At 53.2% G+C, this 140,430-nt stretch overlaps 4 protein-coding genes and 1 long non-coding RNA gene across 9 annotated transcripts in view; 1 reads left to right on the top strand and 4 right to left on the bottom strand.

Moving 5' to 3' along the window:
* POC1A (POC1 centriolar protein A) overlaps positions 1-49,410 on the bottom strand; it is a 64,093-nt gene extending 14,683 nt beyond the window's left edge. Inside the window, exons 1-10 of one of the 3 annotated variants that reach the window (XM_019753298.2) lie at positions 49,060-49,405; positions 46,089-46,170; positions 44,929-45,100; positions 44,283-44,462; positions 42,935-43,042; positions 41,906-42,021; positions 36,989-37,122; positions 27,246-27,314; positions 24,217-24,315; positions 4,088-4,231 (exon numbers count right to left, since the gene is read on the bottom strand). In XM_019753298.2, the coding sequence (XP_019608857.1) occupies positions 4,088-4,231; positions 24,217-24,315; positions 27,246-27,314; positions 36,989-37,122; positions 41,906-42,021; positions 42,935-43,042; positions 44,283-44,462; positions 44,929-45,100; positions 46,089-46,170; positions 49,060-49,077 (1,122 nt within the window). In that variant the 5' untranslated portion in view covers positions 49,078-49,405. Of the gene's footprint in view, positions 1-4,087; positions 4,232-24,216; positions 24,316-27,245; positions 27,315-36,988; positions 37,123-41,905; positions 42,022-42,934; positions 43,043-44,282; positions 44,463-44,928; positions 45,101-46,088; positions 46,174-49,059 lie in introns of all 3 variants that reach the window. The other 2 variants (XM_019753297.2, XM_019753299.2) reach the window with 2 other exon arrangements.
* An 18,927-nt stretch (positions 49,411-68,337) lies between these two features.
* Positions 68,338-80,549, top strand: ALAS1 (5'-aminolevulinate synthase 1). The gene is made up of 11 exons (XM_019753291.2): positions 68,338-68,497; positions 69,445-69,663; positions 71,822-72,049; positions 72,804-72,953; positions 73,319-73,541; positions 74,404-74,588; positions 75,710-75,889; positions 76,229-76,393; positions 78,117-78,385; positions 79,124-79,286; positions 80,240-80,549. The coding sequence occupies exons 1-11, from the start codon at positions 68,344-68,346 to the stop codon at positions 80,398-80,400; spliced, it is 2,097 nt and encodes a 698-aa protein (XP_019608850.2). The 5' UTR covers positions 68,338-68,343; the 3' UTR covers positions 80,401-80,549.
* Positions 80,550-86,258: 5,709 nt separating this feature from the next.
* Positions 86,259-102,639, bottom strand: LOC109459094 (twinfilin-2). 3 transcript variants are annotated; one of them, XM_074312234.1, is made up of 9 exons: positions 102,344-102,639; positions 98,710-98,787; positions 96,271-96,449; positions 95,867-95,962; positions 95,560-95,664; positions 95,299-95,424; positions 94,424-94,574; positions 94,172-94,293; positions 86,312-89,497 (listed from the first exon to the last, which is right to left on the bottom strand). In XM_074312234.1, exons 1-9 carry the CDS (start codon positions 102,366-102,368, stop codon positions 86,402-86,404), a joined length of 3,978 nt encoding a protein of 1,325 aa, XP_074168335.1. In that variant the 5' UTR covers positions 102,369-102,639; the 3' UTR covers positions 86,312-86,401. The 3 variants fall into 3 exon arrangements, with proteins under 3 accessions (XP_019608806.2, XP_074168335.1, XP_019608852.2); XM_019753293.2 differs by lacking the exon at positions 86,312-89,497 and adding an exon at positions 93,231-93,804 and having other exon boundaries at positions 102,344-102,517; XM_019753247.2 differs by lacking the exons at positions 94,172-94,293; positions 94,424-94,574; positions 95,299-95,424; ... (3 more) ...; positions 98,710-98,787; positions 102,344-102,639 and adding an exon at positions 90,327-90,452 and having other exon boundaries at positions 86,259-89,497.
* An 8,307-nt stretch (positions 102,640-110,946) lies between these two features.
* On the bottom strand, positions 110,947-114,229 carry LOC141567147 (uncharacterized). The gene is made up of 3 exons (XR_012489555.1): positions 114,105-114,229; positions 111,514-111,548; positions 110,947-111,042 (listed from the first exon to the last, which is right to left on the bottom strand). It is a non-coding gene; the product is annotated as an uncharacterized LOC141567147 (long non-coding RNA).
* A 248-nt stretch (positions 114,230-114,477) lies between these two features.
* EDEM1 (ER degradation enhancing alpha-mannosidase like protein 1) lies at positions 114,478-139,599 on the bottom strand. The gene is made up of 12 exons (XM_019753268.2): positions 138,954-139,599; positions 133,725-133,797; positions 130,940-131,043; positions 129,641-129,812; positions 128,511-128,694; positions 126,515-126,689; positions 124,904-125,024; positions 124,272-124,442; positions 122,439-122,512; positions 121,273-121,369; positions 119,219-119,422; positions 114,478-118,245 (listed from the first exon to the last, which is right to left on the bottom strand). Exons 1-12 carry the CDS (start codon positions 139,466-139,468, stop codon positions 118,156-118,158), a joined length of 1,980 nt encoding a protein of 659 aa, XP_019608827.2. The 5' UTR covers positions 139,469-139,599; the 3' UTR covers positions 114,478-118,155.
* Positions 139,600-140,430: the final 831 nt, after the last annotated feature.

Below are 140,430 nucleotides of genomic sequence, written 5' to 3'. Positions count from 1 at the left end.
CACAGGGGTTAAGGAGGGGTCTCTCCCACACAAAGAAGGGCCAGGGCCAAGGGGGTGTGCTCTCTGGCCGGCGACCTCAGGGGCCTGGCCTGCGGGCTCTGATCACAGAGCAGTGAGCAAGGTCTTCTGGCCTTAACTTTCAGGAAGGTCAGGTTTGGTTTGCAGATCAACTTCTTGATGAAGCCACCCCCTCCCCGACTACACCAAAACTGTTTAGCAAGGGGAGCGGGGGAAGGTCTGACCTGTGCTGGGTCGAGCTCAGGATTGCCTGGCATCCTGAGGAAGCCCAGACCAAGCAGCCCCCGGGGCTGGTCCCGCACAACAGCTGCCACAGACGCCTCCCGACACGTGCAGGATGCTAGCTGCTGGTCGCCAGGCGGGAGGAGAACCTGGGGCTCTGCAGAAAAGCCTTCGGAAAACTGCAGGCCTCAGACAAACATCAGGAGGAGGGAAGTTATGAAGAGGACGTGATCCCCACACTCTGAGGACTTTCCACCTGAAAGAGCACCTGACAGGCCGCACAGCCCCAAGGGCGCACCTGTTCGGGGGACAGGTGAAGTTTATTTCCCCAAATACATACATTTTTGAAAAATAACGTGTGCACTTTGTAAAAAAGGTGTTCTCCCCAAAACAAAACAGCACAACCCCAATTCGGGAGTTAAAGGGCTGGGTTTCAGATGCTGCACACACTCCAAGGGCAGTGTGGTTTCCTTGGGGTCAGAGGATTCTGGGCCGGGAGGGCTAGCGGAAGCCGCCTCACTCACTTGCTGGGGGGCCAGGAGCCTCGCAGAGGCCAGCTGCGGTCCTGCCCTCTAATCACCCCCGTTGACCCTCCTGCAGTGAAACCTGGCTCCAAGCTGGTCCCCAGCCAGGGCAGCTGCAGACGTCACATCCTGGGGATAGGACCGTAATAGCTCTGCCCCCTGCCCAGGTCCCAGCCTCTGTGTCCCTATCTCTACTCCACCCCAGACCCTCAGCGTGGGTCAGGCCCTAACTCCACCCTGCTCAGTGGTCCCATCAGAAGCACAAACTCCTGTGCTGCTGCTGTTACCCCCCCACACACACAGGACCCATGGCCCTCTTGACTTGGCCGCTGGACTCCCGCCTGGCGTGCTATTCCCAGCTGTCCCACTGCCAGCCCCTCCTTGGACGCAGGCCTGATATCAGCAGTCAGTGCTGGGACCTTCCTGAGGGTGGGACTGGGTCCCACACAGAGCCCCATACACAGAGAGGGCTGAACAAATATGTGTGCACGGCAGGAACCCACCACCCGTTGTGAGGGCTGAAGACTGGCTCTCCTGGGCAGGGACGCAGTGGGGAGCTGGAGGAGCCATTTCTGGTGCCATCGTGAAGACCCTCCCCCACAGCCAGGCCCTGAATAATGACAAGGCATTGATGGACACCGTCCAATGGACTTCACACAGGCTGGCATTTCTAATCTTCACAAGAGCTGCATGAAACGGGTGCTGGTAACAGCTCTGTGTTCCAGATTTGGAAACTGAGGCACAGAGGTAAAGTAACTTGCCCAAGTTCACTGAGCTAGGCAGTGGGAAAGCTGGGATTTGCACCCAAACAAGCTCTGAGCCCCATCCCTCCAGGGCTTCGCGTAGCTGCCTGACCCCCGGGCCTTTGCGTTGCCCAGAGATGCCCCTGGACAGCACTGAGACTGGGTCCCTGGCCTTCAGCCTGTGGCAAATGGGCCACAAACACCCGGAGAGGACGACTCCATCACTGGGCCGCAGCCAGCCTGCTGAGCCAGAGGGCAGGCTCTGAGGACCGTGAGCCCTGCAATGTATGTGGTGCCCCACTCACGTCTCCCAGGGCCGGAGGCTCTGTGCCTTACCCAGTAAACATCCAGCCGCTGCCCACTGCAGCCCCCATGGCTCTTGCGTGAAAGGCTGTTGTGCAGGAGGGCGGCCCCAAGGAAGGCAGAGGCCACTCTTGTCAGCGGCCTTGTCAGGGAGGGAAGGGGCAGCGAGAGGGGAGGACAGCATGATTCAGATGGGCGGCTTTGAAGTGGAGTTGGTGCTGGGGTGGCTGAGACACCCACCGGCCAGAGCACAGGGGCACATCAGGATAGTGAGGCGCACCCACTGAGGGGACGGCATCCGAGGCCGACAGCCACAGACCACGGAGGCTCAGGGCCCGGCTGAGCTACCCACCAGGAGAAGGACGGTGGTGGGCGCCCAGCTCCAGGCCTCAGGGGAGCCTCCAGAGAGGGGGCTGCCCTCAGCCTGGCTGTCCCAAGGGCGTGGGGACCAACCCCAGTGGGGACAGCTCTGGCTGTGGCTGGAGCACCCCAGCTAGAGCCCCAACTCCAGGAGGTGGTGGGCCTGGAAAATGGCTGGCAACCGAGGGTCAGCACCAATGCACGGCCCCCGGCTCTGCAAACGGGCTGCACTCTAAGGCCTCACGGGGGCTTCAGCTGTGGAACCCAAGCTTGGAACTCAAAGAGCCCAGAGTCCATGGCACTTTGGCATTCAAGAACACACCCTGCTGGGCACAGCAGGTGGCTGGTGACGGGCTGGGCAGCAGGTGGGTGGAGTGGCATGTGGGTCTGCACAGGGTGCCACCGAGTCATTCGGACCCCGGCCACAGGCCAGCCTTCACTTACTGCCTGTGATACTAGTTTCTTACAAAGTTACTGTCGTGCTCCTAACTGCTAACACATAACCAACCCTCCAAGTGCACCCCGAAAACACTTAACACAAAGTGCTTTTAGTGTTATACGCCTCTGGATCCAATGACGCTATTTTAAACCATCTTCTCAGACTTAATTTCCAATTTTATCCTATAAACTTCTAATTGATTCCACCCCCCGATCTCCCACTTGAGGAAGTGAAGGCATGAGGCGGGTGTGGCAGCTTCTGCCGCATGTGAGGTGGGGGCAGTTTTAAGTCTTTGCATGCTGCTCACGTCTCTCTCGGCACATGCCTTCTTCTCAGGAGGTAACAGGCTTTCAGGAACATCTGCACCATGTGCCCGTAGCCACCATCCCCGTCACCGATGCCAGACCTTTCCCTTCAAATGCCCTTTCCTCAGTGGGTCCAAGGTGCGCAGTCCCAGCTGGGATGCTGTGACACACGTGGACCACATGACACAAGGAGGAGGGGCTTTTCTCCCTGAGCCCCAGGCCCATGACGCCACACCACTGCAGCTCCGTTTCTGCCAGACGCAAACGTCCTTTGCGTCCCTCCTTCACTCTCACTTTACCCGAGCTGCCCCAGGAGAGAGGGGTCTGCACCTGGAGCCAAGGAGGGAAGGGGCCCGAGGACCTTTAAATCCTGCCTTGTCCCACCTTCATGCCCCACGCCAGCCACGCTGGGCTGCGCTTGTGGCCTGGATGTGCCCAGGGCTTCCTCCAGGCCCGCAGGCAGGTCACTCCCTCTGCCAGCACCTCCCTCCCACCGCAGGAGATGCCCCCGCTGGCACCCCTGCAGCGCTGGCTGCCACCTCACGTCAGGGCATTTTGCTCTTGCTCACCCTGCTGCACCCCAAAGTCTGCGGTCTGAGCATGCATGCTCCACAGGGGGGCCCACGTCTGTCTCAGGAGAGTGGTCAGCACCCCAGCTCCCGAGGGCCAGGCACAGGCCAACACTTCCCACAGCTTCACCTCCTTTAATCGTCACCACGATGGTGAAAGGAGGAGCCCACGACCTGCACATTACAGATGAACACACCAGAGCTTGGGGAGCCCAGGGCGTCTCTCCAGGTCACTCAGAGGATAAGCAGTGACAGCTCAGACCCAGAGCTTGGGCTCCTGGACGCCTTGACTCCCGTCCCTGGAGTGCCCACCCGGTGAAGAGTGGGATGAATGGACAGTGTTCCTTTCAAGCTGCTGTGGCCCAGGCCAACCTTGCGTGGGCACACCCCGGCAGGATCCAGAACTGGTGGTCTGGGGCCCAGCGGCTTGGCCAAGGCTTGGACGGCCCTGAGAGCCAGGATCCCAGGGCAGGCACTGCTGCTTCACTAACTTGGGATGGAAAATAGGTCCATTATGTTTTTAAAAACAGCACCTGCTGGCCAGCCTCAGATGGTCCAAATGGCAGGCCAAGTGCAGACAATGGCGAACTTGCATCACACCTACCTGTGTAAGGACGTCCAGCTGGCCCACGATATGCTCCAGCGTGCTGGTCAGCGTCTGGGGCACGCTTACGGGCTCCTGGGGCCGGCTCCGCACTGACTCCTGACTCCTGTCCCTGTCTGCTGGGACGGGGAAATCCACCTCTGGCTAAAGACAATGAAAGGAAAGACAGCCTTCAATCTTAATTGAGTGCTCGAGGAAACCCTGACAGAGGAACGGCCCTGCCGAAGGAACAAGTGGAAAACTACCAGCAAACTCGAGAAAACAAGCTCCAAATGCTGGTGAGCAACAGCCGTGTGCCGGGACTCCCACAGCCAGGCCGCGCGCCCTCCTCCGGGCCGCACGCCCTCCTCCGGGCCGCACGCCCTCCTTCGGGCCGCACACCCTCCTCCAGGCCTTTCTTTCTGAGCAGAGGCCATGAGTAAAGAGTGGAATCAGAGCACCTGGCAGTTGGGCTGGAGGGGCCTGGGAGGGAGGAGCAGATGGGCCAGAGAGTGCCCTCCGGCCAGCTCCTGGAGGCCCCGGGCTGCCTAGACAAGACTCCAGGAACGTGAGGGGCTCGGTGTTTCTGCCTAAGATCTTCCAGTTTCCAAATACAGGAACCACTCCCCCAGCACCCACCCCACCGAGAACTAGTGATTTCCTAAGGGGATTCACTCCAGTCTATGTGTCCCCCAAAACTCAGGCTCTGTTCTGTGCACAGACGAGAGCTTCTCCTGCCCTAGGAAGCACCAGCCTCCTGAGGACACGGCCGGCAGATGCCCCAGTTTTGGCCCGGGAACCGACACGTCCTCTGTGGACTTATCCCTGTGGGAACGACGAGCTCGGTGAGGCCCACACGTCTGGCCGGCCCCACAGCCCCAGTGACCCCAGACTGGGCTATAAACCACACGCTCACTCACGGACACTCCAAAGGTTACCATGCCACTCTCGGCTTCGCCAGTCCTCCAGGGCTCGCCACCGCCTTCGGGAGAAAACTCTAGCCCTGGACAAGGCACCCAGTGCTGGGCCTGCCCCTTCTGCAGCTCCCTGTGTCCTGTCCGCTGGGAAGGCCCTCGTCCACCTCTCATTCCCTCTGCCCCGAGCAGCCCGTCCTCCACTCACTTGGCAACCCAGTCAGAAGCTCCTCTCTGCTCCCGCACACGTGGGCCTGCGCCACCCCTGCCCCGCACCTCAGGGCCAGGACACCTGCGCAGGAGAACCCAACGCCGCCCGCCCACGTGTCTGTGTCCCTGTCCCTGTGTCCTGCCTGCACTCATCACCCGTCGCGGGTAAAGCCAGGACATCGCTGGGCTCAGAGCTCGCTGACTACCCATGCACCACAGAGCTGAGGTGACCGCACGTTTTTCTTTACTACGAAAGTGTTCTGATCGCACAGATAAACTCTCAGGTGCACGCTGATCTGAACTTGGGAAAATGCAGGCCCTGGCAATTAAAGAGAACTTGGACGTGAGACCTGGCCAGAGGGTATTCCTGAGAATGGAGCAGCACATTCCCACACGGCCACCACTGGCACATGTGCTGTGGCACCGTGGCCACCTGGGAAGCCCTCAGCCCACCAGAGCTGGGCTCCTCCCACCCTCCAGGAATCAGTGCAGTTCCGATCTCAATGCCAAAAGGAAGCATTTCAGAAGCCTCGACCCGCCTTCACCTCACCGCGGTGGCCCTTGGACCGAGGAGGTGCTCTCGGAGACACAGCTGAGTGCTGTGGGGAAAGCAGCGCGTTGGCGGACATCCGAGCTCCACCACTGACCGGCTAAAGGGCCGTGGGCAAGAAAGAGGCTGAACCTCTCTGGGCCTCCTGTTCCTCATCTGTAAAATGGGGTGATGACTGACTGAGCCTGCCCTTCCAAGGGCTGGGCTGGGAGAAGTGCTTATCTGAAATCACCAGCAAGCCTTTCCTCAGACACGTTCCCAGTCCTGAGCCCACTGTTCCAGAGGACCCCAATTCCAGACATGCATGCCGTTCCTCTGCACACCGAGTCCCCACGGCTCCCTCAGGAAGGGCCCACAGGAAGGGGGGAGCCGGGCACCGATACCCCACAGCTGACATCTTCCAGGAGTGGCCTGACTGGGAGGAGGGAATGGAAATTCTGGTGCTTTAGAAAAGCCCCGCAACTGTGCCAAGCTGAGCCTCTGAAGCACAGTGACATCGGCGTGGTGGGGAGGTGGGTGAACACTGAGGACAGCAGACGTGTGCCTGAGCCAGAGAGGTGGCCTTTGGAAGAGAAGTCACGGAACCAACATGTTTTCCCATCTATTCCCAGCTTCCATGGGCTGTGTCCATTCTACAACAAAGGAAACTGAGGCTCAGACGAGAAGCGACTGTGGGAAGGTGCCCAGCCGCGAGCCTCATGCACAAGTCCAGGGTCCTGCCGCTGGCCTATGCTTCTGGCCACGCCATTTGGTCCCCGTCTTACCTTCACCACCAGGATGAGGCCCTTGTCAGCTTCCTTGTCCATTCCCTTCAGCACACATGACAACACTCAACACACTGCGAGTCTAGCATAGAAAGAGGTATTCGCTGCTGTTTACTTGTCACCTATGCGCCAACGTTTTACACACGTCACTTCATTTAAGCCTTGCAATGGCCCTTCCCAGCAGGCATTCTTAACCTTATCTTTCAGCTAGGGAAGCAGGCTCAGGGAGGTTAAATAACTTGTTCTAGGTCACCCAGGAAATGACAGAGCCGGGATCTGAACCCAAAGTACAGCAGTTGTATCCCCGTACATCCCCATGGAGGCCCCCAGCTCCTGGGTCTAACACTTTCTACGTCATTCCCCCACCCCTCCTGCCCTGGAATGCCTGTCTGGCCCAGAGCAGGCCCTCCACAAACACTCACCACCTCAAAGAGCCAAGCCCACCACGGTGACATTCCTGGGTAATGAAACCTTCCCAAGACCAAGCGCTAGCAGCCCTGCCCCACACAGCATCGCAGCCAGTCACCTGCACTCCAGCACTCTGGAGACATGGCATTTCCCCGAGAGCTTGGCAAGTAAGCAACAAAACAGAGATGATGGAAGAGACACATGTCCCAGGGCTGAGTAATGACCACGGCGGAATAACCAGAGTAGTGTTTAAGGGGAAAACGGTACAAGCGTTCTGTCTGTCCAACATCGAAGGGTACTGGGGACCCTGCCTGGTGGTTCTCAGACGTATCACGAGTAAAATCACAACAACATTAACTTACTCACACAAGCCCACGGAGCTGCACCAAGTTGACAACTTTCATTTCAGCTTAACATCAAAAGAGAGAAAAAGGTGAAACTCAGAATAGATGAATCTAACTTCGTGGAAATCTCACCTGGGGTCTTAGGTGTCCCCTCTCGCCCCGGCCCCCTGTGGGGTCCTGGGCTCTCACAATCAGTAGTTTCTGCCTGCCTCAGTTTCTGTTGCTGCCAGCCTGTCATATGCCACCAGGAGCTCAGCACTTCACACACTGCAGGAATTGCGTAAGTGTCTATGGTTGATCTCAGCCACTCAAACACATGGGTAACCAACTCATAAGTTTTCATTAAAAAAGGTGAAACAAAAAAGCTTGCAGGTCTCCCTGTGATAAGAAATCAACCCATCGGGGGTTAACTTCTAGACCGGTCTCTGGATTGACTGTGGTCTCACTTTTTCATCAAGATGCAGATATGGATAAGGAGCTTCCTTCCGCCTAGGATATAGAAAGTTGGGGAAAGCATGAAACCCATCCTCACAAGAAAAAGCCCGACAATCAACAAGAATCATTTTTCTTAAATCAGAGCGTAAACAACTAGCCTGAAATCTAAGACTCTTCCTCCAAGGAAAACAGGAAGTGAACACGGCTCACCTTTGGCAAAGCATGGAAGGGACGCTGAGTGCTTACAAGTGGGTATGAAGAACTGAGTTATAAGTTTTAACAAATGGCTAGAGGCTGAGTGTGGAGGGGAAGTGAAGAACACCTGGGAGCCACAGATACAAGGGGTATTGACATCCAATCCACTCACAGGTTCTCCTCCACAAACCTCCATGGGGCTTTCATGAGAAAGACTGGGAGCAGGGCAGTGGATGGGAGCAAACCATCCTTGAGGTGTGCAGGCCTAGAAGAGGGGAGTCGACACAGAAAAGGCATAAAGCCTACCAGGACCTTTCTCCCCTACAGAACAAAATCTTAAATTTTGGGGGAAGAGCAAAGAAAGATAAAACCCCTCTGGCTTTGGGGGATAGGCAGGAAACCATCCTGAGCTGAGATCACTGAGCTCTCCTATGGCTGAGGAAGGGGCAGGACTCCCAAGACCCAGGGTCATAGGGTCTAAGATAGAACCTGGGCAAGGGCAACAGAGCATTCCCCCCACACCCCAACACAGCAAGCAAGTACCAAGTAACAAGCAGCAGCAGCCTGTAGCTGAGGGAAGGACGACAGCATGGAGACAGACACCCTCTGAGAGGCAGGCCCCCTAGGGAAGGTGGCACAGGAACAGTGAAAAAGCCCTCCAACAGCCAGACCTCACTTTAAGTACACAGGAACACTAAACTAAGCTCAACTCCTGATAAACACTATTTACCTCAATCTCCACTGTCCGAACTGCAAGGTCTGGCATTCAATCAAAAAGTATGAGACACACAAAAAGGCAAGGGGAATAAAACCCGCTGTTGAGAGGCAAAGCAATCAGCAGAATCAGATTCAGATGACTTAGATAGTGGCACTATCAGATAATTTAAAATAACTATGCTTAATATGTCAAATGTTCTACTGGGAAATGTGGACAGCACACACGAACAGGTGGGGAATTTCCGCAGAGAGGTAGAAATGGTAAGAGACGATGGAAATGCTAGAAATAAGAAACTCAGTGACAGATATGAAGAATGGTTTTGATGGGCTCAACTCAGTGGAGGAAAAGAATTTAGTGACCTTAAAGATAGATCAATTCCTCACACTTGGGAAAAAGCATCCTTGGGAAAAGAACAGAACAGAGCGTCCATAAGCTGTGGGGCGATGTCAGATTGTCTAACGCATGTATGACTGGAATCCGAGAAGGAGAAACGAGACATTTCTTAGAATGCAAGTTTGCTAGTAATAAATTCTCTTATCTGAAAAAGTCTTTATTTCTCCATTTCTCAAAGATATTTTTGCTTAGTATAGAATTCTGGGTTGAGTTTTTTCTTTGAATACTTTGAAGATGTAACTTCAGTGTCTCCTGGCTTGTGTAGTTTCATATGAGAAAAATTCTGTAATTCCTACTTTGGTCGCCTCTATATAATGTGTCTCCCTTCTCTGTCTATCTTCAAGATTTTCTTTTAATCTTTGGTTTTCGGAAGCTTAAATATAATTTGTATGGGCTTTTGTTTTGTTGTTTTTCTTCAGCCTACTTGTTATTTCTCTGAGTTTGGATCTGTGGTTTGATGCCTTTCATTATTTTTTGAACATTCTTGGCCATTATCTTTTCATTATCACCAGAACACCTTAAATGTATTATGAGTTCCCTAGGGCTACTCTAAAAAGTTGTCACACTTAGTGGCTTAAAACAATAGAAATTTATTCTCTCAGAGTTCTGGAGGCCAAAGGTCTGAAATTACGGTGTCAACAGGGCCACACGTCTGGAGACACTAGGGTCATTTTTTGCCTCTTCCAGTTTCTGGTGACTCCAGGATTCCTTGGCTTGTGGCTGCATAACTCTGATCTCTGCCTCCATCTTCAGAGGTGTCTCTTTTCTGCGTGTCTCTTATAAGGACACTTGCCATTGGATTCAGGGTCAACCCAATAATCCAGGATGAGCTCATCCTGAGATCTTTAATTACAATGACAAAGACCTTCTCCCCAAATAAGGTCACATTCACAGGTTCTGGGGGTTAGGGCATGGACACATATTTGGGGGGGGGGGGCACCATTCAACCCACTACAGAATGCTTAGATATAAATCAAACAACATATGTACAAAATCTATTTGCTGAACACTACAATGTACTGATGAGAAAAATCAAAGACCAATATCAATGAAGAGAGATATTATGTTGATGTATTGGAGGCTCAATTGTTTTAAGATGTCAGTTCTCCCCCAAATCACCTACAGGAATCAAAAAGCTGATTCTAAAATTTATATGGAAAGGCAAGGGAACTAGAAAAGCCAAAAACATTTTGAAAAAAAGAGCATTAGAGGACTCACATTACCTGACCTGAAGACTCAGGACAGTGTGGTGATGGTGAAAGGCAGGCACATATATCAACGGAACAAACAGAGTCCAGAAATGGACCCACAGGTATCTGGTCAATTAATTTTTAACATAGACACACAAACAACTTAGTGGACAAAACAGTTTTTTCAACAATTGCTGGAACAAGTGCATATCCACATGCAAAGAAATGAACTTCAGTACATACCTTGCACCATGTACAAAAAGTATTAATAACTCAAAATGGATCACAGATCTAAATGCAAAACCTAAAACTATAATATCAGCATACACTTTTCTTCTAAAGTACAGGAGGAAATCTTTGTGAGCTCGGGTTAGGTAAAAATTTCTTAGATATGACACCCAAAGCATGATCCATAAAAGAAAAAGTTGATAAAATGAACTTCATCAAAATTCAAAACATCTGTTCTTTGAAAGACTGTTAAGAAGATAAAAACACAAACCACAAACTGGGACAAAATATTTGCAAGTCACATATTTGGCAAAGGACTTGCACCCAGAATATATAAGAACTTTCCAAACTCAGTGAGAAGACAGCCTAATTTTTGAAAATAGGCAAGAGATTTGTTTGCCAAAGAACACATAAAGATGGCAAACAAATACATAAAAGATGCTCTACATCATTAGCCATTAGGAAAATGCAAGTTAGAATCACCGTGAGATACCACTATACACCTATTAGAATGGTCTAAAGTTAAAAAGACTGGCCACACCAAGTGCTGGTGAGGAGGTGGAGAAACTCGACCTCTCATATACTGCTAGGGAGATTGTAAGATGGTACAACCACTTTGGAAAACAATTCGACAGTTACTTAAAAGGGTAAATATGCACATATTGTATGTTCCATTCAACTCCTACGTATTTACACCCAAGAAAAATGGAAATGTATATAATAAAAAGATATGTACATGAAAGTTAATGGCAGCTTTATTTGTAATAGCCCCAAATTGAAAATAACCCAAATGTTCACCAACAGGCAGGTAAACAAATTGTGGTATATCCATTGGATGGTGTACAATGCAGCTATAGAGATGAATGAACTATTGATATACATGAGTGACTTTCAAAATAATTAGGCTGAGTGAAAGAAACCAGACCAAAAGAATATGTAACTATATGATTCCATTTATATCAAATTCTGAACAACGCAAACTGTCTACAGTGACAGAAACCAGATCAGTAGTTGCCTGGGTCTGGAGATGGAGGGAGTGGACTGACCACAAAGGGGCACAGGGGACTTCTGGGGATGATGGAGTCGTTCTGTACCTTGCTCATCGTCGGGATTACATGACTACGTGTTTGCCAAAATTCAGAGAATGGTTCACTTTTTAAAATGGTGGATGTTACTATTTATACATTAATAAGTCTGATTTTTTAAAAAATGCAGTTAAAATTGAAATGCTCCTGGGAGCCCAAACTACCCATCACATGACCCTGCAATTGACAACACCCATCGGTGGCGCTTAAGATGCAAATCACCACCTTTCCATGCGACATCACCAATGGGCAAAACCCAAGGCTGAAGACCCCAGGTGAGGCCCGTGAGGTCTACCACTGGTCTGGAGATTAGTTTCCAAATGCAGAAAGCCAGCGTCACACTTCAGAGTAAAGCCTCAGTTCCCAAAGCCTCAGTCTCCCCGATTGTCAGCAGATGTCCCCAGGCAGGGTTTCCCAAGCAGCAGCTGTCCAGTCTATGGAACGTCAGGCCTCAGCCACTTAGGGATCTCCATACACCTTGACAGTCGTGAGCGAGCAAGGTCTGCATACACCTGACCAGCAGCCAGGAATGGCTGGAGTTTTCCCATAAAGATGTTGTGAACTGACTTGACAGAATGCCCCCCTCCAGTGAGTGAGGTAGTCAATGATTAACACCTACTCAGGTAGAACTTTCTCTTTTTCTTTTAATCTCTAACACTGGACCTTGCCCCCAGCCCGGCCTGCTCTGGAAACTCTGTAACAGACAAAAACATCCAGGGACTGGTCCACCGTTTGAGTCTGAGCCAGAGAGAGGACAGGGAGGTGACTCAGGCCCAAGATCTGGGCTGTCTCACGGGTACCCTCCTTGTATAGACCCAGGTGGGCAGCACATCTGGCCACTGCCCATTTAAAACACCAAAGCATGTCACTGTGTTTCCGAAGCAGGGCTGAGTACAAAACTGGAAGAAGTGGACACACAGTTAAAGCTTTTCAGCTGAATTGTTCATCGCATACATGGCCTGCTAAGTCAGGGTGTAAGGATCACGGCCAGACGTTTCTCAGTCTGTATCTCAGGCCTTTGGCTTTGGCAATTTGCCCTCATGGAAAGTTGAGAGGCGTCCCTGTCTAGCCACCTCCTGTTTGCTAAACCCGGCCCCGGGAGGAGAGCAGGGAACAGGGCAGAGCTCATTTGGGCTCACCCTCACTGCCAGCATCTCGAGTGGAAAAAGGCACGGCTGTTTCCTCAACTCAAAGCTCCAAACTGGCCCTGTATTCCCCACACATATTTGTGGACAGATATACTACAGTCTTGTTTGCCCTATAATTTAGGGTTCCGGCCTGGAGTCCAACAAGAGAGGAAACTTCTAGTTCTAAACATAGCCCTGAACCCAAGAGGAGTTCTGGTTTCTTAAAATCATCTAATTGTTCAGCAGTCTTGCCAAAGCTCTTGCAAGCCAGCTGAGTCTGAGTATGGGACTTGGTTACTGCTGCTGGCTTTGGTATGAACGTGTCTGAAGGTGAAGGGTGCCTTGCGCATGACCAAGGCCTTTGTGAGAGCATTCCCGCTGAACACCACCCACTTCCGTGAGGGCTGGCCCTTGCTCAGTGCAGTTCCACAAACATGTCTGAGGGCCCACCCCGGGCTGAGCGTGGAGTACCCTAGGGTTATCTACCCCCTACCTGGAGACAGAAACACCTCTCCTCCTACCGCAAACATCGCAACTGTGGCCCCCTGGGACGGAGATCAAGGCTTCTGATAAAGCCCAAGTGTTGACTGTAGATTTAAAAAAAAAAAAAAAAAATTGAAGTGCTTTGAACTAATTTTAGACTTAGAGAAAAGTTGTGAAAAATAGAACAGAGAATTTCCATCTATCCCTCCCCCAGGTTCCCCCAGTGTTAACACCTTACGTAACCATGAGAACAACGATCACCAGGAAATCAACACTGGGACGATGCCAGTAATGAAACTAAGGACACCATGGGACTGTCACCAATTTTTCTACTAACATCCTTGGACCCTGAGGTCCCAGAATCAGCTGCAGGGCTCACACTGCATTCACTTATTTCTCCTTGGTCTCCTGCAATCTGGCAGCACCACGCGCCCCGTCCCCCCCTCCCCTCGCCCCTTCGCGACCTTGACACTTTGGAATAGTACTAATCAGTTAAGTGTCCCTCGATTGGAGCCTGATGTTTTCTCATGATTGGAATGAGGTTACGTATTTCGGACAAGAACACCACCGAAGGCGTGTGTGTGGCACCATCACGCTGACCTGCATCGCTGCGGTGTCGGCCTCTCTGCCAGGTCTCCCCAGTGCAAAGCGCCACTTCTCCCTGTGTAGCTAATCTGGGGGGACTGTGGCTTTTGAAAAGGAAACGCGTTGCTGTCATTACAAACTCCGTGTGTCAATCCAGCTTGTGGGTGGCTGCAGCTGCCCCACAGATGAGAGGCGTCTCATGAAGACGAGCCACAGAGCGACATCTCTGGAAGACGCCGAAGTTCTCCGTGACAAAGAGGACCAGTAGCAGTTTATTTATAGATCCACTTGAAGACAGCTCATTGTAACTACTGGAGTTGAATTTTTAAAACCCGGGGAACAAAGGCTGGCTATTTTAAACTCTCCTTGCACTTAGTTCAATGGAGAGTGTTAGAGGCACGGACCACACCCGGGCATTGCTCCCAAGCTTGGCAATTCATATTTTGTGCAGCATCTCAGGACACGAGCAAAGTCTGCCAAGACGGATAACCGACTGGCTCCGCCTACACAGCAGAGGCGGTTGGCCTTAGATGGGCCAAATCCTCACACGCGTGCTGTAGGGACAGAGCTGGGGAGGCCGCATCCCACAGGGTCTCAGGACCTCCTGTCCTGGAAAAGGAAGTTGCACCCCGCTGCTGTGAACTCAGGTTACAGGACATTTCCCTCCCTCCCCCTGAAGGCTGCGAAGAGGGACAGCGCCCCCCAGCGGATGCCTGTCCCAGGACAGCTGGCAGTAGCTGGCCCACCTGCCCCAGGGCCAGATACAACTCCAGGGTGGAACAAGGGTGTCCTGGGTGGGGCCCAAGTCACAACTATCCCTGAGGACAGAGAAGGGAGAAACCCGGAAGCTCCTCCTGCCCCAGCCCAGCTGCTGCTCTACGCCCAGGCTGTGCAGTCTCCACACCAGAGCCACTGTGGGGAGGGAGACATGGGTGATCTCGAAGCCCCATCCTTATTTGAACACAAGGCATCAAACTGCATTCTTGACAAAATGTGGAAAACTGTGACTATAGACTAGGCATTTGATACTAAGGAATGATTACTTTTGTTGGATGTGATAAGAGCACTGCAGTTATATAACCAAAACCTTTTCACTTAGGGCAAAATATATCTAGGATGAAATACAAACACTCCAACTCTTCTATAAAAACGTGGGGGGGAGATGAGTGAAGACTGGCAAAGTGACAAAGCGAGGCGACAAGCACACGGGTTCGTTATGCTATTCTCTCTACTTTTGTGTTAGCTTGAAAATTCCCACAATATAAAGACTTTTTGTTTTGTTTAACAACAACAATAATAATAATAATAATAAAAAGCTTCCAAGCGATGGGAATGGGCTGTGGAGCTGAGGCCAGGCGAGTGGGACCCCAGGAGAAAGCTGAGGTACAGGGTTCCCAACTCGGTGTCCTGGCATTTTCAGGCGCAGGAGGCAGTTTTGTCTGAATCCACGAACGCTCATAGCAGCCATTGGCATTGCCACAGAGAAGGCGCCTGATGGCACTGAGGGCATCCAGTGAAGCTGCAGCAACATCCGGACTGTCAAAGAAACTAATTTTAAGATAATCTCCATGGAAACCGTCTATTCTGATTGTTTCCATGGTAACCAGTAGGAACATAAACACGGCATCATCTAGCACGTTTATACCACACGGGTGATGCTGCCATCCAATTTGGAAGATCCAAGCTGCTGAGGGCTTTGCTCCACAGAAAATGAAAAGAAGTACTGCAACTTCTTGTCCAGGCGTGCAGGCTCTACCACCCTCCATTGCCCAGTCAATGTCACCCGCCCCAAAGTGACAAAGCAGGCCAGAAAGTGGTTCCCTTTATTTAGCCTAGGACCATCCAAAATTCAAAGGAAAGAGCCAGAGCCTGCATCTAGCCTCACACATTCCACCCATGCTGCCCACAGACGTGTCCACTGAACCCTGACGTCCTGACCATTTTGTGTTCCACACACAAGCAGGGCCCACGGGAGGCCAAGACCCCAGCCCTCCAGGAATACAAGTGAGGCCTGGGAATAACTGACTCCGGGAGAGAAGGGCTGCCCCAGCAGGCAGAGTGCTCTGGGTGGGTGGAGTGGGAAGACTTCATGAGCTGCTGGCCTACCCGGGGAGACTGCATGGAGGAGGCACCATCTGGACAGGAGGAGTGTCGCTCTGCTGGGGAACAGAGAGTATGGCCCCAAGAATCAGAGCCAGAGTTAGGCAACTGGCTCTATTTCCACTTGTGGATCATTTCTTCCATTTTCAGCTTTCTGGGTTTAAAAAAGTAGCATGGAAAAGAAAGGAAGGAAGGAAGGGAGGGAGGGAGGGAGGAGAAAGACTCAGAGGCCAGTGACCCACGCTCTCTGCTTTGCACCGCATACATGGCCACTGCTGGCTCTCTGTTGGAGAGGGGACTTGTCAGCATGGTCAGACCAGACTGCAGTTGCTTGCATCACCGTCAGCAAAATGGCAGTGTCACAGCAGTGGCCGCGGGGCTGAAATGAAAGGCAGTCTGAGGCAGGCAGTCCCTGCTGGGGACCAGAGGACATGGAACCTTGTAGTAAAGACCCACAATGTCAGGACACACTGCCCACTGTCCTGTGATTTGGGCTCATTTCCTCATGTGCAACTGTGGAATCTCCACTGGCCTTGAACCCACCTTTTGGCCACCAGGGGAAAAGGAAAACCCGAAACAGTTCTGAGGCCCCTGAAAGAGGTAACAGAGCTCTCAAAGGTATGTGTGCGCCCTGAGGCGTGTCCCGATGCATGTGGGGCTGGACGCAACGGCCACAAGGCTTCGTCTGGACTCGAGTCAAGTTTGCCCATCCCCATGACACTGTGATACCTTACTACGCCCGCCCTGGAGTTCTGCAACCAAGCCTCTTGCTGGGTTAAGTCACGAGGCAGGCCTTCCTTCCTGAGTCACGCCACTCATCTGGATAGGGCTCAACTTGCTGTAGAATAGATGGGAACTTTCCAGTGGCAGGAAACTTCCAGCAGCCCCTGCAAGGGGCAGCTCGGAGAAGGGAGCTCAGCTCTGCCCCATTCCACAGCCCACCCTCTGCCACCACTGCTGTCACCATGGTTTCAGGGTATGTTCTGAAGCCCAGTGGTACCTGGAGCCACTACCCCAAAAAGCTTTCAAAGAGGACCCAGGGGTTTAAATATTGAGCAACAAGCACCTGGTCCCCTCAAGCTCAGCTGTCAGCTTCTCTAAAGGTCCAGCAGGCTCTGGAGTGTGGGAGCTGGCCGAGGCGTCCACATCTGCAGGGCAAAAGGCCTGTGGGCTCTTCCTGTAAGCGGCCTGAGGTGACCTCGGAAAATGGTTTGCTTGACCCACTTGACCCAGAGAACCCCACAAAATCATGTAAATCGAGAAGTTCAAATCTTCGTGTTCATTTTAAGAACACCCATGAAACTGCCCAGGGCATCAGGGTATGCAGATCTGAAAAGCCACCAAGTACCTAAAGGATGTCACGTCACAAAAGCAATGTGTGCCATTCTGTCATTACAATGGTGGAGTTGGGAGGTGTGCCCAGGACAAACAGTGGGGTTGGACACAGGGTCAGTGGCCCAAAAAGAGTGTAGAATTTTTGCTGCACATGCTTAAAAAATGCATAGAATAATGCTGAACTTAAGGGTTTAGATATAGATTCTCTGTCATTGAACACAGCCAGGGAGCAAAGCTCCCAAGAGGCAGCGCAGAACTTACACTGCTCACGGCGGGTTAACCCACACATGAGCTCCCCCTGCCACACTGAGGGGATCTTAACTGAGAAAGAGCAGATTGTTCCTAAGCCAGAAGAGGAGGTTGCACAGAAGAAAAAGATCTATCTCCCAGAAGAAACTAAAGAAACAAAAACTTATGGCCCGGGAGTAAATTCAGCATCAAATAAATGCCAAAAAAAGTAAAAGCAGGGAAAAACAAACAAACAGGTGACTGGACGCAGCCGCCCTAAGGGGCAGAAGCCTAGACGGGAGCACAGGCCCAGCAGGGCCCACACAGCGCTGCACCGAAGCCCATCCTCCCTCTGACTGACGTCCTTGGCTGCAGACAAAACCATGCCTGTGCCTGCCCAGGGGGTACCCCGCCTTTGGGTTTACGAAGCCCACAGGGCAGCACTCGCATTTAACGCTGCACTGAGATCAGAACCCAGGCCACACTGCTTCTGGAAGAGGCAGACTACAATTCCCCGAGGGCCCCTCCCAAGCTGTAGCCCTCATGAGCCGCAGAAACTTCCCAAGGTGGACAGACTCCCTCCTCCCCCGCCCTCTCTGGTCTGGATGCCATGGCACAAGGGCCCAGACCGTGTCCCAGGAGACCGGTGGCTCTCCAAGTGGCTCCCTGGACTGGCGGCATCAGCGTCAGCACCACCTAGACGTGTCAGAAGTGCAGATTCCTCACTGTGCCTGACACTCTGCGGATGGGGTGGGCTGTGTTTTGACAAGCCCTTGTGGTGATTCTGGTACACGCTGAGGTCTGAGAGCCACTGCCACAGGCTTCCTGCAGTGACATTCTACATGAAAAGGCCTGTCTCCTCACTGCAGCACCGGGAAGCCCAGCTAACTCCTCTGGACGTTATTTCTACAAACATCGGTCCCCCCGCCTTGGTAAACACAGTGGTTATTTACATGTGCCTGGCAGCAGCCTCGACCCAGCTCCCAGGGCAGTCAGTTGTAGCCTCTGGGAGGAAACAAGAGGGGTCCTGCCTGCTTCTCAGTAGTGGACACAACCCGCCAGACCCTGAGGGAAGGGCCCAGCCCCCGCCGACCCTGGGGGCAGGAACCCCCCCGTCCAATCACCTGTTTGTTTGTTTTTCCCAGGAGCGTGGGGACCCTCAATGCGCCTAGACTTTGCACAGCCACACTACCCACCGGCTACTGTCCAAGGATATGCTGTTTTAAGCAGGAAACTTTCTTTAAAAATTATAGTTTGGTAACAACTGTTGAATCTTTTTAAATTCTCGTCTCCTGTCTTCCCACCGAAACTAAGAAACCCAAAGCACTTTCCATGACTTCTCTCCAGGTAAAAGGGGGAAATGCAACCCGTCGTGAAGTGAGGCGTGCTATCTGAGGGCCTGTGCTGGGCCACCCCACGCCCACCCGCATGGTGGTCTTTTGCAGAGTGAGCCCATAAAATGGAACATGCCTAAAGGATGTGATACAGGCTGCTGGGGAGAAATCAGGTACAGAGACTCAAAATGACCTGCCTGGGGTCAGTGTACAGGGGCAGTGCGGTTCTTACTGCCACCAAGTTCTGACAGTGGCTCCGTGGGCCAGAAGTTTCCAGCGTCATCCACTTCCTTGGAAGGGCTGCCTGAGAATCCTCTCCAGGACACCCATCCTGGGAAGATCGCCATCCCAGCCCATGAAGGTGCCTGGCCAGGCCACGTCAGGGGACCTGGAGATGCCCTACAGAACAGGAACCCCGGGTCCTGGTGGGGAACAACAGGGACGGGTACGGGGGTCAGATTTCACCAAGGACGATGGGCCCAAGGCAGTGATGCAGGGGTCTACACAGGGGGGACCACTGTGCTGAGTCACCGGCATCTGTCCCGTGCTGGGCTTGGGTATCTGTCTCAGGGGCTGAGGACGCTGGGCTCCTTTTTCCCGCTTAGACATGGGGACAATCCCTCTCGCTCTTTTCCAGCCTCTTAGTTTTGTTAGCAAAGGGGCCGAGACCTGCACCTTGGTCCCAGGGCCATGGGCTTGCCTGGGGGCTGAGCCACTCAGCAGGTGAGCCCTGAGCTCAGGTTCCTGCTCTGTACAGCACAGAGTGTGCACCCAAGAAGTCCCAGGACACATGACAACAAAGTCCCCACTGTCCCAAGTGAGCCCACAAAGCCAGGCCCCACCAGGCCCCACGAAGGCCAAACCAGGGGGAAGGGTCCCCTCGGGGAGGGTCTGCATTCCGTGGTTCTCACCAGAGTTTCCTTCCCGCCGATGAAGGGGGCTGTGGACAAGGCTGGCTTTTCAGCCAATGTGAGCAGAGCCAGGGCTCTAGCACGTCCTGACCCCACAGATGCCCTGAGCCCAGGGGCACCTGCAAGGGCAGCCCACGTTCTGGGAGCCGGGGCCCCACGACAACGACGCCTCCAAGATACCCAAGCGCTCGGGCCTCTGCGCCGCACGTGCGGCCAACAGCCCCTTTGAAGAGCCTTGGAAAATCTGGAGCCAGGACTGGGGTCAAGGGGAGAAGGGAGAGCTGCCTCCTCTCTAAGACATGTCAATCTGGGGTTCACTCCTGCTCTAAACACCCACAACGCCCATCTGCCAAGCGTCCCCTCAAATCCACACTTCTCCTCACTATGGAAGGCCATGCTAGCCAGAAATCTGTGTTGTTAGAGACCCAAGTCCTCCATGTTCCCAGGTGATTCCGAGGCAGGTGGACACGGGCCCTGTCCCTCACCTTGACCTGGACTCCTCAGCTCTGGGCGAGAACCCAGACCTTCAGCAACCACCACCCAGGACGCCCAGAACCTCAGTGTGGGGCAAGATCCAGTGCCAAGACTCTCCGGGCCAGGAATCGGGCCCAAGCAGCCCTAAGTCAAGCCCACCCCTGTGCAGCATCCCAAAATAGAAATGTGAAGTAAGGGTGCAGGAGGTGGCTGGGCCTCCACCCTCAGAACCAGAGGAAGTAGGAAGAACAAACGGACCATCCTCAGGGCAGGCTGACGTGTCAGGTCAGATGTCCTCAGCTAACCCGGCCTCCTCCTCCAAGGGACAGTTCCAGCAGTGGGGCTCTGCGGGGCCCGGCCACCGTGCCCAGAGGAGTCATAGGGACGGGGCAGGAGGAGAGCCTGTTTGCACCCCTCCTGCCCGCCAGCCCTCACCCTGCAGGTTTTGAACACACAGCCACCCTGACTAGGCGGGGGACTCATCTAGCTCTTGGTCGAACAGAGGAAGGTAAAGGAAAATTTTATAAATAGCTAAGGTTTGCTGAGTACCCGCCATGTGCCAGGCAGGGTTCCAAGTGCCTGCTGGCATGTGCCACCTCATGAGATCTCACCAAGGAGGACCTGGCATCTCCCATGTGAGTGGAGAAAGGCCCTGGGCCCTAGAAGTCACGGTTACTGCCTGCACTGGAGGGTAGCTGACCCTGAGAACTCAGGAAGTGGTTTTTCGGTTTTACTGAATTACCTAGCATTCTGCATTCTCCCCCACGCCCAGCACAACCTTCCGTCCCAACTGCATAATGGGCTCAGAGATTGTGGAGGGAGAGCAAGAGTAAATCAGAATAAATGCATCTTTCTATTCAAAGTAATTTTCAAATGTTTCTGTGGTTGAGAGAGAAGTCAGTCCTATGGCAGCTGGCACTTGAGGGCCAAGTGCCAAATCCAAGGTCAGGCAAGACACAGCGGTCCTCACACCTCAGGGACAGGCCCCAAAGCACAGACAGCAGGATGGAGTGAGAGCCGTGAGGATGAGTGAGGAGGGCGACATGACCAGGGCAGCGGCAGGGAACAGAGCTAAGCACTAGGCCCCTGAACACTCCAGCACGAGATTCTGCGGACAGCTCCAGGGGCCCCACACAAGCCCCCCTGGGAAATACTCATCTGCCCGAAACCTTCCAACCTGCCTCCAGCCATGCAGCGTCCTGCACTCCCTCGGCCAGTACTGGAGTCCTACCCCTGAGCCCTCCAAGCAGAGACAGCTCCCCAGCCACAGCCCGAAAATCCCGCATCACAACTCGGCCAAGAATAGAGAGAAAAATGGAACCCATTATTCTCATTCTGAAGGGCTGGGAAATGGCTTTTGCTTTTCAACATGAAATGTGCCTAAAAATAAGCTGTGAATTTCAAGCAGAGGCTGAAAATAGCTGCGGCAGTGAACAGAGCTCTGCTCAGAGCGGGCTTGAGGACGGCCTTTTTCCCAAGAGCTGAATGCCAGTCAGAGCCGGGGTCCTGGGCGGGGGCTTCCAGGGACGAGGGGCTGTCACAGGCTCACAGGGCTGCCCTTGCCCTGCTCTGGCCCTCTGGCTTTAACTGTCACACTCTAATAAGCACATGATCAGGAATTCAAGACCAAGCACCTGCCGGGCTTCCTGCAATCCCCAAACGCCCAGGGGAGCCTCAAGGGGCCGAGGCCCAGTGTGCATGCAGAGCTGGGGGGCGGGGCCTCAGGCCCGAGCGCTCTGGGCTGCCTGAAAGGCCAAGGGCCCTGGCCAGCCACCAAGCCACTCACCGGTCGTATGCCAGCACCAGGGCAGGGCCTACGGGAAGGGCAAGGACTCTCCAACTGTAAGTGAAGAAAACCTAGTAGCTGAAGGTCTTCACGAACATCACCTCTGGAAGATTCCAAAGTTTGACAAGCCGAACATTTCTACCGAACGGGCTTGTGGGAGAAATCCAGGCTGAGAGGTCTAGCCCCACTGAGCAGGAGCAGGAGCTCCAGAGCATGCACAGGCCCGGCGGCTGGGATGGCTGGCTGGCCCCAGCACCGTCCCCAGGCTCCTTCCTCCCAAACGACAGCCCTGCCCAGAGTGTCACATCCTCTCGCTGCTCCATCATCTTCCTTTCTGAGCTCACTCCCCAGGGAGCTAACGCAGTGATTCTCACCTGGGGGCAGTTCTGTCCCTCAGGGGACATTCGACAATGCCTGAAGACAGTTTGGGTTGTCACAACTAGGGGTCAGGAGACGCTACTGGCAGCTAGTGGACAGAGACCAGGGACGCTCCTAAGCATCACAATGCCCAGGACAGCCCCCCAACAATGATTTATGTGGCCCAAAGGACGAGAGTGCGGGGGCTGAGAACCCCTGAGCTGCGGAAGGGCCACACGCAGACGGAGCTGGGGCGAGCTCAGTGGATCCCGCCGCTCCTGGGCTCCCTGAGGAGGGCACAGCACACCCAGCCCCAGAGCCAGTCACTGGGCACCATCCCAGCGCCAGGAAGCTCTGGGGCAGGACGGGCCAGACCACACTCATCAGCTTCCCTCGCCACCGCAGGGGAGACCTGACCACCGAGCAGTGCTACACCAATTGGCCCGCCCCAGTCTGGGGACACGGAAACACTTCTGTGTATGACAGCGGTGGCAGAGGCACAGTGTGAATGTACCTAATGCCACTCAACCACACGCTGAAAAATGGGCAAAATGGTAAATGTTGTGTAATGTACATAAAACAAAACTAACAAGTCCTCGTGGCCTGGGAACCCTGATCAAAGGCTCCAGGACACCGCGTGGTGTGCATGGCCGGCGTGGGGACACACGACAAGTCAGAGCCAGCGACACCACACACGGGGTGCTCAGGCCTGCCTCAGGGGGTTCAGGTCCCACCATGGAGATGGAGGCTCAGGAAGAGGGGTGCTTTGCCTGGGACCATACAGCCAGGGTTCAGACCCCAGCGCCCATACCCTTCCCCCTATTTGAGTCCCACGTAGGGACGTGCACCGGGCAGAGCTGTGGCCTGAAGGCAGTACAGGAACAATCGGTTTTCCCGAGCCCCGCCAAGCGTCCACCCAGCCTGCTCTGTCCTGCCGGCTCCCCCACCCCACAGGCCTCTGTCCTAGATCATCAGGCTGGGAAGCAAGGGTGCCCCACGCCCCTGGGCCAGGACTGAACAGAGAAGAGGCAGCTTGTTCAAGTAACTTTCCTGGTAACTCCAAGGAAAGGAACATGCGGTTCTCCCCTTGCTGGTGATTACCAACCATTCCTGAGAGATGGTGGCAGCGCCTTCCCCTGGGACGGGGAAGGACAGGAGTGTGGGGACAGGGGTGTGAGAAGGGGTCCCTCTGCCGGAGTCAAAGGCTGGATGGACTCAGAGGCGTCCTGGTTCTATTCTGGGCCAGCCTTGGCTCACAGGGGGGCCTTGGGCAAGCACTTCCTGTTGTTCAGGCCAGTTTCCGTGCGTGGGAGAGGCCATGCTGCCCCTCAGGGCCAGGAGGGAGAGTTAAACAGCCTGTGGCCACCGGGAATGAAAACGCTCGAGCCCCTCAGGGCTCCACATCCATGCCTGTCCTGTTTATTTCAGCCAAAGCTGAAGGTGACCTTATTCAATAAGACTTTATCAGTTATCAATTTTCCCCCCAAATATTTGTCCAAAGAAATATCGTTTATTATTTTAATTCAGGAACAGTGACTGCCCTTTTACCAACAAAGGTACTAAAAATGGTTTGTGGCTGAGGAACTTCCTTTCCATGGTTTTTTTTTTTTTAAAAAAAGGAAGTGAGAGCAACAGGGCCAGGCTTTGCTACCCATCCCAGCTACGGCTCCAGGCCCTGCACCCTCTAGAACACAGAGCCTGGCCTGCAACAGGGCCTCCCTTTCCCCAGGCCTCAGCCAAGCAGGTATGTGCCCTGGGCAACACTCTCACAAATGGCAGACACGGGCACAGGCACCCAGCAAGTCTGCGTGTTCACTCTCAATTCGAAACAAAGCATCACAAGGCCGAAAGTATTATTTGGTAAATGACAAGCTCTTACCAGGTTCCTTCCCGTGACCAGCCTAAGCCTCCAGCCCCCGCCCCTCTGGGCCCAGTGCTGTTCGCCATGACCCAGGACACCAGTCACAGGGCTCAGACACAGCTGCCGGCCACCTACCTGATTCCCCGAGGAGCTGGCCAGCATGGCTGGGGGCCTCTGCACTTTCGTGACTTCTCCATAATCCACAACATCAAAGTTACTCCTCCAAACCATCACCTGCCAAGACCAACAAGCACACAGATTCAGGGGAGAAAACTCCTTGCCAGTCCTTCACGGAGAACATGGGCCCAGAGGCGGCCCCCAAAGTTCTGGGCCAATGGCAGGACACCCCAACTCAACTCTGGGACCTGCCCCCACTCTCCAGAGGACCTGGATGGGCCACCAGAATGGATTCACTGCCTGCCACCACCAGGCCTGTGCACTTGCTGGTCGCTCTGCCGGGCTGTCCCAGGCCCGAGACCCACGCAGCTGGCTCCGCAGGCTGCAGTGTCCGCTCCAACGCCACCTTCTCAGACATGCGGTCCCTAAGCTCCTGCTGATTCTTACCACAGGCCTCTATTTATTTCTTTCATAGCATCAGAGTCGCTAGTTACTGAAGCCTTTTGTTGCTTGTCTAGCTTATCATCTGTCCCCCCGCTAACATAGACGCTTCTGAGGGTGGCGGCCTGGCCTGTTCCACTGCGAGAAGTGGTCAACATACGGATTCCAGCCCAGACCACTGGACTTAAGATGGAGGCTCCACCCCTTACTGTGTAGCTGCAGGCAGGGCATTCAACCTCTCTGTGCCTCAGTTTCCTCATCTGTGAAAAGGGAATGATCCTAGTTCCCGCCTCGCAGGGCTGCAGTAAGGCTCACAGGGTACAGCTCCACAGACCGGCACGTAGGGAGTTGTTGGTAACATGCCTTTCATCCCAGTCCTGCTCAGGATCTTCAATTCCTGAGGCTGCTCCAACTAAAGCTGAGAGGGCCCTGCTGGGCAGCGAGAGCGTCCCTGCTGGCGGGTGTCAGCCACGTGTGGCTGCACTCATCTCGGGCCACTGCCTGAGCGTGGCCAGCGGTCAACTGAAAAACCACAGTATCCACGTAAGATAGAAACTCAGCATGCCCTGGGCGCTTTCCCCGCCAGGACACAGCCACAGGCCTGGTTCTCTGGGAGGCTCCTGGCCACCCCACAGCAGCACCACTGTTCACTGCTCCCCAGCACGTGGACACATAGGGGATCCCATTCGTCCCCGTTCCACACAGAATGTCAGCACACAGCCATTTAGAGGGTCCTTGTGCAACTGGGCAAGTGTAACTGTGGAATAAATGCCCAGCAGTGGAAGGGCTGCCTAGGACGTGAAGAGATGCCGTCAGATGCCACTCCAGCGGGCTCTCAGAGCTGACGGCAGTGGTTGCCTAGGACGGGCCAGAGTGGGTGAAAGCCCTCCTTTCCACCCGTGTGCCTCCCGGACCATGTGACTTTCCTTATGATGTGAATTTACTCTTCTAGATCCCTGGTCTTCTAAGCAGTAAGCCAGGCCTCCATGCCCAGGGAAGGCTCAGGGGTCCCCTTTGTCCTCCTCCTCCCCCGTCTGGTTAGCGCAGGAGCTGGGACTGGTGTGGGAAGACACCTGCCATCTCTCATCCAGGCTGTGCTTACAGGGCCCCCGCCGTCTGCTTTCCTGGAAGAGACTCAACTAAAACCAGTCCTTTGGGCTGAGGCTGGGCTCCCTGGGAGGCCAGTGGGACTTTCCTGGGCTGAGCAGTGACAGCTGAGAAGCCAGGCATCAAGGGGACGGACATTCTGGGCGACCACCAGGTCAAGAGTGGCTCAGAACAGCCACCTTTCATTCCTGGACAAAGTGCTGCACGGGAACCTGGAGGGACATTTCCAACAGGTGGATTCTTCAATGGCCCCGAGGCCTCCCGATGCCAGGCTTCGGGCCAGACCCCAGGGTCAGAGTGCCCTCCAGGAGACCGGTCGTTGGTACTTAGCAGCTCAGGCAGGAGGCACCAGGGTCGACAAACAGAAAGCCTCAGCAGACGGGTGACAAAGTGGGACGGGACCTCCTCACACATGCCTCTCTGCAGCCCTGGAGTTTGAAAACGCTGATGCCTCAGACTGCACATAAGCAGGCCGGAGCAGAGGGTGCCAGACAGGGCAGCTGGTGAGACTCAGTTTCCCCACCCACAGAATGGGTGATAAGAGGGCCTGCCCCACAGGGCTGCTGTGAGGACTAAACGAGGTGTGAAGCTCTTGCCAGTTTGCCTGCACCACCAGGCCTGCATAATTATCTACCGTATTTTACTGTGTATAATGCACACTTTTTTGCCCAAATTCGTGAGGGAAAAATAGGATGCGCATTATACATGGGTAGTACCAATTCCGTATCTATATAAATGTTTTCAATTCTTTTATTTATGCTTATGAATTAAAAGTGTAACTCTAGAAATCAGTAACGATATGTGTATGCAAAATAATACCCTGGAATACGATCATCGGTTTTATTGAACTTACGACAACCTTGCAAATACGAAGAGTTCTTGGCCTTCTATGATGTGTAAATATCATACATTTCTTACCAGTACATCAAGTTTCTTGTACCTTGTATCTGTTCTTATGTTTTGTAATTATTTATTACATAAAATTTCTTGTACCGTAAGTTAAAAAATAAATGCTAAAGTTTCTTTTATAATACAAAAACCACGTACCTAAATATAAGCAAATAAAAATTTGAATTGAAATAAACAAAAGATCTTTTTTCCTGAAAGTTTGGGCCAAAAACATGGGTGCACATTATACACAGGAGCGCATTATACATGGCAAAATACGGTAATTATTCATTTATAATCAGGAGAAAGAAGTTGCTGAAAAACTTTGCTTTCAAAACTTTTTCATGGTAACAATAGCCCAGACTCCTTGCAACCCACGCTGATTTGAGCAGTGAGGGTTGTGAGCTGCAGTCCCAGGGTCAACACCTGCAGACCTCCTCTGGGGAGGCCAGGGCCCTGGGGCTGAGCGACCCCACCCCAAGCTCCAGCCTTCGTGGTCCCTGAACGCCACCAAGGACGCTGAGCAAACCTGCCCACTCCCACGAAGCCCCGGCCTCCTGTTCTGTTCCGATCAGTAGGAGCTGAGATCCCTCACGTCATTCTTTACTTACCTGTTCATCAGAACCTCCAGAAGCAAAATACTCGCCCGTTCTTGAAAAGGCAACAGTGGTGGCTGCACCCTATCAGAACAAACGAGAAAGAACAAACACCAAAGGTGACTCTAGATTCTAAAGCACAGGAAGAAACCAGAAGCTCCCAAGTGAGAGCAGCCGCAGAACAAAGGACCGAGTCCTCCCCACCTTTGGCAGAGGAGCCTGCGGGTGCCCAGGCATGAGCGCCACCACTGTGACCTCCGGTCCTGAGCACCACTGACAGGACAAAGGCCAGGCCATGGGGCCGTGGGGGGCAGACAAGAACGAGGGCTGGCATCACTGCCCACACTTCCCCAGGACAAGCTGGTGGTCAGAGGCATACTGATCTCTCCGAGGCCCAGCGTCAGGACGAGCCAGGCCACGCTTCTCCCCATAGCACCCTGAGCTGACCGGAGACCCAAGGAGGGGCAGGGTGCAGTCCGGAGGCTGGGGAGGGGGTTCCTGAAGGTCCCTGGGCACAGGAGCAATGGGACGCGTCCTCAAACGTGCATGTCACTGTCCTTATGGTCAGGCCCTGGGAGGAGATGGGCCACTCTGGCTTCCCAGGTGCTGAAGGTCCCACAACCATTGGAAGAGGGATGCCAGGCCTGTGCCAGGCAGTGCTGAGGGCCAGGGGGCATGTCCAGGCATGGGCGGGGGCACGATCTCCTGGCAAGGGAAGGCAGCGAGAGCCCCAGTGCCCACACGAGACGTCTCCAGCAGTGGGGCTGACAGAGGGCTGGAAGTGCGGACAAGAGAACATGGGGAGCACTGTCCACTCGGTGCTGGGAAACACCAGACAAGTTGTGGGCTGGAAAAGGGACCCAAGGTCAAAGAGCGAGGACAGAAGGCTGAGAGCTGCGCCCTGGGCCCAAGCGCACTGGGTAGGAGGGAAGGTGTCTGCCCACGCTTCTGGAACCGACCCTCAGCTCCTCCTCTCCGAGGCGCCTGTAATGGGGTGCTGAAGAGAAGGTAAGTCCAGGCCAGTGAGCGCTGAGCACGTGGGCTGGCTCGGGGCACTTCCCCTGCGCTGGCCCATGTAGGCCTCAGAGATGGTGCCTTTGTTTACCCCTCCCAAGGGTGACTCCTTAGAGGGCAGAGAAGCCTCCAGCCTGTGCCCCTCCCTGCCTTCTCTCGTGGGAGGGGGGGCAGGAACAGGAGTCCTGTGCGGCCATCAATAGGACAAAAGAAATCCATTCTTACCTGATGAAGGGGACCATGGTGTTACACCAGTGAGTGTGACGCCAGATGCAAAGCCTCCCACATGGGGCCTATGTGTGGGAGGGGGCAGGTCGTTCGCCACTCAGTCACCAAGTGCGCCAAGTGACAGTCACCGAGGGCTAACAAGGTTCAGAGGACCTATAGGGTGTGTGTGTGTGTGTGTGTGTGTGTGTGTAACAATTTCAGGTGGCTTTTATTTGATTCTTGGAAATCTTTGTAATTTCCCATACTTTGAATTTTTAACAAGTGTGTGGCATTACCGCATCAATTTAAAAAAATGTATTTTCATTTTGAGGAAAAACAAAGAGGGAAGAGGGAAAAGGGAGGGCAAAAGTACAAGGAGTGTCCAAGAAACGGGGCTTCCATCCTGGCCAGAGCTGGCTGAGAAATTGGCTTGGCAGGTTTCCAAGAAGTCACAGCAACTAAGGAACCGAACAAATATTCATGGGTCAGTCACTTTTCCTGCCATCCCTCAACCACCAGATGGCAAGCTGGGGACAAGGTGCTGGAGACCAAGCAGCGGCAGCAGCAGCGAAGAAATGTGGCTGGCAGTGAGTCAGGACCAGAAAGCAGGTGCTGGGAGCCCTCTAGGCGGGAAGTGCTGGAACGTTCCCTAGGGCCCAAGTACCAGGAGACTCCAGGAATGGCACGAGTGACAGTGAGCTATGAGGGGACTCTCGAGGGGTGAGGCCTGCAGTCCTTCCCAACGGTGCCCATTTCAAGAGGCCTGCTTGGCTCCCATACCAGGTTTGTCGGTGTTCCTGGAAAGAGGCCTTCCACAAAGGCTCCCGCCCGTCCGTCTGTCCGTGGCTCAGGCAAGCAGCCCGGGGCACTCAGCACAGCCCAGAGAGGCTGGCCGGGCTCTGCTGTGGCCCGACTGGAATGCAGACAGCCCCCCCCGCTGAGAGTCATCTTGTCAACCCCGCAGTCGGCCTCCAATGGCCTCAGCCTCCGACCCTCATCCCGCCCTCCCCGACAGCTGACCAAAGCTGACCACTCACTGCCCAGCAGACACGGTCAGCTCGAGGCCTTCTTTTGCTTTGCATTTTTTCTGCTCTTTCTGCATTCAGATCTTAATTCAGTTATTTTTCAATCTTTCTTGGTTTTAAATAAATTCACTTAAGGCTACAAATTTACCTCTGATCACCACCACCTTAGATCCCAACATTTCCAATATGCTACGTTCCACGATCGTTCACCTCCAAGTGTTCCGTTCCCACCGGGATTTTCTCTTCAGCGCAGCAGTAATTCCACAGTACGTTCCAGTTTCCAAACCATGGGGCTTGGGCCGTCTCTTTCATCATGGACAGTGGTCAGACAGGATGCATGTCTTTAAGATCGTTTTGCCTTTGTAGCGGCTTACTCCTCTCTGTTAATTACTCGGGGCTGGGGTGTTGCCAAGCTGTTTCCTCCCCTAGGCAAAATCCAGGGACCTCTGCAGTGACCCAAGTGTGACTGAGCAGTAGCACTTGGCTGGGCCCTCAGCAGCGTGAAGTCCAGTCTTCCCTGGACGGTTGGAGGTGCCCATCTGCCTGGAGTCCTGGTCCCCAGGCAGCTCCTAGGCCCCACCAGGCCTTTCCCCCCACCTTCCCTCTCCGGACCTGGACAGCCAGAGTCTTTCGTGACACGAACCTGCTTGGTCATCCTGCATACGGAACACAGTCTAGCCTCCACCCCCTCTGCCTCCTATCCCAGCCACACGGCCCTCAAGCTTAGCTGGACCCACACTCAGCCATTTTACCACACGCCGCCTCTGCCTTGCCAACCTCCAGACCCAAGAGAACCAACTGTCTGGCTGTTCCATTTTTAAACGGCAAAGCATCAATGGAGAACATTTACACACAAGGCAAACCAAAGGGGCCTGTGGGGTGTGGATCCACAGCTCCTGGGGACTCATCCACAAGCCCTGCAGCTTGTCCAGACCTCCCGCTCTCCTCGCCGCCCCCACCTGACCCTGTGCCCACACCGGCTATGCTGGCAAAGGCCCAGCCAGGTACCCCCACCCACCACCACCTCTCAAGGGTTGTGAAGTTTCTCGGTGGCTACCAGGGAACGAATAGGAATGTCACACCACATGTCCCAAGTCAGAGATGAAAGGTGTGTTTATCTCACGGCGGCCCGAGAGGCCGCTGGCGTGGGTGTCCTGGTCTGACCCGCAGGCTCAGGCTGCGTCTCCCACAAACCCCTGCCAGAGAGGCTCCGACACTCGCTTACCAGCGCCTGCTGTGGGCTGGCTCTCGTGTTGCAGCGATGGCCCCAGGGACCAGTGCAGCCTCCAGGAGGAGCTGCTGCTCAGGAATGGCCACGCTTTCTCCCGACCTTGGCTGGGGACACCGCTCCCAGCCACTGACCCTGGGCTGCTGCCAGGGGACAGGGGGCCCGGCTGACCTCTTGGTTACTTATTTTGGAGCAAATGAGCTGTTCTCCCTCTCGATGTCCCCTCACCTCTCCTAGGAGGTGCTCGACTACCCAGGCCAGGAGGTATGAGCTTCCCTTCCCCTGGAGCAGCCCGAGGGGCAGCCCAAGTGCCCCCGTCCACTCAGTCACGCGGCTGCCTTTCCTCCTGCAGGGTGAGTCCCCCGCGGCTACTGGCCCAGCCCCAGCGAGGCCCCAGCATGGCACAAGCTCCCATCACATCAGTGGGCCTGCTCTGAGCCTGTGTTTTCATGACAACGCAGCCTCCAAGCAGACAGCAGCCCTGGGTTGGGTTCCGGGCCCTCAGCAACAGCTGCCTGCCCGTGGGCCAGCTGGGCGCATGGAGCCATGTGTCCACTGGTCTCTGCAGCTCAGTCACTCCACAGCCACACGAACACCAGATTTAACTCCCCACCCACGTCCCGCCCACCATCCTCTCCCAAATAGATCTGGGACTTCAACTAAATGAGCATGGTTTGAGATTATGCTTCGGAAAATACAGAAAAATAAATCTCTATTTCTAGCACACAGCCCCCACGCTTGCCACACAGAGCTATGGGGGCCTTGCTCGGGGCACAAGGCTTCAAACGACAGCTGTGGTTGGCGGGAAAGCCCTTCCCTCTCCTGGTGTTCCTGCTACACGTGGGGTGAGGTGGGGTGAGGAGGCCTGTCTCACCCCACGTGTGGCTGGGAGACCCAGCCAGCAGCAGGGACTCCCTTTCCTCCTGCTCCACGGGCATGACATGCAGATTCCACAGCAAGACTCTGCAGAGCCTCGGAGAGGGTACTGGCACCCCCAGCCAGCCCAGTGCCCTCAGACACCCTGCCTGTCCTCCAGGACGTGGGCCCTGGACCTGATGGGCGGGACTAAGAAGGACACTGCAAACAGACCAAGGGACCCGCAGGCCAAATCCACTCAGGGCGCTGGGGTAGGGGGTGTGTCTGAGTCAGGGGACTCACCACAGTCCTCCCACCAGGGGACGGGTTTCAGGAACTGTGTGACAAAAGAGAAGCCAAAGGAATAGGACGTTCTGGGGGGGATGAGAACAACCTTACACAAAATAAAAAGCCAGACAAACCCTTGAGATTCTGTGGGTGGGTAGGAGGGGAAACAGGCGATCCCCTCGGGGTGGGGGGCTGACGGCTATGGCCCCATGCTCACCACCAGGGACTAGGTCATCAGAAACTCCTACCAGGGACTCATTTTCCTAACAACAATGCCTGCCCGCCCACGTGCCAGGATCACGGCCGTAACTTTAAATGGCCTTGTAAAGAGCTCTCACCTACAGCAGCACGGGGTTGTATCCCAGGAACTGAAGTGGACAGGGATTGACATCTGTGAGGACCTACTGTGTCCAGTGCTGGGCAATGCAGACACGTCCTTCCCAGAATGAGGCAGATCCAGGACTCAGTTACAGACCAGGAGACTCAGCAAAGTCAAGGTCTTGCCCAACGTCGCAGGACAGAGGCAGAGTTGCAATGGTCTGACCCTGATGCCCAAGCCCTCTCCTGCCGTCCACAGCCCCCAAGGCTCAGGCTTTTACAGCTAAACAAGATAGGAGAGCCTCTGGGTTTTCCAACCCAGAAACGGGGATTACAAGCCATTGGTTCCTGGAAATACCAGGGTGTTTCCTTAGAAAGCTAGGCATCGTCACCCACCAGACAAGGCTGTGTGACCCCTCCCCAACCCAAAGCATCCCGGCAATTGGCCTCAGTCAAAGCTGCCAAGGGTGACTGTGCAGGCTCTTTACCAGCCCAGGCCACCGAGTGAGAAATCGCCCGGTAATCCCAGGGTGAAGGCAGAGGAAGGAGGGCTGTGTGCTATATCCAGGCTGGCAGCGCCTGCCTGCCCTGTCCACTCTCCACCTGGAGGGCATGTGTAGCTAGAGATACAGGGGTAGGTAGAGAGGTGCCCGACCCCTCAGCCCCAACAGGCTCCTCAGCCTGGCTCACACCCCTGCCTGGCAAAGGCGTTCATGTCCGCTTGGTACCCGCTGCCTCATCATCGCCGAGCCCCTCACAGCTGGAGCAGCAGGTCTGTCGAGGACCCAGTGTCCACGCAGGTTGCAGCCAGCTCTCTGGTTCGCCACCCAAATCACTCGATGACACTCTTAAGGGCCACATGGGCCCAAGCGCAGCCCGGTAGCTGTCCCCGGGTACAGAGTGTGTGCGTCAAGCTCCGTGGGCAGGACCTCTCAATCCTCCAACACGCTCCCTGGAGGCCCTTTGCAGCTCAGAGTCCCAGAGCCAGGACTGCAGGAGCAGCACCAGAGTCCCTCAGGCTCGCTGTAACTTGTAACTGATGTCCACCCCACACCCACAAAGTGAGCCAGGCTCACATGGGCCAGTGGGGAGCGCGGCCAATCGTGGGCCAGAGGACCACCCAACTGGTGGCCTGGCGGGACTCCTGGGCTGAGGCGCTGCCCTTGGGCCCAGCCCAGGAGACACCGTTTGCACTGGGTGATCGTGATCGCAACCTGGCACTTGGCACGTGCGTCCGTCCTGGTGTCCTTGTGCTTTAAGGGGCAGCTGAATGGCACTTCCGGCCTCAACCCAAACAAGGGAACGCCAGCCCAGCAGCACTGCCTCCCCTGACCCTTCTTTCTCCATCCTGACCCTCCCTCACTGTGTGTCTTCACACAGGCCACTTCCCGGGCACACACAGAGCGCCCTCCCTTGGCCAACGTCTTTGACCGCGTCCCTTCTCACAGGTGTGGCACTGGAAGCCAGAGGGGGCTGCAGCTCCATCTGACAGAAAAACACAACAGTGCTTTCTCTGGGCTATGCCTGGGGACTGTCATAAGCAAGTCCTCTAAGTTCAAACCAAAGTGTCTTGGGGTTCCCTCTTGCTGGACCAGAACGGGGTCATGTAGCAGCAAGGCTGGGACACCAGCAGCCACAGACCTGCGGGCCTCCCACAGACCAGTAACCTAAAACCAGAGTGAATGACAACTTCTAAAAGCTGTACGTGCGAGGCAAGTGAGAGTGGTGGGAACGGTGGACTCAGGTCCTTGTCCCAGCTCTGTCACCCTAAGCTGCACGAGGCCCCTACAAGTCCAGCCCACTCTCCAGGCCTCAGTTTCTCTGCCTGGACTTAAAAGTGCCTTCAGATCTGCCATCCCCATCTGTAGGAAAGAATCCTGGGGCACCTGGGACCCACTGGGACTCCCCCACCCCGGAGCTGCTCAGCCACACGCTTCAGGAAGTGGCTGGTGGCAGCTGTGCTTGAGGAGGCACTAGCCACTTCCGGAACAGAATGTGAAAGCCCAAGTCACCAGAACCCAGGTCTTCCTAGAAGGACGGAGAGCCTCTGATGACTACACACCTGCACCGAGCGCCAGGCGGAGCTCCAGCCCACCCCTCAGCAACCCCATGACACGGCGCTGCTCTGTCTCTGGGGCTCAGCGGAGGCCATACGTACCCCAAAGGGGTCAACACAGGTGTCACAGAACTTCTCCCACTCCTGCGACAGCATCTCACAAACCCTCCAGGCAGGACCGTCCCCGAGCACAGCGGCTCCCAGGTGACAACACAGGCCCAGCCTCCACACTCCTCAGGGCCAGTTGAGCAGCCCCACTCCCGGCCACAGGTCTCCACAAGCAGTGGGTATTCAGTCTGGCTGGCGGGCTGTTTTAACCAACTGCCCAAATTAAGGCTGCTCAACTGCACCACCCTCCCTCAGGCAGGCACCTAGCTGACTCTGAATCGCCCCAGACCCAGAGGCAGAGCCAGGCCCGACAAGAAGCCACAGCAGGCCCTGGCAGACCTGGGGGCACCGAGGGCAAGTGGGGCTTTGCTCAGGGCAAACAGGCTGTCTCGGCAGCCCTACCCCACACACACCCCACACGGGCACCCCATCAGCCCTGAGACCAAACACTCGCTCATGAAGCTGCTTCCACGTCGTCAGGAAGCACCCCAAAAGAAAGCCCAGGCAGGCAGAGAGGGCAAAGGAAGTGGGCAGGTCTGCATGAGCGGCCAGCTGCAGAAACCCCACCGCGAGCTGCGGTCACCACGGAGGTCTCACCACAGGTCTTGAGGAAGAGTGGGGGGGAGGACGGAGAATCAGCTCTCTAGGGAGAGGCCAGGCGTTAAAGCAAGCGTAGGGATGGAGTGGAGTCAGGGCAAGCCGGCCCCGGGGCTCCCATCTCCTGCAGCCCACAGTGAAGCTGGCGGCATGGGTACCCCAGGAGGCCCACAGAGCCGACGTTTCTGTATTTGACAGGGACTTTGTGGGAACTTGAGCCTCACCCTCTGACTCCCACTTTTATTTGAGATGCACCCTGGGAGAGAAGCCCACCCACCTTCACCCAACCCTCCAAGGACCAAGTAAGACTAGACGGCCTCTCCCGGTCTCCTGACACATCTCAGGGCATGTCAGCTCTGTTGACCCCCCCAAAAGCCCCCCACTTCCCAGGCCATGAGCCCCAGGGGTGGGACCATGACACCCATTTCGTCTCCCTGGTGCCCAGTCCAGCAGGCTGGGGAGTGGATGGTAAACAGACACCCAGATGGCAAAGTGAACAGAGGTGAGCTCGCTTCTCTCTCTTTTCCCTCCCTCTGGGCACTGTGAGCTTGGTGTCCTGAGGAAGAAATGATTCTGTGGAGCCATTTCCTGTCCTCCATACACCCAAACTGCCAGCTGTCCCTCAGCCTAGTCCCATTTCCAGGCTCGACACCAGACAAGCAACCGCACAGTGTGACTTGGCCCGTCCCACTTCTCCAGAACGTCAGCGGGTTTCCTTTACGTGCCTGGTGCTGGGCCTGGTCGCAGGAAGGGCATTTCAGATGCTGCATTCGCGGGTTCTCAGGTGAAGAGGTGAGTCAGCTGCTTAAAGAGCCCTCACAGAGAAAGAAAAGGGATCCGTGGGTGGGCATCTGTTTGCATGGTGTGTCTGCGTAGTGCTTCTTCTTTCTTTTTGTGGGGAGCAAGAGAGGAAGCAAGCGTTGCTGTGGTTTTCAGATGCACTCGTGGCTGTAAGATCCCAAACTGGTGACATGTGAATCCAAATGATTGACTTGCTGAAGGGCTAACCATGGTGGCTCCTGCCACACTTCCCACAGGAACAGCAGGCAGCCCAGCCCCAGGGCCGTACACTATGCCTACGTGTGCCAGCCACTGGGGAGCAGGCCTGCTGGTCTTCCCGCACACCAGACACGACTCTGACAGGGAGGGCAAGGAGCCACCACCGCTGAAGGCAGCACGTGGCCTCTGGGCCCCAAGGAAGCAGAAGGCCGTGCCCCACCCAAAGCCCTGGCGAGTGGCCCTATGTGTCTCGCCTCTGACAGCAATGGGCTCCAGAAGGCCCAGGGCTAGACACCTCACACCTGGCTGCCGGCCTGAGATGGATGAGCCCTCAGGGCCTCGCTCGGCCCTCCACAACCTGTCCCCTCTCCATCCTGCCTGCACCCTGCTCACAGGTGGGGAAGGGGATGAACTGAAAAGCTCTGTGTCCGCACCTCCTGGCCCACTTGGGTGTGGTGCCTCTGCCAGGACAGGCGATGGTCTTTCACCTGCTCTGCTCAGCAGGAGACAGCTCAGCCACAGCTCCCTGTATGGGGGTGTGACAGGCTGCACCTAGGCCAGCTGCTGGGGCGCGCCGCTGCCATCCCCTCACACAGCTGCCCACAGGGCCCATGCAGGGAGTCCAGGAATTCCCAAAAAATGTACAAGAAGATTTTCCCCCTGCTTGTTGTTGTATCTCCAAAGGTGTCCATGGCTGCAGAACCCTGGGAGACCCCAAAGCAATCAGGGCATGGGTTCCAGGGCTCCACTCAACCACCGGACCAAGGGATGGATGCCTGAGGTCATGAGGGGACAGGCTGCATTCAGCCCCCCGGGGAAGTCTGCCAACCACATCCCGATGCCTCTCTGCCCACTCCCTACCCCTGAACTCCTGTACTCCCTTCTCAGCTGCAGGGCCAAGCCCCACGGAGGTCACAGGTCTTATGGGGCCAAACCTGCTTCTGCATCTCACCTCACTGCCCAGGCCACAAGAGGCCCATAGACACCACCCACAGTGGGCAGCGAGGGAAGGGCTGACTCAAGGGGACTCAGCCCTGCTCGGGTGCCAGGCCCACGCCCTCACCTGATGCCCATGGAGCGTGTAGAGCAGCCGGCCCTCCATGAGGTCCAGGATCTTCAGGGTCGAGTCACTGGAGGCTGTGACCAGGTAGTTTCCCGACGGGTGAAAGGAGAGGGCGTTCACCGCTGCGCTGTGCACTGGGGAGGGACACTAGTCAGGCGCCGGCTGGTGGGCCAGGGGCACAGCTGAAGCCTGAAGACAGGCAATCGGTGTCAACCGAGGCCTGGCCCGGGGCTGCGCCAGGATGGCCATCGCTGAGAGGAGCTGGGGGGGGGGGGCACAGGATTCCCAGGGGAACAGCACGATCCGAGAAGAGGAGACTCATCCGAGCCAAGGGCAGAGGGCAGGTACGGCCGAGGGACGCAGCGACCCCTCCACCTCTGCCACCAACTGGGGCAGCTTCTCAGCTCTGGAGAGGTGGTGAGGCCACCCAGGGAGGCCTCATAAGATTCAACAGTCCCTGCACAATAGCCCCCCCAGAGGCTCGGCTGCCCCCAAGGGGGTGAGCCTCTCGTCACGTAGCCTGAGCAGTGACTGTGCACAAACAGCCCATTTTTCTTCAAGCCCAAGGTTGCAGGCCCTCTGCTTGGTCCATGGCGGGTGTCAGTGGCACCTGATGGCAGATCGCTACTTAGACACAGTTGGGGGCTCCTGGCTATTATCCCCCCGATGTCTGCAAGTCAGGAGCCCAGGGAGGGTGGCACCAAGGCCAATGCAGAGCCTGCCCCGAAGCACCAGGAACTGGCCACAGCCTGTGGGCAGCAGGTGGCTGAGGGAGAAACCTGGGTACCCACACCCACTCTGCCCACACAGCTCTGCAGGGAGAAGCCCTCAGCAAACCTGCTCCGCTGCCCGCTGAGCTCCAAACTGGCCAGGGGGCCCAGAGAAACCCCAGGTGCCCAAGCAGGAGGAACCTTCTGGGGCACGCCCCACCCTCACAACCCACCGCCGCCCAGGGTAGCTTCTCATGATGAGCAGCTGGCACTACCAGGGACCCGGCAGCTCTGGCATCACTGGGCCTCTGAATTCATACCACGAAGGTGCTCTGATCCCAGCAGCAAAGGACACTGTGAACACTCCTCTCTGCGAATGTCACATAAGCCTCACATGGGGGTGGCGGGAAAGCGCCACTGAGCTAGCCAGGTCAGGGGGGGATCTGATCAACCTTTTTGGTCTCAAAACACCAAGCGAAGGGTGCAGGCCTGCCTGCTGGCTGCATAGCTGCTAGAAACCCTCTGGGACTACACCTTGGGGAAGGGGGACCGGGGCATGCTGAGGCCCCACGGATAGAGAACCTGGGACTCTGAGCTCTAGCTGGAGCTTCCAGAGAGGGCCAAGCCAAGTCCTCCCAGGGGCCTGGGCAAGTGAATGACTAGAATCAATATGGTACAAGGAGCCCAGCATGGAACGGTGGACAGACGCCAGGCTCAGGGGCCGAGTCGGAGACCCACATTCCCAGCTTCCCAGGTGCATGACCACGTGCAAGCCTCAAACTTCCCCTGTGAAATGGGGAGCAGCCCGGCCCTGCTGACCACCCAGGCCTGTCACTGGATGATGGACCTGCACGTGCCTGGAAACCAGGACGGGGGTTGCTGCTCAGATGTCTGAACAGTCCTAGCGTGGGCTGGAGCATATGGAGCCCAGCCCACCTCCCGGCACGGGCACTCCCAGGACTCCAGCAGCCCCGCCCGCTTGGGAAATCAGGGCTGCTCCCTGCAGGATCGGCCACAGCCAACCAGCTCCTGCCTGAGACAAACGGCACCAGCTGCCTGCTGTAGCCCAAAGTGACTCCAACCACCCAACACGGCCGGGATGTGCCCTCCACGGAGCACGACCGCAGAGTGGCAGGCCACACACCACTGTATCACAAACCAAATTCTCTCAAAGAGCCCAACAGCCTCATGCGCCCAAGCCCACTGAGGAGTGCCTGCTGTTCATCCAGAGCCACCAGGGGAAACACTGGATGTCACTGTGTCCTTAAAAACTCTCCCATAGGTTTCCTAGGAATCAGGGACAGAAAACAGCTCAAGCTTCCTCTGCCTGAGGGCTGAGAGCCCATCTCAGGGAATCAGCTTCCATCCAAACAGATCCCCCTGCACCTCTGGGCGTGGGGAGCAGCTGCTGCTCGGGGGCTGGGGAGAGCCTCTCAGGGAGGAGTTTCTGCCGCAGAGCTCTCTGGGGGCCGCTTGACCTGAAGAGACCTGGCCGGGACCCTCAGGCTGCAATGAGGGAGAGGGGCGTTCCTCCAGCCTCCCATCGCCCGTTTCTCCCTGAGCCCCGGAGGGGAGTCTAGGGTGGTGGGATGAGTTTGCTGCCCTGTGAACACTCATCATATGCCCTGCATTGTACAGAGCGCTCAGAAGGAACCTAGTTATTTATGGGGGACTCCAAGCCCCCGAAGCCTCTGATCTGTATTAAGGGCAGCTTGAGAAAAAGATGCTGCAGCCCATGGAGTGTTTCTGTCACAAGAGGAAAGGACAGCAGCAAAAACAGACTGAAATCTCTCCATGGGGCCTGACAGCCTCATGCACCTCAGGTCCTCAGGACTCAGCCCAATGCCAGCTTGGGTCCCCAGCCCTGCCAGTCGCTGACCCCCCACCCCCACCCACCCCCAAGAACCCCAGGGACCTCTCTGCAGCAGCCTCCTCTCCTTGACGGCTCTGCATCACCCCCCTCCTGACCACCTCTGCACGAGACCCTGGCTCTGCCCTCCTCAGCCCTCCTGTGCTGGCAGAGGGGGGGTCCCAGTCCTCACACTGGCTGCTTTGTGGACCTTTCTCTTCTGTGGTCCCTCAGTCACAGGGACCCAGGATATGGCCTCAGTCCTTTCATGTCCCAGGTCCCTGGGCCCAGCGGGCCCCTCCAACCACCATCATCAGCTTCTACCTCTGGTCAATCTCCAAAGCCCATCCCCTGGGCCTGACGCTGCTCCACTCTGACGCCCGGGTCTCACCCAGACATCGGGCACGGACTGCCCACCCACCAGTCACCCAGGCTCGCCAGCTTCCTGCCCAAGTGGACTCTCAGCAAGGCTGTCCTCATATGCCCCTCATCCCTTCACTCCTCGAGTGACCAGCTGGTCCCACACTGCCAGCCAGGCTGCACCTTGGACTCTGGGCCAGAGCTTGGCATTCAAGGCCCTGCCCAGTGGGTACCTGCTGCTGCACCCCACCGACGTCAGGCCTGGGCTCCCACCCCATCGGAGGTGGGCCTGGAGGCCCCCAGTGTGAAGACTTCCGTGGCACCACCCCCTCCCTGGCACTGTATTATAACCCTCAAACCCCACAAGGGAAGCGCTATTCCAGTCCCCTACACAGGCACTGCTGCTCACCCCGCACAGCCTCGCCACCCTCCCTCCCCAGCTCTCCGTCCAGGCCCTCCCTCCTTCCCCCTCGCTCAGGGGAAGCCTTCCCGCCCAGCACTCCTCTGCACCTGCCCACCGTCCCCACCTCTAACTCAGGTCTGGCCTGGAGCAGAGGAAGGGCTTCTAAACCTGAAGGAGGGGAGGGAGAGGCATGGCCTCCAAGTGGAAGGCAGATCCCGCCGCTGCCTTACAGAAACCTGCCTGGCTCCCTGTGGAGGAGAGACCCTGTCCATGCGGCTGGCCCCTGCCACCTGGTGGTGCTGTGGGGTACTGCAGGCCTTGACCAGCTGGGCGGCCGGGTCAGAGGCACGGGACCTCCTGACTCCAGACTGAGACTCAGCATCATCAGCATAATTGTCATCGTCACTAACACTATACCTGGCTCCTGTCTGTGCCCGGCACTAAGTTCTTGACATGGACCAACTCAATACCTTCCCAACAACAGCTCTGACACGGGCCGTCACTGTCTCAAGGGACCCACTCAATGTCACACAGCTAAGAATGCTGAAGCTGGCTGCAGAGCCCACCCTCCACTCTGCTTTTCAAGACTGGGGGCAACTCCCCCTTCTTGAGAGGTCTGTCACCTTGGTTACCCTAACAAAGTGATGTTCTCGAGCATCTGAGAATCAGTTAAGATGGGCTTGCAGGGTGCTGGGGGGAAAGCCCTGAACCCCACGGCCACACCTTTGTCCAGACATGTCCTTACCATTTCCAGGTGTGACTTCTAGAAGTGAGCGCATGAACTTTAAACTTAGTCCCAAGTCAACAACCACAGTTCTTCCAACAACTCCCACTCTGTCCCTCCGGGCCTCAGCCCCGAGCCCACCTGCCTGCCCACCCTGGTCTGCCTCCTGTGCCCTCCCCACAGCCAGGGGGGCTCGTGGCTCACACCCCAACACCTTCAGCTATCACACCCAAATCACACCCTAGTCTGCCCGCGCCCCCCCGCTTCCACCTAGAGCCTGACCCAGCCCACTGCCCTGCTTTCCAAGGGCTACAACTAAGTAGGGGGACATAGCCCCGGGGCTGGCTCCTGACCTTGGCCCCAAGCTAAATCGACCCTCCATATGGCTCACGGCTCGACATCTGTGGAGGACACCATGGGACCAGAGGTGACCAATGTCCCACTAACACTGACCACTTTTGACAGACCTACCCACTTCAGCACAGGTCAAGGGTTGTCACCTTGGCCCTGGAGAGCAGAGCCTCCTTTGCAGGGGGAGGTGAGTGGTATGGGCAGTCCAAGAGGTGCCCCGAGAGGAGCCCTGGCGAGAGACCCATCAAGGGTCCCCCATCTGGCCCTGCAGTGTGCATGCAACTCTGCCACCTCATCAGTGGGCACCAAAAGGCTTAGTGGACGCCAGGTCGCACCACACTCATCTCCTGGCCCATGCTCCCAGGCAGGATAACCACACCACAGACTGCCCAGCGCTGGGGAGCCCAGCAGACCCGGGACCCTACTCACAGCCCGGGCTGTCCTCAAGCCCATTTAAGCACCACAGCAAAGAGCAAGACCCAGGCACCCAGTCCCACCGCGGCTGCTCGTGGACACTCACGCTGATAATGCTGCAAGAGCCGGTGAGTCCGCACGTCCCACACCTTCACAGTGTTGTCCATGCCGGCGGCAGCAATACACGTGCCGCTGGGGTGGAAGTCCACGTAGGTGACGAAGCTGGAAAGACAGGGGCCCCCACATGCTGTAGAAAGTCTGCGCTGGCTCAGGACAGACCCCGAGACACCCAGCACCGCCCCACCCCTGCACCTGTGCTCACGCTGTCCCTCGGCCCAGAATGCCTCCCTCCCACCCTGTTTCTTTACCAGATGGCCAAGGGAGAGCAAGAAGGAGAGGATGAGAGCATTGACTATCGTGACCCAGGAGGCTTCCCCAGGGGGCAAGTCCCAGCATCCACTTCTACATATTAATAGAAGTAAAGAAAGCCGTCTTCAGACCAAAGGTCGGCCGGCTACCGGGGCTTTCAGAGGTAGAGCTGGCACCCTCACCAGAGTGGATGCAGGCAGGCCCTGCCCACTGAGGCCCAGACGAAGGGCCAGCAGGGACCCTAGGTCCTCAATATACCCACGGGACACCCAGGCAGGTATCATGGCTGGCTTTCTGGAGGGGCCCTTACCTGGGGCTCCCAGCCTCACGGAAGGGGGCAACAACCAGGGTTCACTTAAGAGTCCGGAACAGGTGAGTCCCTGCCCAGATGCAGGCCCCTCCCTGTCCGGATGACACGGCACAGTGTGAACAGCCACCACCCACTACAAGACCACAGGGCCTTTCACTTATAAAGCCATCACATAGATAACACACTAACGTGCTTTTTAGGTTCAACAGCAGTCAGACAGACAGCTCACAATTCTGAGAATCAGAAGTGAAGGGAAAAGAGAGGCGCCAAGAATGACAGGCCTTGAGGTCCCCTCATCTGTGGGGATGGGGATGAAGCTGCAGCTCCCAGCTACACAGAAAAGGTGTGGAGACAGGGAGCAGCAGAGACGTGGCTGCCACCGAAGGCCATGGGCCTCCACATGCCCCGGTCTGTGCTTTCCTTGGGCACCGACAGTGTCGGAGGCCTGGGACTCACCCGCCGTGCTCGCAATACGAGTGCACACACTCCCGGCTGGTCTGGTCCCACAGCTTGACGGTCCTGTCATCACTGGCAGACACGATGAGCCGCCCATCGGGGGAGAACCTGAGTCGGGCCGGGCATGGGTCACTCCACCGAGTTAACAGGCATCACGGGCGCCGCACGCCACCTCCCGCAGCCACCTTCCTGCCCCGACCCCGGGAACCAGCGGGGCCACGTGCCCTGCTCTAACCTGTGACCCTGAGCAAGTGGCTTCCCCTCTGTGAGACGGGGCAGGCATAGCAGGGCCCGGCTCTGCACGTGGCCTATGCGTGCTGACTGCTGGTGCCATTAGCATTAAGGTGGCCCAAAGCCCACCATCGGCATCACGGGCCGATTTCAGGTCCCCCGAGTCCACATGTGACTCTGACAACGGGTCAGCAAAACACAACCTGCCAACAAGGGGGAGGCCTGGGGCCCCGCCACCAAAGGCTGCTGTGCAGTTGATGCTCGTCTGCTGGCCTGGCCCCCCTTCTTGTCAGGAGCCTGGTGGTGAGGCCTCTGAGAGCAACAGGGGCATCCCAGGACAGGGAACAGGTGCCCTGGAGAACAAGTCACTTCATGGGGTCCCCAGGACACAGGCCGACTTGTGATTCGCATGGTCCCCAGACACCCCCAGCCTCTTCCTTTGGAGCATAGAGATTTGACAGATGAGATCTCCATAGAAAGGAACAGCATAAGCCAGAAGCAGGCACATCTGTGTCTGCAATTCTCAGACCCTGATAGGGCCTTTGGGTCGCCCCATCCCCACAGGACTGCCCCGCCCCTAAACAGCTCTGGAGCAAAATCAACCTCTGAGGAGCAGAACACCCCAGAGGAAAATAGGCAAGGCCTAGTGCCAGAGTCAGGTTCAACCTCATCCTACCCCTTACCCACCAAGCTCTGGGGCAAGCCACTGCACCACTCTGGCCTCAGGTTTCTCATCTACAAATGGGAGCGATACCACCGTGCTTGCAGGACGGCCAGGAGGAATTAGAAGGCCCTGTGTAGCAGCAGTGCTGACATGACCTCCTTGTTACGGTTGCTATTGCTAATAAGTGGTCCCTGTTGACTGGCTATAGGCAGCTTCAGCACAGACGTCGGGTCAGCATGGCTGGCAACGGGACAACTTATTTGTCCTGCTTCAGCTCAGTGAAGCTTCTCAACAGTTTACCATGGCAGAACTGTTATTGTTCCCATTTCACAGATAAGGAAGCTGAGGCTCAGGAAGGTTAAAGAGGAGCTACCTTGCCCAAGGTCATGATGCGAGTACCTGGCAGTCCCCCGTCAGGTCCCTCCAAGGCTCTTCGGGAAGGATGACGCTCACCTGGCACAGCGGACCCAGTTGATGTGTTGGCTCAGGGAGAACAGGAACTTCTGGCGATGAGTCGACCACACCTTGATTGTTTTGTCGTCAGAGGCTGTCACGAGGGACTGGCCATCGCTGCAGAAATGGACGCTCCTCACTGTGGCCGTGTGTGCACGAAACACAGTTGACTCGCCTTTTCTGTGGGAACGGGCATCCAGAGTCAGGAAACCCCGACAGTGACATGAGGGACAGGTGTCCAGAGTCAGAAAACCCTGACAGCGATGTGAGGGGCAGGCATCCCGAGTCAGGAACCCCAACAGACATGTGAGGGCCCACAAGCACATTGAAGCTCTCCTCACCCCTCGGGGGCCCCTCGAGTCAATCCAGGCCTGAGTCCCGGGCCCCAACAGGGTGGTCAGAGCCCCCACCTCAGCCCTGTGCAAGCATCAGGCAGAGTGCCTTCCAGGATGGCTAGGGTCAGCCCAGAATCCCTCTCCCAACCCCGAGGGGAGGGCCCCAATGAAGCCTCAGCTTCTGATGGCACCTTCTCGGAAGTGGGGTAGATGTGTCACTGTGACCAGTACAGGGTCAGGATGGGGACCCAGGTGGGGACAGCTCTGGCACCAGGACCCCAGACTCAGGCCCCTCAAAATCTATAACTTACACATTGGGTACCCAGATTCGGACAGTCTTGTCGCGGGAGCCTGAAGCAAGCAGGTGTCCCGAAGGGGAGAAGTTCACACAGGTGACGGCATCCTTGTGGCCAGCAAAGCGGTAGGCACGTGACTGGGGCTTCATGTGCCAGACCATGAGGCACGAGTCCATGGAGCCGCTAGCTGAGGAGAGCAGGAACACTGTGACCTTTGGCTCTAGCGGGCCTCGAGGCCCCACCACAACTTGGGGGCGACGGGGACGGGGGGAGCATCTTCCCCTCGGGGACAGATCACACCTCCAGTGAACGGGGACCAGGAGTTTGGAGAGCCTAAGGCGTGCCAGCTCTCCTAGCGGCAGGCCCACATGGGAACCAGCCCCAGAAACGTCAGCCCTGGGCAACCCAGGGGGCTCATGGGAAAACTCATCCCCCGTGGGGTCCCAGGTCTCCCCACAGACACACCCTGAGGACACTGGAGAGCAAGTCCTCCCAACACTGGAAAGCCAGCCCAATCCAATGGGCCTTGTACCAATCAGAAGCCTAGAGGAGGTCCCCAAAAATGGACCAAAAATGATTTCAGTTTCCTGCAAATCTGAAGTGACACAAGGCCAGCAGCTTCTGGCAGGGTACCTTGCCCATAAGATGAAGGGGGAATCTCGCCCATAGAAACAAGGAAGCTGCAGCCATGGCGGCTGTGTATGAGCCCCCAGGTGGCCAAGTTGGGGGTTACTCCGCTGCGGTACAAGGGCAGTGGGGAAGGGGAGTGCCGGGCCCTGCTCCACTTCCTTCCCATCTGACAAGGTGCCCATGTGACTGTGGGCAGCACAATCGATAAAGACCCGAGGAAAAGGAGCCACTATTTAGGACCCATTTTGCAGGCCAGACCTAAGAGGTGGCTGGGGTGTATAGGGAAAAACCCGGAACCCAGTTCCACCCTCAAAGGTGGCGGTGACCTTGGAAGGCCCTCCGCCGCTCTGGGCCTCACACCTGGCACGTAGAATGGAGCTCACGAAGCCCAGTGCCCAGAGCTGGCTGCCTGAAGCGAGATGCGGGTCTAGACAGAGCACGGGGGTCCTCACTGTCCCCTGCCTCCCCCACACCACACCTCCCAGGGGGAAACTTGGCTTTCTCAGCTCATAACCTCATGCCCAGGACAAGATGACTCCTCTTACCCAGGTGCTTCATGTTGAGACTGAAGTCCACACAGGTAACTGCATCTCGGTGGCCCTTAAAATGCCTCTCCAGCGAGGGGTCCTCCTGGGGGAGACCAGGGTCAAATGTGTGAAGGCTGGATGAGAAAAGGCTTTCCCAGAGCCAAGACTCTTCCTATAACAGCCGGGAGAGTTTAAAAATGCTCATGGCGGGGGCCAGCCCGGTGGCTCAGGCGGTTAGAGCTCCATGCCCCTGACTCCGAAGGCTGCCGGTTCGATTCCCACATGTGCCAGTGGGCTCTCAACCACAAGGTTGCCAGTTCAATTCCTCGACTCCCGCAAGGGATGGTGGGCTCCACCCCTGCAACTAAGATTGAACACGGCACCTTGAGCTGAGCTCCTGGATGGCTCAGTTGGTTGGAGAGCGCCCTCTCAACCACACGGTTGCCGGTTCGATTCCCGCAAGGGATGGTGGGCTGTGCCCCCTGCAACTAGAAACGGCAACTGGACCAGGAGCTGAGCTGTGCCCTCCACAACTAAGACTGAAAGGACAACAAGTTGACTTGGGGAAAAAAAAAAAAAAAGAAAAGTCCTGGAAGTACACACTGTCCCCCAATAAAGTTCTGTTCCCCTTCCCCAATAAAATCTTAAAAAAAAAAAAAAAATGCTCACAGCATAGTCTTGTATGTAGAAAATCCTAAGGAACCCACTAAAAGACTATTAGCACTCACAGACAAGTTCAGCAAGGTTCCAGGATACAAAATCAATATACAAAAATCAATTGTATTTCTGTACACCAGCAATGAGCAATCCAGAAGAAATAAGGTAACAATTCCATTTATGATATATTTTAAAAATGTAAAATACTTAGGAATAATTAACAAAAGAAGTACAAGATATATCCAGCAAAAACTACAAAACATCATTGAAAGAAATTCAGAAAGAACAAGATAAATGGAAAGACATCCCATGTTCATAGTTTGGAAAACCCGATATTTTTAAAATGCTACTCTCATGATTGATCTACAGATTCAACAGAATCCCTATGATAATCCCAAGTGTATCTTTCGGCAGAAATTAACGAGCTGATCCTAAAATTCATATGAAAATGTGAACACAAAATCTTTTTTAAAATCTGAAAAAAAGAAAAAGCAAGAAAATAGCCTCTGTACAAAACAGTTTGGCAGCTCCTCAAAAAGTTAAACAGAATTATCAAATGGCCCAGCAATTCAAGGTAAATATCCGAAAGAATTGAAAACATGCTCACACAAAACCCTGTACACAAATGCTCACAGCAGTATTATTCTAATAACCAAAAAGTAGACAAACCTAAGTGCCCACCAATGGATGAATGGATAAACAAGACGTGTTATATCCATGCAGTGGCACATTATTCAGCCATGGGAGGAATGAAGCACTGACACACACTACCACGTGGATGAACCTTAAAAACACATTCCTAGTGAAAGCAGCCAGACACCAAAGGCCACGTTTTGTCTGATTCCATCTCTATGAAATGTCCAGAACAGGCAAATCTATAGACAGAAACAGATTGGTGATTGCCAGGGGTTGTGGGGAGGGAGGAAATGAGAAGGAAGGGGAGTGACTGTTTTAATGGGTTCAGGGTTTTTCTGGGGTGACAAAAATGTCCTGGAATTAGATAGTGATGATGGCTGCATGGCACTGTGAAATCACTAAAAACCACTGAATTTTATACTTTTAAAAAAGTGAATTCTATGGTATGTCTCAATAAAGTTATTTTTTAAAAAGATGAGAGAAAATGGGGGCCTTACGGCACCCCCCACCTCAGGAATCAGATCCCATTGCAGAATGGTTAGTGAACCCAAAGGTCAGCTGTGGAGAGGCCCCTGGCATCACCACTACCCACTCCATCCAGCATCAGAGAAGTCCTAGTTCAGGACCCTGCTTCGGAAGCCATGCAGATAGTACTCCAGAGCCCCAAACCTCAGGAACCTCAAAGAAGCATTCCGGGTGCACCAGGAAGCCCAGCAAGGTCCCCTCTTGGGGAAAAATGTCCTTGGGGTAGAGCAAGGCCAGTGCCACGCCACACAGATGTAACCAGGACAAAGGTCCCCATGGCCCAATGCCCAGTTCAACCCCCAACACACCAGCCTGAGTCCCCCTTTCAACAAGAGAGGGAGTGGCAGCTGGGGGAGGGCCCCCAACTGAGCAGCAACTGCCCCACCTGAGTCTCTCGGAAGAGCAAGAGTAAGATAATGCCCACCTCTAGGCTCACTGGGCAGAGGCAAGTTCAGGTCCACCCCTGACCAGAAGGGTCCTGAAATCTCCCAACACCCTCTCCCCCAATCCCATGGGCTGGGAGAAAGGGTCTTGTGGGAAGAGCACTAGATTAGGGATCAATAGGCCTGGATCCTAGTTTGAGCCCTCTGCTCATGTCCCCAGATACCTAAGGGGACCAACAGGCCACCACCCAGCCTCCTGAACTCTCAACCCAGCCAGAAGGCCAGGCAAATTCGAAACAACTTCTCACAAAGAGAGGCTGCGGGGTGCTCCCCTCTGGCCGATGGCCGAACCTGGGACTCACAGACGCAGCCCGGTTTAGGTCACACTGCAGGCATCCCTGGGGCCTGCTGTTCCCATACGTTGGAGTAGGGTGTGCTCTCAACAGCCCCCGTCTAGCCATCCACTGCTCAGGACGGCGAGGCCGAGGCCAGAGGCCCGGCGCTGGCCTCAGGTCACAGCTCCAGTCAGGCTGCCCCAGTGTCTCCCCAGCTGGGATGCAAATCCTGGGGGCCCCTAGGGACTGGTGTGTTCGCCCTGGTAGCCCGCACAAGGCCTCCCTCCGTGGCCCAACTCAGCCCCCCATGCACAGACGATAAACTGGGGCGGGAGAGGACGGGCTCGGAACCCGAAGTCCCTACCGCCCCCCTCGCAGACTTCGCCCCGGCCAGGCGCCCACTGTCTCCGCGGGGAGACTAAGACCTAGGCGACCGCTGCCGCAGGAACTTACCGGGCAGGGCGAAGCCATGGCAGGGCCCGGGGCGCCCAAGGCGCCGGAGCAGCCGGAGGAAGCAGCGGCTACCGTTGCAGCGCGTTTAGTTTCCGCGCCCCTAACCGCCGCCAATAGCAACGCGAGTCGCGTCCCGGCGACCCGCCCACCGCGATTAAAGGAGACGCGGCGCCTCCGTTATTTGCCTCCCAATCGGAAGCAGAGGTAGGGCCGAGTCCACGGTCTCTGCTCCCAGCTTCGCCAGGATAGGCAACCTACGGAAGGCGCCGCCAAAGGCGTCTATCCTCCGTCACTCATTCCCCTGGAGAAATTATAAAGCCCAGGATGAGGGGTTCGCCCCACCCGCCTGTAGCCGAACTACGGAGACGGCGAGCACAGCCTTCTGGGAAATGCAGTTCCAAGACGGCGGCCACCTTGTGTCTGGAGGAAGGGGGGAACTACATTTCCCAAGATGCCTTAAGGGCGGGATTGAGGGGCCGGGATTTACCACCCGCAGCGAAAACTTTAAGAATCCAGGAAGTGGAGGGCCGCTAGGTCGTTTTACGTGTGTCTTCTTAAAGCGTCAGGGAGGCAGGGTTTTCGCTCAATACCTTATTAAGAACCAATGCTTCGCCCCTGGGGAACTCTTTAAATGGTTCGCGCCTCAGAACGCGCTTAAAACAAGTGTCCATTTAAAAGAACGCCAGTCTCTTGGAATCACATCCGTGGAGTGAAGAAACCTGAATTTGCTTCTCAGTTCATGCCCTGCTTCTGTGTGTGTGTGTGTGTGTGGGGGGAGCAGAGAATACCTCTGTCCTTTGGGCCTTAGTTTCCCCCTATGAGGCAGTGTGCTGCAGCCTGGGCCTCTCTGGACCCGTTGCCCTAGGAAGCCCTTATAAATTAATTATATGTTGAAAAGAGACAATCTAGGGGCCTGGCCACCAGGGGCCGTCCTTGCTCACTTTCTGCTGTCGGGAGGCCCAGGCTTTGTGTCTCCACCCTCCTACCCCACCTCACTCAGCGCATCTTGACAACCTGGAACTGACCTGGACCTGATGTTTTGCAAGATTCAAGAAACTTCTGCCCACGAAAGAATATCCAGGCTAGAAAAGTTTTTTGAGTTTATTTGAGCCAAATTTTTGAGGACAGGCCCGGAAGCAAAATCTCAGATGGAGAAAATGCTCTGGAAAACGGAGGTTTTGCAGCTTCTATTATACATTAGAATCAAAGGAGAAGATGTAAGGAAAGTTACATGAAGTCCATTGGTGGTGGGAGTAAAGAGGCAGGAGAAAGCAAAGCCAGTAAATCTCTCGGATTGGATAAAAAACAAAACGGAGAGACATACTTTTACTTTGCATACAGGATTGTTGTCACGCAGCAGCCTAACCGTCTGTCCCCTCGTGCCCACCCCTAAAGAAAGGAGAGGCTGTGAGACGGCTCCTTTCAGGGACTTTGCTTCACCTTTGTGCTTACACCTCATGTGCTTTGTGCTTACATCCGTGCTTACACCTCATGTCTCCCTGTTTGGCCCCCAAAAGATGGTGGGTTAGTCAATGACGGGTAAGATTCCTCATGGAAGGAACAACCCAAGCCAGGCGGAACCATGTGGGGACCACCAGAAGAATTCATGGGGTCCATAAAGGTGGGCACAGCCCCCACCTTCGCTCTGCTAAGGAGAGCTTCTGCCTATGTGGCTATATTCCTTCCCACAACCTGCTTGGGAAGTGAGTCAATGATGTGATAACATCAGTTCTCCTTCCATTCTTATCAATAAGTTTCAGCATAAAGGTTTTGTCCCTGGGGAGGCACATACCATAATTGTTAAGACATCATGGACTTTCAATTCCGGCTGTTTGCAGGCAAGGGTTGATTGGTTTGAATCAGTTTTCTGGTATGATGTATGAGACTCACAGACCATGGAGAAAACAATACTACTTCCTTGTATGTATATCAATAAAAGCCACAAGGCGGCCCGATTCGGGGCTCTCAGTCCTTTGAGGCTGGGAGACCCTTGGCCCCCTGTTTCATAACTTTCTTGATTTCTGTTTCTTTCTTAACCCTTTGCCGCCTCTTCTCGTTCTCTCACTGCCGGTGTTGTGCTGGACGCGACACAGGATAGTAAACATTTACAGTAAATAGAGGTGGTATGTGGGCAACAAGACAACAGTGATGGTGGCCTGGTTTTCTGGTGCTGGTGACTGTGCCTTAGAGGGGTCTGGAAAAGAAAATGACTCTGACATTTGAAAGATGTGCTATCCTAGATGCATAAAAACAATGGACAGGGCTCCCCTAAGATAAAAACTGACCTTTGCTAAGGCAGCATAGGCCTGAGACGTGACTAGCCAACCCGCTGTGGCCTGCCCCGTTGAGAATTTATGATCAGACCATCCTGTATGGTTGCTTTTGGTCACTGAGATTCTCAGGCCTTCCATGTGGTCCCACTCACAGCTTGTCACAGCTATGTCACAGCTATGACATAGATCTTTTGTCCTTCACACTTCCATCACCTCCCCTGGGCAGGTCGGCTTGGCCAGACCCCATCACTGGTTAGGACCTGATCAGGCCATCCTATTTCTCACTAAATCTGAGATCTAAGATCGTATTTACTTGGACCTGCAAACCAGAGCCTGATTCAATAAACTTAGAAGTTGACGCATGCAGGGAGCTGGCATATGGGGGAGTGGGTCTCTCCTTAGGACCTGGAAGGTCTGGAGTGAAATACAAGAAACAGATATGCTTAATCCCATCTTCACTGTGATTTGGCATAGAATTGGTTCCTTTATGTTAGAAATAGTCAGGCTTATTTAACTTAAGATACTATGTAATTCTCTTTGAAACAACAAATATAGTACCACTCACCCTAAAATTGTTTAACACTGTTCAAAGGATGATTTTTCAAGCTATGGAACACGCCTGGTCTATAGGAGCATGTAATCTACAAAACTGAATTTAGAGAAATCCTTCTGTAAAATGATTTTCATATGTCAGGTTTGCTCAAAGACAGAGGCGCTGGAAGCTTTTACTCATCCTAACTAGTCCTTCCAGATTCCACTGTCTTCTATCCTTACTTATCAGGGAAGAGGAGCTGGGACTGCCCCACCCCCCACGCTCATTTCTTCTCCAAAAACTGCAAAGACACAACATCACATAGACAACCTAGGATCTACCACTGGCACAATCTGCATAAGCCAAGATTGGAGCCTTCACTTTCTGACTGAGCAGCCCCTAACCCGTGCCACCTCCATCAGACTGGACTCCATTTCTGACTAGGGCCTCCATGTTGAGGGGCGGGGGCTTAATGTTGGACAAGCCTCAATGTTGGGGAGACCTCCATGTTGAGGGGGACTGGGAGACAACTTTTTCAAGCCCCCTTATAGCAGGGATGTCTCCATCCTGGTACAAAGCCCACAGATGGCCCCTCTATGAGAGCCTCTTTCCCTGTCATCACACCCAGATCCCGCTGAGGCAGTGAAAGAAAGAGGAAAAGCAGGGGTTACACCCACCTATATAGCCCGGCCCAGCCTGGGCCTGGAAAGTCCCAACAATGCTATCAGTCTGCACGACACCTGCCCTGGGCCTGGCTTTGAAACTCAGCAGGGCAGCTCAGGCTTGTCCCAGGATCAGGCAGATCTAGGGGTGAGTCCAGTGCCACCTCCAGGCTGTGTGACCTAGCAGGGGTCACAACACCTCTCCGAGCCTCCATGTCCTCAACTGTAAAACAATCATAATAATCCTGCCACAGCAGGAGAGGGTGGATTCCATGAGCTATCAATTCATGTCAGAGCCTGATGTTGAGTTGCCACTTAATACATGTGACTTCTAACTTGACCTCAGTCACATCATACCCCTCATCTGCTTTGACAATCTGGCCGACACCTCTCTGCCTCTGTTCCCACCACTCTCCCTGCTCTCTCTGCTCCAGTCACATTGGTCTTCTCGCTGCTCTGAATAAGGACGTGCCAGGCACACCCCCATCTCAGGACTGCTGCACTGGCTATTATTTCAATGTCCACTTGGCTCAACCCATCACTTCCATCGTGACTTTGTTCAAACATCACCTTCTCAGTGTAGCTTTCCCTGACCACCCTACTGAAAATATCAACCGCCCTCCCCTTTTCTGCTTTATTTTCTGCTGGTGGCTTATCACCATCTGACACACTGGACTTATTGGTTCATTGTCTTCTTCCCCTAGAACGTGAGCTTTGTGAAAAAGATGTGACCATATTCCTGCACCCAGCACAGGGTCTGGACAGAGTGGGGACACAATAATATTTGTTGAATAAATAAATGAATCATGACAAGATTGCTCATAGATTGTAATGAGGTACGTAATGGGTAGGATTTGTTCTCAGCTAGAGAGAAGGGAGAGGGATTAAGGGAATCAGGAAAAGCTTCTCGGAGAGATCTGAACTTTGAAACATAAATAAGGTGTATGTTGATAGGAGAGAAGAGGAAAGACAGTTCCAGTACAGGGAGCAGCCTAGGCAGAGGTCTGGTGACAGGGCTAAACATGGAGTGTCTGGGGAACAGGGACAGAGCCCGTGGGCTCAGGAATGTCTCAATTATAAGGCCACAAATGTAGATAAGACGCATGAGGATCAGTCTCAAAGGGTCAGAGGGTCACACGTCGCCTCCTGGACTGAGGTGAGACAAAAGACACCCCTCATAGATGGGGCTATGGTACCAGGTCTGCTTGTTTGGGGAGTAATACACTCAAATAAAATGAAGGATGAAAATCATATGATCATATCGATGGATGCAGAAAAAGCATTTGACACAATCGAACATCCATTTATGATAAAAACTCTTAGCAAGGTGGGGATAGAGGGAACATACCTCAACATAACAAAGGCCATATATGACAAACCCCAGCTTAGGTCATACTCAGTGGTGAAAAGCTGAAAGTTTTTTTCTTTAAGATCAGGAACAAGACAAGGCGTCCACTTTCACCACTTTTATTCATCATAGTACTGGAAGTCCTGGCTACAGCAATCACACACAAAAAAGAAATAAAAGGTATCCAAATTGGAAAGGAAGACGTAAACCTCTCATTATTTGCAGGTGACGTGATACTATAGAGAGAAAACCCTAAAGATTCTACAAAAAAACTATTAGAACTAATAAATGAATTCAGTAAAGTAGGAGCATACAAAATTAATATTCAAAAATTGGCTGCATTTTTAAACACCAATAATGAATTTTCCGAAAAAGAAATTAAGAAAACAATCCCATTTACAGTTGCCTCAAAAAGAATAAAATACTTAGGAATAAATTTAACCAAGGAGGTAAAAGACTTGTATTCAGAAAACCGTAAGATATTGAAGAAAGAAATTGAAGAAGATACAAATAAATAGGATATACAGTGCTCTTGGACAGGAAGAATTAACATCATTAAAATGTCCATTCTACCCAAAGCTATCTACAGATTCAATGCAATCCTTATCAAACTACAAGTGGCATTTGTCACAGAACTAGGACAAATAATCCTAAAATTTATATGAATCCACAAAAGACCCCGAATAGCCAAAGTAATCTTGAGAAAGAAGAAGTTGAAGATATCACGCTACATGATATCAAAGTATTCTACAAGGCTATAGTCATCAAAACTGCATGGCACTGACATAACAACAGGCACATAGATCAATGGAACAGAATACAGAGCCCAGAAATAAACCCACACCTATATGGTCAATTAAACTATGACAAAGGAGGCAGGAATATACAATAGGATAAAGACAGTCTCTTCAATAAATGCTGTTGGGAAAACTGGACACATACATGAAAAAAATGAAACTAGACCACTTTCTTACACCATGTACAAGAATAAAAACAAATTAAAGACTTAAATGTAAGACCTGAAACCTTAAAACTCCTAGAAGAAAACATAGGCAGTAAACTCTTTGACATTGCTGTTAGCAATATTTTTTTAGATATGTCTCTGGGCAAGGGAAACAAAAGAAAAAATAAACTAATGGGACTACATCAAACTAAGAAGTTTTTGCACAGTGAAGGAAACCATTAACAAAACAAAAAGACAAACCTATGGCTGGGAGAAGACATTCGCCAATAATACATCCAATAAGGGGTTAATAGCGAAAATACATAAGGAACTTATACAACTTAATAACAACAACAACAAAAACAATCCAATTGAAAAATGGACAGAGGACCTGAATAGACTTTTGTCCAAAGAGGACATGCAGATGGCCAATAGACATGAAAAAATGCTCAACATCACTAATCATTAGGGAAATGCAAATAAAAAACACAATAAGGTATCACCTCATACCTGTCAGAATGGCTATCATCAATAAATTAAACAACAAATGTTGGCGAGGATGTGGAGAAAAGGGAACCCTTGTGCACTGTTGGTGGGATATAAATTGGTGTAGCCACTATGGAAAACAGTATGGAGGTTCCTCAAAAAAATTAAAAATAGAACTATCATATGACCCAGCAATTACACTTCTGGATATTTATCCAAAGAAATCCAAAACACTAATTCAATAAGATATATACATCCCTATGTTCACGGCAGCATTTTTACAATAGCCAAGACATGCAAGCAACCTAAGTGTCCATCAATAGACAAATAAAGACAATGTGGTACATATATACAATGGAATATTACTCAGCCATAAAAAGCATGAAATCATGCCACTTGAGACAACATAGATAGACCTAGAGGGCATATACTAAGTGAAATAAGTCAGATAAAGAAAGACAAATACCATATAGTTTCACGTATATGTGGAATCTAAAAAAATAAACAAATAAAACAGAAACACACTCATAGATACAGAGAACAAACTGATGGTTGCAGATGGGAGGGTGTCTGGGGAGTTGGGTGAAAAGGGGAAGGGATTAAGAAGTACACATTTGTAATTACAAAATAGTCATGAGGATGTAAAGTACAGCATAGGGAATATAGTCAAAAATATTGTAGGGCGGCCAGATGGCTCAGTTGGTTAGAGCGCGAGCTCTCAACAACAAGTTGCCGGTTCAATTCCCACATGGGATGGTGGGCTGCGCCCTCTGCAACTAAGATTGAAAACGGCAACTGGACTTGGAGCTGAGCTGTGCCCTCCACAACTAGATTGAAGGATAACGACTTGGAGCTGATGGGCCCTGGAAAAACACACTGTTCCCCAATATTCCCCAATAAAATTTATTTAAAAAAAGAAGAAGAATATTGTAATAATTATGTATGGTGTCAGAGGGGTACTAGACTTATCGGGGTGATCACTTTGTAAGTTACATAAAGTCTAATCACTATGCTGTACACGTGAAACTACTGTAATATTGTATATCAGCTATACTTTAAAAACTGGGAAAAAAGGTACATTCTTGAGAAGAATCAGTCCTGCATTCTTAGCCTCTGGATTGGTCCGAGATGATAATCTTCCAGATGTCCCGTGGTCTAGATAATGGATGTCAGGTAGTGGGGACAACCTAGGTACATCACGGAGTAATCAGAGGGTTATCTATAGGAGATACATACTCACACACGTATTTCCAGGCAGAACTGGGGAGTTCAAAAATTTAAGTTCCTAGACAAGTTAAAGCAAGACGAACCATTTCCTCATGCCTCAGTCTACTCGATTTTAGTAATTTAGCAGGTTGACTACAGTGACCCCACCTTCTTTCTTCACTGTCCTTAGCCGTGTGTGGGGGGCGCCTCATACATGTACCTGTGCCCATATATCTTATTAGTTGAGGTTCCTCCAGAAGCTGACCCTGAGAAAGGATTCTAGAGTAATTCGTTTATTTGGGAGGTGATTCTAGGAAACAGCAATAGGGAGTGGGAGAGACAGAGGAGGAAAAACAGCCAGTGACAGCTGTGATATCAAGCAAATTACCAGTGTGGGTGACCAGGGCCCAATCTCACTGGAGAGCTCTGGAGCACGCCACAGAACACGCCTCAGGGTCACTCCACTTGAGGGTGAGGAGCCACCCATTCTTGACAGCCATGGCTGAGGCCTGACACTTCCAGCCGTGTCCTAAACCAGGACTAGGGGCTTCGGGGACAAAGAAAGCCCTCAGCACAAGGTCTCCAGCAGTGGCAATAATAGGAAGTCAGGCTTGTGTCCTCAAGAGTGGTAACTGGGAGGGAACTGGGTAGAGGGCCAACACAAGCTGCTACTGTGTGTGTCCTGGTTTGTGTGTCTGCGCTGGTGCCGTTAATGCCACATGTACATGGACTCCAGTGACCTCTGCCGTGCAAACCTCTGCTGGTCCCAGGGGAAGGTCAGCAGAACACCAAACAAGCTCTGGCCTTCCCTCCCCCAAACAGGCTGGCTCAGAATTTGCTAAATCATGCCAGACCTGCACCACATTTAGCCAAACAGACGGGCAACTGCTTGGGCAGTGGCAGCTCCTGCCCTTGGGCCAGGGTGGAGGTGGGGCGAGGTTGGCAAAGTAGGGTGGGGACAGGCAGACAGAAGGTCCTGCCACAGAGAGGATACCAGCACTACAAAAGCCAGGGCCTCCTCTGTCTGAAACTTGCTGCCCACGGAGCCTGCACAGTCAGTAGCCGGGGAAGGCCCCAAACGCCATGCAGGGGAACTCAGCCTCCATCCTGTACACATGGGGAGTCCTGGAAGCTCGGTGTGCCAGCGAGGGGCACAGCCAGCCATCTTTAGAGGGACCACTCTGTGAGCACGGCTGGAGGCTGAGCTCCTGGGGAGAGGCTGGAAGCCCTGCACTCAGAGGTGTTTCGCTGGACAGATTGGGCAAAGCCCTGTGTGTGACAGGCGACTTGCCCCGGGCAAAGGGATGTGCCTCGGGTGACACTGTCCAGGGCACTATTCCTCTCTGGGGAGGTGTGGTGGCCAGTTACTGTCTCAGCAAGGTTTAGGAAATTCAGGAGAGGTGGGACAGGGCTAAGCGCAAGGAATCATGGGAATGAGGAAGGGGTTACTGCCTTGGTCTCATTGGCTGTGTCTGATCGCCATTGTGCGGGGGAAGGGTAGAAACAAATTGGAAAGGGGGCCAGGGAGCAGAACGGGGCAATGCCAACTGAGACAGGAGGGTCTGAGGGCCCAAGAGCGTGTCCTTGGCAGAGAGAGTGAGCTTTGCAAAGACGGGCCAGAGAAGCCCCTTTAAGAGGGGAGAGGTCTGGCAGCAGACGCCTGGGCCATGTAGACCTGGGGAGCAACAGGAGAAAGGGGTTCAGCCAGCGGGCGACCCTGACTGCACAGGCTGGCAGGATGCCAGGCTTGGGGGGTACCAGAATTCCCACATGGACAGTTGGGAGCAGCATCAAGGACTGAGGCCACTGTGGGGCCTGGAGGGACCTGAGAGCCGCCCTGAAGCATGCTGGGGAAGGAAAGGCGGGAGCTGGAGCTTGGGGAAGTCTGGGCACTGGAAGTCTAGGGGCTAGCAAGGAAGACCCCCAGCAGGGAGGGGATGCGGTCTCCCCGAGGCTGTGTGTGGTAGGTGAGGGGTGCTGTCGGGTCAGGGGAGTAGGTGAGAGGTGGGGGGGGCTCTGTAGGGGAGAGGCTGGAGTTGTGCAGACCTGGGTTCTAATCCAGGTAGAAAGCCGACTTGCTGTGTACCTGTGGACGAGAGCTTACCCTCACTGAGCCTAATTTCCTCCTGTCAAATGGAGATCATGGGGAAATCGTAACAGAAGTTAGGTGTATCAGTTTTGGGGGGCTGCTGTAACAAATTACCACAAACTAGGTGGCTTAAAACAACAGGAATTTATTCTCTCACAGTTCTGGAGGCCAAAAGTTAGTCAAAATGTTGGCAGGGCCATTCTCCTTCCAAAGCTCCTAGGGGAGGACCCTTTCTTGCTTCTTCCAGGTTCTGGCAGCCCCTGAGTCCTTGGCTTGTAACAGCATGACTCCAATCTGTGCCTCCTTCTTCACATGGCTGCCTTCTCTAGGTGCCTCTGTGCCCTTGTAAGGACACCAGCCAGGAGGTTAGGGCCCACCATAATCCAGTATAACCTCGTTTTAAATGGATTTCGTTTACAAAGACCCTATTTCCAAACAAGGTCACATTCACAGGTACTGGGGGTTAGGGCCTCAACGTATCTTTTGGAGGCCCTGGGGTGTAGTGTTGCTGTAAGGATTAAACCACAGGCCTGGCAGACCGTGAGCTTTCAGTACATCGTAGCTCAAAAAAGAAGGGCTGGCAGTGGGAAGGCTGTGGGAGCGCAGACTGGCAGACATGTCCTACAGGTTCCCACATACTCACACGTGCACACGTGTGCAGGTACCAGTGCACCGGAAGCCAAACACCGGCCAAGGAGTTACACCCAGGAGGGCCAGGACAGGTGACCCAGGAGCCTCAGCCTGCAGCCCATTTGCCAGGCAGAGCCGCTCAGAGCAAGGCTGAGGGACTAATGTCAGCTCCCTGGGCAGGAAGACCCCAAAATCAAAGCCTTGCTGGTCAGAAAATTCCTTGCGAATCTTGAGCAAGGTCACCACTGACATCAAGCACACATTTCCAACAGTCCCCAACCCCAAGGCTACTCAAACCCACAGCCTTGGTGTGATGGGGGAGGGTTGGGGGGGTGCCCACAGCACAACCACTGTAAGGAGAGGCAGGACACAGTATCAGACAGGCCCCACGACCCCAGCGAAGATTCTGGGCGGCCAGCCCCCACCTCACAGTGGAGGAGATGGGGAGGCGTCTGCCACTCTCCCACCCCTCCCCATAACTCCTATGGACCTGGCAGTCAGACAGGTCTGGCTAACCCTCCTTCCCCAGGTAGCCCACTGGGTCATCCGTAGGCCAGGCCACAAGACACCCTCTGAGCTCATCAGGGTCACTGTGGGCCGTTGGCTGAGCTGAGTGCGCCTGCACTGCCATGACCCCTGGGGAGCTGCGTCAGCAACACGGAATGTTCCAAGGATAGGATGCAGGTTCTGATAAGGTTTATCAACCAGTGACACAGTCTGGCTGCTCACAGGGCCGCTCCCCACTGCCCCAGCCTGGGCACCTCTCCCCTACTCCCCACCCCCACCCAGGGCACCAGACCTGGCATCAGACCAGAGACCCCATTCCACACCCTCCAGTGTGAGGGCTCCCAGATGCTCAGGCCTGGCTGGCTTGGGACAGCCAGGCCTCAGCCCTCGTGGAGGCCCCCTGAGCTGCTCTGGGATCCGTTCATTTAAGGGTACCCCCAAACCTTCCTCGCCCACCTTTGCCAAGCACTGTGCTGGGCACTGGGGATGGAGCAGTGAATGAGATGGCATGGCCCTGGCCTCACAGTGCTGACGCACATGGTCATGGAGGGCCTCTTGGAAGAGCAGGGCTACAAGCATGGGTTTGGGGTGAGAATGAAGGGGAGGGACGGAGGGCTTGCCCCACCAAGATCTGGAGGAGCGTTACAGGGCAGAAGGGACAGCAACAACATAGGCTGAGGTGGGTTTAGGGACAGAAAAATGTGTGTGTGGGTGTCATCTAGGTGGGCGGGCCTTGCAGACTCCGTAGCTTCTGTTCAGTGAGCGGGAGCCACAGGACGCTGTGGACAGAGGAGGAGCCCTCTCGGCTGCTCTGTGAGATGAGGGGTTTGCCAAGCGTGGCCCAGGAGCAACCCTGAGAACTTGGAGAAATGCAGGTTCTCAGGTGCCCCGGGCATCTGGAACCCTGGGGTGGAGCCCTCAGGATGGCTGCAGCCCTTCAAGCAGCATGGCTCAAGCACTCCCACCACTGGAGGCTCTGAGAAGAAAGCAGGGAGACTGGCTGGGAACGAGACGCACACCCCGAAACGCTCAGGCAGCACACAGGCTGTGAAAGGCTCTGCCAAAACTCGCAAACAAGAAACCGCTCACCTTTGTTCACCTCAGCTGAATTATATAATAGGCTTTCCTAACTTACTTGGCCACAGGACATTTTTTTATAGAGAACACCTGGTAAACAGGTAAACAACCCCCCCACCCCGCCCCCGCGCTGCACCTGACACTCAATGACCACTCGACTGCCCTTTGGAAAGTGCACAAATCTCTAGGTGCACAGGATGGTACCCCTAACCGGACTTGGGTGGTTTGCAACCCATTAAACTGTCCTGAGGTCTGGGGGGACATACTGAGCCTGGGCTGCCCTGGGACCTCGGGGGTCCGGGAGCATCAGGAACAAGAACGTGAAGAGGGGGAGGGGCCGCTGCCATGCTTTTCCTGAAATATTGACCACCTCTGGTGCTCACTGCCCATCTTGCCTGAGCCTGTGGCTGTTAGAGAGGCAGCTTCTCTAGAAGGTTCTTTTTGCTGATGTGTTGCTTGGAGAAGGCTTGGGTGGATTCCTGGCAGTCACCCTGTGTCCAAGCTGAGCAGCCGCTCCTCCGGCCCTGCCGACAGCCAGGCCTCAGGCCTACCTCCCAGAGCTCCCTCTCCAGGGCAGGCTCCCGCAAATGCCCAAGCAGCCAGTTGCCTGGGTAGTGACCTCACATTCCCTGCCCATCTCTGGGCCATGTGCTGACCAGCAATCTGCTTCCCACTTTCCACACCAGCCTCTTTGCTGACACAACCTGCCCACAATGGGCCTTATCTCTGGGGCCTGAGAACCACCCCCCTACACATACACATGCATTCACACAGTCCACAGAAAATCCTGGTGTATTTACCCACTCCACGCATGCATGCATTTGCTCGTTTTTTTCATTCATTCATTTATTCATTCCACAAACGCTCACTGAGCACCTCCTGTGAACTACAAGCACTGCTGTCCCCCTCCAACCCCTCTAGGTCAGAGCAATTAAGGCAAAGTCCCAACGGACCTTGATGTGGGTGGCCCAGAAAAGAGGAACCTAGGGGCTCGGTGGGTTGGTGGTGGGTTGGTGGCCGTTAGCTGGAGGGAAGCTCAGCTGGTGTCACAATGAGGCTGCACGTGGAGCCGGATGGGCTCAGGAGGTTGGGTAAAGTCATGGCTGCCCTCCCCCCACGCATCCCCCCTGCCTGAAGTCCAGGGTCTGCCTCAGCTGAGGTAGAGCCCCAAGGCTTCAGAGCTGTTCCTCAATGCCGAACCCACAGAGCTACGTCCCTCTCTCGCCTGGCTCTCGGGGCCCCCTTAGTTGGGCCCAGACTGCTTTTGCTGCCCCTCATGCACCCTCTCGGCAGCTACACCAGCCTCTGTGACTTCAGCAAGGGCTTGGAGGGCTTGGTGGCCTTCTGGTTCCTCCCAACTCCTGCTTCTCAGGGGCCTTGAAGGCCTAGAGAGCCTGGAGCCCATCTTCCGAATGCTGCCCATTTCCTCTGCCTTCGTGCCCAGGCTGCCTTGCTCGTATTTTGGTCACAATAACAGCAATACAATGAGTCGTATCCAACCTCTCCTTGGTGCTGGACACAATTGGGTGTGCCTGTCTCCCCCCTAGACTGTCCACTCCATGAGAGCTGGACTACATCTGTCCTGTTCACAGCGGCCACCCCAGAACCTTGTCCAATGCCTGGGAAACGCTAGGTGCACAGTGAGTATTTGCTGAATGAATAAAGCTCTTGATCCATTTCCTGAAAGCTACCTCATTCCATCAGGGATCTGCTTATAAGAACACATGCAATTCAAAGAGAAAAACATAGCTGGAATCAAAAGGTTTTGACCTTTGAGCTAGGGATTTCCTTTCTAAATATCCCGCAGAAGCTCTCACCCCACATGAGGAGGCACGTCCAAGGACATTTGCAGGAGCAACCTATTAGAAACCAGCAAACAACCGCTAAGAGGCTAGGTGAGTGAACCACAGCATCGCTGCAGCGGAGTATGATGCAGCCATGGAAATAAAGGGCACTCTGTTTGCTTCGGGGGCTCTCCAAGCGACAGCAGTAAGTACAAAGAGCAAGGAGCAAACATGGAGCAGCGCTATGCTTTACCAGCGCAGAGCTGGACATGTGGTAGGCGAGCAACATAAACACTGAATGAATGAGTGGATCTTTCTGGAAGGCCCATGAGATCTTGGGAGCAGTGGCTATGTCTGGGGAAAGACCTGGATGAGGGGAATTTCTTTGTTCACCCTGTCATACTATTTGCATTTTTACCATCTTCAAATATTATCTATTCAAAGCGTTATGTTTTTCTTATTAAAAAACAACCAGAATTCAGTGCTCACATAAAAATCTCGATGTGAGGCTCTTCTTGAAAAATGGGAAGAGGGGCTGGCCCCACCAAGCTGTACCTCTGGTAACAATAGCCGGAGCTAAGATATGGCTGCCCCTCAGCCCAAGGCACCCACTGCCCTCTGGCCTCTGCGGGCCTCTGTGCTACTAACCCCAGGTCCGTAGTGCAAAGAGGTACACCTGTGAGGTCTGCAGAGTGGGGAGCGGGGCTCAGGAAGCTTCCCCAAAGTGAAGCAGTGGCTACTTAGCCATCACTCCCCGCTAATTTGGCTCACACTGATTCTAAGGGCCACAGCAGGGCCTAGGGTTTAGGACTGATAAGCGTTGGTGTGACACAAGCCTGCGAGTCTTGCACAAGATCAACACCCGTGGGGCCCCAACCGCCTTTCTGCTCTCACCGTCCCCACCACTGCTTGATGGTTGTAAGCCTGAAGGGAAGCTCTGGAGAGAGGGAGCCACCAGTGGCCCTCGGGGACTTTGACCCCCAGGGCTGGGAGGTAACTGACAGGGAAGGACGTATTGACAGAGGAGGGAAGGCAGGCCTGGCTCGGACCCTGAGTCCAGCTCTGAAACTTTGGACCAGTCACTTTTTTCAGCCTTGGTTCCCTCATTAGAAGCCACCAGTTAACAAGTGCCATCTCCGGGTGCTGGTCCCTGTCCCAGTGCCACAGTGAGTCCTCAAGTCAACCTTGTGTATCAGTCAGGGTTCTCCAGAGAAACAGAACCCCTTTCTCAGTACATGTGGAGATGAAAACTGATTTATTTTAGGAATTGGCTCACGTGACTGTGGAGTCTGACGGACAGGCTGGGAGGCTGGAGACAGGCAGGACTTCTGTTACAGCTCGCAGCGGAAGTCCTTTCCCAGAAACCTCCGTTTGGGCTCTGAAGGCCTTCAGCTGACCGTATGAGGCCCACACACATTATCAAGGAAACTCGCCTTCACTTAAAGTCAGCTGATGGTAGATGGTAATCACATGTACGAAATACCTTCACCGCAGCATCTACTGTTTAACCAAGCAGTAAACACGGTGGCCCAGCCAAGTTGACACATACCCTGTTTCCCCGAAAATAAGACCTAGCCGGACCATCAGCTCTAATGTGTCTTTTGGAGCAAAAATTAATATAAGACCCAGTATTTATATTATATTATACCCAGTCTTATAGTAAAATAAGACCGGGTCTTATATTAATTTTTGCTCCAAAAGACGCATTAAAGCTGATGGTTCAGCTAGGTCTTATTTTCAGGGGAACACAGTACTATTTAACCATCACAGAAAGTGCCACTCCCTTTTTGTGCACGAGGAAATGGAAGCTTAGAGAGGCTGTGCCAACTGCTTAAGGCCACATAGCACACAGAGGGGGGAGTCTACCCGCAGGCCCTGAGCGGGGCTGCCCATCACTACTTCACAGGGTGCCTGTGAGAACTGGGTAAGGAAATGCAGACAAGTGTCTGGGACATGCCTATGGTAGGGACAGAATTCAATAAGGCAGTGGCTGTTATTACGGAATTACGATGAATACTGGAAAAGGATGGCGTGGCTGTGGGAACTGGAAGGGAGACAGGATGGTAGGAGACGAGTTCTGGAGTGGGCAGAAAACCTACAGTCCTCAGGGCCCCTTTCCTCCTTCCAGAGGACCCCAAGGAGAGAGGAGGAAGGCAGAGGAGGCTCCACTGCCCGTGGAGCAGGGCATACAGAGGGAGCACATTGTCCACCAGCGCGTGGTGTTGGGAGGACTCTCGCCTCCGGAGGCGTGGCTGGCTGCCCAGAGGTACTTGCAAGTGGCAACTTCCACTAAGAGCGCCTTGGCTGGGCGCTCCCATCTGCCCACCTGAACTAGATCTATCCCCCAGAAGTAGAGAAAAGCTTCCCTTGAGACCCGAAGCCCCGGTGCAGCTCCAGCCCCATTCCTCCCGGTTTCCTCAGCCTCCCTGGGGTGCAGCAGGAGACCAGAAGGCAGAAGGCCAGCAGGTCAGCCATACTCTCCACTGGCTGTGTGACCTTGGGCAAGATACTTAACCATTCTGAGCATCTGTCCCACATATGGCTGACCTGGAGGGCTCCTCAGGGACCTGAGAGAGTGCGTGCGATCACAGTGCCAGGCCAAACGTCTGACTCGGGCTGCTGTTGTTGCCGTACGTATTCACTATACTAGTATCTACCCTCCCTCGCCTTCACCTACTGCCCCTGTCCACCCAACACACTTCTCTGAGCCTCACTCACTCTCTCCCCCCTCCTCCTTCCTTTGTTCCAGCTCCCCCATGTCTGGGCAGAAGGGGTGCTGAGCAGCCTTTTAAATGCCTCCAAGACCAGAGAAGAAGGAAGGTCCTTGCCTCGGTTGATAATTACATTATAATGCTGGGGCTCTGATCCCAAGGAACAATGTCAGCCCGAGGCCAAGGCCCCACGAGCATCCGCACAGGCTGGAGGTTTTGTCCGTTTTCAAAACTGTCCCATGTCCATCCGGGTCTCCTTGAAGAGAAGGCTGTAGAATGACTTACCTGGCTGACAGATGGGAAACTGAGGCCCAAAGGAAAACAGTTAGCTTGCCCAAAGTCCCTCGGCTAATTGACCCTCATAGGGAAGCACTGCTAAAAATAGCTTCTGGTCCCAGAGTGGGAAAGGATGGAATTCTGGGGCTGGAGTTGACATTTTCTTTCTGACGATGATGACGCAGATTGTGGGGGAGAAAGGAAGTAGGGGAGGCCAGGCCCTGGCGTCATCCCCAGAATGGGGCCTGACCTTGCCTGAATTCCAGCAGCTTGGCCTCCCCTGCCTAGGGCCTGGGTGATGAGTTTGTACTGCAGCTCTTAGGAGGGAGGCAAAGCAGGAGGGAGGGGGAGAAAAGGGAGGGAGGGGTGATGGGAAGGGAGGAAAAAGAAGGGAGGTAGAAGGCTGAAACCAGGAGAAGGATCACAACTCTGCCAGAATGGGACCCACTCAGACTCATCACCGAGGCAGGTGCGGTATTCCCATTTCACAGATGGAAAAACTGAAGCTTAGGATATGAGGCAATTTGCCCAAGAGCCCAGAGTCAGAAAGTGGCAGAGCCAGGATTAGACCTCATGCCTTTAGCCCTCGCCCTTCAAGCTCTCAAAGGAGAAACCACTCAGGCAGCATGTCCTAAAATGTGACCTCAAGATATCCCACCTCACAGGAGAGGGGCCTAGTTAAAATGCAGATTCCTGAGTCAGAATCAAGTGAGTGTGGCCCATGAGAATGCATTTTGACCAGTGCCCCATGGTGGTCTTGAGCACTGACACTGGGATGCTCTGTGGCTCCTTAATAACCTTTCTAGTCTGACCACCTGGCCCCACGTCCTGGCTGCACCCCTGCGCCCAGCTGTTTGGCTGACTCCTACTGCCCCCCCAGGACAGACCTGGCCCTTTCCCACTCAAGGCTTCACCCACCAGTCTCCCAGTCCCATGTAAACCCACCCTTGCAGCCAGCACTTCTCTGGAAACATTCCTGGTGGCTGGGATTCCCCTCCTTCAGCATCTGTTGGAGTAATAGCCTCGTCCTCCATCTGGAATTGTTTACAGTCTTATTTCACTTGCCTCTTGTTTCACTTGCTGTATGAGTGTGCTTTGTTTCCCAACCTTTCCCTGTATTAAACAGGAAACTCCCAGAGGGTTGGAGACTGGTTAGTTTAAACAATAAGTTTCTGAAATCCATGACTTCACCTGACCCTCCTGCCAACCACAAGTGGCAGGGCTGGGAGAGCTTAACAATGAGGAAACCGAGCCTCAGAGAGGTGGTGGCCTGCCCGAGGCCCAGTGAGAGTCAGAATCAGGTTGGAACCCAGGTCCAGTTCCAAGGCCCAGTTCTTTCTGCTCTGCTTTGCCTCTGATCACTCAAACAGCACTGTGGGGCAGGCAGAACAGGGACTATGATCCCATTGCTTGGTTAAGGAAAGCAAGGCCCAGAGATGGGCAAAGCATTCGCCACCATCTTTACCCATTTTCCACTCCTAACTGTACTTGGGTCTGAGTCCAAGTGTTGACCTTTCCCCTTGACCCCTTTTGGTCGATGGGCACTGTCCAGGGCTCTTAAAGAAAATGGTGCAGAGGTGGGTATTGGTCTCCCAGGCCAAAGGCCTCATCCTGGGTCCCTGGACTGGTCCCAGCGCCACTCTGGACCCAGATGCCTTCTCTGCGAGTGACAACTCACCTCACCCATTGCAGCTGGCTGGAGCCTCAATAGAGAGGGAATGGGAAGTACCTGGACACACCTTGGTCACCATCACTCTGGACTCTGTCCCTCTTAATGCCCAGCTAAGGAAGGAGCAACTTGAATGGCCTTTTCCCCAAGAGTGGAGGAGGGCAGCTCTGAGCCTGGCGTAGGCCCAGACCAACCCAGCCCAAGTTAGGCTGGGAAGGGTGTGGAGCAAGGAGGCCAGGCTGGGGTCCCTGAGGGGGCTTTGCCAAGTTCTACGCTGCCTGTGTGGTCTGGGGGAGACTCAAAGGGGGCACGGCCCACTCTTAACTTTGGGATGGAGTCCGAGCCACCCAGCTGGTGCCTAGGGTGGCCAGCAAGGGACTTTGGACAGCCACAGTGGAAAATAAAAAATAACTAATATGTGTCAAATCCTAACTATACAGCAGGCCCTGTGCTTACCCCCTCCTCGGCGTCCCCAGGTGCTCTGAGCTGTGGTGTGTGTGGGTTCCATCCAGCCCTGTTCCTTTGTATCAGGTTAAGTTCCCTGTCTCGGCCCAGAAAGGGCCTCAGCGAGGTCTCCTTCCGCTTCTGCTCCTCTTCCTCACTGAGAGGTGTCCCCCCCCCCCCCGGGCCCCCCACTAGCCCCTTGCACATCACCCCCAGGAACTGTCCATCCTTAGGCAATCCAGCCCCACCTCCCCGGGAAGCCTTAGGTCACAGCCTTGCAAGCAAGCAGGGTGGGGGGGGACTCTGCTTTAAGACCCTGGTGGAGAATCCCTGTTTCCCTTCCCTCCTCTCCGTTCAAGGAGCCCGGTTTTAGAGCCGATAACCCGCCAGTAGGTCCTAGTGGCACTTCCCCTCCGACTCTGCCCTTTAAGCCCCGCAAAGGGGACGTAGGGTTGAGAAGCACAGAGTAGGTAGTGGGGCAGCGGGAACGCAGTGCAGGACGAAGTCGTCCGCCCACCGCTAGCCCCTCCTCCTCCCGGCTGGAGACCCCGGGAAGCCCGGGTCCCTCCGTTCCCACCCAGCCCACGTAGGCCTTCCGACCCCGGGGCGCGACGCGGCGCGCCTGCGCGGGCTGGCACCCACGGCGCATGCGCGGCGGCCCGTCGCGCTGTATATCAGGACAGTGTCCGCGGCCTGAGGCTTCTCACCGACAAGGGCAACAGTCGACTCGGCTCCTCGGCTTGGGTGCCCGCCGCCGCCGCCGCTGCCAACACCACCGTCTCCGCAGAGTTCCCGGAGCAGGTGAGGGCCCGCGCTCGGGGCCCCTCGCGTGTCCTGCCAGCCCGCGCTGACCCCTCCCCACCGCCGCCGCCGTCGGGACCCCCTCCCCCACCGCCCCGGTCACCTGCCGCCTTGGTGACTCTTCTCCCAGACCTTTTGCCTATTCGGCCGGCCGCCTCAGCTCTCCCCCTGGGCTCCCTCCCGACTTTCCCTGTGTGACTGGCAGCCTTAGAATTCCCATCTCAGACCCCTCCCGTTATTCCCGAGCCCGCGCCCCCCGGGTACCTCTGATCTCCCCGTGCCCAGCGCCGCCACCGTCCGCCAGACCCCAGGCCCTGGATTGTGTAGCCCCTGCTCCTCTGCAGTCAGCTCCGACGGCGCTTCTCCTCGTCCCCCGTCCTCCTTCATGCTTCCTCCTCTCTCAGTTCTGCCCAGTTCTCCGGGGAAATCCTCGCCTCAGGGACCCAGAGCCCCGCTGGGCGCCTTCCTCGGGTTTGGGAAAGTGGGGACCGGGAGGAGGTCTGGATCCTGAGAGCCCCCTCTTCCTGGAAGGATGACAGTGACTTCTCCAGCCTCACTTCTCCACTCGGGTGTGTGCTGAGGTGTCTTATCTGCACTGTGCATCTTCCTCGGGGAGCCTCTGACCTCCAAAACCTGTTCCCAACTTGTCCCTCACTGTCCCACCCCCTTGGGTATTAATCAGCAGTATTTACTTCGTTCGGTAGAGTTGCTTTGTGGGAGCTTTTGTATAGAGTTGGGGAGTGAAGGAGGAGTTGGTGACATGGGTAGAGTGTGGTCACCACTCCTCGGTTGAGCCCCATATCAATGGTGTCCTTGGACATTTTTGCGTGAGCCTTGTTAGTGTCCCAGAGTACCCTTGTCATAAAACTGCAGATGACGCCTGAACCCCATGAGCTGGCAGTGTATTTGCCTGTTAAGTGTTGATGTCACTCATCATCTTTCTACAGGATCAGTGTACCTCTCGGATATGGAGACTGTTGTTCGCCGCTGTCCATTCTTATCCCGAGTGCCTCAGGCCTTTCTGCAGAAGGCAGGCAAATCTCTGTTGTTCTATGCCCAAAATTGCCCTAAGATGATGGAAGCTGGGGCCAAGCCAGCCCCTCGGGCTCTGTCTACTTCTGCAGTGTGCTGCCAGCAGGTCCGAGAAACCCCTCCGGCCAATGAGAGTAAGTGTCCTTAGCAATGAAGTGTAGGGGGTGCCAATGTCTGCATTCATTACTAGATCAAAAGCAGTTTAGTCCAGTGGTGATGAGGGTGATGGGGGTTACTCTGTGCCTGGCTCAGTTCTTTCCATGGATTATCTCGTGTGATTGTCGCCCTAACCCCACAAGGTAGGCACTTTCAGTTTTCCCATCTTTAAAGGTGAAACAGTGGTCAGGGTTCCACATTATAGGTTTCAAGATTTCATGTCAGTATCTTTTGGGATTTCGGTGTTTAGCAGTGCCTCATTCATGGAAATAAAAAGTTGGCGTGTTCTGTTCCAACCTTTCCTTCATTAAATATTTGGACTTTTGGCTTTTATTTATTTATTTATTGTAATGAATAGACTTTTTTTTAAAGTAGTTTAAAGTTCACAGCAAACTTGAGTGGAAGCTTTTGGCTTAAAATTTTTTTTTTTAAATTATTTTTTAGTGTACAATAGAACATAAAACTTACCATCGCAATCATTTTTAAGTGTGCAGTTCAGTGGTATTAAGTGCGTTTCCATTGTTGTACAACCGTCACCACCAGCCATCTCTAGAACCCTCTTCATCTGGCAAAAATGAAACTCCAGCCATTAAACACTTAACTCCCCATCTCCCTCTTCCAGCCCCTGGCGGCCACCATTCTACTTTCTGTTTCTATGAATTTGACTACTCTAGAAACCTCATATAAGTGGAATCATACGGAATTTGTTAAAGTAGGATTATTGAACACATGTATCTTTATTTCATGAATTTTTAAAATGTTTTTAATAAAGAGATCAGAGTTGAATTCAGTTTTGGTCTGGCTCTGCCGGAAGAGGATGAGGCTTTTCAGATTCCACTTAATCCTAGATAATAATTTACTTTACAGACTCTGTTAGGTGTGTTCTCTGGGTGTGGACTTGTAAGAAAGGAATGTGTTTTTCTTTAAGTAGAAGGATTTAGTCCTTTGTAGGGTTTCTTTTCCTCTTTACCCTTGTTCAGGCATTATTTTTCTTACTGAACAGTCTGTCCTTAGTAATAGGAATAGTTGAGTAACTGTGGGCTCGTCCACTTAATAGATGACCATGTAACCGTCACAAATGATACTCAGAAACTATTTACCAGCCGAGGCAGGTCTTTATAGTGAATAGAGCAGAATAAACAAGCATCCACTGAGTAAAAAACTTTTTCTACACCTGTACATAGTGAAAAGAAGACAGTATACCAAGATGTCAGCAATGGTTATGTTTTGAATGATAGAACACTTTATTTCTTTAGACTTCCTGCAATGAATATGTAGAAGGAATGAAGTGAAAATCAAAGCAATTGTTTTTTTACTTTATAGAAGATTTTAATAAAAAGTGTATTACAACACTTTAGCCGTGTTGTGGGAGAGGCTAGCCTCTGACTCAGAAGAGTCCTCCAGAATGATGAAGAAAGACTGTTTCAGAAAGTGAAAGAATTTCCTCAAGGGGAGAGGGAAGTCCTTGTAACCAGAAGCATGATTACCAGCCCCCTGTGTTATTAAGTCGGTGAACTTCTTCGATGCATTTAGATGAGAAAGTAGCTGACGAGTGTGCCTGTGACACCCCTGTGGTTTTTCCTTAGCACACTTATAACTTGAACTCTGTTAGACAACAATCTAAATACCTTACTTTTAGCCTCATTTCTTCCGTTAAGAAGAAAACCAATTGTGTATATGTTAAGAAACAGCAAGCTGCTTTGTCAAGAATCTGTTCAGAAAACATTGGCAGAGAAAAAAATTGTGTGAACACTTTCACTTACCTTCAAGAGTGTGTTCTCTTGTGAAATATGCTGAGTGTACTTGGGGTAGACTTACTGGAAATAATCCAACTCAAGAACCCTGGGCTGTCTGAAAGTAGAAAATACGATTTTTTGGTTACGTAAGTGAGAACTATTATGGGTTTAAGAGGTAGCTGGACTGTGCCAGTTAACTCTTCACAGGAACATTGTTTCCCATAAGGCGTGTGATAAAACTGCTAGATTAGCAGAATCTGATCAAAATGAATTTGTATCTGGACTGTGGGGTAGAGTAAGGCTGAAGTTTGTCGTTGGGGCAGTAAGAGAGAGAAACAAGTGGTTTTCTCGTGGGCCGTGCAGCCAGACCTGACGCTTCACTGTTTGTTTGCCCCCCCAGAGGACAAAACTGCGAAAGCCGAGGTCCAGCAGGCCCCGAGTGGGTCCCAGCAGGCTCTAGATGACACGCAGCTTCCCTCTGGACACTCCTCCCTTGCCACGAGCCAGGGCGCTGCAAGCAAATGCCCTTTCCTGGCAGCCCAGATGAGTCAGACGGGCAGCAGCGTCTTCCGCAAAGCCAGCCTGGAGCTTCAGGAGGACGTGCAAGAGATGCATGCTGTGAGGAAAGGTAAACAGGGGCACGAACCAGGGACGGAGTCCTCTCGGCTCTTTTTGGATGCTGAGATTTATATACGAGCTATTATTAGGATAGTATTTGTGTAAACACGTTCCTCTTTTAGCGCCAAGCAGGAAGGTCATAAAAGATACAGTCAGACTGTCTTGCACAATATGGGACTTTCTTTCTGGTGTGTGTAGGATGGGACCAGCTCCTACAGTTGCTGCTCAATTTCTGAAAACACCCTGTAGGCATCAGCTGTTCTCAACTCCCCTTCAGTGCTTTCCCATCATCTGGTGGGATAACAGTAAAAAGTAGTGTTGCTGCAGGAAGTGAAGGTCTTAGGTCTCCCGAGCTGTGTGCCTTACTGATGGTGATTGAGTGGCGATCTTAATCCCAGTTGTGGCTGTGTCACGGAGCGCCCCAGGCCCCCGAGAAACATCACTAGCAGAAATGATGCTTTTGGCTGGAATTGTTTTCTGTGAAGGAGACTGAGGTTAGGGTTGGGGAGAGGCAGGGTGGGGAAGGCATGCCAACCAGCCAGAGAGCTTGGGACGTCAATGTTCATGGAAGCTGACTGGTAGCCCCGACTTGGGCCATCACAGTAACTAAAAGGGAAGAAAACGAGTTTCACACACTCAGTTACAAATACCTTTGTTCAAGATCGGCTTTTTCTCGTCAGCCGTTTTTGACAATATGTCTGGAAGGTATTGTGAACTCAGAATAGAACGTTGGTCCCCTTTGCCTCTTGTTACTTTTGTTGCAGAGGTTGCCCAAACCTCAGGGAACCCCAGTGTGATCAGTGTAAAGGCCGACAAAGGGGAGCCGAGTGGATTGCTGAAGAACTTGCAGGACATCATGCGAAAGCAAAGACCGGAAAGAGTGTCCCATCTTCTTCAGGATAACTTGCCAAAATGTAAGTGTCATTGTTAGGTACCTGATGCTGGAGAGAGATGATAACTTAAACATACGTCAGATTAAACATAATATTGCATGTGAGGTGTGGGCTAACGGCCCTGCCCCTCGCTCGATGCCACTGGGTGCTCTTGGCCATGGAGAATACAAATCCTGCCGACTACACAGTGGGCCTGTGCTAAGCACGTGACATACAGTCTCCAGATGAGGGCGAACAGTAACTTGCCCAGATGAGTACCTCACTGGTTTGCCCAGAATCTCCCTGCTGCTAAGTGACTGAGCTGGGATGGGAACCCAGGTCTTTCGCCAAAGCCCAGATGTGCTTCTTAACCATCAGACGGTACCATCTTTTGTTTGTTTTTTTAGCTGTTTCCACTTTTCAGTATGATCGTTTCTTTGAGAAGAAAATTGATGAGAAAAAAAATGACCATACCTATCGCGTTTTCAAAACTGTCAACCGGAGGGCCCACCTGTTCCCCATGGCGGACGACTATTCCGAGTCCCTCATCACCAAGAAGCAGGTGTCCGTCTGGTGCAGCAATGACTACCTAGGGATGAGTCGCCACCCGAGGGTGTGCGGGGCAGTCATGTAAGTAGCCACCGAAATTATTTGTAAGACACTGATCAGTGGCAGGGGTTGGATCTTTCACAGGGCGGTGGTTCAGTAGCTGAAAGCACAATACTATTCTTAGCCTTTAAAAATAGCAGCAGGTGACTTTTAAAGAAACCAATGTGCAAGTAGTTAGTTGGTGGAGCCAACTGCTAGGGTTCGAGTGAGGGGGTTCATGAATGACAGCAATGCTCACTTCCTACCACTCCACTGGAGAGGACGTCTAACACCAGGCAGCCTTGCTCATGGCTGCGGGTGAAGAAATACAAGCCTAGCAGCACTGGAGAAAAAGATACTTCAAAAAGACATTCAAAAGGATGGTAGATCCCTTCATTCATGTCCTTCCAGAGGTTTGCCGTGGTTAGGGACGCTCGGGAGAGGTGCTCACCAAAATCTCCAAGGAGGCTTGATAAAGAGAGCCCCATCTGAGGGTCGGTGATAGATACATCCCAACGTCATGTGACTGGTTTGCAGAGGGTTTGGGTTTAGGTAACCACCGTCCCATCCCTCTGGAGACTGATGCTGTGTTATTAGAGAGCGTGATGTCAGTCAGGGAAAAGAAACCCTGAAACATTAACTCGGCCAATAGGAGTACTCAAGTGGCTGTTAAACGAACACTTGTTCTTGATGACCCCTCGCGGTAGTGTCACGCTGTGTTGTGACCTCCTCCGGCCTGGTCTAATGATCACGTCGGTGAAACGTCTGGCCCCACGCTTCACAGTGAGAGTCGTTAGATGAGCAGTAGGTTCTGTCTCCTAGATCCTGGAGAGAGGAACGGTGCACATAGCGGTGTGCAGACCATGAGCCTTACTTTCCATCTGCCTCTGTTTTTGTTTTTAAGGGACACTTTGAAACAGCATGGTGCTGGAGCAGGCGGTACTAGAAATATTTCTGGAACTAGTAAATTCCATGTGGACCTGGAGCAGGAGCTGGCCGACCTCCATGGAAAAGATGCAGCACTCCTGTTCTCCTCGTGCTTTGTGGCCAACGACTCTACCCTCTTCACGTTGGCCAAGATGATGCCAGGTGAGCGGGCCTCGTGGGGGGCAATAAGGCAGTAGTCCCCCAGATTCTGCTTTCTGCAGTTTCAGTTACCTGCGGTCAACTATAATCCAGAAATACTAAATGGAAAATTCCAGAAATAATTCATAAGTTTTAACTGTAGGCCATTTTTGAGTAGGGTGATGAAACCTCTGTCCCGCCTAGGACATGACTTATCTGTTTGTCCAGCTCTGCCGCCCGTCAGTCACCCGTAGCCGGTGGGTTATCAGACTGACTGTCTTGGTGTCGCAGTGCTTATGTTTGCCGCCCTTACTTTACTTAATAAGGCCCCAAAGCACAAGAGGAGTGATGCTGGCAATTTGGAGATGCCGAAGAGAAGCCGCAAAGTGCTTCCTTTAAGTGAAAAGATGAAAGTTCTTGACTTAATAAGGAAAGAAAAAAAATCGTATGCTGAGGCAGCTAAGATCTCCAGTAAGAACGAATCTCCTATCTGTGAAATTGCCTAATTTATAAATTACACTGTATCATAGGTGTGCATATATGGGAGAAAACATAGTACGTACAAAGTTCAGCACTACCCACGGTTTCAGGCATCCACTGGGGTCTTGGGACGTGTGCCCTGTGGATAATGGGAGGTTAATGTAAGGGAACTACTGATGACAGAGAGGCTTACGGAAAACACTCCGTTAAGAGTAATGGGAGTGTCTGGGAGCATTTGTTCCTGATTTGAGTGTGTGTGCTGGCTGTGCGTTGTAAGTTCCAGGGGAACGTGACACCAGTGAAGAGTCTGATTGGAAGGCTTGTCCTCAAGCTCACTGCTTCCAGTGTGCTTTGTATTCTAAGAAAACCCTGTGGAAAATTCTCTTAATCACTTGAAGTTGTCTTTTGTAGATAACGTCAAGTATGGAGTGAGGCAGCCAGATTTAAAAGCAGATTAATTGGCTGCCTCAGGATCACCCTGTACCTGGGGGCCCTCTCACAGGAGCAGCCCTGGTTACTTCCTTTGCCAGGAAGACACTGCCATGCAGGGTGGGAACTCCTGGGCAAAGGCAGCATCTTCAGGGCAAGGTCTGCTGTCCCTGCCTGTCTAGGAGGTCATGTGTGTCTGGTGCAGATGGCAGCAAGTAACATCTTTGTCGCATTAGGCTGTGAGATTTACTCTGACGCTGGGAACCACGCCTCCATGATCCAGGGGATCCGGAACAGCCGCGTGCCGAAGTACGTCTTCCGCCACAACGACGTCGGCCACCTCAGAGAGCTGCTGCAGAGATCGGACCCCGCCACCCCCAAGATTGTCGCCTTTGAGACTGTTCACTCAATGGATGGTAGGACTAGACAGAGGCCCATCCAGAAGCTTACATGAAAAACTAGGCTTGACCTCTTTAAAAAACGGTGGTGTTTTAGTTTGATTTTGCAATTTCTTTTCTTTTCACTCTCTGTAATGGGTGGACATTGTATAGATTTGGGTCAATGCAGATTTTCTCATCTGGCTTTTACTAGGCTCTCAGACCCCCAAGATAATCTAGAGACTGAGGGAAGTTCATTTTTTCGTCAACATTAAAAATAATACCTTAGAACGTAAGTCATTTTGTTCTGACTGATGTACCGAAACAGAAATCTGTGAAATGTCAAGCTCTTCAGAGTGGTCTGTGGTCTCTCCCCAGGGGCGGTGTGTCCGCTGGAGGAGCTGTGTGATGTGGCCCATGAGTTTGGAGCCATCACCTTCGTGGATGAGGTTCACGCAGTGGGGTTGTACGGGGCCCGAGGCGGAGGGATTGGCGATCGAGATGGAGTTATGCCAAAAATGGACATCATTTCTGGAACGCTTGGTACGTAGAGTCTGCATGTTCTGTAATCTACACTAAAATTCCACCGGCCTATCAAGGCCAAGGACGAACTGGTCTACCTGGGGCCAGGTGAAGAGCATATGAAGCCTGGGCCACTTTTTGGGGGGGACTTTGTATTTTCTCAGTGAGTGTTGGCGCGGCTTAGCAGAATCTCCTGACTCACAGAAGCATGGCTGCCAGAATCAAAGTAAATCTCAGCCTAACGTGACAACACCACCATTTGTTGCCATCTGAGCTCATTCCAGACATTGCTGTGGCTCCAGCCACACGCGTTGGCACCAGCTCTTCCTCTGTGCCTCGCATCGTTCCCTTCCACCCAAAACAAGACTCTCGTGCTGCTCTAGCGCGGCTGTCAGGACCTGTGGGTTCAGGTGTTGGGATGCACCGAGCTCTGTGCCTGCCACGTGGGAGCCGTTGCGGCCACTTTGCTGCTCCTAGTGGAGAGGCAGTGTCTCCTGGAGCTGGACTCTGAGGCCATGCTGCCTGCTGCCTGCGTCCCTCGCTGGCTGTGTGACCTGGGCAGGCAGTTAACCAGTTGGCGCCTCAGTTGCCTCATCAGTATAATAGTGATAACAATGGCACCTACCTCAGTTTTTGTGGCGAAGGTCAACGAATTGTGTGTAAATGGTTACTGCAGACATTCTCTTTGCCCATGAGACTCCTAAGAGATAAAAACAGAAATTGTACAGATTTGAGGACTTCACATTAGTGAGGCAACTGGAAACCCACGTAGCAGTTAGCCAAAATGCCAGTTGACAGCCTGCACCTGGTAAAGGAAGGGCAGGCCAGCAGAGCGTTCTTAGCCATGTAACGGCATGAGGACCTCGTGCAGACGGGGAGCTGGGCTCACAGTGCGAGCCCTCCCGGGGGGAGGCGCTTGTTCATGTGTCCGAATTCCCGCAGCTCTCTTGAAGAGCTTTCATGACATGGGCTTTGAGGGTACGGTCACTGTGAAATGGAAAGGGCCAGAGAGAGAGATTTTCCACTGTACGAGCCTAGACCAGCCCAGCCCTGCTGGGGTTCAAGCAAGAATGTTAATCACAGAACATAATGTTAAGATCTCAGAGGACTCTTCCGGGGTCACTAATCCGGAAACTTGAGATACCAATTATGTAAAGAGACTTAATAAGAATTGAAAACCGAGGCTGGCCCTAAATCAACTCAAACAGGTTCTGAGTTTTCATATTTATCTGGCAAATGCTAATTGTCAGGGTTTTGTGTTTACTTAAATAGGAAATAATACCAGTGACAGCAGAATAGCTAAATGCCTTGGCTGGGTTCCATTCCAGCCCAAGGGAGAGGAGGGCTCAGGCGCCACAGCTCAGCCCCGGCCCGGAGAGCACGCACACGGGGGGTGTGGAGGGGCATGGTGGTGGGCATGGGAGACAGCGCCCGCCTGAGCGGGACCGGCTGGGAAGAGAGGCGGCAGCTTGAGGTGCAGGCACACTGCGTCCTGCCACTCGGCTGTCACAAGACCTACATTTTGATCTTTGTCTTACATCCGCTCGGCCATGTGACAAGAGCCTTTGGGCAAGACCCTTCAATAAGCTTCCTCGGTGTTTTTTCAGAAATGGGTGGGTACCCCTTTACTTGAGGCTGGGCAAATGACAGCGATAAAGAGAAAAGTAAACGCTCTGAGGTTTGCAGCTACTTGCCGTGTCCTTTCAAGGGGCTGTTGCTGTCATAACGAGGCTGTCTTCCGCAGGCAAAGCCTTTGGCTGCGTGGGCGGGTACATCGCCAGCACGAGCGCGCTGATCGACACCGTGCGGTCCTACGCGGCTGGCTTCATCTTCACCACCTCGCTGCCGCCCATGCTGCTGGCGGGGGCCCTGGAGTCCGTGCGCGTGCTGAAGAGCGCCGAGGGCCAGGCACTGCGCCGCCAGCACCAGCGCAACGTCAAGCTCCTGAGGCAGATGCTCATGGACGCCGGCCTCCCGGTGGTCCACTGCCCCAGCCACATCATCCCCATCCGGGTAATGTCCTGTCTGGGACTCGACACCTGCTGTGGGACGTCCTGCAGTTGGGCTGGGCAGGGTGACTTCCGGGGCAGGGGCTGGAGCCAGTGGCTGACTCCACAGTGAACGTGAAGCAGAGCTTCCTGTCCCAGAGCACTGGCGTTAACTGGGTAAACACAGAGCTTGTATCTGGAACATTCCGGAAGCCTGAGCTGGGCTAGCTTTCAAGTGTGGCTTCCTATTCAGTTAATTTCAAGCTAGGTCTTACCTTTTCCTCTACAAATAGTAACCCTGTTGGTGTCACAGTTCAATTAATGTAACTAACACGGCTGGTGTCAGCCAAGCTGCCTTTATCCCCAGGGCACACACAGCCCTGGCTTTGAGGACCAGCTGGCATCAACGGCGGTCACAGAACTGCCGCTTTTCCCACACGAGCCTGGGAGGGAGATCACTGAGTTCACTCCCCGCGTGGTTTAGGGTCTCTGGTCTGTGCTGCACAATACCAGGTCCTTCATGGAGGCGTCAGAATAAATCTCACAGCCTAACACGACAAAGATGTTACTTGCTGCCATCTGCACCCAAGACAAATGACCTCCTAGACAGGCAGGGACAGCAGACTTTGCCCTGAAGATGTGGCTGTTCGGACAGTGCTTCACTTCTCCCCCCGGCTGGCATGGGCTCCCTGTTCATTAGAATCTCCGCTAAGAGGTGGTCCACTCTGTTCTGACCTTCACCTTCTGTTGTCACCAAACTCAGGTTGCAGATGCTGCTAAAAACACCGAAGTTTGTGACGAACTAATGAGCAGACATAACATCTACGTCCAAGCCATCAATTACCCGACGGTGCCCCGGGGGGAGGAGCTCCTGCGGATAGCCCCCACCCCCCACCACACCCCACAGATGATGAGCTACTTCCTTGGTGAGAACTGGGGGGCCTCATTGGTGACATGTGTACAGCTGTCTTTGCAGTATTTATAACTGAAGCTCTTCAGAGGCGTTTAAATTTTTTCCCCCAAGTAATTGAGAATGCTTAGAGGATACAAAACTCTAAAAGACATTTAGTTGTTTGCTTCACTGTAGGAGGGTGCAGGTCATTCCGGAAGCTCTGAGGGAGCCTGCCAGTCCACCCCGTGGTGCCAGTGTCCCCTTGTGGGGATGACGTAAGATGCACATTGATGGCTGTGGCAGGGAAGGAGAGCAAGGCCTCCCAAAGCTGGCGTCTGTCCTGGCCTCCGAGTCGGGCTTTGCTCTTCTCTCTCTTCCCTGCCAGTGTGCTCCCTGAATCAGTCCCACACCCACTCAGAACGGTGTGTAATTTAAAACTTACGAGTTGTTTATTTCTGGAATTTTCCATTTAATATTTTCAGGCTATGGTTGACTGCAGTAAGTGAAAGCATGGAAAGTAAAACTGCAGATGGGGGGGGCACGGTACATCATAATGTGCAGCCGTCACCACTGTCTGATTCCAGAATGTGTCACCACCCAAAGAGAAACCCTGTGCCCGTTAGCAGCCACTCCCCATTTTCTCCCCCCACCGCTGGCAACCACTGGTCCACTCTGTCTCTGGATTTGCCATACTTTACATTTCATGTAAGTGGAATCGTACAATATGTGACCTTTTACGCTGGCTGCTTTCACAGCAGTGTTTTCAAGTTTCACCCAGGCTGGAGCGTGTCAGCACATCGTTCCTTTTTCCTATGGACATCGCACGTTGTTTGTCCATCCATTCATTGGTGGACATTTAGGTGGTTTCCACCTTTGGACTTGTGAAAATGCTGCTATGACCATTCGTGTTCAAGTCTTTGGGTGGACATATATTTTCATTTATCTTGGGTATATACTCCTTTTAATTTTTTAAAACTGTCTTCACAGAGAAACTGTTGGACACATGGAAGCAAGTGGGGCTGGACCTCAAGCCACATTCCTCAGCTGAGTGCAACTTCTGTAGGAGGCCGCTGCATTTTGAAGTGATGAGTGAGAGGGAGAAATCCTACTTTTGGGGCATGAGCAAGCTGGTATCTGCTCAGGCCTGAGTGTACCATGACCCCAATCATGCAACTTGACCCAAGGCTACGTCGTATCCAGACAGCCTCCACAACCATCTTTATATGTGAATTAAATTATATTAAATTTTAATCTACAGTAAAAGCATAGTCCTGAAAATAAATTCTTGTTTCAGTGATGGGTCCTCCTATTATTGGCTACTGAATCAAAACCCCGTTTTTCTTCATGTCTTTAAGGTAAGTCTACTGTTGAGACGTATCAAATGTGTGACAACACTCTGGTCCTCCGTCATGGCCTCAGACCCTGCTAGAATGGTAGGGCCTCCCCCTGCTCGAACCCAACTACCGCTGGAAGTTTGCCACATCCAGGGGCTCACTCGGCTGCACCCCAGAGACTCAGCATTATAGCCAGCAACTCTGCAAGTCACACCACTGTGGCGGCTGGTCTCACTTTAAATCTCTCACCTCAAATCTGAAGGGGGCAGGCAGGGCTGCTAGGACCCTGCTGTGGCTGTTTCCCTTCCCTCTTCAGCCACTCCTGGTGACCACCACCACGTCCTCCAGCTGTCTGCCCCGCCCCTGTAAACATGTGCCCTCTGGTGACAGTGGAACTGCGTGTTCCCCTCCTGTCCTGGGCTCCTTGCAGCGTACACATGGCAAGTAGCGTTCCTGCCCTCTCATGAATTGCGCCCCTCGTGTCCTGGGCCCCTTGTGTACACGTGCCAGCTACCATTCCCACCTCTCATGAATTGCTCCCCTCTTGCTCATCTCCATTGGCCTGCAGCAGGCTTTGTCACCATCTTAAAAGTCACCATGCTCAAGTGTCCTTCAACAGATGACTAGATAAAGATGTGGCACATGTAGACAACAGAATACGACTCAGCCACGAACATGAGATACTGCCATTTGCGACACGGATGGATCTTGAGAGTATCATGCTAAGTGAGATAAGTTGGAAAAGGAAAAGAACCGTGTGATTTCACTCATGTGGGACAGAAAGCAACAAAAGAAAAATGAACTCGTAGACACAGCAGTATGGTGGTTACCAGAAGGGGAGGCGGGTGGGAGAGGACGAAGAGGGTGAAGGGGGTCAAATGCAGGGTGACAAAGGAGCCTAGACTTCTGGTGGTAACCACGCAATGAGTGTACAGTCGTACACCTGAAATCCTATGTTATTAACCAATGTTACTCCAATAAATCAAAAAACAAACCCAGGCTCTCCCTCAGATCCTGAGGGAGTCCCTCCCTCAGCTGCTGTTCTACCTGCTGTACTGAGCCCCTCCCCCCTGAGTTGGTCTTTGGTCCCTGTTCCCTCTAAGCCACTCTTTTCTCGCCATGTCTCACTGTGGCCGGTTCTGGTTTCCTGCCATCAAACAAACTCCTCCAGTCACACAGGTTGTCATGTGGGGTCTCTGGTCCTGCTCCCCACATAAGAACGCAGGATATGGTGAGGCCAAAAAGGAACACCCACGGAGCCATGGGTGGGGGGTTCATACCACTATATTCTCGCTGGCTGCTGGGTTGGAGACACAGGAAGCAGGAGCCACATGATCTGCAACCCGCCGTCTGCTTCTCTGCCAACCAACCAACCAAACAAACAACGTAGCCACGGCAGTTATATCAGTGGCTAATGACTAACCGGTAATAGCTGATGGCCAACTAGTCACAGCTGATGACCATCTACTACCCAAGCCAGCACCTTTCCATGTGAGGCCGAGAGCTTGGAAACTGCTCTCTGGGACTCAGTCCCCACACAGGTCCAGAGGGCACCCTGGGTCCACCCACCCCTCCCGCCTTGCCATCATCCACCCAGTCCCTCTGGCCTCTTGGGTGGAAGATAGCTGACAAATCCTCTAAGTTCTACCTCTAAGATACATCTCAGGCTGGGCCACTTCCCATCACCTCCACGGCAACCATCCCAGTCATGCCACCCTCATCCTGGCATCAGCTCCAGCCTTGAACCCCACACAGCGGCCTGCGAGCTTTTAAAATATAAATCACATCACGTCCCCTGCAGAACATGGTCCTAGGTTTTCCAGTTGCACTCAGATTAAATTCTAGATTCCTCGCACAGACTGACAGCCATTCTCTGGGACTGGGGTCCTGCCCACACTTCTTTACTCTGCTTCACGTGTTGGCACATGTCCCTGGGTCACAAATACCCTGGCTTTGGTGTTTGCTGCTTCTCTGCCTGGATGTTTCTACCCTGGGTCACGGTGTGGCAGCCTCCCTTCACACAGGACACGGGTCCCTGAGGAGGCCTTTCCTGAACCCCTGGCTCAGGCAGGCCCCCTCGAGTTCTCCCCATCACTTGACCTCCTATTGTGCCGCCCTTCAGAGCGCTGGTCATCACCAGCGATGTGTGCCTGTTGATCACGTGCCTGTCTTTCTCACTTCTGTGTACTCAGTGGGGGTACAGTACCCAACACAGTGGGCACCAAGCAAATGTGTGCTGATCAAAGGAAAGGGACTGTCCCAGCTCAGGCTGCTAGGACAAAACACTGCAGACTCATGGGCGGCTTCGACAGCAGACATTGATGTCTCACCGTTCCGGAGGCTGGGAAATCTGAGATCAGGTGAGGACCTCTTGCTGGCTGCTGGACGGCCGCCTTCTGGCTCTGGATTGAATTCACATGGCCTTTCCTCAGTACGTGTGTGGACAGAGATCGCTTTCTTCCTCTTCTCGTAACGCCACTAATCCCTCATAAGCGTCCCCACTTCATGACCTAATCTAAATCCAGTGACCTTCCCAAGGCCCCACCTCCACATGTTATCACATCGGGGTTGGACTTCAACATGCAAATCTGAGGGGGACACAAACATCCAGCCCATAACAAAGACCAACGATAACACCCAAGCCTACTTTACCAGGAAGAATTAGGTGAGCTGGAGAAAAAGCAAGCTGCTGGAGGACAAAGAGAACCTCTCGACCTTTCCTTCCCGCTCTCAGCTCTAGAAGGGGCAGCTGTGCTGCGTCCTGTCTGGACAGAGTTGTGCTGGTGCCTGTGCTGGCGCCCCCTGCTGGCGCCCCCTGCTGGCGCACACACACATTGTCAGGCGAGCACTGGCACAAGCTCCGCTGAGTCCTGGTCCGGTTAGATAAAGCCACACACCTATGCTGGCCCCGAGCATGCTGGACATAGCAAATTCCCTTCTGCTCAGGAAACAGGCCTCACTCCACTTTCCCAGCTCTGCCCCTTACGACCGACTCTCAGGGCTTTCCATTGTCCTTCACGTTCCCACCTGGAACTCCCTCTGGCTCTTTTCCTTCCAGTGGGCACCTTTCTATGAATGCTTAGCAAGACCCACCTTCCTTCTCATGAGACTCAGAGCCAGCCGGGTGCCAAGGTCATCAGCTACACTTTTCTCCTCGCTGCTACGCGGGGTCACAAAGGATGATGGGATGGCTGCAGAAGTGAGGGGATTTGTTAACTGCTTCGAAATGAGAGGCTTGGCTTCTAATAAGAACTCACATGTGAAAATAAATGTCATGGAATTTTACCAAGAATGTTTAGAAGCCTAGGATATTAAATAAAGTGTCCTAAGGGGAAAAGGTGAGGTGTAGTTAAAAAATCTTAGCAGGTAGAATTTCCTCTCAGGGTTTTCTAAGTCTCTGCATACCTGGTACTCACTGCTCCCCAATAATGAAACTCAGGAGGCTGCAGCAGCATCTGCAGGTGCCTGGGTCTTGCTGCCAGCTTCATGTGCCACGAGTCAAGCACGTCTATCTCTGCTCCCTGTTCAGTGCTCTGGGCGGGGTCCTTGGCATGGAAGGATCGATCTCTCCACCCAGAGATTGATCCTTCAATTGAAGCCTGTCAACTGGTGTCCTCAGCATAAGCCCCTTACCTAATAATGACAACCGAGGACCTGCTGGGTTTCTCAGACCTTTACACATATCACCACAAATCCTTATAACAGCTGTGGCCAGTCCCATTTACAGATGAGCAAACTGAGGCTTCAAAGGAGCGATCACCTGCCCAAGATAACCCAAATGGCAGAGCTGGTAATTACCCCCGGTAATGAGTCCCATCTCTCCCCTGGCCTTGCAGGCAGTGTTGTTAATGGTCGAGCATGCCTGGCAGTCAACAGTGAGCTGGCCTCCTGACCACAGGTCCCCCAGCCTCTGAGCCCAGCTCCTACGGCTTCCTGCAGGACCTGGGAGCGTGGAGCCCCGTCCCTTCTCATCCTGCAGACAGGAGCTCTAGACTCACTGAAGCGCAGCCCAAAGTCACACCACAGCCCCCATGCTTCATCTCCACACACTCTTCTTCTGAAGCCACAGCCCCCAAAGAACCAGGACCCTGAGCTTCCGTGGCTGGGGGACTAGGGGGAAGTTTTACCTGGGAACCACCTGAGGGCAGATCAGCTATTCTGAGACAAGTAAGCTGTGCTTCCCACAGGCAGGGCTCTGCTTCCTGCTCCTGGATGTGGCTGGCAGGAACGGAACCAGAACCAGCTCAGAGCCACTTAACAGGGGCTTCCTGCGAGACTCTAGCCTGGGGGTGGGATGGTTGTTTTCTTTAATCCCAGGCACAGGCCAAGGAGGTACATGGGGCCATGCCATGCCTGCAGCCTTCTCCCCCAAGAGCCAGGCTGGCTCTCTCAGGACAGGGCAGAGCCGGGGGTGGGGGGGACTTCTGATCACTGGATCAGAGACCCTCCTGTCTTTGAGGCAAGCAGATAACAGGGGGCACCAGCCCACCACAGAAGTTCCTGTGCCCAAGTGTCATGCAGGGTCTCTGGTCCCGCTCCCCACATAAGAACGCAGGATATGGTGAGGCCAAAAAGGAACACCCACGGAGCCATAGATGGGGGAGTCACACCACTATAGTCTCACTGGAGGCTGGGTTGGAGACAGGAATCAGGAGCCGCAGGATCCACAACCTGCCCCCTGCTTCTCTGTCAGCCAACCCCCCACTGTAGCCACAGCAGTTATATCAGTGGCTAACGGCTCACTGGTTACAGCTGATGGCCATCTACTACCAGAGCCAGCACCTTTCCACGTGAAAGCCTGGAAACTGCTCTCTGGGACTCTGTCCCCACACCAAGTTAGAAGGAGGAAGGTGGCCTGTACTTCACTCCCAGCTGTGAAGTACACTCTCCATCCTGGTCACTTGTGGCTGCCTGGCACCCAAGGGCAATCAGCTGTGAAGGGCAGGGTCAGGGAAAGGGAGCCCAGCTTTGTAGCCAGTGAAGGCCCACCTAGGTGTCTCTTTGATGTCAAAACAGAGACCCAGCATGTACTGTAGGTGAAACAGAAAAGGATGGATTGTGAGTTAACTTTAGAATCTTCTGTGGCGCCCTGCTTCTTGCTGCAGTTATCCTGGCAGGCCTTCCTGTGCCCAACTTCTGCGGGCCTCCTGGGCGCCTCATAGGCATGGCCACCAGAGGGCGCCATCTCCCTCTGAACTCCCCGCAAAGCTTTCCCCATCCATCCTGTTGGGTCAGGACTACGACCTCTCAGGACTTCTCTGGGAGGCAGAAATGATGTAGGCCCGCAGATTTTCTGCCCTGAAGCCATTTTCAGCCCAGTAAGTGAGGGAAGCAGATCCTAGACCAATACTCAACAAGGGGTGCTGACCCAGCCTCTGCAGGGCGGCCTGGCACCCCCAGAGAGGAGGAGGGTGGGGTGTGCCAGGAGGGGTTGACAGGAGACTCAGCCTGCTTTCAGTGACCTCCCTCAGACTCCCCTGAGAAGACGCCCATGAACACAACTACCCTTAGCAATTTTCCTCCCCTGAAGATCCGCAGCCTGGGGGCCCTCCCTTCTTGCCCATGGCAATTTCCCCCAAATCGCCTCTAGTCCCTCTTCACTTTAGGAAGCCTGGAGAATTCTCCCTCCTCCCCTCCCACGCACACCTCCAGTGAGCTCAGGGGTAGCCACGGGGTCTGCAGGTAGCATTTATTGAGTGCCTGCTATATGCAGAGTGGGGGTGCCGAGACGGGTTGGGGCAGCCCAGGCAGAGGGGCGTGGTCGGGGTGGGGGTGGGGTCGGGGAAGGGGGTGTGTGCTGGGCGGCCGGAGCGTGCTATTCAGCCGTCGTGGGGCCGCGGCAGAAGTTCTGGTTATAGAAATGGTGGTTGTCCCTGGTCAGGGCGGTGCCCAGCTGGGCCCAGAAGCTGCCCTGGCCGCTGGGCTGGTGGGGCCAGAGGAGGACGCTCTGGCGGCAGAGGCGCTGGCGCAGCCGCACGTAGCGGGAGCGGTGGGCGTCGGGGCTCAGGATTACTAGCACCACGACGTCCTTTCGGTCCTCCAGCAGGCGCTGTTGGGCCAGCAGGAAGCTGGCACGCAAGAGGCCGCTGACCCGGTCCGTGTGGGCCAGCACAAACAGCGTCTTGCGGCTGCTGTAGACTGAGTCCCACAGGTTCTCGATGAGCGTCTTGCCAGGTAGCCAATCCCGCTCCTCCAGACACAGGCGGAGTGCCCGGCGCCCACGTCGCTCCTCCAGCTGCACGCGCAGCTCGTTGTACACCCAGTCGGCCACCGCGCCCTGCTCCTTGTTGAAGACCACGAAGGCATCATAGGTCAGGGCGTCTGCACCCCGCCGGTGTCCCCAGCGGGGCAGCCAGGCCAGGCCCAGGTGGAAGCAGTACCAGAGGTCCCAGCCGCAGAGGTGGTGCAGCATGGGCACTGCCAGGCCCAGGGCCACAGCCACCAGCGAGACGCTGAAACAGACCCAGGAGAGGGCCTCGTCCAGACAGAGGCGCAGGTCCTGTGCGAAGATGCTGCGGCCCAGGAGCTGGCCTGGACTGCCACACTTGACCTGGCTGGACAGCCCAGGCACGGCGGCCTGTACCTCCAGCAGGAAGTCCACGAAAGCCTCCCCACAGGCGCAGTGCAGAGGGTTGGCGCTCACATCTAGGACTTTCAGGGTGGCCACTTGGGCGCCAAACCAAGAGGGCTCCACCGTCTTGAGGGCATTGGCGCTGAGGTTGAGCTCTCGCAGCTTCTTGGCCTGAGCAAAGAAGCCAGAGGCCACAAAGCTGATACTGTTGCCACTGAGGTCCAGCCTCTGCAGCCTGGTGCCAACAGGGAGGCTGCCGTTGGTCAGGGCCTTCAGCAGGTTTCCTGCCAAATCCAGGACTTCCAGCTTGGGCAGGAGGGTCAGGCTGCTCCAGTTGAAAAAGGCCAGGTAATTGTCACGGAGACGCAGCATTTGCAGGCCCTTGGGGAGTTTGTCTAGACTGTGTGGCAGGAGGGCATGCAGGTGGTTCTGGGACAGGTCCAGGCGGACCAGGTTTCTCAGATCTTGGAAGAAGTGGAGGTAGAGGTCCCCCTCGTTCCACATGCGGTTCAGGTCATTGCCGCTGAAGTCCAGGGCCCGCAATGAGGTGCTGCAGAGCTTCTGGGACACACGGCTGTGGATGGCATTGTGTGCCAGGCTGAGGTAGCGCAGGGAGGGCAGTTGGGCCACGAAGCTGAGGTTGTGGCCCACGCCCTGCATGCTGAAGGGCTGGCTGTTGTAGCTGAGGTCCAGGGCCTGCAGCTGCGGCAGCTCCGTGAATGAGCGCCCGTGGTACAGGTCCAGCTTGTTGTGGGAGAGGTCCAGCACCTGCAGGCTGGTCAGTGGCACGAACTCTGAGCCATTGACTGCCTGCGAGATGCTGTTGTGACTCAGACGCAGGCACTGGAGGCGCGAGAGCCCGGTGAACATCTGTGGCCGGATTGTCATCAGGTTGTTCCGAGACAGGTCCAAGGTGAACTTGGGGGTCTTGCAGTTTGGCATGAAGTCATCAGAGCTGGGGGCATCCAGGGAGGCGGCAGCAAGGCGCCTGGATGGCAGCCCGCCCACCTTCCCAGCATCGGTCTCCCCAGTGGCGGCCGCCCGCCCCGCTGGGGCCCCGCTGATGCGGTTATTGGACAGGTCCACATGGCACAGCCTGGGGAATGCCCCGAAGATGCTGAGCTGGGCCTGGTTGATGAAGTTCATCTGGAGACTCAGGTTTTGGAGCTCAGGCAGGCCCGTCAGTGACTGGAGCGTGTCCTCGTTGAGCGAGCGGAAGAAGATACCGTTCATGTTCAGCTCCTGCAGGGCGTGCAGGTTCCCGAAGGAGGGTGCCAGCGACAGGTGGGCGTAGGACACCCCCTTGTGGTAGTTGAAGGACAGGTTGAGTTTGCGCAGCTGGGTCAGGCTCCTGAAGGCGGTGGTCCAGGTGATACAGTCATACAGAAAGTTCTCGCTCAGGTCCAGCACCGAGAGGTTGCCCAGGCCCCGGAACCAGCTGATGTCCAGGTGGTACAGAGAACTGTCCTTCAGCACCAGGCCTTCCAGGTGGGTCAGGTGGCTGAAGGTATCTCGATGCAGCTTCGGGAAGCCCCTCGGGCACTCGATGCAGGGGTTGCGGGCATGGTCGCAGCGGCGGCAGTTCCCCCCCACATCAAGCACACGCAGGGCTGTGAGATTGGCCAGGTCCTCGGGCCCCAGGGACACGATGCGGTTGTAGGACAACAGCAGGTTCTCCAGGCTGGGGGGCAGGCTGCGGGGCACCACCGTAAGGTTGTTGTACTTGAGTGACAGGTGGGTGAGGTTGCCCAGGCCAAGGAGGGCGCCCGGGGCCACTTGCGGGACCCGGCCGCAGGGGTTCTTATAGTAGCAGTTGCCATCCAGGTACAGGTGTCTCAGGGCGTGCAGGCCCTGGAAGGTCGTAGGATCCAGCTCCAGGATGCTGGTATGGCTCAGGGACAAGTAGGTGAGGGAGCTGGGCAGGGCGGGCACGGCCGTGATGTTATTGTAGCTCAGGTTCAGCACCTTCAGGGTGGGCACAGCCAGAAAGGTGTGGGGCTCGATGGTCATGTGGCAGTGCCAGTGCATGGCGCTGAGGGTGCTCGGCGGGCAGTTCCACTTGAGGTCGAGATGCTGCAGGCTGGACAGGTGGGCAAAGTCAGAGTTGTGCAAATGGTGGATGCGATTGGAGCGCAGGGACAGGCTGGTGATATTGCCACGGGGTGCAGTCGCTGAGAAGTGGGGCACAGACTTCAAGAACAGCCATTCGCAGTTGACCTGGCCGGGGGCCTGAAGCTCACAGGGCAGGAAGGCAGGCAGGGTGCCCTGGGCCAGGGCCGCGGCCAGCATGGTGGCCTGCACCAGGAGAGAGCGGGGGAGCAGGGCACCGCGGCAGGGGCCCTGCGGGGGTGGGCTGGTGAGTGTGCGGCCCTAACTCCACCTTGCACGCCTGGCTTCGCCTGGCTTCACGGAGTCCCCCACCAAGCCCTCCCCAGGGAGACTCCTGCCTGTCTGCCCAGCCCCCATCCCACCTCCAAGGCTCATGGGGAGCCTGGGTTTGGGTCTCAGACCCGCCTTTGACTGAGGACTGGTGCTGAGATCTGAATTCCTGGCTCATGACCTAGAGCTTTCACTCATTATACTAAACCCTGGTTGGACAAGAGAGCCAGGCAGGTGGTCACCAGGCCCATCAGGGTCTCGCCTGCCTTCCCCTCTCCTGCCTCAGAGGCCACTTGGCGTTTGGCCCCTTTCCCTCCACCACCCTCTCCCCATTCCCTCCCCTCTCCCTTTGGAATGAGGGTCCCTGGCTGGGGTCCAGGCTGGGTACCACCAGGGCCCCGGCTAGGGTGGGCACTGCCCAGCTCTTTCCCCCTCTGCCCACAACACTCAGCTCAAGAGCACTTGCCCTGCTGTGGGTCAGAATGGGTTGGAGGGAGGGGTGGGCAGCAAAGGGTCAGACCAGGCTCAGGCTGGACGCCCTCCATGCCTGTGGCCCCAGCACCACCAAAGAGCGCAGCCGTCGGCCTCAGCCTCCTCATCCCTGCAATGGGTTTGGGCCACATGCTCAAAGAAGGGCTTCTGCCCTGGTGTCTCCACGGTTCAGAGAGTGTCCCCAGGGCCATGTGGGTGACAGCCCCTTTCACTATTGTCTGCAGCCTCCAAGCCCACCTCTCTCCCACTGCTCCCCACGCTGTCTGCTTCTCTGGGGGGCTGAGGGCTACTGTCCTACCATGACAGGGAGTGAGGGCTTCTCCAGACGATCTTTCTTGGTGCTCCCGTCTCTCCACGGCTGCGAAGCTCAGAAAGCAGAGGAAGTGAGAATTTCACAACCACCTAGTAGCCCCATCCCCCATTTGCCCAGGCCTGGAGGGGGGGTGCCCAATGAGTCATAGGTCATTTGCATAGTCAGAAGGCAGTCAGCCCCGTGGCTCCTTCCTCTTTCACCGCCCCCCTTTGGCCCACAGCCTGTCCTCATAATGCGTCACTCCTGGGCCTCACACCTGTCCTCTGGGAAGAAGGCCCGGAGCCCAGTCTAAGCTCAGTGAGAGAATGGAATTAGGAGCGGTGCCAGACCTTGAGGGCATGCTGACACCCATGCCAGGGCCACCCCTTTCACCCTCATGCCTAGGTCCCCTCAGCCTCTGCTCCATAGGGAGCTGATGGCTCCCACAGCTGCCCCTTCCTGGCCCTATGGCCCTGTCCCCAGGGCTCTGGGGGGTCTGGCGTAGCCGAAGCTGGGGCAGCATTTGGCCTCACCCCAACTGCACCTGCTTCTACCACAGCCTGCCACTTCCTCTAGGAGCAGGGCCTCCCCTTCTGCATTTCCAGTGCGTCTGGTGCCTGGCCAGGGCACAGACCACATGTTGGGCCAACTGAGACCTTGGCTTATCCTGCCCAGTTGGCTCCTCCCGTGCTTCTCAGGCCCAAAGCCTCAGGGTGACCCAGGACGCTCAGGAAGTCCCGTTGTCTGCACCTTCAGACTCTGTCCAAAATCTGCCCATCGCCCACCAGCTTCACATCCACCAGCCTGGTCTGAACCGCCATCACCTCTTGTCTAGACCAAAGCAGTGGCCACCTCCTCATGGGTTGCCCTGCTTTTGTTCTCACGCCCCACAGCCTATTCACGTTTGGCTCCCAAGTCACATTAGGTCCCTCTGCTCAGACACCTCCATGGCCCTTCTTAGAGTCAAAAACACAGTCCACATAATAGCCAACAAGGTCCAATGGCATCTGTGCTCCCATTGCCTCCCTGACCAGTCTCCAGCCACATTGGTCTCCTTGCTGTGGCTTGAAAACATCTGCTGTGCCCCAGGGCCTTTGAATGTACATTTCACTCTGCCTGGAAGCTCTTCTTTCAGAGATTCTCGTGGTGTCTCCATCGCCTCTTTTATATCTTTGCTTACATGTCACCCTCTCAACGAGGCCTTCCCTGGCCTTCTTATAAACCTCCCACCACAGGTCTGACATTCCTGAGCCCCTTTTCTGCTGTTTTTGTCATAACAGTTTTTACCTGCTAATACACCGTATCATTGATTTTTTCATGGTTGGTCCTATATTGTATGATTGCCCTGCTGGAATGTCAGTTTCTTGAGGGCAAGGATCTTTTCTGTCTGTATCCCCAGGGCCCAGCACAGCACTCTGCACATAGTCGGTGCTCAATATTTGCTGTATCCATGGCTCTGCCTGTAAGTGCTCAGCCCTGGGCAGGCACATAGTGTCTTTGAGTGATGGTTGGATGGAGGAATAGGGCATCTGAGGGGAGGAGGCAGGGCTGGACATCTGGGTGGGTATCATGGCAGGCAGGCTCCACGCTGCCAGGCATCCAGCTGGCTCACAGGCGCAGGGGGTCGAGCAGGCTGGGGGTGAAGGCGTGGTCTCCTGCTCACTTGGGAACCTGTGTTTGGGGTGGGCAAGGACAGCCCCCCTTCTCTGGGTAAGCTCTCCTCCCTACAATTCTAGGGGCTGTAGAGCCTGAGAAAAGCCCCAAGGATGGGCCACTGACTTGAGTCCAAGCCCAGGACACGCTCACGAGAGAAAGGACAGTGCCCACTTAGCAGCCGAACCCCATAGATCCCGTATGTCCCCACTCCTGCACACCTGCTGCCTGGGATGGGAGGGGCCGTCCACCCACTTATCAGAGGCATAGACACGCTCAGGCTCCTGCTGGGTTCCAGCACTGGGGGAGACTCTCCCAGAGTGGCTGGGACCCGAGACCCAGGTCGTCCCCACCTTCCCAGCAGCCACCCCGCCGGCCTAGGGATCAGGAGCGCAGGTACCGAGGGGGCTGGGAAGTCGACAGAGAAGTCTGCACACGCACACACGCACACACGCACACACGGACACGACACACCCGCCGCGCCTCAGCCCCACAGAGGCCCGGAAAACTAATGGCAGAGCTTCCGCAGTGTGGCAGGCCGCGAGAGGCCGCCAAGGAGACCCACCTGCTAACCCCCACACCTGGGAATGTCGTCTCTTACACTGTGAAAGCGGCTGCTTTGCAGGCAGAACTAAGGATTTCGAGAAGCGAGTGTCCCACATTACCAGGGAGAGGGGAGGTAACTACAGCCACAGGTGTCCTGACAAGACAAGCAGAGGGAGATGTGACAACAGAAGGCCCTGTGACCACGGGAGCAGAGGAAGTAGAATCAGAATTAGAACATGCTATACATGTGGCTTTGAAGATGGAGGAAGCGGACAGGAGCCAGGAGTCAGAGGGCCTCTGACTGCTGGAAAGGCCAGGAAACGGATTCAGCCCCCGGGCCTCCAGAAGGAACCCGCCCTGCCAGTGCCTTGGTTTTCGCCCCGTAAAACTCATTTCAGACATAAGAACTGTAAGAGCACAACTCTGTGTTGTTTAGAGCCAGAGTTTGGGGAACTTAGTTACAGCAGACATAGGAAACTAGCACACCCAGATCCTCATGGCACGGGGGTGGGGGGGGCGCCTCTCGGGGACCTGCCTGAGGCTGTGCCCTCACACACACGGGCACGGACTCGCCCAGACACCGGTAGCCAGGGGATCTGGGGCTACATCCAGCAGGCCGACAGGCCCTCCTGAATTAGGAACAGGCAGCTACGTGCAGGGCCCCCCCCAGTGCCCAGTGCTAGAGGTGGCTCCTCAGGCCAGACTCAGGTGTTGATTTAAAAATATTTTATTCTTTAAAAAATACAGCATCCAACCATCTTGTGTTGCAGTGACCCGTGCCCCATCCCCGACTGACCCCACCCCCTTGTGGCCAAAGGCTTCTGGGCTATGCTGGGGCACTAGTCTCAGCGCCCTTGGGGGCCAGGTGCATGCCAGGCCGCCCATCCAGCCCCTTGAGACAGCCAGGCAGGGTCCCCAGACACCCTGGGCACACAGATGAGAGGCAGGGAGAGCTATGGCTGAGGGTCACAAATGCCAGCCCAGTGGCCCTCAGAAGCTGCAGGAGTATTCAGTCACCAGCCCTCCTGCCTCACAGGAGGCAACTGCCCTGAAGCCCAGGCTGGGAAGGAGGGAGGTGACGAGCAGTGAGGCAGCCGCGTGGCGCAGGCCCCACCTCCTAGCTGTCGTCCCCATTCTCGCCGGGGCCACGGATGAGGCGCTTGTGGCCCCGCTTGCCTCCGGGGCCCTTAGGCTTGGCGAAGGCCTGCTTGAAGGCATGTTGCTTGGGGTGCACCTCGTCGTACAGGAACTCGGCCGTCAGCTCCGCCCCATCGTCGATCTCAATCTGCGTGGGGCCAGGCAGTGGTCACCCCACCGGTGGGGGGCCCAGGCATGCACCACCTTGCTCTCTCACACCGCAGCCTGGGGTCTCCTGCCAGATCCCCCCCTGGAATGCCACCACCAGGAACGCAGAGCCTGGGGCCTGCTGCCCTGAACACGCTGCTCACCCCTAACTGTCTTCCAGACCCGAGCGCCAGGGCTAGGGCTTGTCTTGGCCCCGTCAGCGGGGCAGCCTCGGACAATGCATGCTACCCCTTGGGTCTCAGGTTCACCATCAATCCACCAGGCAACAGTGACCCCTGCTCTGCCAGTGTCTCGGGACTCCAGTGCCCCAGTGGAAGGGGTGACAGCCCTGGGGAAGGGGCGCCCACCTTCTTGGAGATCTCCAGCTGGAAGTCCTGCTCCACAGAGTCGAGGAGGCGGCTCTTACAGCTGGAGTAGAGCATGCGCTCCTTGATGCTGCACTTGTAGCCCGGCATTGAGTAGATGAACACTGGTGGGGACGGGGCAGTGAGAGGCGGGCCTGGGGACCTGCTCCCCACCCCACTGCTGGCCCACCACTGAGGCTGGCCGGCTCCTGCCCAGCCACGGGTGTGCGTGGGGGCCCTGTTGCAGCCACTCACCCACAGACTCGAGGGGGTCGCCCTCGTGTGTGTGCTTGTAGAGGAAGAAGTGGTAGCGGGCGGCTTCTCGGGGCACCCGCGAGGGCAACTGAGCCACGTCTGTGGGCTCCGTGTGCACCAGCTCTATCGTCTCCCGCTCCAGGTCCAGCTTCTGCCAAGGGACAGGGACACGTGAGGGTACCCCACAAGGGAGGGCACAGGCCCATCCACCGCACAAGAATTCCCCGAGGTGGGTGGGCTGGCAGGCAGGAGCCTGCTTGTGACCCCTTTGCCAGGACATCCCTCCCCAGCAGCCACCCACCACGGGGTGAGGCCACTCCTGGGCCCGCCCTATCTGCCCCTTTGAAAGCTCTGCTGGACGAGGCAGTCCCACCAAGGGTGGTGGACAGGACAGTGGGAAGGGCCTGGACCTCAGAGGCACCACATTGGGCCGGCCCATCCTCAGAAGCGAGGCCTCTAGGGGAGTATGTCTTGCAAAGGAAGGGCCATTCTGCTTGAAAGGGGGGCAGCCTGGACCACTGGGGCAGAGGGCCCTTCTTGGGCAAAGGGGTGGTCAGGGGAGCTGCAGAGGGGGCCTGGGACAGGAGGGGGCTCAGGGCTGAGGGGCAGTGTGAACCCAGGGGTGAGTATGTGTATGCAGTGTGGAGGGCAGAATGAGGGAGTCATAGGGGGCCCTGCCTATGAGCAGGGCAGGGCAGGAGAGCAGAGTGCGTTCACGATACAGGGCAGCTGCACCTGAAATGGGGCGAGGGCAGGGTGGGCAGTGTGTTCCCACCAGTACACAGGTGAGCTGCAGTGAGCAGGCGGGGGTGTGTGTATGAGCAGGCAGGAGCACAACGCGGCCCTGGGGGTGCCGGGGGGGGGAGCACACCCACCAGCTGGATGTAGTTGACCAACTTCTGCTTGAGCTGCTGAAGTGCCCGCTGGGCCTCGGGCTGCAGGGGGAAGGCGAGGCCCTGCAGCGTCTGGTGCTTGCTCTCCACACTGATCTCTGTCTTCACCTGGGGCAGGTGGACAGTGAGCGAGGCCCTCACCTGGTCCACCCACCACCCAGGGAGCACAGGCTCAGCCCTCTGGGCCTGACGTGCCCGCGAGGGCCCAGGCGGACATCGGCACAGCCTGTCGGGCAGACCCACCTCGTTGATGCGGATTTGCTGCAGCTCCCTCTCGGCCGAGGTCAGCGGGGCGGGCGCTGCGCAGGACGACAGGTGCTTCTCGTACCCGGCAAAGGAGAGGTCGTCCTGGCGGGGACGCAGAGGCGTCAGTGGGCACTTCGGGGTGGGCTGCCAGAGCCCTGAGCGCTCCGGCTTGCAGCCCCTCACTCTCCCAGCCCTCCCCACTCATCCCAAAGCCTGGTGCCCGCTTGCTCCGTGACCCTGAGTCGTGTCCCACCCTCTGTGGGCCCGTGAGTCCGGCCCAGGGGGTCCTGGCCTGGGGCGCTACCTTCACAGTTCCGAAGAGCTCGTCCTTGACGTGGCCGCCCCCAAACTCCTTCTTCACCGTGGCCCGTGTGGCTGCGTACAGCATCTTCAGCCGCACCTGTAGGGCCCGGGGCCAAGCCGTGAGGAGTCTCTCTGGGTGGGGGCCCACAGAGCACACAGCAAGGAGGGGGGCGCTCGGACAGAAGGGGGCGCCCTCGCCCAGCCCAACCTCTCCCTCCCAGAGCCAGGCTGATGTGGCCAGGAGGGCTTCAGGCACCCCAGGGCCTTGTCCCGTCTCAGACTCTCTGGAACTGGACTTGATGTCTCTCACCCCTCAGACTTCCCAGGGAGAGCCCTGTCATCTCGCTCAGACTCGGCGTCCCCTTCCCCTGATCTGGGGACTGGGCAGGGGGCCCTAGGACTCACGGGGGAATTATCAGGCGACCAGGCGAGGAAGAGCCACTCAAAGCCCTGGGCATTCTTGGAGTCCAGGCGGTACAGCAGGTAGCAGGGCTGCTGGGCATCCAGCAGTGGCAGCACGGCCCTGTCATAGTCCTGGTCCCAGCTGCCCACCGGCTCCCGCGAGGCACCCAGCACGAGCTGCTCTGGGGGCAGAGGTCGGGTGAGCCAAGGAAGAGCCATGTCCTACACCCACCTCTGGATGTGGCTCAGACCTGCTGGCCACCCTACCCAACCTTCCCGGGGAGCCCCCAAGTCCCTGAAGGACGAGGCTGTGTGACTGGATCAGTGAGCAAGTGAGTGAGTGAGGGAATGAATGAATGAATGAATGAATGAGTGAATAAATGAATAAGTGAATGAATGAATGAGTGAGCAAGTGAATGGATGAGTGAATGAATGAATGAATGAAGGCACAAAGCTGCCAACTAGAGGCTGCTCCCTTCGCATATGCACAGAAACAGTTGCGAGAACGTGCCCACAGATGACCTGACACACAACCACACAAGACACACAGATGTGTTCCCACAGCCACCAACAATGCACCTCCTCACTGACACCCACACATGGAGGCTCGCTCAGGCCCCCCCCCACCGGCACGGCTGCTCAGCGCACAGCCCCACTGTGCCACCTCCTGCTACCCGCCCCCTCAGCCTGGGGTTCCAGCAGAACCTCTAGCACAGCTTGCTTAGAACAAATGTTCTGAAAGAGGTGGGGGTGTCACAGCCTCAGGCCATGGGGACCTGCAGAAGCAAACGTATGTGGGAAAGAGGGAGACGGGCTCCCACCAAACACTGCATCAGTAGGGATCCTGCTGCCACCCACCAGCTGTGGTCTCCTTCCCCCCTTTGATTTTAAGTAACAAAAGCAGACAAGTCCTCAGGCCCGCCACCACCATGCCTGCAGCAGTGGCTACACTTGACCCATCAGCCCATGGGCCTTAGCTGGGCACCAAACAGCATCCCAGTTGTGCACAGGTCCAAGCTGGAGGAAGAACTGGGGCAGAGGGACAATCACCCCCTCGTCAGGGGGTCCCGGCACCTGACCACCAGGCCCTCCTGATGGGGGCACGGGGCCCCCACACGCCAGGCCCCGCAGCCCAGCCACCTCTCTGCAGGCCTCTGCCTCCTCACCTACCCTCCCAGGACTCAGACGGGATCAGGGTTAGACACCAGCAGTCACAGGCTGGGTCTGCTCCATAGCACTGTCGACATTGTTTAATTTGTTGCCATCATTTTCAAACTGGAAAGTTCAACACAGGAAGTGGAATTCATGACTTCTCTAAAGAAATTAGGAGCTGGTCCACACTCAGTTGGAGATGGGCAGTGGCTGCCCGTCAGGGGACCTGGACCTTCCGGGCACTCCAGCTGTCCCAACAACCGTAAGCAGGACTGACACAAGAGAGCTCACCTAGAGTCCTGCTCAGTGTCTGCAGGGACGTCGTGTCCGGGGGGGGGGGGGGGCTGAGGACGAGAGGCAGAGTCTGTCTCTCCAGGGGCCTGCCACCCCACGAAGCCTTCACTCATGACTCACCACAATGACCCCAACCCAGCCTCTGAGGGCATCTGAAATTTGGGGACTCTGGACAAGGCCCAGCACAGCTCTGGCCCTAAGGCCTGGAGTGAATTCTGGGTCTGGGAAGACCCTGCTTTGAGCCAATTCAATGTGTGAAAAGTCACCTGGGCACAAGCCCATTCGGGGAGCCCCCTGAAGGGCCCACTCCTGCAAGGCAACCAAGGAGCTGTGAGGGGCCCCACTTACCCTCAGTCCCAGGGTCTGTACTCCTCCAGGGACAGCCCCTCAGCACAGAGGAGAGGGGGAGGCGTCCTCTGCCCCGCCCCGCCCCCCCCTCCCCACCAAGCCTCAATCTAATCCTCTCCCTCCTCAAGCCCTCCCCCTTCAGGCGTCAGCTCAAGCGCTCCCACCACCGCCACCTTCTGCCCTTCCCCCTGCATAAGCCCCAGGTCCCCAAGGTCCAGGCCCAGGCCAGCCACGCCTGAATTCACCCATCTTGCTCTCAAAGAGAGCTGGACAGCAGCCTTTGTCCCATGGTGGGGGCACTTCCCAAGGGCAGGGTCCCAGCTTCTCCTTAGCACTCCCCTGGCCAGTGGCCAAGCCAGCCTAGGCCTGCCAACCACAGATGGAGGTGAGCGGCACTAATCGCATGGGGCAGTGCCTGGCCCCACTCCGCCTTCCCACACCTCCGGCCGGCTCTCCTTGCGATCCCCCAAGCTTCCATTTCCCATTCTCTGTAACAGGGGTAATGATCAGGCTTTCTACAAGGCACCTCCCACTTTCAAATGGGGAAACTGAGGTCCTGAGGGGTGTGGAGGCCAATGTCCCCCGCCTTCCAGAGAAGCAGCTGGGTGCAGCACCCAGCTTACGCTCTTGCTTGTAGTGGACACTCACCGTCCTCAATGACGACTTTGATGAGCCGGACAGAGCCAGCCCGTGCCTTGGCAAAGAATTCCTTCAGCTCCTCCGTGGCTATAAGAACAAGAAACATGGTGGGGGGTGAGCAGGCAGAGCGGGCAGGGTGGGCAGGGAAACGTTCGGGGCCTGCCCAGCCTGTGGGGTCTAGTGGCTAAGCTGCGAGCTGGGTTAAATACGGCCCCCATGTGACTGGGAACCTGAGATGGCCGCTGAACACAAGCTCCCAAATTTAGCCAGCAGAGGTGGCAGGCGGGTGGCCTGCTGGCTGGGGTAGCTCTGGTGACAGGGCAGCAGAGATGGGACAGCCCATCTGAGGATGGGGCGGGCTCCGGGACATGCCAGGCCAACCAGAGTGAATGGCCCCAGGAAGGCCCATCGCCGGGCTGGCCTGGGACCACTCTGCACTGTCATAACCACAGACAGAAACACATGAACAAATGCCCCCGACGAGCACTGACCACTATGCCCATTAACACACCCGTGTGCACACACATAACACTCACATACACTGAGCGTTGTTGCATGTGCCAACAAACAGGTACATACCCAGCCTTGCATGTGTGAATGTAACGCGTCAACACGTATAGGTGACAGAGCAAGCAGTATGAATGCAAACACCCTCGTCCATGAGCACACGCTCAGCTGGTGTAACAAATGGACACACGCAGTGAGACATGCACACCCTGGACACACTACCCAGGATGCTAACACACACACAGACAGGCAAATGCAGGGCGTTGCAAAGACATGTCTGCAGTCAAAGGATGTACAAAGTATACACAGAAACACATAGGCATGCACTGACACACGTGCACGCATGCTTAGCTCCAGGCCACCAGCCAGGCTGCCTAACCCTGAGAGGCCCTGAGGGGCAAGCCCAGCCCGGGCACAGCCCTGTCAGGGGACAACAAGCTCCCAATACCTAGGCAGTCGGGAAGGCTTCCTGGAGGAGGAATGACTCTCAGGAACTCCCCAAAACAGATCCTGTCTTGGTCCTTGGACCACAGAGCTGGAACGTGACAGCTAACCAAGGACCCAGTTGCAGAGGTAAGGGTCATGGTCAGCACGAGGGACCCACAGGAAGTCACAGACCACTGTGGTTCAGACAGAGAAACCAAGGTCCAAGTGGGGAAGGACCCAACGTAGGTCTCTGTGTTCACACGGCTGGCCAGCATGACCTTGAGGCTGCCCAGGGGTCAGGAGAATTCTGCAGGAACACAGCTGAAGAGCTGAGGTCAGAGAATATTTATAGGGCCCAGCCTGAGCAGCTCGGGTTGGGGGGGCTTTAGGAAAACAAACTCTGGTCATGAGATGCCCCTCACGTGGGGCGACCCTGAGCCTGACACCTTTGGCTCTGTACCATCCTCCAAGACAGCTGGGTGGGCAGGGTCCCAGCTGAGTCTGCAGGTCCTTGGGGCTCAGAGCAACATGGCATGGAGACAGGGCCCCACTATCAACCTGCAGAGCCCAGGCAGGTCCTGATGGGCACCTGGCTTCTGGGACTCCACCTTTCCGGAGCTGTGTGACACCCCTGCCTCAGTGAACCTGAAACTCATCTATAATGTGCAGCTCACACTGCCAAGCTGCAGAGGGCTGTGGTCAGGAGTAAACAGGAAAAGGGCTGGGTAATGGGGTCTCCACGAAGAACATACTGTTACTGTAATGACAGAAGGGCCAGCGGTGCCGAGCTGCCCCTTCCACCTGCTCAGACCATTCTGGGGGGTAAGGCCAAGAAGCTCCCCCAGAGATGCTGACACGCCCATTCTAGTATTACCGGGGCAGTGACACTCCAGAAGGGGAAGAGACAAGCCCTCCCCTTCACCCCCCCGCACCATGCCTCCTCAGCCACCATCAATAATCCAGAGGCCAGGTCTGGGACACCTGAGCTTCTATCATCAAAGATTCATGTCGCCTGCCCCGCCCCAGCTGCCTTGCCTACCCACCACCCTGTGAGCCTCGGGTTACAGGTCCCTCCCCTGCCCTGCTCTGAGGTCAGCAGATTCACACTTATGGCCAGGACAGGGTTGGCACCTGGGTGCCCAGGGCAGAAATGAGAAGGCATGGGCTGCTTACAGGCTGGAGGTGGGCCCAGTCCCCGGTGATGCCCTAGGCAGACCTGTCTCACCATATGGGAAATGAGAGTGAGGCAGGTGCCTGACCACTGGACCTGTTGGCCTGGAGCACGGAGGAGAAGCCCTAACTTCTGATCCCCTCCCAGTTGGAAGCAGCAGCAATGACCAGACAAAGGGGAAGGAAGGGGCAGGTCCAGCGGGTGACTGTTCCTTCCTGTGGGGCTGAGTCATGAAACAGCCTTTCCAGCACCACCTGCAGAGAGGCTGATCCTGACCCAGGCCCATGTTTTTCTGGTCCTGTGGGGTGCAAACCCCCCAGGGAAATCCTCTCAGGGCTGTCCAGCCAGCAAGTGTCCACAACCACAAGCCAAGATCCAGGTGGTCAGGGCGGTCAGGGCGGTCGATGGTGGTGGCGCGTCCGATGGTGGTGGCCCACGGTGGGGATCCTGGTGTGGTGTGAGGAGTGGCTGATGGCCAAACCACAAGGTTCCCTGGGCGAGCAGCCTGGGCCTTCTGCACAGGCCAGGCAGCCCTCCCAGGCCAGTGGAGGGGGACACTGAGACCCAGGTATGGTCAGGACATCTGGCTCCCAGCCACTACTTCTCTCCCAGCCTTTCTAAGGAGGAAACAAACTCTGGGCCCTTGGGGGAAAGGGGGTGGTGCTCTGATTTAGAGAATCGTGTGGGGTGGGGAGCTGGCTGGGAGGCTTTAGAGCCAGGATGATCTCCACAGACCTCACATTTGGACCCTCTTCTCTGTGCCCAGCCTGGAGCTGGAACCATCCTACCTTGGCTGAGACAGACTCAGAAGATCAGAGTGGAAAATGGGAGGGAGATCTGAGGTCAAGGTCAGACTGGCAACTCTTCCCCATCCCACTTTGGAGGTCCTGTCCCAGATTTTCCCCAGCCTAGCTTGCATGAGTGTGTGTGGGTGGGGGAGGGGGGGTGAGGCAGGGGAGCCAAAGGTCAGGGCCCTCTCCTCAAACAGACACAAACCCATACAAACATGCACGTCCAGTACATGCACCCATGGTAACAAATGCACACGGAGATGCACCCACATTGTGCACACAGACACCCACAGACGTGTGCAGTCAGAAACACTGATGTCTAAAGATGGTTCCATGTTACCGTGTCCATTCAATCAGCTACTAGTGCGTGTGTATCGAGATGAGCAAACACCGGATTGAACAGACAAGTGCACATGCGTGCACACTCCCCCAGATGTGCGCATCCGGGTACACCCACCCCCAGAAGGCACAAAAATCCATAGATGGTCACATAGGCACATCCACCCTAGATGGGCACACGGATACTTCCGCCCCAGCTGTGTACGCATATGTACACCTATTCCCGACGATGCACGGTAAGTCCGTCCCCCACCCAGATGTGCCCACCCCAGGCGACCTGCAGCTGCAAAAAGAGAACAGGAAGCTCCCCCGGGCTGGTGCCAGGGAGGAGACAGGGACCGAGCTGGGGAGGGGGCGCAGCCGCAGGCGGTGACCCTCTACCCCCTGCCCGCCCTCCATCCGCCCTCACCGTGGATGCCCGTCTGGTGCGCCATGGCTCCGTGCCCCGCTCCGCCCGCGCCCTCGGAGCCCTCGGCTCGGCCCTGGCCCGGCTCCGCCGGCTTGGACCTGAAGGAGGAGGAGGATGTGGCGGGGGCCGCCCAGCCTCGCGCAGCTTCCCGGGCGGTGTCGCAGGACCCGCCCCCAGCGCGCCCCGCCCCCACGGGCGCGGCCGGGAGGGGGCGGGGACTCGGGGCCGCGCGTGCGCGTAGTGTGCGCCTTTTTCCGGGTGGGCGTCTAGCGGGGAACTGGCCGGCTTGTCCACGCGCCTGCGCGTGTGTGGCTGAGAAGGGCAGTTTGCGTGTGGCCGAGCGTGCGTGGGCGACCGCTGCTGTGTGTCTGTGTGCCCGGATCCGAGTGGTCTGTGGCTGGGGCGGGTCCGAGTGTGTGCACGCCCCCTGCCAGGTGGGTCTGCAAGCAGGTGGGTGGGATCCGCGCGGACCCGCTCCTTGGCCGCGTAGGGTTCTGCGTGTGGATGTGCGTACGTGTGTTTGTGCGGTGTCTCTGGCCCCGGGACGTTTCCTGAGCGCCTCTTGCGGGACACTGGCAACCATCGAGGCGGCCCCGCCCTGATGCTGGGAGCCCAGACTGACCTACCAGGCGGGCGGCCAGCGGAGTGTGAGGGGCCGCTGGGAGGAGGCGAAATTTGAGTGGAGACTGGAGGTCAGCCTGGTAGAGCGGAGGGAACAGTTTTCTGAGAAGAGGGCAGTGCATGTGCAAAGCCCTGGAGGTTGAAGGAGGGCCAGAGCTTAGTGAGGGTCAGGCTCGGCCCAGCTCGTAAGGAACTGGATCCACACCCCGCAGCCTGGCGTGCGCTGACATCAGCCTCTCCCTGGTTCGCCTGTCAACATAATGTTTCCAACAGGCCACTTGATTGTGTCAGGGATGATGAGTACAGGACCTCCGTCTGTCCAGTCAGACCCTGTTCCAGGACTTGGGCTGGGAAGATTGGGAAGGAGGCATCTTCTGGATTTGGGGTGACAGAGTTGATGAGGGAGCATGTGGCCTGCCTGGTATCTGGCCCTGGCTTGAGCTCCTTGCTCACTGTCCCACATTCCACCCTGATCAGGCTGCCCTGAGCCCTTCTCTGTGTCCCCACGCCCTGGGTTCTTCCTCTCCTGAGTACCCAGCACACATAGCATCATGGAAGGGTTTTCTTGTTCATCTTCCTGTGTAGTGTGCTCACCACGTCCACCCCGGCACTCACAGTGGAACATAAACACCCTGTGTGGCCCTGCATCCTGACCTTGGAAGAACCGCTCATAGGTAGGTCCGCCGCCTCCAACTCTCAGCCCTGCCACAACCCAGATGGGGCCAGCAACATGGAGCCACTGGTTCCATCAGCAATTAGACCTGGCCATTGCCACAGGTACTTGGCAGTGCCACAGAACTGTAAGAGCCAAGAAAACAGATTAATTAAAAACAATAAAGGTATGTTCCCTGTAAAAATGTCTGTCACTGGATGAACTGTGACCACCTTAACTGCAGTCTCCCCAACTCTGAAATGGGGATACCTTACACAGTCACTATGAGAACTAAATTAGCTAATATAAGCAAGCACTCAGAAGAGTGCCCGGTGCCTACAGAACAAGCATACGTCATGCATTCTTAATGGGGACAATTTCACTGAAAGGGCAAACATGGCTCTTAGAGGCCAGACAATAAAATAATTTTTATGTACAAAGCACAGATATACATACAGTACATAAGCAGGTATGTAGTATATCTATGGTAGTAAAATTTCACGGTGAGGGGTTGGGGAGGATTAGAAAAAAAGTCTAAAAAGGTTCTTAGGGGGCAATAATATAATAAAAGTTAAGAAACACTGTCCTAGGTGGATGATAACAACAGTGATAGTGGTGCCAGAACCCAAACCTCTCCAAATAGCCAAAATACAAAAACAGACTCAAGTTACTTGGACAGATTCCCAATCTAAGGACTGGTCAGTGCAGATTGCTTTCCAGAGCCCCCACCCCCTTCACAGGCTGTCAGGATGGTGACCTGGCCGGCCTGTTCTGGCTGGAGAAAATGCACCCTGCCTCCCCAGCTGGCAGCACACAACTGGCAGAGCCTGGCAGTTCCCTCTCACCTCTACCCCTGTTTTGCATATTATTTAAACCAAATCATTTGGATGTCTGGGCTGAGAGAATTTTACTTTCCTCGTTGAAATCTATTTTGAAATTGATGGATGTGCAAAAACCACATGCAATGTAAGTTGGCCTCAGAACAACTGATTTTTCTGTAATTCAGAGAAATGAGAAAGCGTTGCCCTAAGAAGTTGCCATCTATCGGCATATGCTTTGGGTTAGAAAGAGAAAATCCTACCAGCACCCTGGAACAACTATAATTTGAGACAGTGAACATCATTCATGCTATGAATTCAATGTAACTATTTCATTGAGAAAAGGAAAAAGGTCTCTCTGGTCACATGTGCTTCTTTGAGGGTGGCCGGGGGAAGAGGGAGGGAGAGCACCGTGCCATCTGGGCATGTCCTCCCCATCATCCAAGAAAAAACAAATAGACCGCTTTCCCTCTCCAGTCCCTCCCACCCAACACTCGACCCTGGCACCCTGCTTTGCCCTTACCATGTCTTGACATCACACCGGAAATGTATTTATCTCTGCAAAAGCACAATCTTATCACTATACCCCCAGGACCCAGAAGCAGGCCTGGTAGTGAGAGCTGTTGAGTATTTGTTCAATAAAAGAGCGAATGAATCAGAAACACCAAGTCTGCCTCTCCACCATACACAACATACAATTTAGGTGATGGGCATGTTAGGGTGAGAATAAGTGAGGGATGGAGGCTCAGGGCCGGCCCCCTGGGGAGTGTGGAGAACAAGCCCCACCTCTTAGGCTTCAACTGCAGAATTCCCTGGGGCGGGTGAAAGCCTGGACTGAAGGCCCTACCCCCAGAGTTTCCCTTTCACTAAATCCTGGGTCAGCCTGTAAGTGTGCATTTGGAATCAGTTCCCAGTGCTGCTGAGCTTTGGGAAGCACATTTTGAGAATGGAGCTTTCCTGCAGTCAAGGACATCTACAATCCACAATAATCCGCAATCCGCCTCCCTGTAATCCGCAATCCACAATCTGCCCTTGCTAGCCCCCCATTTGCTGCTAGTGTAGCCACGGCAGTTATATTAGTGGCCAATGGCTCACTGGTTACAGCTGACGGCCAACTAGCCACAGCTGATGGCCATGCAATCACAGTTGATGGCCATTTACTACCTGAGCCAGCACCTTTCCACGTGAGGCTGAGCACCTGGAAACTGCACGCCTGGCTCTGTCCCCACAGACACTTACTTAAATGTAAGGACCACGGGCTTGTACCAGAATATAATTCGATCCCTGACACGTACTCTGTGAGTTCTCTCAGAACCGGGCCGACAAGCCAAGGCAGCTGATCTAAGGTTGAGGGAGGGGGAAATGGCAGGAGGATTTACTTAGCAGACCCACACACTGCGCTCCGGGTGCCTTACGTACAACTGCTTGAATCCCCACAAAACCCTACGAGATGGGTAGAATTAGCCACATCTTACAGATGAGGCAACTGAGACTCAGGTTTACTCACTCCCCCGGCTAATAAGGAGCAGAGTCCAGATTTAGACCCACAGTGTTGGCTCCAGACACTGCTTGCCTTCCCTCTGCCAACTCAGGGAACAAACCGAAGGTAGGGCAGTAACTAGCAGAAGGTGAGGCTCCACGGGGACCGGAGCTTCTCACACCCAGAGTGGAAGCTCACAGTGAGAAGCTGCGAGGCAGGGGAGCCTCAGGAAGCTGTGATCAGGAAACTCCCAGTGGCGCACTGCTCTGTGGGGGCCCAGAAACACCCTCCCCAGCTTTCTCTACAACCACATGCCTACCCTATCTACCCAATTTCACATCAAGCTGACAGCGCCTTCGCCGGGTGAAAATTAGAACCACCCACGGGAACACGGAAGAAGGCCTGTTTCACATCCACGGAAGATGTCTACACTTCCCCTTTCTCACCCCCTGTCCAGAAATATCACCACCTAACTGCACAACCCATGACATTTCCCTAGATTTATTCTCTGGAAAGCAACAACAAGATGCACTGATGACCTTGTGAATTTTAACTGAAAAGTATACACAAAAGAACTTGAACTTGGGGCGGTGGCTGGATGGCTCAGCAGGTTAGAGCACGAGCTCTTAACAACAAGGTTGTGTGAGTCCCAATGTTCAATTCCCACATGGGATGGTGGGCTGTGCCCCCTGCAACTAAGGATTGAAACCGGCCCCTGGACTTGGGGCTGAGCTGCGCCCTCCACAACTAGATTGAAGGACAATGACTTGGAGCTGATGGGCCCTGGAGAAACACGCTGTTCCCCAATATTCCCCAATAAATCTTTTTTTTAAAAAAGAACTTGAACTTGGGGGATGACCCTACAGATACGCCCAATGTCATTATTGTCATTGTCACCGTCTCTCATTTCAATGAGCAACACACGCCGAGTTCGACATGAGATTCCAAAGGGCCATGAAATTACTTTTTTTTTTTTTTGCATACTGGGTGGAACACACACCTACACTTTTTTTCTGGGCCACTGGTTGTTCGAACTGTAATTTTTTCAAGGGCACCATTAGAAAAAGTGAAGCAATAGCGGTCTCTTGTGGACACAAACAGCAAGTACAACAGTTTACAGGACCGGAATCGCACAGGAAATTTTGAAGCCCATTGGTGGAAAATGGCCCAATTTCAGGGTGGATGGTTCTTTTTTTGTTTGAGTTTTTATGAGTGTATATGAGCCAGACTGATGACATATACCGGGGAGCAAGATCTCAAATACTCCCCAGAGTGGATGGGTCTTGAAAGTGCATCAGAAAACCCGAGGCCGTACTTGGGAGCCTTCCCTTGGCTCTATGAAAAGTTTTATTTTTCCTCTGCGCTCCTCAGTCACCCAGGTAAGTCTGAATGAGGGGACACTCTGACATTCAGTGTTCCAGTGAGTTGCTCTGGCATTGTGTGGGTACCAGTGTGTTGTCTCCAAGTACCAACTTTGAAGTGGGGCCCTGCTCCTGACTTTCCCTCCTGGATGCCCATTTGCACACGGGCTGTCCACCACTGATGACTCCGTGTCCATGTAAAGGCAAAAGAAGACTAAGGCTGGCAAGGGTATAACAGGACCGAAGGCGTTGGAGGGGGCCCCAAATATTGGTTAGATTTCTCCTCCAGGTGGTGCACAGTTTTATTTTCTCCTGTTTTGATCGCCATTTTGCCAATTTTTTCACTGTATCGGAACAAACTAAATTATGACTTACATTTCACGATTTGGGAAACTGGTTTCACATACAAGGTTAACATTCGTTTATTGTGCAGGACACTGTAGCACCTTTAAACATGTGGACGGTATAGAGTAAAAAAGTATCATTTGGGTAGTTTTCCAGTTTGTCACTTTGGCAAACAATGCTGCTATAAACAGCCTCCAATGTCAACTGGTCCCCACGTGCAAGGGATCCCCTAGAGCAGAGGTCAGCAAACGTTTTACACACGTGGTCAGATAGGAAATATTTGGGGCTTACACTGTTCAGCCTCTCTCGCAACTGTTCAACTCTGCCCTTGTATCAGGAAAGCAACCATGACCACATGGGACCAAACGAACATGACTGGGCTGCAACAAAACTTTGCCAAAACAAAACAAAAACAGACAGCAGGCCGGATTTGGACCACAGTCCGATGTTTTCTGGACTCCTGCTCAAAATGACTTGCTTGGGAGTAGGACTGGCTGGACCACCCCATCGCATGACTGCACAGCAGCCCCGAGTGGTGCAGGGCACAGGCTGCCGAGTCACAGGGCGTGTGCACATTCTCCTTTGCGGGGTACAGCCAAACTGTCCCCCAAAGGGGTTTTGCACGTTTGCATCCCCACCAGCTGCATTGCTGTGTCTTGTTACTCACATCCTTACCAGTGCTTCATATTTACTATAGTTTTGGCCAAACTCATGGGTTGCGATTTCTTTCTTTCTTTCTTTCTTTCTTTCTTTCTTTCTTTCTTTCTTTCTTTCTTTCTTTCTTTCTTTCTTTCTTTCTTTCTTTCTTTCTTTCTTTCTTTCTTTCTTTCTTTCTCTTTCTTTCTTTCTTTCTTTCTTTCTCTCTCTCTCTCTCTCTCTCTCTCTCTCTCTCTCTCTCTCTCTCTCTTTCTTTCTTTTCTTTTTTGCATTTCACTGGTAAGTAGCTGAGTCTTGAGTGTCTGCATTTCTGACAGCATACTGCCTTTGTGTAAATGGAGGATAAGCCAGTTTTCCCTTGGGCACTTCAGTGGCAGAATGCATGCTTCCGTGTCTCCCTGTTGCTCATGCCCCCAAACCGTGCATACACATTGCTCAGTAAATTGTTTTGCTAATTCAAATCATGCCTTAAAACTTTGAAAAACCTTCCTACTGAGGAAAGACAGGCAGCCAAGATTGGTGGTGGCTGTGGCTGAGGCCAATTTGGGGGAGAAATAGACCACAGACACATTAAAACCCGACAAAATAAAAGCCACCCTACTAGTGAAGAAAGCAGGGGGGGGGGCTATCTCAGGGGTCTCCAGGGGACCCCGAGGTTGTGTACAACAGGCCTGGCTGGGGTGGGGAGCAGTTTGGGGTGGGATATGCCCAGTACACAGGGTGCCCGTTTCCACCCCGACTTCACCAAAGCTATCGGTTGTTGTTTTTTAATTCAACCACTACATAATATTTTATTTGAAAAATTTTATAAGCTCCTTAAAAAAGACTATAAGCCACTGTTCAATATTAATTAACTTACAGAGCCACTATAAGAAACTGCCTCACATGGCACATGGAAGATACAGCTCGTGGTTAAGATCTGGGGCTGCAGCCAGGCAATCCCGTGTTCAAATCCTGCTCCATCACCTCCAGGCTGGGTGACCTGGGGCTGATGCTACACTTCTCTGAACCTGTTTCCTCATGTGCAAAATACAAGTACTGACCGAACCTCCCTCATTGGCTTAGTCTAAGGGTTCATGAGATAATGCACGGGAAAAGCTTGCTATGTTTCAGGCATAAAATCTAAGCGAATGCTGCTATTGGTATCTTAGTAGTCTTTTTTTCTTTTCTTTTTTTAATACAATCAGGAATATAGTCGAATGTCCCTTATATAAATGCACATCAACTCCTCTGGCTCATACCCACTTATCTTCTATTGCTATTGAAGAAACAGGCTTGGCCTGGCTGGACAACAAGAGGCCAAGAACCCAACCACTTTCCCTCTTTGGTCTAGCTGCCAGGAAGCTGAGGTTTTGTAACTACAGGGTTGACAGTGTGTTATGGAACGAAGGGACATATAAAATGTGAGCCACAAAATCTACACATATTTATATAAGTACAGAGAGTAATCAAAGGGTAGGTAGCCAGAAAATGTAGGAACAAGAGGTGAATCAGGTCACTTAAATTAAAACATTGTAATTTTTATGGATTTTGTGTTATTGGGGCATTTGTCAGCTTTTTAATGTTTGTGATTTGCTGTGATTTTTTTTTTTTTAAATTGCGGAAGGGGAACAGGACTTTATTGGGAAACAGTGTGTACTTCCAGGCCTTTTTTCCAAGTCAAGTTGTTGTTCTTTCAGTCTTAGTTGTGGAGGGTGCTGTTCAGCTCCGGGTCCAGTTGCCATTGCTAGTTGCAGGGGGCGCAGCCCACCATCCCTTGCGGGACTGGAGGAGTTGAAGAACCGTCAACCTTGTGGTTGAGAGCCCACTGGCCCATGTGGGAATCGAACTGGCAGCTTTCGGAGTTAGGAGCAAGGAGCTCTAACCGCCTGAGCCACCGGGCCAGCCCATGTGGTTTCTTTTCTTATCCTAAATACATATTCACTTTTGCACTTCTGAAATTGCATTCATAATTTTATATTATTTTCTTAAAGAGGTCCCTCCAAAACCTGGACTGATTCCTGTCAATCCTGGAAAGGTTGACAGTGGCCTTCATACCGAAGCCATCGCAAGGGGCACATCAGTCCGCACAATGTAAAAACATGCACTTGTACTTTTACCTAAGATGTGACCTGACCTGTGATCCGTCAGTTCTCACCCCCCACAACGCCCCCTGTCACTTTATCAGAGGGCTCGCTCTTACAAAGCCAGAACCCCGCTACGTGGGGTGCACAGCCCATGCATGTCAACACGTCTGGGGCACCAAAGGGTCGATATGAAATATTTTTCAAGGAACGACCTGCCTGTTCCTTTCCCGGCAGCGGGCAAACAATGCCCTACGCAGAGGTGGCGCCCCCGTGAGGACACAGGCGGAAGTGCCTCATTCCATTCCAGCCCCCAACGACAGCAAGCTGGTAGCTGCATCTCTCCGTCCTGGGATTCAGAAGGGACATGGCGGTGACCACGATGACAGGTATTAACACAGGTATTAGGACTGAAAAGTGAAGTCACCTCTCCTATCAGCAGTAAGCCTGAAAAGGCCGACTAGCTTGACGACAAGGACCAGCTTCTCTAATTCAGTTTTATGTACATGGTAGATACATTCTCTAAATTGAGTGAGTTAAGTCTACAGCTCTAAGCTTTTGACCCAAAGATATTGAAGGGAGGAGGAAGGTGACAAGATGAAGCACTTACTTTTTAAAAAATGTAATATTAGAGATACATTGAAGTTATTAGTTTTTAAATTCCCAGCACTTTCTGAGTATTTCAAGTTACACAACGTGTCTCTAAAATAAAAAAATAACAGGCAAAATGAATAATCATTTGATAAACATCAGAAGGCCTTTCTGGAATACATTCTAGAAATTACAAAAATAAAGGACTCTAATAACTGAATAACAAATCTTTTCTGCAAGTTAGAGGTTCCAGCTCTGCTTGCAATAAAATTGAAAGAGAGCCTAGTAATCTGTCAGCAAATGGATTCTGAAAAATCAGTTTGTTTTTTTCACTTCTTTTTTTTTCCATTAGTTTTAGGTGTACAAAACAATGTAACAGACGTTTATAAAACAATCAGTTCTTATGAAAAATTATGTTATAATTTTGGGTATATTGCTCAGAAGTTGAAAGAATTAAGACAACTATAGATATTTAGTATATGTAATATTTATAACAAAACTCCTATTACCAACCACTCATTCATGAATGAGGTCATATTTATAAAAATGAAAAATAGGAATATAATTGATATTGAAACCCACCTCTTCCTGGCAATAAGTAGTATTCATCCACAGACCTACAATTCAATTAGAGAAAAAAATTCAACAATTTTACTTTTTTGTTTAATAATTATCTATCTATCTATATACATATATCCTGTTTATATACTACTAATAAAAATTTTAATACTTAGAGCCTTATGGTCACAGAAAATTTATTAAACCATATTATTTGTCAAACTATATATATTTTTGTGGCACAATTTGATTTGGTAGACAATAAAACTTCAAAGAATTGAAATATATTAAATCGGTATAAAATTCTGTGAAGGGAATAGAGAACTTATTTGAATATATATGTGTATATATATATATATATATATATATATACACACACACACACATATATATTTAAATATTTTATTGGGGAAGGGGAACAGGACTTTATTGGGGAACACTGCGTACTTCCAGGACTTTTTTCCAAGTCAAGTTGTCCTTTCAGTCTTAGTTGTGGAGGGCGCAGCTCAGCTCCAGGTCCAGTTGCCGTTTTCTAGTTGCAGGGGGCACAGCCCACCATCCCTTGTGGGAGTCGAACCGGCAACCTTGTGGTTGAGAGAATGTGCTCCAACCAACTGAGCCATCTTGGAGCTCAGCTCAAGGTACCGTGTTCAATCTTAGTTGCAGGGGGCGCTGCCCACCATCCCTTGCAGGACTTGAGGAGTTGAACCGGCAACCTTGTGGTTGAGAGCCCACTGGCCCATGTGGGAATCGAACCGGCAGCCTTCGGAGTTAGGAGCATGGAGCTCTAACCGCCTGAGCCACCAGGCCGGCCCCCTGAATATATTTTTAATAGATGCTGATAGGTTTTTAGATTTCAATAGATGTATTTAAAAGAGTAATTTACAGTGTTATTAAAAAGTCCACATTTACTCAGAAAATCCATTTATGGTGGCCCAGATGGCTTTTCTAACACCAGTAGCTGGCACTTTGCTCCCTTTCTGAGACTTCTTGCTAAGCAGGTGTCAAGTTTTTCAAATAATTAGGCAGTTTTCTCCAAGTTTGCTTAGCCCACCCTTGAAGACGGCCCTGTGGCCCAGGGCTTTCCTCGAAGTATCTCAGGACACAAGGAGTCCCTGCTTTGGGAAGGGGGACATTTGAGGAGAACCAAGCTCTTTGAGAGGGGCTTCCTGGTGTGTGGAGGCCGTGCAGCCTCCCTGCCTCCGTCTCACACCCCACACAGGCACAGAGACTATCCTGATTGTGGGGAAAGGGGCGCCCACAGTGGGGCTTCTGGGAGGGCTGCGGTGCCAACCTCCTCCCTCCAGCGGTGTGGGAAAGGCCCTGGGGTCTCAGGCTCGGGCTGAGCAACTCCTCTGGGAATGGCCCAGGGTGTTCCCCGCAGCAAAGACCCCTTCTCTCCATCCTGAGACGAGAGCCACACTCCTCTAGTACTGGAAGAGCTTGAGGTCACGGGTTCCAGGTGGTTCAGCTGTGACCGGGCTGGGCTTGCCCACTGTCCAGTGTCCTCAGCTGGAGAAACGCAATCCTAGAGCTTACCTCTCAGGACTTTGGTGAGGCTTGACATGGTAGGTTTGAAGACACACACACACACAAATGCACATGCCCATATGAGGGCACTGTCCATGCCATGAACCAGTGCCTGGAACCTGCCCACAATAGCTGGGTGGTGTTGGGGCACAGGCCCTCACTTTCTGTGTTCCCAAGATGGAGAGAACGGCCCATTTCCCTGATGAAATGTTGAGAGAAGCAGTGTGTGTAAAGATGTCAGCAGCTGGCACTAGCATGCTGATGAAATGTCACTCATTTTGCCCTCACAAGAGCCCTGGGTGTTAAGGTGCTAGTATGTCTGGTTTTACAAATGGGGAAATGGAAGGTGAGACCCCTGACCGGGGCCGCACATCCAGGCCTCTCTGTGCTGTCCAAGTCCTCACCTCTCCTCAGGGTCCCTGCTTGAAGACCCTGGGGCTTGTCCTGGGTACCACATCCATCTTGGCCATGACTATAGGAAATACAGCGCCTGCTGTGTGCTAGGCACTGTTTTAAGCACTTTACACATATTAACCCACCCTACAGATGAATATCCCATGTAACAGATGGGGAAACTGAGGCCTGGAGAGATTGTACAACTCGTGTCTTAGTGCAGAGCTTGTCATTGGCAGAGCTAGGACTGTACCCCATGCAGTGTGGGTCCAGAGTCTCCCCCCCCACCGGCGTCAGCACAGGCTGCTCCAGTGCGCTGGCTCCATGGCTGACCACGGTAGCCCTGCTCCCGCCACCAGGGCTCAGCTTCTTGAAGAGGGAAGGCAGGGCTGAGGGTTACAAGCCCACAGGACTTCGCACACAGCCACCGTGCCTCACGATGACCTGGGGTTAGCATCAGCAAGGGGCTGCCAACCTCAGGGCTCTCTCCTTTGCTGTTGCAGTTCAGCTTTTAAAAAGGCTCATTGGGATTGCCTGTGACACAAAGCTGGGGCAGAATCTTCATTAAGATCCCATCACGATTTGGGGAGCAGTAAGGAGAGGCAGACCCCTGAAGCCCTGCCGGCCCAAGCTGTCCCTGCACCAGTGTCGGCTCCCCCACCCCCGATGGACTGCTCGGCGCCATTACCCACCTTCTCCTGTGAGGGGCTTGGAGAAACGAACTGCCTTGCTGATCACACAGGACTGGCTCCAGCACTGAGACAGACTTATGGCAACAAGAACTGAGCATGAGTCAGTCCTGGGAGGAAGGAGGCTGCTGTGGGGAGGAGGGTAGGGAGGGGACAAAGGTCATTACAAGAGGCTGTCACCATCTGTGAAGGACAGTTAATGCAGGTGTGATGGGCAGAAGTGGGGCGGGATTACTCAGGGGTCAGCTGTCAAAAAACAAAATGAAGGTGTTATTCATCGAGTTTTATAGTTTCCTTTAAAGACTTCCCCCTTGTTTGTCCTGCATGGAATGTGTATAATATTTGAGTATGTAAAGGAGACAAAAGGACAACTGAAAAAAAAAAGAAGAATCTTTTAATAAAAATTATTCATAAAAATCCTAATAAATTTTAAAGAGCGAGACATTTCTTAGTATATTTATAAAAGAACATTTGGTCCTTTCACAAAAAGCTCCCTTTTAATTTAAATACACTTCTTATTTACAGATTAAACATAAAATATCATCTATAGTTGCAAAGCATATTGCACATTACAGAGAAGCATTTGTATATTTCAATAGGTTTTCCCCGAGTTTCCAACTCTAGATTTTTTGTGTGAAAACAGATTTATCTTTCTTGTGTATAATAAATAAAAATGCAGCTTGTGTTTTGCTCTTTAATGCTACAACAAAATACCTTTAAAAATAGTTTCTGTGCCTCTCAGGATGGGGGTGAGTAGGTAATGAATCAGGAAGGTCCACAGGTACTGAACATTGTCACTGGATTCACGTGGGAACGTAACCCTGAGCCCTGCAAATCCTGGGGACACACCGCCAGCCTGCCCCTCATTTTCACAGGAGCCCCGCCCTGCAGGGAGAGGCAGTAGGGTCCCTGGGGTGGAAGACGAGAGGACAAGGTTTGTTTTGTAAAGTCCCGGCTCAGCCACTCTGGCTGGGGCAATCGGCCAGCCCTGCCCGTTAGCCTGCGTGAGACTGGAAAGCGTCAAGAGAAAGACCTCTGGGGTCTCCCAGAAAGAAGAAAGGAAGGTCTGAGGCCAAGTCTACAGAATTCAAAGTGAAGGATGACAGTTTGCGATCATTCAGTAAACGGAGCTCAGCAAAAGAGCTGGGGGGGTGTTTGGCTTCGGTGGGAGATGGGGAGGGGCGGGGGCACCCGGTTTAGGCTCTCAGACTGTACAACTGCACCTGTCCAGCCAGGTACCGAGGACTGTCCTCTACTTGTCACCTGCAGATGCCATTCTGTGCAGAAATACACAGAAACTGATAGAAGCGACGTGTGCCCTCCCCTCCATCCAGGACCACCTCAGAACAGAGAATGTTCCGGCAAAAAAAGCTCGGACAAATGGAAGGAAGGATGTGAAAACACGAGCTGGCTCTTCTGAAGGCCAGCACAGTCGGGGGCGAGCAACACGTCCCTGGTCACCTCGCCTTCCAGGAAGGGATTCTCAGTCATGTCACCTAGAGCAGCGGAGCTGCCATGACGATTTAGCACTTTGTGGGGAGACCGGGCCTCCATAGGCCTAATGAGAAGTGGCTCCTACAACGGTTCCGCCAAACCCTTTCAATCGCGTCGACCGAAGCAGACTGATACCAGCCACACATGGGAGCGCGAGGGTGGTGCCCAGCTATTCCAAAGGCGGCTGGCGGCCCAAGTCGGGGGATTCCTCTGTGCCCAGCTCCTCTGCGCTCCCCTCCCTGAACTCGCCCAACACAGAAGGAACAGCCAAAACCCTGCCGGATGCATCATGCTTGATGGCATTCCGATTTCCAAAAGGAAAACAAGTAAGCTTTGAACTTGGCTCAAACAGCCTTCTTTTGATGACTGGCACTGGTCAGCACTGTGGCATCTAGTCCCAGAAACTCAAGACTGGGTGGGTCGTCTGGAAGCTCAACAAACAGGGCTGGTGTGCACTGATCGCTCGCCTTCAGACCCACCAGCTGGCTCAAGTCCAGTGCCTGGAAGTCAAGAGGGTCTGAGACTTAATACAGAACACGTCCGGTGCCAGCCTCGAGCCCCTGGGACGCCTGTGGCCCTGGCACGTAGACCCCATTCCAGAGCATGAGCAGGCTGAGGCCCAGGCGGGAAGGGACCTCCTCATGTTGGAGTGCTACGTGTCAGTGGTGTCACAGGGGCCAGAGGGAGGCCAGGATGGCACTGAGAGAAAACGGAGGCACGAGGGACTCACTTTCTTGCCTGATGGGTCCCATTCTCCCAAATGGGTCATGAATAGTCCCACCTCAATTTGCCTGGAGAAAAGGTACAGGGACGCTTCTGCCTGGTGCGCATGTGTATTTAAAATGACACATCTTGGTTTTACTGAGTCAATCAAAACATTTAAAATATACACTATTCTCCAAGAAAATTTTCTGTTCAGTAGATGAGACAATGTTGATAAACAGAATGCTTCTGAAATGAAGAAAAAAGGTAAAACAGAAGCATTTAATTCTTTAAAACAATTTGCACAGTAAATGCTTAAAAGATGGGGGTGACACATTTATTACTGAAAATCCCTTTTTTAAGAATCTCCAAGAACTGAATTATACATCTATTTCAAAAAACAGTAACACTTAAATTTCCAAGAAGGAAAATGTTTCCCTTTGATTGATAATGCAGTGGCTTAGACTGTGCTTACTTCTACTTTTAAAAAGATGAAAATGAACTCATTTGAAGTGTGTGAGCAACATGACAGGTGAGGCTGGAAGTTTTTAAGACACTTCCGACCCTTTCTATTGAGATTCATTTCAACCTCTGAGGTTACACAGAAGCCAGGGGAGGGGTATGAACCCACCTCTGCTTTGCATGAACACTCAGCCCAAGTTCAAAGACAGACACTTCCGTTTTGGTTAAGGAAATAATAACAAAAGAGAAAGAAGGTGTTTTAGCACAACTTCCTCCTATAAATGCTTGCTTAAAACATCAGGTTCAAAGGCAACAACTGGCCAAGAAATGTCCAGAATCTTTCTAATACCCATCCCACCCACCTTTCAGTGTGCTCCCACCATGTGGCAATAGAAAACAAGCCTGTTAAAACCATAGCAGCAGCTGTGACTTCCAGTGGCCCAAACTGAAATCACATAAGGCACTAAAGCCTGTATGACACCGACAAATGGCTCAAGGACGCCTGAAAGTCATCTGATCATTTCTTTCTCCCTGACTCAGTTAATTGGCACTAGACACAGGAAACAAAAACAAAACAAAATTCTAACCCAAACATGGTCAGAACTGAGAATCCTTGGTTAGTAAATGAGACAAATGGAAGCTCAGACAATCTTAGGTATTTTTCTCTCCCTACAAGGCACCTGGTTCTAGAACTATGGGAGCTCCTCAGGTAAGTTCAAAATAAATGTAAAATACGTCCAAAGGATCTACCTGTTAATCTCTTAAACTGTGATGTGACAACTTAAGAGACTCCCTGTCAGAATTTGGATAACACCGTTATTCACAAGCAGATAATTGATAACACTGTGAAGATTACTTGGGGTCAAAATGAATAAATGGGTGATTCCCCCCTATGTGATCCAAAATCATGGGTCAACATTTGGGGGAGAGCCCAGTTATCCAAAAGGGGAGAGAAAGGATGACAGACTGCAATAAATAGGGCTGTTCAGTGAACCTCAGGCCCTTTGCACAGAAATTTCATTCACGGCCCTCTAACAAGAGGTGGCAGTGTGCGGTCATGGCGAGTGACGGCGAAGGGGCGGCTCCAGTGTGAAGCTGGAGGCCCAGCCAAGGCTGCCCCATCCACCAGGCTTGGTCACATCAGCCTGTCATCAGAAGCTACTTGTACGACCGTCTCGCTTCAAATTATATCCTTAAGAAAAACAGGGCATTTTATTGAACAGAAGAGAAACACTAACGTATGCAAGCCTACTAGGTGTGCGTGTGGAGCTGGACAGAGTTCCCGTGACCTCGTGGGCGGCCAGGCTTCTGCCCTGCTCCACCTCAGACTGGGCCGCATGTGGCTGGGGCTCAGCTGTTTGGTCCAGGTTCAGAGGGGGCCCCCAAGGAGAGCAGGTCAAATCAGGCCAACCATCTGGTCAATCTGTCGCATGTAGATGCTCTTTAAGGGCAGGGAGTATCTCCTCTCGTCAGGAACGCGGCTGCACTAGAAGGAAGAAAGGAGGGACAACGGGACTTTCAAATTAAAAATCCACATGCTGACCGTCAGGAAATACAGCTGGACGACCAAATCCGGGGCTCTCAGCCTGGGCCTGTGGCCACTCAGGGGCCGTCCTGTGCGCTGCAGGGTGGTCAGCAGCATCCCTGGCCTCTCCCACTAAACGAGCCCTGCCCCCGCATCCCGGGTTGTGACAAAATGAGATTGTCTCCAGGCATTGCCCTTGAGGAGCAAAAGCTCCCAGGTGAGGAGACTGACGTGAGGTGACAGCCTCACCGCACAGGTGGAGAAATGGGGACCCGGGGAGGCTGAGACATCCACGCAAGTGCGGAATGGCCAGTCTCCCAGCAGCATCCCATGGGTCCTTCATCCACCCAGAAATGCAGAAAACGCTTTAGCTATTTGGAAATATTGTGGTTTTTCTGAGCTTATGGTTTTTCTCATCCATAGCTAAAACCTAAATGCTTGAGAGTGCTATCTTTCTTCCTTCCTCTTTTTTTTTTTTTTTTTGGTAATTAAAGGCACTTTTTCCCCCTTCAAAGGAGAACAAGTTTGAGAACCTTCTGGCTTCCGTTCGGGACAGCCAATGACCTCCAGCAGGTCAGAAGCCAGGAGGAGGGTCAAGTGTTTCCTCTGCTGGCTCCCTTCCTGCGAGGTCCCTGAAGCCACCTCTGAGCAGGGCCTCCTGCCTGGAGGCCACCGCCCTCCCAGATGCCTCTCTCCGTCCAGCTCCTGTGGCCACTCTCCCCACCGACCCTTCAGGCGGGAGTGCGAAGGGCCCCTGCTGCCGGGGTTCCCCCACACACTACGACACCTACGTGAATGGCATCTTTGTGAAGCTTCTCAAATGACCCAATCTGAGTGTGCCATCAGTTTTCTGTCAGGAACTTTGGATGACAAAGTCATTGGTAGTGTTTTCGCTCTCTCCACATGCAAACCACCCCTGGAGAAAGCAACTTACGTTGGAACTGGAGTTGATGACTTTTAAGTCAGCCGACTTGGGCCTGTGCACAGACTTCCCCTCTGGACCCCGCCCTTCGTCTTCAGGAAAGAACTCCTTCCATGGGGACTCCCGGAGGTGCTCGTCCACAGACACAATGTGTCCCTCAGTTGTAAACATGTATCTGGTTCCAGATTTGTGTACTGGATTCTCCTCATCAAAGAGCTAGTGGAAAAGAAAAAGAAAAAAGATATAACTGGTAACTATAGCATGATTGGAACTAACTCCTTCAGGAGGAGAATTTGCTTGGCCCTCAGGCTTTTCAGTGACAAGCAAACGGGTGGAAAGGCATCAATTAATAACCGTGGTTCCCAACTTGGCTACAAGCCACAACCACCAGTTTCGCTTACACTCAGATGCATGGACTTCCCCCCCCCCGAGGCCTAGAGACCCACACTTGGGCCGTCTGTGAAAGCACTCCGGATGGTTCCCACCTGTTCCCCAAGAGTTCTAGAACGATCTGCACCTCACACACTGTAAAATGCTGGAGGGAACAGGCACGTGTTTTATCCTTTGCCGTATCCCCAGCTCCTGGGCCACCATCCAGCCCTTTCTTGTGTCAGGACATGGGCCGGGCTCTGAACACATGGCACACAAGGCCGTCCTTTCCTTCAAGGGTGGGTGTTGGCGGGGTGGGGGGTGGGTTGTGGGGGTGAGAGAGGGTGGTGGGAGCACCTCCAACACTGAGCCTAGGAAGGGACAGGCTGGTAGGGAGTGAAGGCAGGTGTGCAGTAAATGTTGAGTGAGTGGACACCTAGAAATCTCCGATGAAAGAAACCTTATAGTCACCTCAGGTATTTTACAAATGAGGAAAAACGAGATTCAGCACTTGTCTGTATTTACACAGCAAATAGAAGACTGGGGCAGGCCCCGGGCTTCCTGCCCCGGACCCTGAGCGCTCTCCCTAGACCCTTGGGGTCTCCTCTACTCCCTCCAGACTCAGCCGGTGAACATCCTGACAGTACTGCCCCTTATGGGATGCATGCCAGGCCCTGGCCAGCCTGTGTCAGCGTCCTGACACCACTGCACTGAGGGCAGGGGACCTGGGCACACGGGATCTGGCTGGACATGCGGCCTTCTGTGGAAAGTGATGCCAGAGCCATAGCATCGTCTTAAAGAATGAGACTGGTACTTCCAAAATCTGGTTGTGTACAGTCATGAGCCACGTGTCAAAATGACAGGTTCCTGAGCCCACTTCCAAAGACTCTGACTCAACTGACGGGCGTGCAATTAACACGGGCCTGGGTGGCTGAGACCCAGCGGGCCCAGCTTGGGAGCCACTGACCTGGACAACACAACCTGCTCACTATTTGACTCTCAGCCCAAGAGCTCAGCCACGGGCTGTCCCCACCAGGAAACCCCGCCCCTCTGTGCCTTGAGGAAGTGTCCTTTGTATGTAGCCATGCAGGGTATGGTGGCTGTGTGTTCCAGCTGGGTATGGACACCGTGTGTGTGTGTGTGTGGCATGGCAGAGTTGCAAAGCGGGAAGAGCACTGGAGAAGGAGTCAGAAGCCCCAGCTCTGCCACGGTCACCCTGAGGACCCAGGCCAGTCGCCTGACCCCTCTGTGCAGAATGAACATTGACTGGAGGATCCCTCAGGCTCCTTCGGGGTCCAAACTCTCCATACACGAGAGTGTGCGGATGGCCCAAGAGCTGGGTGGCCGCGGGTCTCGCTAAGACCACACACATGAGAAGTGAGCGCTATAGACACCGTTCCCGTCCTAAGCGAGGCCGCCCCGCCGGCCACACTTACACAGGTCCTCCACTAGGCGTTGCCACACTTCGCACAATTTGTAATCGGACATTTTTTTGTTTAGTGACGATGCCCCCTTCCGCACCGAGGTTAGGAGTCATGGAGGAAGGCAGATGTCCTGTTCTGACACTGCTGTGCCCTGAGCTGCCACAATGCCCAGCAGAGAACAGCGCCCAGTAAGCACACGTCAGACGGCAGACTGGGTGGCCTCTTGCTCCAGAGGCACTGGACGCTCCCTGGGTTGATCTCACACACACCTACCAGGTACAAGTACTTGCAGGTCTCGCTGAGGAAGAAGCTCTCCATCCGGTCCTCTTTGGACTTGTCTATGACGTGATGGAGCGTGGCGTACCCACACCTACAAAACAACTTTCCAGTCAGTCCTGCCTCTGCCCTTTCCCACCTGCGTGTTAGTTTAAGAAGCGCGTCATTTTATTAACAGAATAATCAACCAAATTATCAAATGCCATATGAAAAACAAATTATGTTAGGTTTAAGGGCTGTCCATGTTTAGCCTACATTGACTCCAAATTCATTTAAAAATTGATTTGGCAGCTGTATCACCAGGTTAGTTGTAGGGGGAAAAGCGGGAGGTGGGGGCAGTGGAGGGTGTTTTCCAAAAGCATAACATGACACCAAGAAAATGACTGGCAACAAATTTAGAAGGACGGATTTAAATTGTTTGTCCTAATATTTATGGAACTGACTTTTCATTTGGATAATCTAAAACAGTATTTTGTAAGGAAATACTGCTAAGTGAAAAAAGCAGCTCAGTTTTACATACAGAGTATGTGTATACAAAATGTGTATACACATTTTAAGAAAGGAAAAAACTGTATTAAAATGGTAATACTCAATATATACGGATAACAAAAGATGAATACAAGTCACATCTGACTTCTGCAATTACAAGAGGTGCTCAAAGTGGTTACCATCAGTGTCCAGACACTTCTGATTATGGTGAACTACTGCTTGAGCAACGTTGACCAAAGTGTCCACTGTATACACTTTTTTGGCACCCCTGGTGTGTGTGTGTGTGTGTGTGTGTAATATATAAAAAAGGTCACAAGCATATAGACCTAAATGTTTTTGTGCTCAGCTCTGCACGTGGACACAGTGATAATATTCTACATCTGTATTTTTTATACTCTCTAAGCTTTTTAGGGTCATATTATTTGTATAATTAGGGGAAATAAGTTACTTAAAAAGAACACGCATAGTCTGCTGGAACATTACAGACAAAAATGGTGAAATAAAAAGTCATTCCCACTGTACCGGACAGGTTCTATTACACAAAAAGGAAGCAATTTCCCTACAAAATTAACATTAATGACCTGTTCTCTAAATTTAAATGCAAAAGAGAATAACATTTCCCCAGAACAAATCAAAAGGGCCAACAGAAAAAGGAAGGAACTTAGAAAACTAACTTGACTTTCGTGTACTTTTCCAGACTCTGCAGAATATCCATTCCTACATGGAGGTAGAAGGGGTTCTTGGTTGCCTAGAGAGAACACGAGAGAATGTGAGCCAGCGAGGGCCTGGAGGACACGCCGTCAGCACACGTCGCAGGGACTCCAGGCGCGCGCGAGGAGGTGCCTCTTGGCGAAAGGAAGGCGCAGGCCAGTGGTTCACTTCACCCTGAGGGCTGCCAGTGTCAAAGGATGAGGTGTCTGTCAGGTCACCTCAAGTGCACCGACCATCTGCTCAAGGTTAACTGGGGTGGAGACCAGCTGTCCCAGGGCTGAACAGTACCCTGCTTTGGCTTTCCTGATCCCTTCACGATCAGAATGAAGCAACGCCTTGCTGACAACACCACGTCCAAGAACAAATCCAGTTTCTATCTTGCCTCAGAGCTCTCTAGAAACTTCAGCTTCAGACACAGGGCGACAGGACCCCGCCCCCATCCCACTTACAGCGTTGTGAGGAAAGGCGAATGGGAACAGGAGACTTTCACAAGTTCCTGAAGGAGGCCTCCACTTTCCTCTCCAAACGCTCTAAGAGCTCAGTCCTTGGGTGCTTCCTCTGCTGTCACACGCTCTTACATGGTTTTGTTAGGAACAACAATTCTCTGGGAAGATGAGGCTTTACCCCCCAAACGGTGTGAGCGTTGGGGAGCATCTGTAATTGGTGCCCAGTGCCATGCTGCAGCAGAGAAAGCGAAGAACCACAAAGTGACTGTGTCTGGATCGACAGCACAGGGAGGAGAGGCTTTGGAGGCAACGCTGTGAAGCGGAAGGTTACACTGGATTCTAAGAAAATAGTCAACGTGAGGAAGAAGCTGAAAACAGGACAGAAGCAGAGACAGACACAGAGAGTATCAATCCAAAGGCACAGACCTAAGCTTTTGACGAGGGAAACTCAGCACCACACACGTCATTCTCACAGCGTGTGTGGCCTGACTACCTGAGCTCAGGGAGGCAGACTGGAGGGTCTCTCTTCCCTCTTCTGAGCGGTTATCTGAAGCGCCTGAGGCCTCTCTTTAGGCATCAGGACCTGACCAGTTTCACTGGATTTCTCCCTTTTTCATCAAGGAGCAAATGACAAGGATTCAGCATGAAATAAAATCACTGAATAAATCTAAAGCACAGCACTAACCCTCCTTGCAGACCTCAGGACAGTCGGATCTACTTGCTGAGTCTTGCCCACAGCAGGTGCTATGACACGTCTACCGGGTGGCACAGTGTGTGTGGCCGGCGTGGGGCATAAATATCTGCCTTCAACTACAGGGGAGAAGACTTCACAGTTAAAGGGACATTCCCTCCGGCACTAAAGTCATTTCACGAAAGATGAATACTGTGTGTTTTTAAGATTAAACAAAAAGAGGCATTCAGATGAATCCCAGATTATTTCCTTTACAACCAAGAAAAAGAATTTTTTTGCCTGAACGATTATTATAGAGACCGAGGTTCCAGTACGTGAACCCCCGCCCAAAGAGATCTTTGGTCACATAAACTGAGAAAACGCTGAGCACCAAATCAATCTTGATTATCTAAGGATGTGAAAAATGAGACCTACAGTAAGACACAATGCAGCTTTGCACAATGTTAGGTTAAGAAACGTGATGTGGCCACAAACGCCTTCTCTGTCCCATGAACCATGAATGACACTACCTCTAGGAAGAGTATGGACAGGCGGTCACTCTGTGCGAGTCCCCACCACACAACACAGCTCTACGTCAATCAGCAATGTTCTCTGAGAACGAACTGCTACAGGTCCTCCTAGCGTTGAAATACAAGGCAGCATTTAACAAGCTCCAGTACCTGGTAGAGGAGATAAGTAGATTCCACTAGCTCCGGCCTCAGTGGGTAGAAGAGCACGTCGGGGGCCTGTAGCTGCCAGTTGTACCTCTCGGGGAGGGCCCCGTACCGTTTCCAGATGGCGTAGTAAAAGGCATGCAGGCAGATGGCGTCCTCCACATCGCCCATCAGGACCTAGAGAGGAGGCACAGGTCACCAGGCTAAGACACTTTTCCGAGTGGCAAGACGTGACACAAGGCCTTGGGCCCTCCCTTTGCCCACCCGCACCCCCACCCCCCAGGCTGGAGACAAAACCAATCCAAAAGGAGGAACTCAGACCGAGATGGCCTCCCCGTTGGGCCATCCATGCCAGGTGGCTGTGAGCAGGATAGGACGGGGTTCACTGTGCTCAGAACAAGAGACGGCCGAGAGAGGGTCATCCAAAGATGACACGCGGGCCTCTTCAGGCTCTGTGCTTATTAACCATGGCTCAGTCCACATCCTGGGCACTAAGTCCAGGAACAGAACAATGCAGACGTACTGCGCTACCAACCTCCCAAGTGCGAAGGAGCCAGAACGCACGGGGATCAGGACGCGAGAACACCAAAGCCCCCCCTCCCACGCGCGCGCTCCCTTAGCGACAGGAGTCCAAGTACCTGCAGCCCGGGGAAGAAGGCCTGCAGGGAGTCGATCCACGTGTTCATCAGCTGCCCACTGAACATGTTCACGTTGACGTACAGCGGGGGGTCTCCTTCTCCCTCGTTGCAGGCTTCCCGGCTGAGGGCCAGCACAGCAGTCAAAGGAGAGAAGACAGGTGCCCTGCAGGGCGCAGCTCCACCCTCCAGCAGCGACCCCCCCTCCCCCCGCAGTTTAACTTAAATGGAGTCAGCATTAACTGTCCTCCTCCTACGTCCTTCTTTGCAGACGGACTGCCTCTGCCTGCGATCGCAGAGTCTAGCACATGGGAACATCCGTCGAACCTCAGCACTGCCATCTAGCACATCTCACTGTACTTTGCAGAGCTTCCCCTTTCAGGGTGAGGACCAAAGCCACGCATGGGCCTACATGGAACCTGACCTGAGTGTGGAAGCCTGGCTATTTCCGCACAAAAAAGGAGGCTTTTCTCTAAGGCCCGGCACCCGGGCCTGGAGGAATGATCAGGGCCAGATGCTCGGGGGCTGCTACTCAATTCAGTTTGGGGTTATAACATGTAGAAATGACTGACTCTGGCCAAACAGCCTCTTAGAAGAACACAGCACTCACACCGTTGTTCTGACAACAGCTAATGTGGAAATGGGTCCAAGGAAATTCCTGCCATGCAGGAGGCTCGGGAGCTATAACCTGCAGTGGCCACTTAACATACAAAAGTATAGAAAGAAAGGCCTGGGAAGGGAGAGGGTAGAAGTCACTGTAACCACCATCCTGAATGAACAATTGAGGAGCAGCAAATAATGCTGTTTTAAATAAACAGAGAAGGAAAAATGTGGCAGCTGTCCTTTCTCTCATCAGGTATGAACACTGATCGTAACAATTTTTTGGAAAGTAAAAGAACCAAAATAACTCAGTGACTGTCTTCCATTATAGCTCCATCTGCAGTTAAAGTCACAGCTAAACACAGAGATCTGTCACTCCTGTGGCAGCCAGTCTCCAGGAATGGCCCCGTGATCCCTGCCTCCTGGCAGACACACCCGTGGAGTCACCTCCCACACACTGTCAGGGTTCCTCTGTGTGACCAATACAGGCAGGTAGAGTGTGGTTTGTCATTCTGAGATTAGGTGATGAAAGCACATGGCTTCCATGCTGGTCCCTTTCTTTTGCTCTCAGATCCCTCACCTGGGGGGGGAGTTGCCATGAGCTGCCTACAGAGAGGCCCAGGAACTGAGCTCTCCAGCCAACAGCCAGTGTGGAACTGAAAACTGCCAGTGGCCTCAGGCGTGAGCCTCGACCTGGCTGCAGCCCCAGCCGACAGCTGGAGGACAATCTTATGAGGCCCCGATAGCTCAGCTGCTCCTGGCTCTGTGACCCTCAGGAACTGTGTGAGTTAGTGTCTGTCATTTTACGCATTAAGTTTTGGGGTGATCTGTTCTGCAGCAGTAGATAGCTCCTACACCTCTTCACCCCCAAATGACTGATAGACAACTAGGAGGCAGTTAGGTGAGAGCAGAGACCAACAGACCCTGTGAATTCATGTTGAGAAAAACATGCACATTTCAGAATCCATTCTACTTGCTTCCCAGAGTGACAGAAGAGATGTTAGGGACACGTACCCTCTTCTTAAGTAGTTCTGAATGCTCTGATATACAGCATTAAACATTTCTAGGTCTTCTTTTTCTCCAAAGAGAATGTACGATTTCAAGAGATACTCATAGAAGGAGTCCAGTCCAGCACCCAAGCCGCTCTGCTTGCCCACCCAGTGGCCCGTCTGGATGTCCACCACATTGCCTGTGAAAACAAACCACATGTGTCAGGTCCCAATTACCCTGGGGGAGGGCAGGCCTCCCACGTCAGCCCCACTGCACGTAAGCACCTTTGTCCGTGGCAGGAAGAGAAGCAACGAAAGCGTGGCCCTTACATTTTTGTCAGTCCTCACGGCAGCACAGACAGCCAGGAGATCTTTCTGAATACGCAGTGTTTAACCACTGGCACAAAAATGGGGAAAACACTTAATGCAAAAGAAAACTAGGGCTGCCATTTTGCTTTTCCAGACCGACAATGCATTTCACAGCTTTCTGACTCAGTACTGCCATTCTTGGGAATTTATCCTAAAAAAAAAATGTTTTTAAGAAAAGGAATTATGTTGCTTATCAGATAATTATAAATTATATAATTTAATTATCTGTAAGAGGGAAAACAAAACAAAACAAAAAACCCCCACAAATAATCCAAGTGTCCAACATCAGAAGAGTTAATGGACTACCACGTGGGTTTTTAAAGACAGTAACTAGGAAAGCAAAATAACAATTTGAAAACATCGGAATGAGTTGCCCAATGTAAGGCAGAATAAAAATGTTTGTATCATAATTTGAAAGTGAATAAAAGTTGCACATGCCAGCCTGAAAGGGTCTGTGGAAAATTTAAAAGGTAACAATTTGGAGTGACACTGGTCAACCATCTAATGGGGATGGGTGACAATTTGGTGACTTTTTTTATTTCTACTGCTGTTAAATACAAGTAATTTGTAAATAAACTTAAGAACTTAAGGAATGATCAAAAAACACTTTTAAAAAAGCTGTGCTTTGGCAATGACACCATGTGGCTGTAGGACAACCAATCCCAACGACAAAAAGAAAATACTTGTCAGTGTCAGATAAACAGTTCCAGGAGGTAAAAACCCATTTTTAAATAACATCTTGACTTAGCAAAATACTGACCATTGTTGAAGATGATGATGAGTACACAGGGGTTCTTTATTCATTATACTTTCTTTTATATACTTGAAATTTTCCCTAATTTTTAAAATAACATCTTGTCTAAACATTCTCAAGGGAAAAATGAGCCCACCTCATATAGGTTTAATCTGGGCTTTCGATCTATAGTTGACCCTTGAACAACGCAGGGGTTCAGGGCGCTGACCCGCACTATAGTCGAAAATCCACAGGTAACTTCTGACTCCCCCAAAACTTAACAACTACTGGCCCACTGTGGACCGGAAGCCTTACTGATAACATAAACAGTCGATGAACACATATTTTGTATATGATATGTATCATACACTGTATTCTTATAAAATATTAAGCTAGAGAAAAAAGTTAAGAAAATCATAAGAGAAAATATATTTACAGTATATTTACTGAAAAACCCCCGCACATGAGCAGACCCACGACACTTCACACCTGTGTTTTTCGAGGGTCAACTGTGCCACCGCGTGCCCAGATATTTTAAAAGGAGAAAGCCACTCTACCAGTGACTCTAAATTCCTCTATTAGAACCTGATATTAAAGCAGTAGCATCTGCCTCAGAGCAGTTATTTTATTAACGGTCATTTTTGGGTGGAATTTGCCCAGAGATTCCAATCAGAAAGAGCCCTCAAAGAGCAGAAGCGCTCTTCTTCCTATGGAACCTTACAGCCTCGCTCTAAGCCAAAGTCACAGAAAGAAATGGGATATGGTGGACGGACACTGAGGGCCGATCTCTGAGTTGTCAACTTTCAGATTCAATGGTACAAGAAAGGAGGTGAGAAGAGAGGGAGCACCCCAGAGAAGATGAAAGGACAGGGGGGCCAAAGGCATGGAGACCCAATGGCCAGAGAAGGTGCCACCACACCTAATAATCCTGTGTCATTGCTCCGGAGGTTCCAAAGGGCTTTCACTGCTCGTCTGGCCACCCACTCAAACGTGGGATCCCCCAGCAGTCGGCTCAGAACCCCAAATTCCACCAGGAGGGAGCCAGCCCCTGCCGTGCACGTCTCGTTGTTGCTGTCGGGAGGAACGCCTGTCTTTAGATTCACCTGGGGACAGGAAGAGACAAAGGATTCATGGCAAAACTCAGGAACCCGCAGGGCGAGAAGGCAGGGTTACAGCTACTACACTCAGCTAAGGAACCACCTCAGCTGGCCGCCTCCCACTGTTCATCGCCCCCCAGATGAACAGGGGAGTTTCAAAGACACAAACTAGACAAAGAGGACATCAGAGCCTTGTTTTATTAATGAGCCACTCTCAGGGGCATCGTTATAGGCTGCTCTCTCACTAGCAGGTTCTCTTTCCAGCAGGTTCTCTTTGTTTACATAGCCCCGGACTCTGGCAGCAGAGAAAAGGGCCAGCTGTGGAATCACTCCCACATTTTGAGTGAGCTATGAACTCACCCACGCTCAGTGAGCATAAACAAATCTCAGACTGGGAGACAAAGGAGACACAGCGAGAAAGGGACAGACTCTTTCATCTCTGAGGCGTGGTAGCCTGGCTGACTCAGTTCCCAGAGGCCTTCTGGGCCCAGCAAATCAGACGTCAGAAGGATGTAATCTTATTCCAGATCTTGCATTTAAATCAGCAGCTAATTTGCTGGTCTGTGCAGGCTTTATTTCAAAGATCCATATAAAGCAACGAAAGAACATTCACTGAGCTCCTGCAACACCCACGTGAGGGTCTTTGGGGAAATGTACCCAACTCAGAAATGAGGACAAATGCCCACGCCGTTTCGTAGCAGGGACATAAGTTCCACCTGTGAAAGGACTTAACACAGAGCACGGGAAGTACCTTTTTCCTTAAGGGGAAGGATTGAGTCAGATATGTCACTGTATGCCTGGCACACAGTAGGTGCTCAGTTAATGCTAAATGAATTAAAAATCATTTACACCCTATTTCGGGCCAAATTCTAAGAAGGACACAGCTTTCCTCCTGTCCATCGGCCCCAGTCCTCCCTCCAGAAGACGGTGAACGGTGAGGGCATGTGCCTACCCGAGGGTAGGGGATGCCTGTCTTGGTGTTCTCGAAGGCAGGGAGGAGCCGCACGGCCAGGTCGTGAGCCATGTGCAGCAGCTCATTGTCATAGTCCTTAATGGCCATGTCCCCAAAAGGCTGCTTGGAGTCCGTTATTATTCTGTGGGCAGAAAGGAGACTTCCCAGGACCCTGGTGACAGGAAGAACACAGACATAATAAAATCACGTTGGCTGTACACTGCACACAGTCCAGTTCAGTACAACAGAAGCAGCCTCGAAGTCTGTACGGAAGCAGAGGGACTGGACTTAATGGTTTCTGGAAGTTCTTTGCTGCCCTGACAATAACGATTGATTCCTAAGCGCATCACTGAAAGGAAGAAGGGAGCCGTTCCTCTGAGGCTCCCGAGAACGAGCCCATGTGACGTGACAGCTGAGGCCTGTCATCTCAGCCATCTCTTCCGAAGGGATGGCACTAATCATTCTCAGGGCAAGTGTCACCTTTTGGGGTTAATAAATGACTCTGGATTTCTCTCACTTGGGGAAAAAAAATAGCCATATAAGAAAGAGAAAAGGGCAAGACAGCAAATACTAAGTAAATTTGTAGTTCTGGCTGCCAAGTAACTGATGGAATTCTCCGACCTCTGGTAGAGAGGTGCGGTGAGGAAGAGGAGGTGATTTACTCAGAGGCCACCCGCTTAGCTCTACGTCCCCGAAGAGCGATGAATTCATATCCCACTCCCACCATCTGAAGTGGATTGTGACATTTTTCAGAACGAATGTTTTCATAATTTTTAATTTTAAATAAATGTTACCTCTGGAATATTATTCAGTAATACAATTTTCAAAAAGTGTAAATGAAATAGGAAAATAGCCACAATATATCAAGCTAAAAAGGCAAGATACCAGACTGGGTCTGGAAAGAAATACACCCCAGAGGTAAGCAGTGGTCCCCTGTGGGGGTAGAAGACACGGGAATTTCCATTTCCTTCAGAAATTTGTAGGGGTTTTCCGAGGACACCGTGAAGGAAGGAAATGAGACCAGAAATAGAATGAAACAGTGACAATCTGAATTAAAGGAACACCTTCACTAAAGCGTAAGTGTGTCTTTTTATTTAGTTCAAAATATAATTAAGTACTCTGAAATGTCAATCGCTCCAGTTTCGATAAATTCAAGAATGAAGATGAAATAGGGCCACTGCGCCCATACGGTCTGTGGGGACCCTCTGCCTGGATCTTGTGGCCGGTAGACCCTCACTCTAAGGAATTTTCCTCCTTACACACAAAGGAAACCCTCCATCCATTTATGTCCTATTTTACCTTATTGTGGCCTCAAAGACTTGGACGGTAGAATCTTTGTCAAATGAAACGGTGTTGATCACTAACTTGACTGCTTTCTGGAACTCCGATGAATTTCCCATTATCTTTAAAAAGAGGAACACAAACCATTACAATAGGTTGGAACGAAACACAAGCCACATGATTGCAGGGGCTGGGCCACGTCATCTAAAGGTCTGCATGTGGTTTTGCCTCCTGTGGGAGTAAAACACAAATGGTACAACAGACATGGCAAGCATTTCCCCATCTCCAGAATCGGATCTCCAAATGGCAAAACGGTTCAAATAAGCCCTCATAAAATGATTAGCGCCCCGCATGGTGCCACCCCACTCTCCCTCACACACAGCATTCGAGTGCCCAGAACTCCTGAAATGAGTGAAAATAAATCCAGAAGGAACAAAAATAAGATTTCCCCTCTGCTCCTGAAATAAACTGACAGCTCGGGTGCAGTGACTCCCAGGAGACCACACATCTGGAAAATGACTTGTTGCCTGTTACCCAGATGTCTAAACACTTTGAGAGACAGAAGTAGTATCTTTTGGAGCACAGCATAAAACCAGTGACATTCAAAACAAACAAAATGTAACCATCAGCTCTGCCCTTTTTAAAAAGTGATCTAGAACTACGATTCCTATTTAGGGTACACGGACGTGATGTCACACCAAGCTACTCTCTCCGACAGGAAGTGCAAATTTGGCACAAAATTTTATAGATCAACCTGAACTGAAATGCTTTCATGCTGTTCAAAATTTTATGACACTCCTGTGACTATAATGACACCGTAAGGACACACACAAACCAACCTCCTTCAAGTGTGTCTTATTTCCTAGTATTTACTGGTCGGGCGCACCCTCCCCCTCGCCCATTGTCACTTCGCTGTAACACGCAGGGCAGGTACAGACGTCTCTTTTCTGGCTTTCAGCTCTTTCTTTTGAAAAGATGACACAATAATGCTGCAAGCGCATCCCACGTCCAGGAGACTGGTATTTTCCAAGTGTTTCTGCAGCATATCTGTGAGCGCTTGTTTCAAATGTTCCCAGAAGAAAAGAAAAACCTCAACAGAAGTAACACCTGAAAAATGAGGCTGACGTGCGAACACAGTACAGGCCGGATGTTGTACAATGGAAACCACAGAGCTGGTCCGTTTCCTCACAGATGTGCTGCAGGCACAGGGATCTGTTGGCAGCTGCACAGGCTGATCTGACCTCAGACCCAGCGGAGGGGGGAGAGCGAAGCCAGCAACCGGCAATCCCGTCTTTTCACATTAGTCAGAACAGATAACCAGGCTATGAAATCACTCACTCAGGCTTAAGAAAAGCTGGAATTGGACAGAAGAGGTAAGTGGGTGTCTGCACCCTGGGACTTCTCAGAGCCTGTAAAATGCTGCTGTGTGCTGTGGCTCTCCCGGAGTGCGAGAGATGTGCAGAACTCCTCAAGTTCATTTGGGAACAGTATTCTACTTTCAAGGAGTATAATGCCCTTGGAAGCTGTGCTGGGAAGTGCTGGATTAGTAGAAACAAACTTTTTGCACACATTTGCACTCCTGTTCCAGACACCACTAGCTGTGGAGAGTGCGGTGGTGGGTGAATGATGGAGATACGGTCCTGTACTTAATGAGCGAGACAAGGACAGAAAGACACAGAAGGGCCAAGAGCGCTCAGGGAGGAGGGGCCTTTCCTACCAGCATAGGCGTCCTGGGACTTCTTTAAAGCAACACTTACAGGCTGAGTCAGCCTGTTGTCTTGAACAAGTCAATTCTAATGGGCCGAACGTACTTGTCTGGGCACATTTTGATGGTGGGTGATGGAAGTGGAGTGGCAATAACTTCAGGAGGAGATATTGGGAAACTGAATTGCTTTGCAGCTCCAGTCTGGCAGAGTGAAACCCCGTATTTCCCATTAGACCATGGGCACAGTGGAATGTAGAATGGCCTCTCAGCCTCCTCCCAAGTTCTAGTAATTCTATTGCTAGCAAGTACTGGGCAGTGATGCAAACTGGCCAGCATTACCCAACTCGCACTCCTGACACTTGAAACTCTCCTAAAGAAAGTTAAGAGAGAAAACAGTAAATTATTAAAAGCAGGATTGGGGCTTCGACGACAGGGTGAAGTTTCTAACGGCAAAGGCTTGCTGGACAATGGAGAGAGATTTCAAACCGCGATGCTAGCAGCTGGCTCTGCCAGTGGGGGCCAGGAGGCAGACCAAGCACACTGCCCGGCCTGACAGTGAGCACCTGCTTTCCACCTGCTTCTTTCTGCAAACTTGGTCAAAGGTCTCCTGTTCCCCAGAGTCAGAGGGAGATGGAGCCCAGTGCAGAGGTGAAAGGGGTTTACAGAGAGGGGCTCCGCAGAGGGCCAGCCACGCTTCACACATGCTCGTGGGGGCCCACCGACCCTGAGTTCTTGTCTTTTCCTTCTGAAATCTTTGTACTGCTATGAAGTTTACAGTAACTCTCAACCTTAAAGGAATGCTTTTGATACTTCTAGGGAACCAAACAGTGGGAAACTGGGAGAAAAATAGGTTCCCCCCCAAACAATCACACTTTCCTCTCCACATTTTAGGGGAATCACATTTCCCCTCATTCCACCTTCAGTGCTTTTCTTGCTCTTGGCATTAAAGTCATTAAAATAAACAACAGTTATGAAAGCTGGGAATATATTTTGAGTATCAGGTTTCTTGGAATTCCCATCCCTGGGGGAAACCAGGGGAAACCAACTCCAGAATACCTTAATTAAAAATGTATGCTAATAATAAGGCTGAATACTTACTGCAAGTGTGTCCAATGCGTCAACCAGGGTCAGGGAATAATTCCCCAGGACATCATTGATGTTCAGATTGGAACTGAAAAACAAACCAGTTAAAACTAAACAAAGGTACTTTATTTTAAAAGAGGAAAAAGACAGTAAAACTCAACACCCATCAGACTGCTGGCCACTCTTTTACTCGGGGACTATTACAGTGGCAAAGGTCCCTCACATGTCACCCTTTCTGTAACGTCTGTAAGTGGAGCCGAGTCACAGAACAGCCGAGACACACTTATACTGTAGAGGAAAGGACACGTTGGCACGTCAGGAGACGGTGAACAGGAGCCACCTGCCATCGCTGACGTATACTTTCATCACCACAAATGATCTCTCTGTCCAGCTTCAAATGGCTCTGATTTTGGAATCATTTGGAACAAAAAGGAGACCTGGTCCTATGAACTGCCCATAGTACTCGAATATGGAAACTGACACTCCAGCTACCACACACAAAAATGAGCAAACGCCTTCCTCCTCTCCAGTCTCAGTGTCACTCATCTCTTCTTTAGTTGGGGGAATAAATTAACGTCGGCCATACCCCCCACCCTCCCCACGTCAACACCAGCTTCCTTTTCTGAAACCAGCATCAGGACTGCAGTGAGGGTGAGGCCCCGCGTCACTCCCACAGTTCTTCCTGACACTGACACAACAACCAACACATCTGGGAAGGGCGGGGTGCGGGCTAGAAATAGTGAATGTAATCAAGTTCTGGGGAGTGAGGCCACTCCTCTGTCCCTGTTTAAAGACCCATGTGACAGAGCCCCCCGTTTCATCTTCAGCAACAGAGTCACCAGCATTCTGGTGTCTTCCGTCAGTGCCCCAGACCACTGTATCTACTCCCTGATCACGCTCCTGGCTCCGTGTCACTGCCCTGCCTGCAGGCAGCAGCTCCCGTGCTCGCTGTGCCTTGGCTGTGTCCAACAGGTCTTCCAGGAAGCAGCATCAACAGCTTCAACACCTCATCTTATTACCCTTCTAGTTGCTTTGTTTTACGCTTTGTTATGCCACTTAATCTAGGACAAAGAATGTACAGCAAGCTTTTGGACACGTGTGTTAAAACAAGCTATAGAGAAGGAGCATCTAGGATCCAGGGCTATCTCATCTCTCCCAAGCCCTGAAGCCAGCACTCTGCAGGGCGAAAAACTGCACCTGCATTTTCTATTTGTCCGTTCTTTCTAAATAAATTTACAGAATTGCAAAAGGTCCTCTAAAGATGAGAGCTGTGGGTTAAAATAAGCACTTCAAGGGCAGTGCCAGCCAAGAAGCACATAGGAAGGATAGGAAAATGGAGGACAAGGTTGGAGCAGGCAGCCCTGCCAACTCAGGAGCTCTGTGGGGCGTAAATATTTAACTCCATGGCTCTGCCTCTCGGAAACGAAGAGCGGCCTCCAACAACCCACCTCATCAGAAAATGGTTCTGTCATCAGTTAGCATCGGACCAAGATGGTGAGCGAACCACGTGGAACTACTCTGAGTTACGCGCTGACCTGTCACATCCTCCACCTGCACAGCCTGTGGAAGCGACCACTCACTCTGAGGGCTGCACACCTTCCCGTGTTGCACTGCACTTTTCCTTTTAGGCTATAACCAAAATGGACCCCGTTTTAAACTACTTCTCGATACAATGCCCACGCATTCACCAATAATGGGCAGTTGTAAGAGTTATCACAGTAATACACATGGTACTTGCAATGTCCCCACTCAGACACATCCAATCAAAGAGAGCGGAAGTTCAGTAAAACACTTTTAATTCTTGTGTATCAAATCACTGTTATGCACGCTCTCAAAGTACGCCACAATGGAAAACAGAAAAACAGAAATGGGCGTGAAGAAAAAAGGAGATTCCATAAAACACTCCTGGGCCTAAGAGCCCCAAATTACCAGGAGTCCATTTACACTGGCCCACCGGCGGGTAAGACTGGATTTGCTCTCGCTGGAGTCTCCCCTCATGACCAGCCTGACCTGATACCATGCAGGTGCCCCAGCCAAGCACGCAGTCCTCCGGAGCCAGGCTAAGGTCGAAAGTCCACCTCTTTCCATAAAACCAGCTGCTGAACCACGATGATGCAGAATTCAACTCTCTACTTCGTGACATTCACCCCACTGCGAATTTTTAAGGTTCTCATCACCCCAAAACAGAGAAGATAGAGAAAACCATGGCCTTTGATAGAAATTTTTTGATTATGTAGTTAACAAAATCAGTCATATATGTGAAAAACATTGCCGTATATACTTAACCTGTCACAGCTGTTCAGAAACCTACGTGGCGCTGTGCAGGCACGGAGGTAATAACAGACAGTCCCTGTGTTCAGGGATGGCTACTCTGGGGAGACAAGCCAAAGGGAAAGGAAGGCGAGTACAACAGCACTCAATTCTCAAACGGCGGTAAGAGCTGGGTAGCAGCTCAAAGGAAAGCAACACAGGGAGACTGAGTAAATCAGGGAAAATCATCTTCAAACAGTTCAGTGGCGTCATAGAAAGAGACCTGAGCTTGACTCAGGGAGGGCAGGATGTGGGAAGGAAGAGGAAGGCACAGGCCATCTTAAGCTGGAGTGCCTCGGAACGAGTCAGTTTGGGGGTTTGTTAATTTGAGATTTGCTTTTCTGTTTGCATAGCGCTATGTTGGGAGAAAGCAAAGAAGGGTCACGTGCCCAAGACCCGAACTAGCACTATTCACAGGATTGTGAAATTATAATACCCAAATTTACTTAAACTTTTGAATTTGGACCCCCCAATGCAAACTGGGTATGTGAGAGGCACTGACTGCATAGTAATCTGTAGCTGGACAGAAGGCTTTACTATTTTTAAAGAGTTCAGGTTTTATTTATTTCACGTTCACTGCTCACCCTTCCTCCAAACAAGCCTCAAGTAAACGTGACTGAAAAGAAGAGACATTTAGCGCCATATTTTGTTTCTGGAATTTTTTTACATAATATTCTAATAGCTACGTCACTGTATTTTTAAAATGAATCCTTAGAATACATTTGACAACAATCACTAGAATACGTTTGACTTTAAAAAATATCTGAAAGGTTTTTATTACAGGTTATTCCTTTTGGGGATGTAAATGTACCCTATTGTTTCAGAGCCAGAATGACAAAGCGCCAGGTCGAGCGTTTCCTGGAAAACACTAAAGTCTGGCGGGAGTTAACTTAAAGGAAGGGGAGTAAGAAGAACTAATCTTTCCACTCTTTGGAGGTGTCCAGTGTGCGGGTCTCCTCAAAGCCACCAAACCCCAGGTTCTTCCAGCTCCTCAGAGACACTAAGGTTTACCAACTACAAGCCTTCCGAAACGCTGTCCCGCCATATTTCTAACTCCACCTTTGCAACAGCAACATACCTGTCTCAAGGTAACCTGACCTCCTCCTACCCAGACTGTCACCTTACAATCAAACCAAAACACTCGTCAGCTGACTTCACCCTGAAACAAAGGTCCATCCTCTCTGGAGCTACCACAGGGATGGCAAGCAAACCACCGGCCACCTGGCCTCAGGGGAGAGGGCTTCCAACTCTCCAGAGGTTAAGGTTCCTTAAGAAACGCACAAAAAAGTCATCAACTCCTTGCCAACACCACCACAGACCCAGCTGAAAGTGTTCTCTACCACAAGTCATTACGCTGTTTTTCTCAGGTCCACACCTGAAAAGCAAGCCTGAGGAAAAGTCTGAGACACAATAAGGAAGGGCCTTACCCTTCTTGCAATCCCATGAGCACTAGGGAGGAAATATTAACATCCACAACATGCACACACACTTCGATTTCAACTATGTGAAAAAATGGGCAGGACTATGGGCAGGAGCTGACAGGAAACATACATTAAAAAGAACCATCTGGTGTGATTTTAGGCTTTCTTTTTTCAAATTTTAATTTTTTTCTCCTAAAACAAATTGAGATAGAAAGAAAATACATCAAGTCTGGTAACAGTTAAGCGAAACAAATAACTCTTTAATTCCGACAATCTGGAAAGGCCCAGTCATTCTTTTTTCAAAATTTAATAAAAATTCTTCTCAAAAAAATTGAGACATAAATTACATTTATATGTATGAAGCCTGATGTAATAAAGCGAGAAAAATAACTCATCAGTTTCCTACAATTTTAGAAAAGCCCAGTCCTTTGAAGTTAGCCTGGAACGTGACCTCGCTTCACTAAAAACAACTGCTCTCAAACTGCAGTTTAAGACGTGAATTTGTAGAGCAACCATTTTTAAAACTCTTCACGCCCCATTAGTGTTTGGGCATCCTTTTTAGAACCTAAGGATTGGCCTCTGCATCTTTTCACCAGGTGAAGGGAAATCCATGCCCCAAACACCCAAAGGCACCCAGATGTGGTCCCAAGGCACTGCGCAGCCCAAGTCCTGCACTCTCCGCAGCCTCCATCCGGCCAGACAAGGTCCGTGATAAAGCACACCCTTCCCTCTGGCTAGGAGGGCCTTAGCTGGGTGTGTTGTCCTCTTGGACTCTGAGGTCAACAGCAGTGACCCTTGAAGCTCAGCCTTCGAAAACAAGGCTCGTCGTCGGGGAGGGCTGGCCCACCTTCCCAACAACCCTGCCACTGGAGTGGGGGATTTTACAGGACAGACATTGACAGTCAACTCAGCAGCCAAGGAATCTCACCCTGAGCGTCAGGACTCCAACGTGGGCCCGACGACGGCCTCCCTGTCTGCCTTCCACCTAAGAAGCTGCCCCGAGGCTGAAGGAGAAAGCTTGTCGCCCTGCTCTGCCTCAAACTCACTGGGTGGCTTTAGAGAAGTCCTTTCCAGGCGCCAACTCCTGAATATTTAGATAGAAAGGCCCCGGGGTGGGGGTGGGGGTAGGGAGAGATAAGGGCTTGTTTTGAAGCTGCGTTTACAAGGGATTTCATTTTACCATAGTTCATCTGAAGGGGTTGGAGATGGGAGTCTAAAGCCCTCCAAGCCACCCCTTGGCACTGCCACTGTCCCTTTAGGGATCGGGATCTGTTTCCCCATCTGTAAAACAAATTGTGCTGGACAGCTGTATTGTAGTTCAGAGATACCGGAGAATCAAGAAAGAGGACAGCCTCCGGCCCATCCACGCACCTCAAAGCCAGGGGGGCCTCAAAGGGGATCGCCCACAGCGGCGGGGCGCCCTGGCCCAGGACCCTAAACGCCCTGGCATCCCTCGGGGCATCCGGAGGGCAGAGGGCGGTCCCTTGTCCTGGAAGGCGGAAGGGCTACTCACGGGTCCCCGCGGTCAGGCCCTCGGCCGCGGCAGTGGATGGGGTTGAGCTCGTCCTGCGGAAAGGCGTGCGCCATGTAGTTGTCGTAGCCGAAGACGAACATGCCCCGCGCCAGGTCGCGCATCTGGGCGCGCAGCTGGGGCGGGAAGGCGCCACTGTAGCGCCGCTCGTACTCGTCCCGGCCGCAGCCCCGGCCACCCAGCGCGTAGCCCCAGGACGCCGGGCCGCACACGCCCGGCCGGGGGCGCCGCGGGGCCCGCTGCCGCCCCTCCACCTCGGGGCCCGGCGGCTGCAACCACGACGGCTCCGCCGGCCCCCCGGGCGTCCCAGGCCGGCCCGTGGGCCCCGGAGAGAGGGACGCAGCGTCGTCGGGGATCCTCAGACGCTGGAAGCCGAAGCTGATGGGGAAGCGCTGGTAGAAGCCCATGCTGGGCCCCAGTCCGAAGACGAGCCACAGCGCGCCGTGGAGGCCGAGCCGCAGGAGCACCAGCCCCAGGACGAGCGCTCGCCATTGCATGGTCGCGCGGGCGCCGCGGGCATTATCTTAGAGCGCGGTGGCTCCCGCCGACCACCGCACCCAGCGCCCGCTCCGCGGCCCCGCTCGCTTCCCCTTTAAGGAACTCCCGGGTGACGCACCAGGAACTGGCCCATTGTCCCCCGCCCCCAGCTTCTCTGGCCCGGCCGGCCAGGCCCCGCGTTCGCCCGCCTGGTCGCCCGGGATTGGCCCGGGCCGGCCCGGCCTCGATGGGCGCGGTGGACTCCTCCCGCGCCATAGGCCGCCCCGACGTCCGCGGCGCCGCGAGCCCTGGCCCCGCCCCCGCCTCAGGCCTCGCCCCTGGGCGGTCCCTAGTCCCCACGGGCTGGCGTGGCGAGTCGGGGCTGCTAGGGCTCGGGGCGACGGAACTTCTAGCCAATGGGAGCGCGGCACGGGAGTGCCCCCGGATGCGGGACGGAGACGTGGCCCACACCCGCCTGGCTCTGGGGAGAGCGCGTCTCCAGGGGAGCTGGGGCCGTAGAAAGCCACTCCAGCTGTAGGTTAGGGATGGTGACAGTTAAAAGATGTAAAGAAAGAGGGAGGAATGGGACCATTTAAAAAGAGAGGGGAGGAGTCAAGGCTGCCGCCACCGCCAAATGATTTTTACCAGGTAGGTCCCCTTCTGCCACTGCGGCTCTCCCGCGCACGGCAGCAGTGACCTAAGCTTTGAGGTGTGGGATAGAGTCCTAGGCATCTCACTTTAGTAACCTCTGTATCTACTTCCTCTAAGAAGGTTGCAAATGTCAGCTCGGAAGGGCTATAGCTTTTATGTAACGAGTCAACAGTTTAAGGGCTTTTGTTTTCTTTTGCTTGCTGCACTTGAAAATGTCTGCTAAGGTTTGCCCTCCACAAGTTTATACCAAGGTTCCTGAAAAGCTTGGGGAGCAAGGCCTGCTGGGAGGCCCAAATCAGAGCTTGGATGAGTGACCAAGGGAGTGATTCAG

This window comes from Rhinolophus sinicus, linkage group LG10, assembly GCF_036562045.2.
Source record: "Rhinolophus sinicus isolate RSC01 linkage group LG10, ASM3656204v1, whole genome shotgun sequence".
Taxonomy (NCBI): Eukaryota; Metazoa; Chordata; class Mammalia; order Chiroptera; family Rhinolophidae; genus Rhinolophus; species Rhinolophus sinicus.
This window is presented reverse-complemented; position numbering and strand designations above follow the sequence as displayed.

Excerpts from the sequence above, each read along its gene's own strand:
- EDEM1 (XM_019753268.2), bottom strand. The coding sequence starts at position 139,468 with ATGCAATGGCGAGCGCTCGTCCTGGGGCTGGTGCTCCTGCGGCTCGGC. Across the intron at positions 128,695-129,640 it reads CAGGCATCCCCTACCCTCGG|GTGAATCTAAAGACAGGCGT; the intron begins GTAGGCACATGC and ends TCCTGTCCCCAG. Across the intron at positions 122,513-124,271 it reads CTACTTATCTCCTCTACCAG|GCAACCAAGAACCCCTTCTA; the intron begins GTACTGGAGCTT and ends TGTTCTCTCTAG.
- LOC109459094 (XM_074312234.1), bottom strand. The coding sequence starts at position 102,368 with ATGGCGCACCAGACGGGCATCCACG. Across the intron at positions 96,450-98,709 it reads CAAAGTCGTCATTGAGGACG|AGCAGCTCGTGCTGGGTGCC; the intron begins GTGAGTGTCCAC and ends CTCTGCCCCCAG. Across the intron at positions 94,575-95,298 it reads TGGTCAACTACATCCAGCTG|AAGCTGGACCTGGAGCGGGA; the intron begins GTGGGTGTGCTC and ends GTCCCTTGGCAG.
- ALAS1 (XM_019753291.2), top strand. The coding sequence starts at position 68,344 with ATGCGCGGCGGCCCGTCGCGCTGTATATCAGGACAGTGTCCGCGGCCT. Across the intron at positions 72,050-72,803 it reads GATGCATGCTGTGAGGAAAG|AGGTTGCCCAAACCTCAGGG; the intron begins GTAAACAGGGGC and ends CTTTTGTTGCAG. Across the intron at positions 73,542-74,403 it reads AGGGTGTGCGGGGCAGTCAT|GGACACTTTGAAACAGCATG; the intron begins GTAAGTAGCCAC and ends TTTGTTTTTAAG.